Source organism: Hylobates moloch, unplaced genomic scaffold (assembly GCF_009828535.3).
Source record: "Hylobates moloch isolate HMO894 unplaced genomic scaffold, HMol_V3 SCAFFOLD_17, whole genome shotgun sequence".
Classification (NCBI taxonomy): Eukaryota; Metazoa; Chordata; class Mammalia; order Primates; family Hylobatidae; genus Hylobates; species Hylobates moloch.
In genome coordinates this window covers 25,203,230-25,347,408 of record NW_026652292.1, presented here as the reverse complement: position 1 = coordinate 25,347,408, position 144,179 = coordinate 25,203,230, and positions in this window count along the sequence as shown.

The following is a 144,179-nucleotide window of genomic DNA, read 5'->3' as shown; positions in this document are numbered from 1 at the left end:
TTCAGCTTTCCCTCCTCTTATCAATCATTATGCCTAAACTACAGTTGTTTCAATGTAAAAGAGTGATGATTCATTAATTTATTTACTCAAAAGGGATACATGAATGCATGCAAAGGAGGCTACAGAGACAAAGCACAGAAGAAGCATTATTATCCCAGTTTCACAATAAGCTAAATCACTGCCTAAAAGTTCTTCCTAGAAGTAGAAATGCCTGTGAGTACTATAAATGCCCCAACTTAAAATATGGCAGAATTATTCCAACAGAAATTAAACATGTACTAAGAGAAACCAAGGAGAGTCTGTGTCATTGTGCATGGTCACATATTTTGCATGTGTTGACCTCTCTACAATGGTGAGAAAACCAAATATATCACACTAGAACTTTGAATTATAAAAAGACATAGAAAAACTCACTACAAAAATATTTCTCCACGATTGAAATACTATAATGTGAGGTAAACAAGAGAGAGCCAAATGTAACTTAAACACTTAGTTTTTCTTTATACATAATCACTCAGAGTATATCTAAACAACCAAGCGCATTTACCTATTTTTTTAACTACAATAAAAATGGAATCTAATGCTAAAAACTTTTTTATTGTTTTTAAATTACTGATTTGGCATCGTATAATAATCGCTTCAAAATCTATCTTATTAGTGCTTTAAAATAGTTCACTATAAAAAAAATTCACTGTCTTGTAATGAAATTCTGTGTATAAAAATGATAGCTGATCATCATTAAAATTATAGCCACCAAGGCCCAAAAAGTTTTGAGAACTCATTTGGCTGCTTAAAGTTTCAGTTCCCAGGATTATCCAAGCAGTGCAGATGCCAGATGCTCCCACGGCAACAAAACTGAATGCCCTTTGTGGTTAGAATTTTTTAATGTGATATTCAGTGAAGGAAAGTTATTTTTTTCTTTCTTTTTCTACAATAAATAGAACCAGAAACAGTCATAGAAATAGGAGCTGACTTAACTATTTGCATTATTCAAATATTGCCAATATTAAATTCCTAAAATCACAGACAGTTTAAAGAAGGTTAGAGCATATTTTAAAGCAAATTTTCACATTATAATACAATTTAATTTGGTATATGGATATATATATAGTGGAAGCCTTTTTTTTTTTTTTTTTTTTTTTTTTTTGAGATGGAGTCTCGCTCTGTCACCCAGGCTGGAGTACAGTGGCACAATCTCGGCTCACTGCAACCTCTGCTTCCCGGATTCAAGCGATTCTTCTGCCTCAGACTCCCGAGTAGCTGAGATTACAGGCACGCGCCATCCTGCCTGGCTAATTTTTGTATTTTTAGTAGAGATGGGGGTTTCACCATATTGGTCAGGCTGGTCTTGAACTCCTGACCTCATGACCTGCCCGCTTCAGCCTCCCAAAGTGCTGGGATTACAGGTGCCACCACGTCAGGCCAGGCGAATTATTTTTTTAACTTACTGAGATATGAGTAATAAGAATTTAGAAGAAGAAACCTTAGGGAGCATAGATGTCAAATACAAGACCTAGATGAGAATACTGTCTGTGAAATTGATCAAGTCAATCCGGGAAGTGACAAGATTAGCCATTAATGTTGCTTTCATTGATAAAAATAATTATCCAATATTCATTGGTGCTCGCCAGGGACTGGCATGAGGGTAATTTGGTGAGATGCTATTTAAAATGGGTGACATTCTAGTTATGCAAGATGAATAAATCCTAGAAATCTACTGTACAACATGGCGCCTATAGATAATAATACTGTATTGTGCTCTTAAAAATTTAAGAGGGGCAATCTCATGTTAAGTGTTCTTACCACATTAAAAAATGCAATTATAGTTTTTGGATATATATAAATTGTATCTCACTCCATTTTAAAGGTATCTTCACACCAAGCATAATGTCCTTCCTTGAAGAATATAAAACATTAAATATTAATTTAATTTATATAATACTCATATGTATAAAAGTATATTATGAATATATGAAACTATTTTAAAGGCCAGCTAAACTTCAGAACATATCATTGGTCAGAGGCAATATTCTTAATATATTATATATCACATTCTTCAAATAGCTTGTTCTGGTTTTGCTAAACAGCATCACTTTATTTATATGTGTGCCTCTAGATTTTCATTAATATGCACCCATCTAGATAAGAGAGTAGTTTATAAGTAAGCAATCAATTTGTGCATAATTTAAAGCCTTGTTTAAGTTGAACCAGTGAAAATATATAATCTAATGACTCTTAAAAGAAGAACAATAAAAGTTGTGCACAACATTTTATACTAGAGTAGGAAAGAAAAGACCAGTCATAGAATACAGTTTTCCAAAGGTTGTTCCCTGAAATAAGTACAACTAGTTGTTAATAGTAGAAGGGCAGAATAAAATGCTTCAAGATCAATAGTTACCTTTACTTCCCACATAAAATCCACAAGAATCATAGTGCACATTAGAATTTTAATAGTTCTGTTAAGCTCTACTGTAAAAAGGCTGTTTGACTTTGCTAAATCCAGATATTTTAATTGGCTTGCTTAATTACTAATATCCTTAAGAACTGTGTTCTGTGGAATAAAGTATAAACTGAAACATGTTCATTTTAAATTTTAAAAACATCTTGATTGAGATATAATTCACATGCCATACAACCATCCATTATTTAATCAATAATTTTTAGTATATTCAGAGTTGTACAACCATCGCCATGGTTTTAGAACATTTTCATCACCCTAAAAGACAAGCTTCATCCATGAACATTTTCCATTGTCCTTTCCCCCAGCTCTACAGAACCACTACTCTACTTTTACTCTCTAAGGATTTGCCTCCCATTTAAGTCAATATAAATGGAATAATGTTTGCCTATTCAAGAACATATAAATGGAATTATCCAATAATGTGGTTATTTATGTGTAGCTTCTTTCATTTAGCATAAAGTTTTCAAGGTTTATCCATGATTGTAGCATGTATCGATTATTTGTTTCTTCTTAAGGTAGAATACTTTTCCATTGTATGGGAGTACCATATTTTATCTATGCGTTCCTCAGTTGATAGCATTTAGGCTGTTTTGACCTTTTATTACGAATAATACTGCTATGAACATTCATGTATATGCTTTACATTTTATCATTTCCCTTAGTTGCATACCTACTAGTGGGAGTGCTGTATTATATGGCAACTTTATGGTCACCTTTTCTAAGAACTGCCAGACTGTTTTCCGAATGGCTGCATCATTTTATATTTCTAACAATATATAAAGGTTTTGATTTCTCTACATCCTGAAGCATATTATATATTTTTAAATTATTTCCATGCTAGTGGCTTTGCAGTGGATTTTTATTGTTCTTTTGATTTGAAGTTCCATAATGATATTATTTGGTAATGATATTATTACTTCCATTATTTGAAGTATAATGATATTGAGAGGTTTTTTAAAATATTTTTTTGGCCAATTGTATAACTTTTTAAAAGAAACCTCTTTATATACTGCCTCATTTTTTAATTGGGTAATTATTAATATTTCCAACATTTTTATTGTGGTAAAATGTACATAACATAAAATTTACCCCTTAACTATTTGTAAATGCCCAGTCCACTGTCATTAAATACATTCATAGTGTTAGGTGACCATTATTGATCACCTTCCAACTCCAAACTTTTTTCATCTTATATAATTGAAACGTTATACTCCTAAAAGTTATACCACTCTGCCTTAAAGGTACATCAGATTAACTTTAGTAACACAAAAATTTTTCTCCTTCAACAACTCCGTTCCTACCTCTCTTGGTTTTTGATGACACAAAATTACTTCTTTATACATTATATTCCCCAAAACATAAACTAATAATTCTCTTAAATGAATTGTCTTTAACATTATATAGAAAACAAAATCTAGAGTAACTAATCAGAGTTAAAAATTACAATAGCTTTTAAGGCCAAGCATGTTGGCCCAGACCTATAATCCCAGAACTTTGGGAGGCTAAAGTAAGAGAACCACTTGAGCCCAGGAGTCCAAGACCAACCTGGGTAACATGGTGAGACCCCGTCTCTATAAAATGAAAATAAAAAACACTAACTTTTAGACAAATAATTGTTTTCTTAAAATGTATTAGTTTCTTAAATTATGTAGAAAACAAAAATGTACAGTTATAAGCCCTTGTTATAATATTACTAACATTTATAATTTCCTCTATATTTACTTTTACTGAGATTTGTATTTCTTCATATGGATTTGAGTTACTGTCTAGTTTCTTCTCATTTTACCCTGCAGAACTCCTCAGAGCATATTTTTCAGGTCAGCTATAGTGGTAACAAATTCCTTCTTTAATTAACTGAAAATGTCTTAATTTCTCTCTCACTTTTGTAAGACTTTTTTTAGATATCAAATTTTGGTTGACAGTTTTTTTTTCTTTTAGTATTTTTGAATATGTTGGCCCACCGCCTTCTTTCCTCCGAAGTTTTTGATGAGAAATCTACTGATAATCTTATTGGCGATCTCTTGTATGTGACAAGTTGTTTCTCTCTTACAGCTTTCAAGATTCTCTCATTGTCTTTGTCTTTCAAGTGCTGTATTATAACGTGTTATTGTGTGGGTCTCTTTGAGTTCATCTTACTTAAAGTTTGTTGAGCATTTGGGATGTTTATATTCATCTTTCATAAAATTCGAAAAGTTTTCAGTCATTATTTCTTCAGATAGTCTGTCTGTCCCATTCTTTCTCTCTTCCCATTCTGGGACTACCTCAATGGGTATTTATGCCCCTTGATGATGTCCCACATGTACCTTAGGCTTTCTTCATTTCTTCAGTATTCTCTTTTTTGTTGTTGTTCTTCTACCTCAATAATTTTTATTGTAATATATTTGATTTTGCCGATTCTTTCCTATGCCTTGTTTGAGTCTGTCTTTAGAACCCTCTTGTCAATTTTTTTAATTTCATTTTCAGAAACAGTTATGGTAATTGCTTTTATTTCAATGGTCATAATTTTCTGACTTTTTTATATGTTTAATTATTTTATTTTTAATTTTTAATCTATTTATTTAGAGACTGGGTTATGAGACTGGCTAACTTTTATATTTTTGGTAGAGATGGGGTTTTGCCATGTTTGCCCAGGCTGGTTTTGAACTCAAGTGATATACTCACCTCAGCCTCCCGAAGTGCTAGGATTACAGGCATGAGCCAACATGTCTGGCTCTCTCTTGTAATTTTTAATGTCTTGTAATTTTTTTGTTGAAAACTGACATTTGAATCTAATAATGTGTAACTCTGTAATTTCCCTTTCTCTTTCTCCAGAGATCATTGTTTTCTGTTATTATCTTTATCTTTTTTGTTTCTTGATTGTTGTAGGGTCTATATGTCAAATATCAGCCTGTGGTGTAAATTTATGCTTCTCAGTTTTTTCTGGGTTCATACCTTTCCCTGAGCATATGTAGTCACATTCTAATTTCCTTTGTACGTTCCATTGCTTTTGAATGTCCTAGTCTTTAATGTCTGTCTCCTCCCCCACCCCCCAAAAGAGAGAGAGAGAGAGAAATGAAGGAAAGAAAAATGATGCTGGTTCTTTAAATCCTCAGGAAGTCACTTCAGGCTGGAGGGGGACAAACAGTAACAGTGATAAAAGGTGCAGTAAGAAAGGCTGCTTATCTCTCTGTACTTCTGTGATAAAAAAAAAAAAAAAAAGCAGCAGTCAAAGATCAGTGCACAGTACCTCAACATTTGGAGGAGGAAAACAGAATTATTTTTGTCCATCCTGGCTCCTGTAAGTTGTGTGCAGGTTTCTCCAGGAACAAGTGCACAGCTGCCTGTCACAGGGCTGGGGAACTAATACTGTGCGAAGAGCTTAAATTGACCAAAATTACCACAGTTCCTTCTTTGGACGTTGCAAACCTTTAATAGATTCCAGAATTCCAAAATAGTTACATCAGACAGTCTGATTTTGTCCACGCGATTGTGTAGGTGGGAAGACCGATTCCTCATGCTTCCTACTCTGCTATTTTCCCAGATTCCCGGAGACATTTTATAACAGAAAATTTCAGAACACATGAGGATGATGAATATTGCAAAGGTATAGAGGCTATCTCTGGTAGCAGAAGCTGATGAAGATAATTTATTTTACAAATGTAATATTATTCAATTGATTCATATAAAATACTCAACGGAAAAATTTAAGGTATGTAATATTTGAAGACCAATTTAGTTATTAAACCATTAAGACATAAAATAATAGCATAACATCTAGAAAAACTAAGAAAATAAGAAAATTACAATTAATAAGAGTTTGGTAAAGAAAGAGTTAGTTATAATCTAAATATATGCTAGCAACTTATATATCCAAGAATAACTAAATATCAAAAAATATTGAATTAATTATAGAAGAAAATAAAGTCTTGAAATACCCTTTACAATGAAATTCTATAAACTAAGTGTCATAAAACTATATAACTGTAATGTTCAAAATGAGCTTTGACTAACCAAAAGCTACACAACAATAGTGATGTGGGGAAAAAGATCTAAACCTTCTCCAAATTTTGCTGTTGTCAAACAATGGAAAGCAAAATTTAAAGATGATTTTAAAATTGGTAATGTAATTATAAATTTTATATACAAGACAAACAATACTTTTGAAAGAGAAAAAAGAGGGAAATATATATGTAACCAGATATGAAAATATACTTAAGACAAAAATAATTTATATTTAAAAATATACTATGTGTTTATCTAAACATAGTAGTACATAATCTTGTGATACTATATACATTATTTTAAATAGTAAAATGAAAATCATTCATGTGAAAATGGAAAGATAAGAATCTAATAGTAAAGAAAACTATTAAAAATCATATCTATTAGGATAATTGTAACAGCCTATGGCAAAATGAATTCAGATCCAGTATGAAGTAGTATATAAAAGCAAACAAAACAACCAACAAATATCAACCTAGAAATCTTATAGAAATATTAGATTATATTAAATTGCTTAATGGAATTTTACTTTGAATCACAACAAATGTAGAAATAAGAAAATTAAATATTGATAAAAGTGACTTACAACAATTTTCTATTCATCAAAAGATGAAGGGATAAAGTATCATATATTCATAAAATGGAATATCATTCAGCCACACAAAGAAATGAAGGGCTGATACACGCTACAACTTGGATCAGCCTTTAAGACATTATGCTAAACAAAAAACGCTAGTCACAAAAGTTCAAAAATTGTATGAGTCCACTGATATGGAAGTCCAGAATAGGGTAACTTATATAGAAATAAATCATATTAATGGGTGCTTACGCATGGGAACAAGAGAGTGAATGGGGTAGTAACAAAGAGGTAGAGGGTTTATTCTGAGATAATGAAAATATTCCAATAATAGCTATCATGGTAACTGTACATAACTGTGAGTATATAAAACACAAATTAATTGTAGTTATTTATTTCCATAAAATACAGTTTTATCTTTTTATACATAATTCTTCTTTTAAATACAGTTAAAATTGATAAATAATAGTTGCATGTATTTACTGTGTACAAATGTAGTTTGGAATATATTTACATTGGGGAATGGTTACACTGAAGTTATATATGTGGGGTGTGTGTGTGTGTGTGTGTGTGTGTATTTATGTGTATGTGTAGTGAGAGAACTTGAAATCTACTCTCAGAAATGTTTGAGAATGCAATGTATTGTTATTAACTGTAGTCACCTTCTTGTACAATAGCTCTTTTAAATTTATTACTCCCACCTAACTAAAATTTTGCATATTTTGATCAACCTCTCCTCTAACTTTTCACCCCATATCCCCAAACTCAAGCTCCTGGTAATCGCCATTCTACTCTCTGCTTCTGTGAATTCAACATTTTAAAATTATGCATATAAGTGAGACTATGTGATATTTGTCTGTCTATGCCTGCCCTATTTCACTTAACATGATGTCCTCCCATCCACTGATGGACACTTAGTTTGCTTTCATATCTTGGCTATTGTGAATAATGCTGCAATAAACATTGGAGTGCAGATATCTCTTCTACATACTGCCCCATTTCCTTTGTATGTGTACCCAGTAGTGAGATGTTTGGATCATATGGTAGTTCTATTTTTAATTTTTTGAGGAACTTCCCTGGCTGTACTAATTTGCATTTCCACCAACAGTGTGCAAAGGTTCCCTTTTATCCATATGCTCGCTGACGCTTTTTATCCTCTTTTTGATAATAGCTATTCTAACCAGTGTGAGATAATACCTCATTTTGGTTTCAATTTGCATTTCTCTGATGATTAGTGATATTGAGCATTTTTTTCATATAATACTTCATTCTGTATGTATATATATATAATATTTGTACATATATTAATATATGCAACATTCAAAGACCATTTAATATATGTAAATATTTCAATGTTCAGTTATTGAGTCATGTTAAGTTCTTCAAATAAACCTCTGCATGAAAGAAAACTCTGACCTTTTGATCCTATCAAAACATTAAACAAATATCCATCCCCAACCTGGGCTTTCTCTCCAAAGCACACTTTCCTGACAATGAACCTCCCGATTTTATCATCTTTTGAATTCTGCACAAGCTGACAATTTTCAAAATTATGAAGTTCTATTTCTCTTTTGTTTGTTTTCTCAATGTTTCTCCTTCCTTCATATTTACTATAAGCAGCAAAGAGAAACAAAGCCAGTCCTTCAAAACTTTGCCTGGAAATGTCCTCAGTTGTATATCCAACCTTATCCTTTCCCTTCTATAAAGATAATGGCTAGATTAGGAATGGTCATATAAGTTGTTGAAGTATTTAAGAAAATATTAGATCATTGTGCTCTCAGAGGACTCGGGAGGTCTCCCTGAAATTAGTTTCTTAACAGAGTTTCCAAAAGACAAATTTCACTATTTATATTCACCATGTGGAACGTTATCCCTATGAAAGAAATTATCCAATTAGGAAAGGCAGTGCAAAATACATCCCATGTTAGCTGAAACAATCAGTTGACACTGCCTCAGCTCTGGAAGTCATTCTGGTTAGGCTCAATACACTGGGAAGAATACATTCTACTAGATAGTACTTTCCACATGAGGGTTTTTCTCAGTCTTCCATGTAGTTGCTTTTTTTTTTTTCCTCCTAAATACTCTGTTAGCACACCTACATTTTTCCATATCAGATTGACTTTGCTATGTGTATTATTAGATTATGTTCCATTTAAAATAAGATATTGTATAGTTTATCTGTGTAATCTCAAATGTTTGACATAATGCCTCATAAAATGTGCTGTCAGTAAATCATTTTTAATAAATGTCAGCAAATGTAATTTTGTGTCATATTTTAATTGAAGTTTCAAAAGCTCATTCAGAGATTTTATTGAAGAAAAAGGCAATTGGGAGTCCACTGAAGACTTTTTGAGCAGTACAGTTATGTAGTCAGATATATTAGTAAGATTAATTTGAAAGATGTTTTTATATTGCATTGGATCATTACATGCATGATATAATTAATTCTGTTAAAAGACTGCTTCAATAATCCAAGTGGTAGATGTGATACAGTTAATCCTAGGGGGCTGATAGTCATTATAGAAAAAAAGTAAGACATCACTTGGAAATGCTCCATGGAAACTAAAAAGAAAAAGAAGGTTAAAAATTCCATGATCATGTGTTGAGAAGAAAATATGCCTTTTATTTCTTAAAACTAATGGTTAGTAATCATAGCATACAAACTAAATACATGAATTAAAAATGGTTAACAATTAGCCACTGTATTAACAGAAAAGTTGTTTAAATCATTTATTTTTTTAAATTTTGTGTGCATAGACGTACACATCTGCATTGTAGTATTCATTGAATTTCTTAAAACTAATAAAATAGTTAAGAATAAATATTCTTAATACACAAACGATTGAGTTCTATGGAGTTTTAAAGGAATAACTATCATTGTACTCTTGATATAAAAGTATAAACCAATTGATAATTTGTGTAGCACATGGCTATTTAAGCAGCATGTAAATTTTCTTTACATCCTGCTAATCTTTTATAAGGATAACATTTAGCTTTTTTTGTTTTTTTTGAGACGGAGTCTCGCTCTGTCACTCAGGCTGGAATGCGGTGGCATGATCTCAGCTCACTGCAACCTCTGCGTCCCAAGCTTAAGCGATTCTCCTGCCTCTGCCTCCCGAGTAGTTGAGATTACAGGTGCCAACCATCACACCCGGATGATTTTTGTATTTTTAGTAGAGACTAGATTTCACTATGTTGGCTAACCTGGTTAATCTGTAAGTGTAATTATCCAAGGAAAATGTTATTGGAAAGACAATTCTTTTCTATATGTATTACATTCAATGTTTTAAAAGGTGTTCATGACTGTCACCTTGAAACTGGCTATGAATTATCTATAAATTCATTCAAATTATATGTATATGTTTGAGTAAGTATGAATATGTTAATATTTATGCAGGTAAGTTTTTAACATTCTTATACTTTTAAATACCTATGAGAGTTAAGAATCACCATATTTTAGTATATAAAAATTATATTAGAATTTTAAAAGTTTTTATCATGTATCTTGTCTATTCTAGTCTATGTTATATTAACAAATACAAATTTCACTGAGTATAAATGAGCTCAGTAGTTGCAAATGGAAAAGCATTTGGTTCAAATGAAGCATAACTTAAAAATTACCATCAATACACTGGCAAACTATTCATAAAAATATACATACATAATAAAAATGTTTTAGCGTTTATAAGTAATCTGAAAGAAGGTAGAAATTAAGTAGGCATAAAAGCCTAGAATTTATGTTGGCATTAAACAGTGAGTGATTGTGTGTACTTTTACTGGAAATGACTCATCTGTATTCTTAAGTACAATGTCCTATATACAAGGGCATTGACTTAAAAAGACATAAGTTAAAAATTACCCCCAATAGACAAGCAAACTATTAATAAAATCTGTATGCATAGTTTTTTAGTGTTTATAAAGACATGATCTGAGAGAAGGCAGGAATTAAGTTGGCATAAAAGCTTAGAATTCATGTTTGCATTAAACAATTGAAAAACTGCACAGATTTTTCTTGGGAATGACTGATCTTGACTCTCAATAGCTTATTTTTAAATTTCTAAGAATTTTATAAGTTGATTGTTAAACACAGGCATTATTAAAAGTTAATGTATGTATAAAGAAATAAAATGTATCAAAAACCAAGGTAATAAATACAACCTATTGTTTTCTAATTATTTTACTAAATTTAACTCTTATCTATGTTCTTGATTTTTTTTTTTGCTTACTATGTCAAAATGGTGGAGAGACTAACAATTACATATTACTATTAATCTCTTCCCAATTCAATGTTCAGATACATTGCATAGAAAGTGTTATGGGTTGACTTGTGTTCCCCCGAAATTTACACATTGAGTCCTAACACCAGTACCTCACAATGTGACCTTATTAGTGGTAGGGTCTTTAAAGAATAATTCAAGTTACAATGAAGTTATTAGGGTGAACCCTAATCCAATAGGACTGGTGTCCTTATGAAAATGAAACATCTGGACACAGAGACATGTATAGAGAGAAGATGATGTGAAGAGAACTAAAGGAGAAGTTGACCATCTACAAGCCCAAAGAGAAAGACCAGAAACAGATCTTTCCGTCAGGGTCCTCGGAAGGAATCAACTCTGGCTACACCTTGATTTTAGACTTTTAAGACTCAAGAAGTGTAAGACAATACATTTCTGTTTTTCAAGCCACCCAGTTTGTGGTACTTTGTTATGGTAGCTTATATTAGTTCATTCTTGCACTACTATAATGTCATATCTGAGACTGAGTAACTTATAAGGAAAAGAGATTTAATTGGCTCACAGTTCTGCAGGCTGTAAAGGAAACACAGTAGCTTCTGCTCCCAAGGAGGCCTCCAATCCCTTCCCAGGGAAGCTTCCAATCATGGGAGAAGGCAAAAGGGGAGAAAGCTTCTCACGTGGCAGGAGCAGGAGTTTTAAAGGAATAAGAGAGAGAATACGAGAGAATAAGCGGGGTGGTGCTGCACGCTTTGAAACAACCAGATCTCATAAGAACTTACTCACTATGACAAAAACAGCACTAAGAGAATGGTGCTAAACCATTCCTGAGAAATCCACTCCTGTAATCCAATCGCCTCCCAGCAGGCCCCACCTCCAACACTGGGGTTGACAACTCAAGATGAGATATTGAAACCATATCACACTTCTAGGAAACTAACAGAAGAAACTTGTAAATTGCAGTGGTAGAAGTTTTCATATCACAGAAATTGGCAAAGGCTACATATCATGTCTTTTGTTCCTGTATAGTCTGTTGGTAAACATTTACTAGCATACCACTGTGGGTATGTGTATGTGTTTGTGTTTCTTTGTATATAATTTACAAGAATTATGAAACATTTTACTATTGTGGATGACTACTCTCCCCTTCATGAAGGCCTGCCATATAAAGCAGCTTTTAAATTTTAAATAATTTGTCTCTGGTTTAATGTTTACATGCTATTTGAATAATTTTCAATTTAATAAACCTTCATGATGTATTTTCATTAAAAATTTTAGTAATAAATAATTGTACATACTTATGGGGTATATGAGATATTTTGATAAAAGTGTGTGATATATAATAATCAAATTTGGGTAAGTGGGATATTTGTCACCTCAAATATTTATCATTTGTTTGTGTTGGAAGCATTCCAAAGTTTCTAGCTATTGTAAAACATTCAAAAATTATTAACTGTAATTGCCCTATTTTGCAGAACACTAGTACTTATTCCTTACATATAATTGCATTTTCATATTCATTAAGTACACCTGTTAATGCCCCCTTCCCACTAACTTTCCTAGCCTCTGGTTACAATGATCGTATTCACTACCTCCATGACATCAATTATTTTTTTAGCTCCTGAGGGTGAAAAGAAAGGGAAGTATTCATATACTGTTGGTGGAAATGCAAATGAGTACAACAGAGACGAAAGTTTCTCAAAAAATATATATAATTGTTATATGATCCAGCAATCCTACTAATTAGTATATATATGCAAAAGAAAGGAAATCAGTGTAGCAAAGAGATATTTGCACCCCCGTGTTTATTATAGCACTACTCACAATGACCAAGATATGGAATCAGCCTAAGTGTGCATCAACCAATAAATGGATAATATATTTTTTCTTTCTTTTTTTTTTTATTTTTAAATGGAGTCTCTCTCTGTCGCCCAGGCTGGAGTGCAGTGGCGCAATCTCGGCTCACTGCAACCTCTGCCTCCTGGGTTCACGCCATTCTCCTGCCTCAGCCTCCCTGAGTAGCTGGGACTACAGGCGCCCGCCACCATGCCCGGCTAATTTTTTGTATTTTTAGTAGAGACGGGGTTTCACCGTGTTAGCCAGGATGGTCTCGATCTCCTGACCTCGTGATCCACCTGCCTCGGCCTCCCAAAGTGCTGGGATTACAGGCGTGAGCCACAGCACCCGGCCAATATATATTTTTTCAAAAGTAGAAAACTACTCTTCCATGAGTAGATGATTACAGAGGTAGATAAAATGTTGGGCTTGAACTTGGCCAGATTATATGAAGGTATGAGATAAAAGTGGGGCTGTGAACTGACAAATTAGGTTGAACGAGGGAAAATTATTCAAATGCATGTAAATCAGGGAAACATGACAATCTCTGGCAATCCTAATGTCGCGCATGTCTACCCGTAGAAAGTGATGAGTCATCCTCTGCCTAAAGGACATTCCTATATAATTGAGAAAAGTTTTCCAACACTGTAAGTTACTGTGGTGCTGCTGCAAAGGATGCTGGGTGACTCTTGTTATCTACAGAGTAAAGCTTATTTGGATCACTCTCCTTAACAGCATGGTCAGCCTATGAAGACAAACGCCTGTTCATGTTATTTGGGGAAACCTTGCTATGCACCTCAGTGACATCAGAGATATCACGAAATAAAATTATTTACTAATGAATTTAGTCCTCATAAAATTAGCCTATATTTATCATTTGCCTTTATCTTAGCCTACCACCTCAATTTATTAGCCTCACCTTCTCTCTAACTATCCACAGCAAAAAATACAATGCAATGAAATCATGCAATTACTTCTGAAATGAAATTGTAAGATTTGCAAGAGATGAAAGATTTCTTAGAAATCATGGTAAGTTTCCCAAATCTCACACAAAGCTATTGACATGTGAGGATCTGGTAGTGTTTGACTAGGAAACTATAAAAGAAGTAAACAATGGAAATGCATATGCATTTATCTCTTCACTAGAGAATGGATTAAGTACCAACAGAAATTCACGAAGTGCTAACTTTTAAATAAACAATACACTTCAAATGTAATGAAAAAGACAAATATGAGGTCAATGCTTTTATGTCATTACTTCTTTAAAAATCAACACTTGCATATGTTTTTTTCAGGAAACATGAAATATAATTTTACTGAATATAAATGAAATAAAATGTATCGAGGTTTATTTTTCAGGGTAAGAAGATATAGTCTCCATAAAAATAAAAATTTTATTTTTTTAGTGAATTAACTTAAAGTGGTGCTTACCAATTATAAATCTGATAGGGCATTTCAAATTAAATTTGTGCAAAACTAAATTATTTATTTCTAAATGAAGAAAAGTTGTATCTCTTCCCAAACTTATCTTTCTCTGAATAGTAACTCAATTATGCCAATTGCACGGATTAAAATTTAATTGTATTCATTGGTCTTTTTTTTTTCTTTCTTTCTTTTTTTTTTTTTTTTTACATCTCTCCATGATCAATCTGCTAGCAATTTCTCTTGGCTTAGTATTTGAAATAAATACAACTAAGTTCTGAAATGTTTATTCTGTCATTCTATTTCAAGTCACCATTACTCATCACTCAGAAAATAGTACCAACTTCCAAGTTGGTCTCACTGCTTCTACTTTTGCCTGTTTAAATTATAGTCTTTACTCATCAGCTAAAGTGATACTTTTAAAACTGAAGTAAGGCTGTCGGACTTTTCTACTCATATTCTCTCAATGGTTTACATTTCACTCAACAAAACATTAGAAGTCTTCATTATGCTGTATATGGCTCTACAGGATATAGTTACCAAACACTCTTGTTATCATCTGTGACCTCATCACTTTCCATTCTCATTCCTTCACACACCTTTTCCAACTCGGCCTTCTTTGTACTTCTCGGACTTTTCAAACACACCCATTGTGCATTTTAGGTATTGCTATTTCTTGTCCTGGAATGTTCTTCCCCTCTCTTTATGGGAGTAATTGTTGTCTCACTTTATTTAGCTCTTTGTTCAACTGTCTTCTTATCTAAGATGACTTTATTGATTGTTGTGACTCAAATTACCCCTCCCCATAAACTGCCTCTTTTATGATAACACTTCGTTTTTATTCTTCATGGTTACCATTATCAATGAGGTATTTATTAACTTGTTTGTTGTTTCTATTCCGACTATAAATACCTTTTTTTGTTCAACACCATTTAATTCACACCTAGTATTTAGTACACACTCAGTAAACATTTGTCTTCCAAAAAGAATATGTTAAAGGCAATGAATGAGACGGCATGGACAGGGAGTTTAAAGTTACCATGTGCTAGCAAACAAAAATTAAGTGTGGGCTATTCAGTTGATTGTCCTTAATATGCATGACAATGGTGAGGAATGCTTAGGATTGCTCATAGATGTAGATATCTCTGAGGCTCTTCAATACATGCCTAAACCACATAAAACATATTACTGTAGACTTTATAATGAATACAGTAACTATATCCTTAAGTCAGAACTATGAGATAATCTTGGTAGTAGAAATGATAAAAGTAGTGTTAGCAATACAACAATTATAGATGCCATTTATTATTTGCCATAAAATCTATATTGATCTTAGCTTGTTACATATATTACCTTGTCATGCAATGCCATCTTTAAAAGTACTGTAAAATCATACATTTTAAAGATGAGCAAATTGATTTAAATGAATCCAGAAATATGCTCAAAGTTACGTTCTAATGTGATTAAAAGCCCAGATGTAATCCCTAGACCACTTGACTTTAAAACCTTTACAATGCCATGTCTGCTAGCATGACATGAAAGCATCTATTCCAAATTTGCCATTTGCATCAACTTTAAGGTGTATCATTTCTTAAAAAGTTATTTCAGAGCTTCATTGATTTTTCTTGGTATTTAATTCACTCTCTACTGAGTAACTCATATGCATTTGCAAGGTCTGTGAAAATAACCTGATGTGAATGAGTAGGGGAGATTTTCCCTGAGGGAATAAAAAAAAATAGATAAAATGTGTTAAAAATGTTTCTTTTTGTAGATAGATAATAGATATTGAGATAGATAGATAATTATACAGTAAACTCTATGACAAAATATCTACTATGTTCTAGGAATCAAAAGATAAAACTTAGTTTATGTCCTTAAAAATTTCACAAGTGAGTGAAGGAAAGAAGACAAATCAACCTGTAATTTTAATAAGATGCGGTATATTAATTAACAACTGCTATATACTACATTATGAGAATACAGAGAAAGGGAAATTTCATGTCAGACTTTTGGTGTTGGAACATTTTTTAAATGCATAATCCCCTGGAGACAAAATATTTAATGACAAGGGGAAGCAACTGATTTGTAGTTTAGAGTGGCTATGTGTTTAAAGAGACTCAGATAAAGTATAATTTGAGGAAACTAAAATTTCAGAAGCACAAAAATATTCTTCAAGGATTAGTGTTACAAAAACAATTCTGAGAATATGCCAAAATTCAGGGAAGCTGGGAAAAGCATGGTAATAATTAAAATAAAACCTACCAAAAGAAGATAGTAGAGAGTACAGATTAAACCTGCTAAAGCTTAGCGAAGATAAAGGATATTTGGTGGAAATATAATAAAAAAAGCTATATTCAGAAAAAAGTCAATAGTGTAAAAATGTGAAAGATAAATCAACATAGCATTCATATCAAGAAAGTAAAAAATAAAGTAAAACAAAATAAAAAGTAAACTAAAAATAGATAATATATTCAGCATATGAATATATTAACTAAAAATAAGTTAACATATTAATAAAAAGAGTAAAGAATTATCTAAAAATAGAATTCCTAGAAATTCATAGTATTAAAGAAAATACATTTGAAAAGCATATCATCTAATAAACAAATGGGCAAAACCTTGGACAGACAGTAGACAAATGAATGCATCCAAATATTTAATAAATATATAAAATTCAACAAAATCATTTGTTATGAGAGAAAATAATTAAGAGCTCAAGAAGAAAACCATAGAGACATGGTCAATTTACTTTTGATTAAGATGCAAAAGCAATTCAATGGAGAATTGACAGACTGTTCAACAAATAGTGCTGGAATAAAAAGATGTCTGAATGCAAAAAAAAAAAAAAAAAGATCTTTGTCACATACATTACAACTTATCCAAAAACTGACTCAGATTAGACCATAGACCTCCATGTAAAACAAACTATAAGATTTCTAGAAAGAAAAAAATAAACTCACACACACAAGAAAACTTGCATGAACTTGGGCTTAGCAATAAATTTACATGATTCATAATTTTTTAAAATGACAAATTAGACTTTATCAAAATTAAAAATTTTGTCTGTGAAAGATGTTTAAAACAACAGAAATGTGAGCCAAGTTCTAGAGTGAATAATTGTAACTCACATATCTGACAAAGGACTTATATCCAGAAGATATACAAAGAACCCTTAAAATTTAATAATTAAAAAAATTAACAATGGACAAAAGATCAAACAAGATGCTGCATCAAATAATATATATGATAGCAAATAATCACAGAGATAGATATTCAGCATCATTATTTATCAGCAAAACACAATTTAAAAAAGCAACAAGGTGACCTAGATACCACTGCATTCTTATATGTGGTTTCATGCAAAACAAAATGGTCAGAGAAATGCAAATAGAAACCACAATGATAGTCTACCACATTCACAATGGAATGGCTAAAATGAAATAAACAAGCAAGCAAATAAATAAATAAGTAAATGACTGTGACAAACAATATTAAATATTTGAAGATGTGGAACACCTTTTATTCATTGACTGTGGAAGAGTAAATGGGTACAATCACTTACAAAAGCTTGTGAAAATGTCCCTTAATGTACATCATATATAAACAATCTCACATGTATATGTGTTTATGTCTGCATTTTTGTCTACCTATCTGTCCTTTGATTTTTCTCTAATATGCATGTGCAATAATGTCCAAAGAAGCATTATTTATAATTTTTCCAAAACTGCAAACACCATGTATTAGTCAGGGCTCTCTAGAGGGACAGAATTAATGGAATAGATGTATGTATAAAGGGGAGTTTATGAATTATTAACTCACACGATCACAAGGTCCCACAACAGGCCATCTGCAAGCTGAGGAGCAAGGAGAGGGAAGAACTTGGGGTCCGAAGTTCAAGTGCAGGAAGCATCTACCATAGGAGAAAGATATAGTCTGGGAGACTAGGCCAGTCTCTTTTTCACATTTTTCTGCCTGCTTATATTCTAGCCATGCTGGCAGCTGATTAGATTGTGCCCACCCAGATTAAGGGAGGGTCTGCCTTTCCTAGCCTACTGACTCAAATGTTAACCTCCTTTGGCAACACCTTCACAGACACAACCAGAATCAATACTTTCTATGCTTCAATCCAATCAAGTTGACACTCAGTATTAACCATCACAAGTCCACCCCTTGTCAACTTGAACCCATACACATCTCCTGAAATCACACATAATCTTCAAATGAAGACAATAATAAAGTCAGAATTATGCCTAACATAATACAACTACCCTTTGTACAACCGAAACGCACCAATCCCCAAACCAATTACTATTACAGAAAGTTAACAATACTTAAATGCTGATGTAAAGTCAATAAATATTATGTCATGTGATAAAGGAAAAGGAGATAAAATGAATATATTTTCTTAGTACAAGAGTATACATGCACAAACCTGTTTTTAACAAAAGAAGGAAGAAATACTCATGAGAATTACAGTCCTCATTTCTGCAGCTAATCACGTGGTCATAGCTGCTATTGATGACTACTTTCTTTTACTACCCATTCTGTGTTCCTGTTGCCTTCAGCAAGTACCTTAGCAGGTCGTGCTTTTTTTTCTTGATGGGGTGACTCAAACCTTCGTTCCTGAAGGGTCTGCGTCATTTGTAGTCCTGCCTGGATTGGGCTGTTGTAGTGTCCCATTGATATTAGTCATGGTGCACGATAATAGAGACATCCTAATGGATCTCCTGCATTCCATGCATACTCTTCCTTACCTCCATTGTGGAGTAGTAGATTGATTTCATCTTGATAGGCTGGGTCAATAACCACAGCCAACACTGTAAGTCCCTTCTTAGCCTGTTGATTTAAATGTAGGAGGAGCCTAAAGTGTCCAGGTAGCACTCTTAATTTCCAATTTAATGGAATCTTTGTTGTGTCTCCTGATGTCAGCATTTCTCCCTCTGGAACTAAGACCTCTAGGCCAGCAGAACATAATGTCTTGGGAACAAGAAGCACAAATTTTGCTAGTGGATCACTGTGGGAGATGGTGAGTGGTGCCACTTCTACTTCCACCCCTTGATTTCCAGACCCATGAATCCTCGCTATGGGAGAAAGAGTACCGTATATTGGACACTGATTCAGATCACACACTGCCTTCTTGACAACTGTGTCCCAGCCCTGCAAAGTATTGTCATCTAGTTGGCATTGTAATTGTGACTTCAAAAGGCCATTCCGCCATTTTATCAATCCAGCTGCTTCAGGATGATGGGGAGCATAGTAAAACCAGTGAATTCCATGAGCATGAGCCCACTGACGCACTTCTTTAGTTGTAACGTGAGTACTTTGGTCAGATGCAATGCTTTATGGAATATCATGATGGCGGATAAGGCATTTCCGTGAGTCCATGGATGGTAGTCTTGGCAAAAGCATTGCATGCAAAATACACAAACCCATATCTGGAGTGTCTATCCCAGTGAGGACAAACCTCTGCCCTTTCCATGATGGAAGAGGTCCAATATAATCAACGTGCCACCAGGTAGCGGGGAGTTCACCCTGAGGAATGGTGACATATTGAGGGCTCAATATTGGTAGCTGCTGCTGGCAAATTGGGCATTCAGCAGTGGCCGTAGCCAGGTCAGCGTTGGTGAGTGGAAGTCCAATTTGCTGAGCCCATGTGTAACCTCTATCCCTGCCACCATGACCACTTTGTTCATTGGCCCCTTGGGCAATGACAGGGGTGACTGGGGAAAGAGGCTGAGTGGAGTCCACATAATAGGTCATCCTATGCACTTGATTATTAAAATTCTCCTCTGCTGAGGTCACTCCTTGGTGAGCATTCACATGGGATACAAATATCTTCATGGTTTTTGACCACTCACTCCTTTGGCAATACCCTCACAAACACACCCAGGATCAACACTTTGTTTCCCTGACACTCAGTATTAACCACCACACACCACAAACGTCAACAATACTAGAAGAGACAAATTTTCCAGTATATTCTGGTGTTTTATTATAATGGAATACTAAACAGTGGTGAATTGAATGAAGTAGCCCTACACATCACTATCAGTATTATAATGCTATGTGATGGAAATCAGACACAAAAATACAGATTGTATTCTCAATTTATATAAAATTCAAAAAGAAGTAATCTAAGTGTGTATTAGTTTCCTATTGCTGCTGTAACCAATCGCCATAAATTTACTTGCTTAAAACAACACAAAAAGATTCTCTTCCAGTTCTGGACTCTGGGAGTTTGAAAGGAGTGTCACTGAGGAAAAATTAATGTGTTAGTAGGCTGCATTCTTTCTGGAGACTCCAAGGGGACTCCATTTCTTTGCCTTTCCTGGTTTGTAGAGGATGCCTGCATTCCTAGGTTTGTGCCCCCATTCCTCCATCTCAAAAGCCAATGATTGCTTGGATTTTTGCTTCTGTTGCCACAACTCTTTCTCTTTCTCTGACTCTTTTACATCCCTCTTCCATTTGTAAGCACTCTTGTGATTACACAGGGACAAACTGCATAATCCAGGATATTCTACTTATTTTAAGGTGAGCTGAAGAGCAAACCTGAATGAATTCTTCATGATTAATCCTCATTTGCGATGGAAAAACATATTCACAAGTACCAGGGAAAAAGATATCTACTTCTTTGGGAATCATTACTCTCCTACTACAAGTGATACAAGTGAGAATATTGGTTAAATTTTTAGGGGAGTAATGAACTGTTAGTAAGTACTAGTGAGGTTTATGGGTGCCAGTAACATGCTATATCTTGATCTGCGTTGTCATTACACAGGTATGTTTCCTTTGGGTTGCAGTGAGGAGGCGGCTTCAAGTACTGCAGTTATATTTTTTAGACTTTTTATTGCAGTATTAAGCTTCAATATAATATGTAAAAACACATGAAAGGAAAAATATAAAGTGATTTGTATGTAAAATAATATGAAACTTTCTGTATAATTAAGGAGATATTAATTTTTTTTTTTAAAAAAGAGGGGGACTTTATATCTGCCTAAAATGGTTTTATGACCAACTTTATTGGTAGAGGCGTTAACATTTGAGGGAAAGATATTTTCTATGATACTTTTACTTTAAGTAATGCACTTTCCAAGAACATTTAATGAGGTAAAGGTGTTTCAATATATTTGAATCATATATATTTGTATTTATTATAAACCTAACATTAAGAACTGACAGAAATGTCACAGGGTTTGAATAAGGTGTAAATATAAAAATAATGGTATATTAAATGTTTTGGGGATAGTGGGGTGACAAACTCAAAGTTGATTAAATCCATTATGGACCTTAGAGAAGATAATGTATCATCAAGTCATTGAAAATGTATTACTGTAAATACTGTATCTGCATGATCTCTTACACTGTACTCCTTATACTCTTATGCTGTTCAAACAAAATTAAAATGCTGTTTGTATTTGGTGGGATTATGAAGATTTTTACACTTACATTTTGTTTATATTTTCTGTATGTTTATAAAATATAAATTTTAATTTGGGAATCAATCAGCTTTTTAGAATAGGTGTATACATGCATATACATATATAGCTTTATAGATATGGACATACAGATACAAGAGTATGTATATTTATAAAGGTATATATCTTTTAATTTACCTTTTTAATTTTTTTCACAGCATTTACCAGCACCTTACATAAGATTTATTAATTATTTATAAACTAAGCTACTTTGTGGTGGTCGTGCCACTGTTTTATTTAATGCATGGTATTCTTATATACTAGCATTTGCATTTTACTTAAACTAAACATACTAAACATTCTTTCTATGTATTTAATGTTTGAATGTCATTTTACTGGCCTTAGGATTTTTTAAGTTTACGCATATTTTAAAACACTTCAACTTTTATTAGCTAAAACGTGATACTATTTATAATTGTCATCATTTGTGTGTGTAAACAATTTTTAAAGTGTATTTTCACTTCTTTTATTTGATTTTTATAGAGCTCTTCCACTTTATGATATTTTCCTTGAGTTTTGACAGCTGGAGCTCTATAAACACAGGCATGCACTAGAATTTTACGTAAACTTTAAGAATATGTTATACAGTTTAATTATTTTACCACATTGAATTGGAGAAACACTTATTTTGGTCTGTATTGTACAAAAAACTCTATAAGTTCTTGTTTACAGCCCTATATATAAAACAGATATTAGGCATATAATTAAAAAAATTAACTAATTGCAAATGACCAAATACCATTAATTCTGCAAACTTACACAAACCATAAACATTTCTACTTTTTTTGAAGTTGCTTTAACTGAAACACACATAACTGATTCAAAACCTTTTATATCAAACTGCAGACACAAATACCTCAGTTCGAATTTATCAAAAAATATTTTTGTGACATTTTCCTGAAATCTTCCTCAAAACAGTGATTCACCCATAATGTCTCTGACTGCTGTATTATCACAGGTTTCTTTTTCACCTCTCCTAAATCATCAAGTGATGTGCACAATTCTTATTAACTCCACTGACTAGAAATCTTTAGGAGGTGATTGATGTGACTATTCTGAAATGAAGAAGCTACTAGCATTCAAAACTACAAAGGTGATTACTGAAGATGATGGACTACTAAATTCTGTAGGAGAGAGAATTTTTCCATTAAGGTATGATAAACGACAGCAACTTCTCTGTTAATTTACTTTTCATTTTGCTTTAACCTCTTTATTTTTTTAACTTAAGTTTTCTAATCCATCTTCAACTCAGAAGTGGCTTATCAAGTATTTGTTAAAAAAAAACTTACAAATCTTTCCAGACACCAAAACTACCTACTTAAATAGAATGGAAAATGATGTATAGTTTGATTTTTTAATCAAATTTTATTCAGTAATTTCTTTATAAACTTAATGACAGCCTCTGTAAATTTAGCAGATTTTTCCTGCAGCCACTAATTCAGTTAGTCCTGTAGCATACACTAGTCCTAAACATTCTAAAATCTGTTCCTTGTGCGTCTTTGTCAATGTAATATTATCACTACCTATAACTATGACAATTGGTTTTAGGATTTTGAAGTAGAATTTAATCTAATATTCATGCACTTAGAATAAATTATATAGGCATGTAATCGTGTGAACATACAATTTCACATTTGTTTTTTTGCCTTGTGCAAGAAACCATTCCTTTTCTCAATATATGCTTTAAAAATAGATTACAGCACATTCCCAAATACATATTTCTATGCTTGATATATTTATGTAAGCATAAAAGTGAATAACTGAATATTACTAACCTAAATGTATAGATCTGCCAACATTTTTAGAACCTGTCTTGTTGATAATAATGAGAGTAGCATATTTTATTGGATGTAGAGTTGTGTGCTCTTTTAAAATATCATTCATTTCACCAATATTTATGTAAATGGATTGTAAAATATTCAGTGAGTGATGCATTTCTGCCCCTTTCCTTTCCAGTTACTGATCAGAAAGTTAGAATGAATTATTATTGCCAGCTTAGTCAAAAATCTGAATAATTTAAATATTATTTGCTTTCCTTCCCATGCAACAATTTAGCATTGAACTATGTTAACTACAAACGGTGTTAGCAAACCAGAAGTAAGGAAATTCAAAATTGACTCATATTTTTGCTGGTATATAAAACACTCTTTGTAAAGTAATCTGCCTATTTTAGGATTTTAATGTCCTTTTCAGTGGCTGCAGATTTAAATTGCTATAACTTTAAGGACAACAAAATAACCAAAACACAAATAATGTCTAGCATTTATTAAGCTTATACTAGGCAGCAGGCAATACACTGTAAATTTTACTAAGATTGTATCATTTAATCTTTACAAAATTCTGTAATGTTACTAGTATGTTATCTCTTACACATATAAGGGAATTTAATTTTTATAGAGATTAAATGGCTTTTCCAAAGTAAGACACTTAGTCAATGGAGGGTTTTCAGACATTTTACATTTAGTCTCTCTAACACTATCATGTATGGCTGCATATTGCAGCTATCTCAGTACAACACATTTTTTAAAGGAAAACGGTTCTATTTATTCTTGTTTGGAGACATTCAGTGAGTCTATTTTCATTATATTATTTGAACTAAGAAAACTACTCACCCCAGTTGCCCTAACACATTACTCAGACTTATGGTCTCCCCATTCACTGGCCCTCTTATCCAAAATATTAGGATATGTTTCTAATTTTCCAGCTACCACAGGTTATTATATTTAAAACAGGAATTTATCTTCCATTGCCTGTTTTCCTACAATGATACCCTCAGTTAAGCTGGTACATTTAATTTGTATATGTATTTTATTGCGTTTAGAATGAAAAAGAGAGAAATGTTTAGAGGCAAAATTATCTATATACTCTAAATATATTCTACCAATTTAGTCACAGTCACTAATCCAAGATAATACATAAAATATTTAAATATAAGCAGAAACAGACATGCATATCAAATAGCATTTAAGCATCCAAGCATGTTATAAATAAAGTACACCATCATGTACCCGTGAAGAAGTGAACCACGCATCAATCTATTGTTGTACAAGAGGAGCAGGAAGTGTAACAACGTTCACAAAGACAAGCACTCTTAAGATTACCTTGTAATCCTCTTTTTAGTATTGTCCTTAATTATATTCGCTACTACCTTGTTTACAACTATTATTTCCCAGAAATATTATTATCTTTTCTTGATAAATTCAATATCATACACAATCATTACAATAGCTGTATTTACATTCAAGATAAAATGTTTATGCTTGTGTGCCATCACCACTTGCGGTAACATTGATCTGAATTTTCTAGCCAAAATAATAACACATGTACACACACACATGCACGGTCACGAATACTGTAAAGGATGAGAAAACAATATCACCATTGCAAACGGCAGCACAGCCTTCCTGAAAATTCCCTCGTTAGGGTATTCAATAACGTGGCTGCATAAAATAAATAATAAAATAATATCTATATTTCTTATAGGTCATCAATAGGTCAAACTAAGATAGAGGCAAATCTCATCAATAAGAGCAAGGTGCAAGGATAGCAAATAAATAAACTGAGCAGAATAGTGAGTGCCAAGAAAAAAATAAAACGCTCAAACATACCTGGACACCTGATAGGAAAAGGGAGTTGAATCTTTTCAGTAAATGATTCTAAGTCAACTGCCTGGTCTTATGAAAAATAAAATAAAATTTAACTTCTACTTCATTATATTCTTAAAAATTAATCTCAACTAAATTTCATATCTGAAAGTGGAAGATCAAACTATAAAGCTTCTAGAATAAAACATAGAAGAGCAGTTACAAGGCTTTAAATTTCAAAATCTTTTTCATACCCATTTGACCCTTTGTACATGTGGCTTTTGCATCTATGGATTCAACTAGTCATGAATCAGACATATTCAAAAATTTAAAAGAAATGAGTACAACTATAACAATTAATACAAAAGACAAGAATATAGTATAATGATTTACGTAATATTTATATTGTATTAGATATTATAAGTAATCTAGAGGTGATTTAAAGTATATGGAGGATATGTGCAGGTAACATGCAAATGCTATGCTATTTTATATTACTGACTTGAGCACTCATGGATTTTGGTAAGCTTAAGAGTTCCTGGAGCCAATACCCTGCAGAGACCAAGAGATGACTGTGTAACACGAAAGGTACTAATCTTAAGGAAAAACATTTATAAATCAAATTGTATTAAAATAAAATAAATTTGGTCATGCTATGACCTTCTGTAAAAGTACAAAGAAAACAACAGAATAGTAGCAGATGTATGCCAGACATGAGCCCAACAAAGGGCCTGAGCCAGAATGTATCCAACTTCTACAAATTAATAAGAACATACTGAAAAAAATTGGAAATGTAATTTAAAAAGCATTTCACAGAATTAGATATCCAGATGGTCAATAAGAATATAATGGTTTTTCAACCTGAATAATAATCAAGAAAATGTAAAATAATCATGATATGATGCCACTGCATCTCCTCTAGATAAGTGAAACTGAGAAAAACAAAACAAAACAATAATGCTGAGGGTTGAAATGCTCAATGAGCAATAAGAATTCTCATGGTTCCCAGTGTAACTACATGAGTACAAATAGTTTGAAAACAGTCTTTATTACTGTCTATTTAATTGGAACATACACATTCTCTTAGGTAGATATAGGTATAACAAAACGAGTACATAAGTGCACCATTAAATATGGACAAATGTATTATAGCACCACTGTTTATAATAGCCCCATTTAAAAAAAAAAAACCCTAATGTTCTACAACAGTTGATCGAATAAAAATATTTCAATAATCATATTCACTACAGTGGTTCTGCCCAACACATCAGTTGCCAGACATAGAACATACCCATTATTACAGTAAGTTCCATTGTTCAAAGCTGGATAGGAAAGAAACTGAATTAACATGGGCTATGTATTAGTCCATTCTCGCACCGCTAAAAATAACTTCCTAAAACTGGATAATTTATGAAGAAAAGAGGTTTAATTGACTCACACTTCCACAGGCTGTACAAGAAGCATGGCTGGGAGGCCTCAGCAAACTCACAATCATGGCAGAAGGTAAAGGGAAAGCAAGCATGTCTTCACATATCGGAGCAGGAGAGAGAGAAGGAAGGGAGAAGTGCCACATGCCTTTAAACAACCAGAGCTGGAGAGAACTCAAAAATCACAAGAATGGCGAGAGGGAAGTCTGCCTCCATGGTCCAATCACCTCCCACCAGGCCCATCCCCCAATACCGGGGATGACAATTCAACATGAAATTGAGACACAGAGTCAAACCATATCAGCTATATACAACACAAATGAATTTCACAAACAAAGTTGACAGAGAGAAACCAGACACAAAAGATTGAATACTGTATTTTTCCATTTATATAAATTTCAGGCAACCTCATTTATGGTGTTAGAAATAATGGCTTTTCTTTTTGTGGAATAAGGAGATATTGATGATTGAGAAGGGGCATAAAAAGAAGTTTTTAAAATATGGTTAAAATGTATTCCTTAATCTGGGTACTGGTTAAATTTGTAGAATCATTTTGTCATAATTCACAGACTGTTCACATTGAGTAACAAGAATTATTTTTTAAAAAAATTAGGAAAATTAAAGAAATTTGACAAAAGCAAAATAATAAAAAATTTGCCTATTTCAATTTTTCTTTTAGCAGTATCGATTTCTACAATTATTATAAAATTTAAGAAATATATTTCTTATTTTCAATATATAGCTATATAAATGAAAATCAACAAGTTTAACTCTATATAAAATGTATTCTAATTTACAGAGGACATAAACCATTTGCTAAGTCAATTTTATGATGTGAATTACTACAGGTTAAATTGTGGGTTTAATTCTGGATTTTCATATAATATGTTACATTGAAAAACTCATAGTTTTGAAACTCAAGGTTGGTTCCAAGATGGCTGAATAGGAACAGCTCCAGTCTGCAGCTCCCAGAGTGATCGACCCAGAAGATGGATGATTTCTGCATTTCCAACTGAGGTGCATGGTTCATCTCACTAGGACTGGTTGGAAAGTGGGTGCAGCCCACGGAGGGTGAGCCAAAGCAGGGCGGGGCATCGCCTCACTCGGGAAGCACAAGGTGTCAGGGGATTTCCTTTTCCTAGCCAAGGGAAGTTGTGACAGATTGTACCAGGAAAATTGGGACGCTGCCACCTAAACACTGCACTTTTCCAATGGTCTTAGCAAACGGCACACCAGGAGATTATATCCCACTCCTGCCTGGCTCAGCAAGTCCCATGTCCACAGACCCTTGCTCACTGCTAGTCCAAGATCAAACTGTGAGGCAGCAAGCCTGGCTAGGGGAGGGGGGTCCATCATTGCTGAGGCTTGAGTAGGTAAACAAAGCAGCCGGGAAGCTTGAACTGGGTGGAGGCTACTGCAGCTCAAGGAGGCCCGACTGCCTCTGTAGACTCCACCTCTGAGGGCCGGGCATAGCTGAACAAAAGACAGCAGAAACTTCTGCAGACTTAAACGTCCCTGTCTGACAGCTCTGAAGAGAGTAGTGGTTCTCCCAACATGGTGTTTGAGCTCTAAGAATGGACAGACCACCTCAAGTGGGTCCCTGACCCCCGAGTAGCCTAACACTTAGAGACACCTTCCAGTAGGGGCCGACTGACACCTCATACAGCTGGGTGCCCCTATGAGACGAAGCTGCCAGAGGAAGGATCAGGCAAAAATATTTGCTGTTCTGCAATATTTGCTGTTGTGCAGCCTCTGCTGGTGATACCCAGGCAAACAGGGTCTGGAGTGGACCTCCAGTAAACTCCAACAGATGTGCAGCTGAGCGACCTGACTGTTAGAAGGAAAACTAACAAACAGAAAGGAATAGCATCAACATCAACAAAAACAACATCCACAACAAAAGCCCATTTGTAGGTCACCATCATCAAAGACAAAAGGGAGATAAAACCACAAAGATTGGGAGAAACCAGAGCAGAAAAGCTGAAAATTCTAAAAACCAGAGTGTCCCTTCTCCTCCAAAGGATCACAGCTCCTTGCAAGCGTTTGACAAAATTCGACAGTGCTTAATGCTAAAACTCTCAATAAGCTAAGTATTGATGGAACATATCTCAAAATAATAAGAGCTATTTATGACAAACCCACAGCCAGTATCACACTGAATGGGCAAAAACTGGAAGCATTCCCTTTGAAAACGGGCACAGGACAGGGATGCCCTCTCTCACAACTCCTATTCAACATAGTGTTGGAAGTTCTGGCCAGGGCAATCAGGCAAGAGAAAGAAACAAAGGGTATTCAATTAGGAAAAGAGGAAGTCAAATTGTCCCTGTTTGCAGATGACATGATTTTATATTTAGAAAACCCCATCATATCAGCCCAAAAATCTCCTTAAGCTGATAAGCAACTTTAGCAAAGTCTCAGGATACAAAATCAATGTGCAAAAATCACAAGCATTCCTATACACCAATAATAGACAAACAGACAGCCAAATCATGAGTGAACTCCCATTCAGAATTGCTACAAAGAGAATAAAATATCTAGGAATCCGACTTATAAGGGATGTGAAGGACCTCTTCAAGGAGAACTTCAAATCACTGCTCAATGAAATAAAAGAGGACATAAACAAATGGAAGAACATTCTATGCTCATGGATAGGAAGAATCAATATCCTGAAAATGGCCATACTGCCCAAGGTAATTTATAGATTCAATGCCATCCCCATCAAGCTACCAATGACTTTCCTCACAGAATTCAAAAAAACTACTTAAAGTTCATATGCAACCAAAAAAGAGCCGGCATTGCCAAGACAATCCTAAGCAAAAAGAACAAAGCTGGAGGCATAATGCTACCTGACTTCAAACTATACTACACGGCTACAGTAACCAAAACAGCATGGTACTGAACCAAAACAGAAATATAGACCAATGGAACAAAACAGAGCCCTCAGAAATAACACCACACATCTACAACCATCTGATCTTTGACAAACCTGAAAAAAAAAGGGATAGGGAAAGGATTCCCTATTTAATAAATGGTGCTGGGAAAACTGGCTAGCCATATGTAGAAAGTTGAAACTGGATCCCTTCCTTACACCTTATAAAAATTAATTCAAGATGGATTAAAGACTTAAATGTTAGACCTAAAACCATAAAAACTCTAGAAGAAAATCTAGGCAATACCATGCAGGACATAGGCATGGGCAAGGACTTCATGAATAAAACACCAAAAGCAGTGGCAAAAAAAGCCAAAATAGACAAATGGGAGCTAATTAAGCTAAAGAGCTTCTGCATGGCAAAAGAAACTACCATCAGAGTGAACAGGCAACCTACATAATGGGAGAAAATTTTTGCAATCTGCCCATCCGATAAATGGCTAATATCCAGAATCTACAAAGAACTTAAACAAATTTACAATAAAAAATCAAACAACCCCATCAAAAAGTGGGCAAAGGATATGAATAGACACTTTTCGAAAGAAGATATTTATGCAGCCAAGAGACACATGAAAGAAATGCTCATCATCACTGGTCATCAGAGAAATGCAAATCAAAACACCAATGAGATACCATCTCACATCAGTTAGAATGGCAATCATTAAAAAGTCAGGAAAAAACGGGCTGGGCCGGGCGCGGTGGCTCACGCTCGTAATCCCAGCACTTTGGGAGGCCGAGGCGGGCGGATCACGAGGTCAGGAGATCGAGACCACGGTGAGACCACGGTGAAACCCCGTCTCTACTAAAAATACAAAAATTAGCCGGGCGTGGTGGCGGGCGCCTGTAGTCCCAGCTATTCGGAGAGGCTGAGGCAGGAGAATGGCGTGAACCCAGGAGGTGGAGCTTGCAGTGAGCTGAGATTGCGCCACTGCAGTCCAGCCTGGGCGACAGAGCGAGACTCAAAAAAACAAAAAAAAACAGGGGCTGGAGAGGATGTGGGGAAGTAGGAAAGCTTTTACACTGTTGGTGGGAGTGTAAACTAGTTCAACCATTGTGGAAGATAGTGTGGCGATTCCTTAAGGATCTAGAACTAGAAATACCATTTGACCCAGTGATCCCATTACTGGGTATGTACCCAAAGGATTATAAATCATGCTACTATAAAGACACATGCACATGTATGTTTATTGCAGCACTATTCACAATAGCAAAGACTTGGAACCAATCCAAATGCCCATCAATGATAGACTGGATTAAGAAAATGTGGCACATATATACCATGGAATACTATGTAACAATAAAAAATGATGAGTTCATGTCCTTCGTAGCGACATAGATGAAGCTGGAAACCATCATTCTGAGCAAACTGTCACAAGGACATAAAACCAAACACTGCATATTCTCACTCACAGCTGGGAATTGAACAATGAGAATACATGGACACGGCCGGGGGGAACATCACACACTGAGGCCTGTCATGGGGTGGGGGGATGGGGGAGAGAGAGCATTAGGAGAAATACCTAATGTAAATGATGAGTTAAGGGGTGCAGCAAACCAACACAGCACATGTATACATTTGTAAGAAACCTGCACATTGTGCACATGTACCCTAGAACTTAAAGTACAATTTAAAAAAAAAGAAAAGAAAAATTCATATTTGTGCTGAGGAGTCATTTTTAATTAATTAATGGAATTGTATTCTTTACATTGCAGAGATATTTTTCTAGTTGAAGAAAAACATAGTTCTTGCAAGAAGCTTTGTGTTATTTGCGTGACTTTAGTATCTTATTGAAGTGAAAACAAAATGTTTTTAGCAGAAGCGAATATATTTCTACATAAATTTATACATATGTATGTATAATGATCTCTTACCCAATTTTATATATATTCAAATATATATGCATATATTTGTACACATACAAGTATTTATATATACATTTACCTGTATATTTATATTTATGTATATATGTATATACATTTATATACATATAAATATAAAGACATTATATTTATGTGTACATGTACTATATTATATATAAATATATATGAACATAAGTATATGTAAATATATTTATATTAATATTTATACTTATACTTTTACATGTATATTTAAATTTATATATATTTACATATAAATATATGTATATACACATATACATATATTTATATGTAAATATATAAATATATGTATATACACATATACATATATTTATATGTAAATATATAAATATATGTATATACACATATACATATATTTATATGTAAATATATAAATATATGTATATACATATATTTATATGTAAATATATAAATATATGTATAAAATATATAAATATATGTATAAACATATATTAATACGTAAATATATAAATATATGTATAAACATATATTAATATATAAGTATAATATACATGTGAATTTATGTGTATTAATTTAAATACTAATATACATAAAAATATTATCATGTAAATTTAATAAATATTAATCAATTTATGCCTTTAAATTTATATGTATATTAACTTAAATATTGACACCATGTAAATACTAACTTTACATATATAGACATTTATATATTTGTATATAAATTTAAATTTAAAAATAAAAATATAATGCTTAATTTAAATATATATAATCCTTAAGACATCAAATTATTTATTTCCAAATATCACTAAGACTTATACTAACAGTTTATTAAGATATCTGTTTAGAAAGTATTTTAAACATGTAGAAAATAAGCATTAGCTTCTTATCAAGAAAATCACTGAATTTTAGAGAATAGTCAGTCCAACATTTTCTGAACCATTTGTCTTTAAAGCCTGGAAAACTTCATGAAAGTGACATCTAACACAAAATTTCAATATATTAAAAAGCAATTCAAAGTTCAAAAAGTGCTGTTCTAGCTGAAAAATTGTGGAAGGTGAAGGCTAAAGTAAATTTGTCTATTCTGTCATTTCCCAGTGCCTCTCAGAGCCCTTAGAATACCTCGAAGAAACCAATATGAATGGTCAGAGATAGCTTTAGAATTAAATAACAAATTTGTTCAGTCCTTATAATTATTTAATTAAAATCCATAACCCAAAAAGTTGAAGTTTTTCATTCAATATCATGCATGTGGCCAGTTGTACAATAAGGAAATAATTTTTACCACCTTTAGAAAATACTTGAAATTCCCAGACGCACTCTTTGTGCTTGATACTATATTGCAGTATTCTAGAATTTTATTTAGAATATAAAGAAGTATGTTTACTTGTTAAGATTCATTTTTCTGCTCATTTTTATTTCTGCTCAGTTAATTTAATTATTAGAGTCCTCCTTGGGTTTAGAAATGATTTAAAGTGTTTTCAAGAGTTTCTCAGTAGTTCTTTAAGCTTCTCTGCAAAACATTTTATGGTTTTAACAAAATGAAAAAAAATATCAGACAAGCATGGTGTCCAGAGAGAAATATCATTTTTTTAATTAAAATCTGACAAGCAGGGTGTCCGGAGAGAAATATCAGTTTTTTTTTTATTATTTTAAACTATTGTGAGTACAGAATAGGTGTATATAGTTATGGGATACATGTGATATTTTGATACCAGCATATAATGCATAACAATAAAATTAGGGTAATTAGGATAGCTAACACTTCAAGAATTTATCATTTCTTTGTGTTAGTGCCAATTGTACTCTCTTATAGTTATTTTAAAATAGACAAATTATTATTAATTATAGTCACCCTGTTGTGTTATCAAATACTATATTCATTCTATCTAATCAGATTTTTTAAATGGGCAAAAGATCTGAATAGAAATTTTTCAAAAGCAGATATGCAGATGGACAATAGCTCTATGAAAAGAAAATGTTGAACATCATTAACCATCAAGGAAATGCAAATCAAAACTACAAGGAGATGTCATCTCATCGTGTTAAAATGGTCATACAGTCACTAAGGAGAACATTATGGAGGTTCCTCAAAAAACTAAAAATAGAACTACCATATGATCTTGCAATCTCACTGCTAGGTATATATCCTAAATTAAGAAATCAGTATGTCAAAGAGCTATCTGCACTATTCATAACAGTGCAGCTCTCTTATTACAACACTATTCATAATAGCTAAGACTTGGAATTCACCTAAGTGCTCATCACTGGATGGAAGGATGAAGAAAATGTGGTACATTATACAATGAAGTATTACTCAACTGTAAAATTAATGAAATCCTGTCATTTGCAACAACATGAAAGAAACAGAAGGGAATTATATTAAGTGAAATATAAGTTAAGCATACAAAAAACACACTCTCATGTTCACTCATCTGTGGGAGATAAAAGTGAAAAAATTGAACTCATGGAGATTCTATTAGGCGGTTCTTGCATTGTTATAAAGACATATCTGCAACTGAGTAATTAATAATAAAATAAATTTAATTGGCTCACATTTCTGCAGGTATTATAGGAAGCACAGTGGCAGCCTCTGCCTATGGGAAGATCTCAAGAAGTTTTTATTTATGGTGGGAGATGAAGGAGGAGCAAGCACTTCACCTGGCAAAAGCAGGAACAAGAGGAAGGGTGGGTTGGGGGAGATGCCACATACTTAAACAATCAGATCTCTTGAGAACTCACTAGCTATCATGAAGACAGTATCAAGCTATAAGTGATTGGCTCCCATGACCCAAACACCTCCCACCAGGACCCCCCTGCAACACTGGAGATTACAATTAAACATGAGATTTGAATGGAGACAAATATCCAAACTATATCAGAGATAGTACAATGCTGGAATGATGGTTACCAGTGGCTGGGAAAGGTAGCAAGGGAGGAGACAAAGTGGTGATGGTTAATGAGAGTAACATTATTTACATAAATTAAAACTAAATTGTATTTTCTAACTTAAAATTTTTTCAAAATTCTCACTCTTCCTCCCTTCTAGTTGTTCTGATTGAATATAAACAGTTGTAAGCTGCCTTTCACTCAGCACCACACTTAAAAAGTGAACTAAGTAACAACAAAACATGACTTAACAAAATTAGCAGAATGCAGTAAAAGTGGTGCTTAGAGGGAAATATATAGCATTGAATTCACATGTTACAAAAGAAAAAAAATATAAAATCAATTACCTATGCTTCCACTTTAGGAAATTAGAAAAAGAAGAGCAAGTTAAACTCAAAGTGAGTAGAAGATAACAAATGATAAGAATTAAAGCAGAAATCAACTAAATTGAAAACAGAAAATCATACCGAAAACCAAAAGCTGGTTCTTAGGAAAGATCCATAAAATCACTGAGCCTGTAGAGTCAAGTTCACTAAGAAGAAAAGAGAGAAAAACAAATTTCTAATATCAAAAATGAAAAAGGGCCATTTTGAATTGTATGGTCATTAAAATGATGATATGTGGGAGCAATTATTTTCCAATAATGCATTTGATGAAGAACTCAATAACACAACAAGAAATAAAACAAATAACCTTATTAAAAAGGCAAAGATTATGAACAGACATGTCTCAAAAGAGGACATAGAGCAGTCAACAAATGTGAAAAAATGCCTAATATCACTAATCATCAGAAAAATGCAAATTAAAACCACAATGAGAAATCATCTTACACTACTCAGAGTAGCCATTATTAAGAAGTCAAGAAACAACAGATATTTGTGAAAAAACAGAGAAAAGGAAACACTTATACATATTTGTGGGAATATAAATTAGTATAACCTCCATGAAAAACAGTATGGATATTTCTCAAATAAGTAAAATAGAACTACGGTCTGATTCAGCATTTCCACTCCTGGGTATCTACCTTCAGGAAAAGAAACCATTATATCAAAAGACTTCTGCACTTACATTTTTATCTCATCACTATTCACAATAGCAAAATCATTGAATCAATCTAAGTCTATCAACAGATGATTGGACAAGAAAAAATGTGATACATACACACACACACACACACACACACACACACACAATATAATACTACTTACCCACAACAAAGAATAACATTATGTCTTTTGCAGCAACATGGATGGCACTAGAGACCATTTTCCTAAGTGAAATGCCTCAGAAGCAGAAAATCAATAAATTCTCTTTCTCACCTGAAAGTAAGAGCTAAACGATAGGTATACATGGATATACAGTATGGACTAATAGACGCTGAAGACTCTAAAGTGTGGATGGGTGGAAGGAAAGGAAGAAATGAAATACTAACTAATGGGTAGAATGTATACTCTTTGAATAATGGCTATATTAAAAGCCTAGACTTCACCATTATGCAGTAGATTCATGTAACACAACTGAATTTGTACCTCTGCACCTCTAAATCTATAAAAATTAAAAAGTTACAAAGAAATGCTATGAACAATTACATACCCACAAAGCTGATAAACTATTTGAAACAGACCAATTTTTTTTTCTTTTTTTTTTTTTTTTGAGACAGAGTTTCACTCTTGTCGCCCAGGCTGGAGTGCAATGGCACAATCTCCACTCACTGCAATCTCAGCCTCCAGGGTTCAAGTGATTCTCCTATCTCAGCCTCCCAAGTAGCTGGGATTACATGCGTTCGTCACCACACCCAGCTAATTTTTGTAATTTTAGTAGAGACGGGGTTTCACCATGTTGGCCAGGATGCTCTCAATCTCTTGGCCTCGTTATCCGCCTGTCTCAGCCTCCCAAAGTGCTGAGATTACAGGCATGAGCCACCACGCCTGGCCAAAACAGACCATTTTCTTAAAAGGCACACTCTGTCAAAACCCCTAAAAATAAATAGATAATCCAAATAGGCCTCTGTCTATTAAATAAATTAAATCAATATTTAATAATCTGAAAAAGAAACATCAGAACCAGATGGGTTCACTGGTGAATTCTATCGAACATTTAAGAAAGAAACATTACCAATTCTCTTCAATCTCTCTCAGAAGAGAAAAGTATAAGGAATACTTTCTAATTCATTCAGTGAAGGCAGCATTACCTTGATACCAAATAAGCCATTAAAAGGAAAAAAAAAAAAACTATTGACCAATATCTCTCATGAACATAGATGCAAAAAGCCTTAAAGAAAAGATAGTGGACATAACAACTTACTTATAAAACTTGTAAAGAGTGCCGTGTCGTCCATTGTTAAAATCATATATAAGATAATCTCAACTATATGAAGCAAAAGTCTGCAGAGGACTAAAAAACTATTCTATTTTTAAAAAGGAAATATTAGCAAATGAAACACAAAAGTATATAAAAAGATGTATCCACCACAGCCAGGTGGGATTTATCTCGGTATGCATGATTGGTTCCACATTCAAAAATAGTTAATGTAATCCATCACATCAGTAGGCAAAATAAGAAAAACCACATGATCATATCAATAGATAAAAAAAGCATCTGACAAAATCCAACTCCCATTTATGTAAAAACTCTCAAAAACTAGGAAATACAAGGAAATATCCTTAACTTGATAAAAAATAAAAACTACAAGAAACCTACAGCTAACATTATATTTAATAGTGAGGAACTTGAATCTTTCCTGCTAAGATCAAGAATATGGCAAGGATGTCCTCTCTCACCACTGATTTTCAACATCATACCGGAAGTCTCAGTAATGCAATAAGGTGAAAATAAATAAATAAAATATGTACAGTTTGGGATAAAAGAATAAAGCTATATTTGTTCACAGATGACATTATCATCTATTAGCATTCCCCAAAATAAAAACACTTAAACATGTTACAAAATATGTATAAGACATAATAAAGAAAACTTCCAAAACTCTCATAAAAGTTATCAAAAAAATAAACAAGAGGAAAGATATTCTATGTTCATGGAAAACAAGACTCAATATTATCAACATGTGAGTTCTTCCCAACTTGATCTATAGATTCATTGCAATACCAATCACAATCCCAGAAAGTTGTTTTGCAGTTAAGACCAACTTATTCTAAAGTTTATGCAGAGATGCAAAAGATCCAGAATAGACAACACAATATTGAAGGAGAAGAACAAAGCTGAAGGACTGACACTACTCAACTTCAAGATGTATTTAAAACTACAGCAATGAAGACAGTGTGGTATTGGTTAAAAAAGAAGCAAATGAACTGATAGAATGGACTATAGAGAAATAAATCCACATACATATAGTCCAATGATTTTGACTAACAAGCAAAAACAACGCGATGGAGAAAAGATAGTTTTTCAAAAAATGATGTTGAAAAAACTGGATATTCACGTTAAAGAAAAAGAACCTAGACCTTATACCCTTCATGAACCTTAACTCAAAGTGTATCACAGACCTAACTATAAAATATAAAACTATAAAACTCTTCCATGATAATATAGGAAAAAATCTACATGCTCTTGGGTTGGGTGATGACTTTTTAGATGCAATGCCAAAAGTGCAATCTATGAATGAAATAATTGATAAACTAACCTTCATTAAAATTAGAAATTTCTGCTTTCTAAAATGCATTGTCAAGGGAATGAAAATATAATCCACTGACTTGGAGGGAATATTTGCCAAAAACATACATATCTTTTAAAGGACTGACACCCAAAATGTACAAATAACTCTTACAACTCTTCAGTGAGAACACAATAAGATTTTTAAAATGGGCCAAAGTTGTAACAGATATCCTCACCTTAGAAGATATTCAGGTGGTAAATAAGCATATAAAAAGATGCTCACAATCAGATCATCAGGAAAATGCAACACTAATTGCTACAATCCAGAACACTGACAATACCTAATGCTCACGAGGATGTAGAACAACAAAACTCTCTTGGCTAACACGGTGAAACCCCGTCTCTACTAAAAAAAACACAAAAAATTAGCCAGGCGCGGTGGCAGGCGCCTGTAGTCCCAGCTACTTGGGAGGCTGAGGCAGGAGAATGGCGTCAACCCGGGAGGAGGAGCTTGCAGTGAGCAGAGATCTTGCCACTGCAGTCCAGCCTGGGCAAAAAAGCAAGACTCTGTGTCAAAAAAAAAAAAAAAAAAAAAAAAAAATTGTGATGAGAATGTAAAATGATAGAAGACTGTTTGGTGTTTATTTACAAAATGAAATAGCCTCTTAACAATATAACCTAGCAATCACTCTTCCTGGCATTTATGCAAATGAGTTGAAAACTTATTCCCACACAAAAACTTGCACATGGATGTTTATAGCAACTTTATTAATAATTTTTAAAACTTGGAAGCATTGAGATACCTTTCAGTAAAAGGCGGTACATCCAAACAATAGCATATTGTATAGCACCAAAAAAGAAATTAACCATCAAACCATAGAAAGAGATACAGAAAAAAGAAGCATAATAGTGAGTGAAAGAAGCCAATTTAAAATGGCACACAATGTGTGATTCAATTCTATGACATCCTTTAAAAGGCAAAACTAAGGAGACCGAAATAAATTAGTGGTTCCCAGGGGTGATAGGGAAGGATAGATGACTAAGTGGAGCACAGAGGATTCTTAAGACAGTGAAACTACTCTGTATGATACTATAATGGTGGATACATGTCATTATGCATCTGTGCAAACACATAGCACGTACAGCACCAAAAGTGAACCCTAACGTAAATGGTGAACTTTGAGTAATAATGATGTGTTAGTTAGGTTCATTAGTTGTAACAAATGTACACTCTGGTAGGGGATGCTGATAATGCTAAAGGCTACGCATGTGTGGGCAAGGATATGAGCAATCTCTGTACCTTCTTAATTTTGCTGTGAACATAAAACTGCACTTAAGAAAAGAAGAAACTACATCCTGTAATTCTTTCTTTATTCTGTCATGTTTTTGATAATAATGTTGCCAGTGGTCTTCACTGCTAAGTGGGAAATTTAATCTAAAATATTTTCTAATATGTAATCTATTTTAAAAGATTCATAAGTAATTCCTATTGTGTCATACATATTTATAATAGAAACAAATATAAAAATATAGTTTCATATTATTTTACTGCTTGAAATATTTAAAATATTAGCATATTATCTAAATCAAATGTCAATAATACACAAATTATTATACTTGCTTTCATATTCGACAGTTTTTTTTAAAACCAACATGAGAAGAATAATCAGTGCTTCAGTCTAGACTCAAAAATTAGATGAATGTCCTGTAAATAAATGATTGGCTTCAAATAACAATTTCCATTTATACTATTTATGTATCCCCAGGCTCTCCAATATATAAATCTTTTATAAGAATCTGTAAATATGTGAGCTATAATTTTCTAACTCTCAAGGTACTTATATTAGAGATAGAATGATTCTGTGACTGGATAATTTACAAAGAATAATTGAACATTGAGTAGGAAACAAGGATGTGTTTAATGGGCGAAGATCTGGATTTGTTACTCAATATTTCTGCAACTCTATAAAACTGCAATTATGCCAAACATATGGACTATATTTAATTATATTTACATAATATATATTTGGCTAAAATATGGGAAAGAAACGATGTGTCTAAAATAAGAATAAAATATTTTTAAATTATATAGACTGTCACGCATTACTTAATTACAGGATACATTCTGAGAAATGTGTCATGAGGCAAGTTTGTCGTTGTATACATTGTAGAGAGTACTTACACAAATCTAGATGATATAGCCTGTTACCCACCTACGCTATATGGGATAGCCTATTGCTCCTAGGCTGCAAACCATACAGCATGTTACTTACTAAATACTTTGGCAATTGTAACGCAATAGTAAGTATTTGTGTAACTAAACATATTCAAACATAGACAAGGTACAGTCAAAATACTATGTAAAAGATAAAATGTGGTGCACCTGTATGGGACACTTGCAATAAATGGAGCTCGGAGGACTGGAAGTTGCTCTAGGTGAGTCAATGAGTGAGAGAGGCGAGTGAACGAGAAGGTCTAGGACATTATTGTACACTACTGTAGACTTTCTAAACACTGTACACAGGCTGCACTAAATGTATTATTCTTTTTTTATTTAAATTTTATTGCATTTAAATTTCCAGGATACATGGGCAGCATATGCAGGTTTGTTACATAGGTATACATGGGCCTTGGTGGTTTGCTGCACCTATAAACCCATCACCTAGGTATTAAGTCCTGCATGCATTAGCTATTTATCCTGATGCTCTCCCTCGCCACGACCCCTCCAACAGGCCTTGGTTTGTGTTTTTCCCCTCCCTATACTAATGTGTTCTCATTGTTCAGTTTCCAACTTTGAGTGAGAACATGTGGTGTTTGGGTTTCTGTTCCTGTGTTAGTTTGCTGAGGATGATGGCTTCCACCTTCATCCATGTTCCTAAAAAAGACATAATCTTGTTCCTTTTAATGGCTGCATAATATTCCATGGTGTATATGTACCACATTTTCTTTATCTAGTCTATCATTGATAAGCGTTTGTGTTGATTCTATGTCTTTGCTATTGTGAATAGTGCTGCAATGAACATATGTGTGCATGTATCCTTATAATAGAATGATTACTATTCCTTTGGGGTAGATACCCAGTAATGGGATAACTGGGTCAAATGGTATTTCCAGTTTTAGGTTTTTGAAGAATCACCACAATTGTCTTCCACAATGGTTGAACTAATTTACATTCCCATCAACAGTGTAGAAGTGTTCCTATTTCTCAACAGCTTCATCAACATCTGCTGTTTCTTGACTTTTTAAAAATCACTATTCTGACTGGTGTGAGATGGTATCTCATTGTGGTTTTGCTTTGCATTTCTCTAATAATCAGTGATGCTTAGCTTTTCTTAATGTTTACTGGCTGGATAAATGTCTTCTTTTGAGAAGTGTCTGTTCATGTCCTTTGCCCACTTTTAAATTGGTTTTGTTTTTTCTTGTAAATTTGTTTAAGTTCCTTGTAAATTCTGGATATTGACCTTTGTAGGATGGGTAGATTGCAAAATTTTTCTCCCATTCTGTAGGTTACTTGTTCGCTCTGATGATACCTTCTTTTTTTAAACAGAAGCTTTTTAGTTTAATTAGATCCAATTTGTCAATTTTTGACTTCCTTGCAATTGCTTTTGGCGATTTCATCATAAAATTTTTGCCTATCCCTATGTCCTGAATGCTATTGCCTAGATTTTCTTCTAGGGTTTATATGGTTTTGGGTTTTACATGTAAGTCTTTAATCTATCTTGGGTTAATTTTTGTATAAGGTGGAAGGAAGGGGCCCAGTTTCAGTTTCTGCATATGGCTAGGCAGTTTTCCCGGTACCATTTATTAAATAAGGAATTATTTCCCTATTGCTTATTTTTATTTTTTTATTTTTTTTGAGATGGAGTCTCGCTCTGTCACCCAGGCTGGAGTGCAGTGGCATGATCCCGGCTCACTGCAAGCTCCGCCCCCTGGGTTCATGCCATTCTCCTGCCTCAGCCTCCTAAGTGGCTGGGACTACAGGCACCTGCCACCACACCCAGCTAATTTTTTGTATTTTTAGTAGAGATGGGGTTTCACCATGTTAGCCAGGATGATCTCGATCTCCTGACCTTGTGATCCACCCGCCTCTGCCTCCCAAAGTGCTGGGATTACAGGCGTGAACCATCACACCCTGCCTGCTTATTTTTTTTCAGGTTTGTCAAAGATCAGATGGTTGTAGATGTGCAGTGTTATTTCTGATATCTCTATTCTGTTACACTGGTCTATTTGTCTATTTTTGTACCAGTACCATGCTGTTTTGGTTACAGTAGCCTTGTAGTATAGTTTGAAGTCAGGTAGCAAGGTGCCTTCAGCTTTGTTCTTTTTTCTTAGGATTGCCTTGACTGCACAAGCTCCTTTTTGTTTCATATAGATTTTTTTTTTTGAGACAGAGTCTCGCTCTATCGCCCAGGCTGGAGTGCAGTGGTGCAATCTCGGCTCACTGCAAGCTCCACCTCCCGGGTTCACGCCATTCTCCTGCCTCAGCCTCTCAGAGTAGCTGGGACTACAGGCGCCCGCCACTACGCCCGGCTAATTTTTTGTATTTTTTTTTAGTAGAGACGGGGTTTCACCGTGGTCTCGATCTCCTGACCTCGTGATCCACCCACCTCGGCCTCCCAAAGTGCTGGGATTACAAGCATGAGCCACCACGCCCAGCCTGTTTCATATAGATTTTAAAGTAGTTTCTTCTAATTCTATGAAGAATGCCAATGGTATTTTGGTGGAATAGCATTGAATCTATAAATTACTTTTGACCATGTGACCATTTTTACAATATTGAATCATCCTATTCACGAAGATGGAATGTGTTTCCATTCATTTGTGTCTACTCTTATTTTCTTGAGCAGTGGTTTGTAGTTCTCCTTGAAGAGGTTATTCACCTCCCTTGTTAGCTGTATTCCTAGGTATTCTGTTCTTTAAAATTTTTAGATGGGAGTTCATTTATGATTTGGTCTCTGCTTGTCTGTTGTTAATGTATAGGAATATTTGTGATTTTCACACACTGATTTTGTATCCTGAGACTTTGCTGAAGTTGATTATCAGCTTAAGGAGCTTTGGGGTTGAGATGATGGGCTTTTCTAGATATAAAATCATGTCATCTGCAAACAGAGGCAATTTACTTCCTCTCTTCCTATTTGAGTACTTTATATTTCTTTCTCTTGCCAGATTGCCCTGGACAGAACTTCCAATACTATGTTGAATAGAAGTAGTGAGAGAGGGCATCCTTGTCTTGTGCCAGTTTTCAAAGGGAATGCTTCCAGCGTTTGCCCATTCAGTATGATATTGGCTGTGGGTTTGTCATAAATGATTATTATTTTGAGATATGTTCCATCAATACCTAATTTATTGAGAGTTTTTAACATGAAGGGATGTTGAATTTTACCAAAGATCTTTTCTGCATCTATTGAGATAATCATATGGGTTTTGTCATTCGTCCTGTTTATGTGATGAATTACATTTATTGATTTGCATATGTTGAACCAGCCTTGCATCCCAGGGATGAAGCCAACTTATTCATAAGGGATGTGCTTCTGGATTCAGTTTGCCAGTATTTTATAGAGGATTTTCATATTGATGTTCATCAAGGAAATTGGCCTGATGTTTTCTTTTTTTGTTGTATCTCTGCAAGGTTCTGCTATCAGAATAATGCTGGCCCCACAAAATAAGTTAGGGAGAAGTCCTTCCTTTTCCATTGTTTGGAATAGTTTCAGAAGGAATGGTGCCAGCTCCTCTTTGTACCTCTGGAAAAATGTGGCTGTAAATCCATCTGGTCCTGTGTTTTTTTTGTTGTTTTTTTTTTTTTGGTTGGTAGGCTATTTATTACTGCCTCGATTTTAGAATTTATTATTGGACTATTCAAAGATTCAAATTCTTTCTAGTTTATTCCTGGGAGGGTGTATGTGTTCAGGAATTTATCTATTTTCTAGTTTACTTGCATAGGGGTGTTTATAGTAGTCTCTGATGGTTGCTTGTATTTCTTTGAAGTAAGTGGTAAGATCCCCTTTATCATTTGTTTTTGTGTCTAGTTGATTCTTTTTTCTTCCTTATTAGTCTAGTTAGTGGTCTATTTTATTAATGTTTTCAAAAAAACAGCTCCTGGATTTATTGATTTTTTGAAGGATTTTTTGTGTCTCTATCTCCTTCAGTTCCACGATCTTAGTTATTTCTTGTCTTCTGCTAGCTTTTTGATTTGTTTGCTCTTATATCTGTGATTCTTTCAGTTGTGATGTTAGAGTATTGATTTGAGATCTTTCTAACTATCTGATGTGGAAATTTAGAGCTACAAATCTCCCTCTTAAAACTGCTTTAGCTGTGTCCCAGAGATTCTGGTATACTGTCTGTTTGCTCTCATTGGTTTCAAGTAACTTCTTGATTTCTGCTTTAATTTCATTATGTACCCAGGGGTCATTCAGGAGCAGGTTGGTCAATTTCCACGTACTTGTGCGGTGTTTAGTGAGTTTCTTAATCTTGAGTTCTAATTTGATTGCACTGTGGTCTGAGAGACTGTTATAATTTCAGTTATTTTGCATTTGCTGAGGAGTGTTTTACTTCCAATTATCTGATCGATTTTAGGGTAATTGAGAAGAATGTATATTCTGTTTTTCTGGGATGGAGAGTTGTGTAGATAAGTATTAGGTCCACTTGATCCAGAGCTGAATTCATGTCCTGGATATCCTTGTTAATTTTCTGTCTCAATGATCTGTCACAAGTGGGATATTCTGATCTGTGGATTGCACAGATCTGTGGAAAAGCACAGATTCCCAGGCTTGGTAGCATGTTCACTCACTGCCTCTCTTGGCTGGGGGTAGAGGCTCCCCTTGCCCCATGAGGCTCTCAGGTGGGCTGACACACCATCCTGCTTTTCCTTGCTCTCCATGGGTCACGCAAACCATCTGATGATAGAACCTGCATACCTTAGTTGCAGGTTTAAGATTTGCATGCTGTTTGATTCTTCTCAGTGGGAGCCTCTGACCGCCACTGCTTCTAGTCAGCCATCTTGGCTATATTTCTTATTCTTTAATAATAAATTAACCTAGGCTTACTGTAGCTTATTTACTTTATAAAGTTTTTAGTTTTTTATCTGTTGACTCTTTTGTAATAATACATAGCTTAAAACACAAACACATTTTAAGCTGTACAAAATTATCATCTTTATTTTTAACCTTGTTCTATAAGTTTTTTTTTATTATACTTTAAGTTTTAGGGTACATGTGCACAACGTGCAGGTTAGTTACATATGTATACATGTGCCATGTTGGTGTGCTGCACCCATTAACTCGTCATTTAACATTAGGTATATCTCCTTTTTACTTTTTAAACATTTTTGTTAAAACCTAAGACACAAACACAAAATTAACCTATACCTACACAGGATCAGGATCATCAATATCATTGTGTTTCACCTCCACATCTTGTCCCACTGAAACATCTTCAAGGGCATGAACACACTGGGAGTTGTCATTTCTTATGGTAACAATGCTTTCTTTTGAAACACCTCCTGAAAGACATGCCTGAGGCTGTTCCACAGTAAACTTCTTTTATACATAGAAGTACATTCTATAATCATAATTAAAAATATAGTCATTAATAGACAATAGGAATTTTGTAGCTACACCATAATTTTATGGGTCCACCATCATATATGTGGTCTCTTGTTGACTGAAAGCTCATTTTGCAGCACATGACTGTACATAGATAGGCAGGCAAATAGACATATAAATATTTATAAAGTTGATGTCATGGGTCTCTGGAAAAAGTAGAATGTATTGATTGAGTCTGAAAAAGCACACAAATATTGATTCATACAGAATGAAATGACTAAAATATTCTTTATTGACCATTTTTTTCACTATGCAACTTTAATAAGTGTTGTAAAATTATAGACACCAAATTACTGTAAAATATATTGCATGACAGCAGTGAGAAATATAAGATAAAATTGATAAAAATAAAGACTATTATAAGATTACTGTTAAAACTTGTGACAAATAGTCTTGCTGGAACATTTGATTTTTAAGTTCAGCACAGAAATATTTTTTAATATATCCGTCATCAATCTATCTGCTTTGTTTTCATCTTTATATATGTTTTGATTATCTGTCATTATTCTTATTTTATTTTATGTAGAAAATATTTTGAGCACCTGTTTTTGTGCCATGTACTCTTCTAGACACTGAGAATACAGTAGTAAACACAATAAGAAGAAAGTATGCTCTCAATAGCTAGATTTTTGAAAAAATGAGCAAGTCTGTGATTAGATATGGGTGAGACAGTTTGCTATTCTATATATATATTTTTTTTTTTCACTCATTTAATACTCCCCAAATATTTATGAGGTAGGTATGCTATTATCTCCATTTCAAAATGAAGAAACCAAGATATTGAATAAACTGTTAAATACATCAAAACAAAATGTATTGTACATGGGTTCACACTTAGGAATTATGACTCCAGGGTTCCTTGCTCATAACAATGTACTATTAACAAAGATAGATACATATTTAAATTTGTTTTCTGTTTCTAATAATAAAATATCTAAAACTGGGTAATTTTAGGTAAACGAATTCATTTCTTTTAGCTTTGGAAGTTGAGAAGTACAACTTTGAAGGACCACATCTGGTGAGGGCCTTCTTGCTGGTGGCAACACTCTGAAGAGTGCCCAGGTGTGGCTAAAGGCATCACATTGCCAGGGGACCATGCTAAATCAGGTCTCCCTCTTCTCATAAATGAACCAGTCTCTTTCTCATAATAACTCATTAATCCTTTAACCCTTTCATCCATTAAGCCTTGAATAGATTAATCTATTCATAAGGGCAGATCCTTCCTTACTCAATAACCTCTTAAAGGCTTCACATCCAAATAAAGTTCAACATGAGCTTTGGAGGGGTCCAACATTAAAACATAGCATTCAAACATAGCAACATGTGATAGATACAGTTAGATTAGATGATAGATAGATAGATAGATAGATAGATAGATAGATAGATAGATAGATATAATAGTTATAGAGAGTAGAGAGCTATATGACAGGTACATAGAATTCCCTTTCATTTATTTACCTACAACTTTACTTACAACTTATCCTTTATAAAGAATGAATTTACCTACAACTTATCCTTTATAAAAGAATGAATTCACTTAGGAATATGAACAAAATGTTTTCCTTTTAAAATAATAAATAAAAAACAGAATTATTAACTGATAAGAGAAATAATTAAAAGAGATAATAAAAATAAATGGATCCTTTCATTACAGTGTCCGATGCATACTTTGTTTTATTGTGGTTTGCCTTACGTGTTTTGCAGATACGGCATATTTTTACAAGCTTAATGTTTGTGATAACCGTGTGTTGAGGATGTCTATCAATGCCATTTTCCAACAACATGTGTCCTCTTCGTGTCTCTGTCACATTTTGATAATAAACCTTTTCACTATAATTATATCTGTTATGGTGATCTGTGAAACTAAGGATTATGCTCTATCTATACAGCCTGGGCTCTATAAATGGCATAACAAAGCCTTACTGAGAGTACCTCTGCCTATAGCATAGTTTCCTGACTATTGTTAAGACCACTGTTCACTGACAATTCACCTGGTCACCCAAGAGCTTTGGTGGAAATGGACAGGAGATCAATGTTTTTATGCCTGCTAACAACGAATTTATTATTCAGCCTATTCATGAAGGAGTCACTTTGTTTTTTGTGTGTGTTTTTTAAATTTTTTAATTAAATTGTTTTTTAATTTTATAATTTTAACAATTGAATTGACAAATACCTTTTTTTTTCTCTTCTATCAACTTCGATTTTTAATATTCACAACAAGGAGGGGGAAAAAGTAAAATAGATATGTAAAAATGGTTTTAATTCCTTAGTCCAGGCCAGTTTACTTGGTTTAATGAGAAAGTGTTATAAGTAGGTATTGGAATTATATAGTTAAATATATATATATGTATATATGTGTGTGTAAATGTAATGTTAATTTAATTTAAGCATTATTTATATTTTGAGATCTAAATGCCGTTACAACTCTAATATACCAATTTTTCTGATAATGGCAATATATGTAAAATATTTTCTTGCTTTTTGCAAATTTATCATGCACTATAATTATCAGTGATTGGTGTGAAACTATCTAACCTAATCATAGCTTTGATTTTATGGTTGAAGAATAATGTATGCATTTACAATATATATGTTTTGTAGAAAATTGGAATTAAAAATTAAAGTATTCTGAACACATTCCCAGCCTAAACTACAGCATTTTAAATTAACCCTCAACTGATATCACTTATTTTTCTAAAAATGAAGAGCATTTATTTAATATACTAAAGGTAATTCTTATTCATTACTTTACTGTCAATTATAACACAAACTTAGGCTCTATTTTACTTAATATACTAAAGGTAATTTTTACTCATTACTTTACCGTCAATTATAACACAAACTTAGTCTCTATTCAGAATTTTTCTCTTTTGTAAAAAGTTTACTTGGAAAATATTAACAGTCTAAACATACCAGCAACAACAAAAAGTCAACCTGAACAATTCCTGTCTCGTTTTCTTTAGGCATAGGTTCTGTTTTATTCATTATCACAATTTTCAAGGCAATTCATTTATCTAAACTTATTTTGTTTGTATAAGTTAAAAAGAAATATCTTTATATAAGATTTGCAGCCTTTCCTTGAACATCACACTGAGATATTTCTTTATTAAAGAAAATAGATGAGAAAAACATTATGAATTCATGCTTGTCATATATAATTTGGAAAAAGCAAATTCTTCAGGGACTCTCACTTTTGAGTATAAAAGAAGGCATGCTTGCTACCAAGTTTTTTTCCTCTTATTTGAAAGAAAAAACAAACAGAAAGATTTTATAACATAGTTGGTAGAACAAATTGAGGATAATATTAATATAAATATATTATGTCTAGATTAATTTTGAGCTTGCTAATGTTTTTTTCCTCAGCTTTTACTTGCACTTTCATTTCATAAAAAATTCTTTTTCAAAGATCAAGGGCAACTCCCTTTTTCTTGTATGGTCTCAGACTAATTAATGGATTTTATGGAAGAGTTCCAGATTTCTGAGTCAGAACAACAAAGTTACTTATGAACTGCTTCTTATGTCTGGACAATGGTTTCTATTACCCAATATTTCTCTCTCTGTTTTTAGGAGGGTTGAAAAGAAAGGGTTTCCACATCCTAACCCCAGAACTAGTTAATATATTACTTTACATAGAAAAGGACTTTGCCTATGTGATTAAATTGAGGATCTTGGGATGGTGAATATCCTGGATAATCTAAGTTGAGTGATGAGAGGAAGGGGTCTCTAGCCCAGGAATGCAAGCAGCTTCCAGAAGGTGTAAAAGGCAAGGAAACGGATTCCCCTGCAGAGATTCCAGAAAGAACCAACCCTGCACACACCTTGATTGTAGTCCAACAAGACTGATGTTGTACATCATTACTTACTGACCTCAACAACAGTAAGGTAATACATATGTGGATTTTTTTTTTTTCCTTGAGACAGAGTCTCACTCTGTTGTCCAGGCTGGAGCATAGCAGCACAATCACAGCTCACTGCAGCCTCAAACGCCTGCACTCAAGTGATACCCTGACATCTGCTACCTGCTGCAGCTGCCTTATTTTTAGTATTTTCTAGAGTCAGGGTCTCACTATGTTTCCTAAGGCTGGTCTAAAACTCACAGAATCAGGTGATTCTCCTTCCTTAGCCTCCCAAAGTGCTGGGATTTCAAGTGTGAGCCACTACGTCTAGCCTGTTTTTTTAGCCACTAAGTAGGTGGTAATTTGTTACAGCAGCAATAAGAAACAAATACATAAAGTGTATTCATGGTCAATTTTCAAGATTATACTAGGTCACTGTTATCCCAGCAACCCTGACTATGAGCTTTATTTTCTTTACAGAAAATTATTGCCAGTGATGATATCCCCAAACTTGGAATTTCCTAAGCTATACTTTTCTATTTTCTATTAGAGATACAAAAACATATTGTATTAGCCTCTCTAGAGGGACAGGACTAATAGGATAGATGTACATATGAAAGAGAGTTTGTTAAGGAGTATTGATTCATACAATCACAAGGTGAAGTCTCACAATAGACCATCCGCAAGCTCAGGAGGAAGGAAGCCAGTCTGAGTCCCAAAATCTCAAAAGTAGGGAAGCCAATAGTGCAGCCTTCAGTCTACGGCTAAAGGCAAACCACTGGTGCAAGTCCAGGAGTCCAAAAGCTGAAGAACTTGGAGTCCGATGTTCAAGGGCAGGAAGCATCCAGCATGTGAAAAAGAAGAAGGCCGGAAGACGCAGCAAGTCTGGTTCTTCCAGCTTCTTCTGCCTGCTTTATTCTAGCTGCTCTTGCAGCTGATTAGATGGTGCCCACCTGGATAGAGAGTGGGTCTGCCTCTCCCAGTCTACTGACTCAGATGTTAATCTCCTTTGGCAACACCCACACAGACACATCCACGAACAATACTTTGCATCCTTCAATCCAATCAAGTTGACACTCAGTGTTAACCACCACACTTATCAAGCATCCAAACGTTTCTGTGGTATAAGCAAGTTAAAAAGATTGCATAAAAAATCTCAGGCTTTTGATCTCTTGCCATGTTTTAAGTTTGTTGAATTAAATATCAGAACTGAAAACGCCAAACTTTCTGATAATATCTTACCTGTTAACGGCTAATCAAGTCCGTCTCTCCTTAAGTAGGAAAAACATTGTCCCACAATGGGTTACTTCAGATCCTACAAGAAGCAATTGCTGAGGAAGAATTTCAAAAATCTGCAAAAATCTTTTAGAAGAAACACCTATGAGAACAAATGAAGAGAATGGAGGAAAAGGTTGGGTGAGTCTTCAGAGCATGATACAATTCTAACCCAGCGAAGGAGAGGAAGAAAGAGGTTTGGATGAAAGCATTAGGGCTCTCTAAGTTTGTCAAGGATACTGGGGACTTCTTGAGCGAAAGCCTGTGGCTCCTAAAAGGCCCACTGCACTTATCTTGACTTTCACACAAAGACAATGATGGATTTCCACATTCAGTAGCCAGGCTCTTGTTTTATTATGTTCACTGTATTTGGATGTTTGCAAGCCATCCTCATGTGGCAAGGCTAGAAAACAAACCAGATCTCTTGAGGCAGGTTTTCAAATGTGTCAATTGGAACTGTGTAAATGATTAATGCCGCATATGTTTAATTTAACCCATCTTTGTGTGGAATAAACATTAAAGTGGCAAGGTTTAATAAAATTGTATTGGACTTGAATTAGGAAATTCTAAATTTTAGAACACATCTATTAATCTCCTTGAACTATAGAAATCCCTATGAAATAATTTTCATTCTCAGTTAACTTGCATTATTTTCACTAATAGGTACTTACTACTTTACTTATATATATAAAATGTTAAATCAACATGTTTATGCTGAGTAGATAGAGATATATACACACACATACAAACACATACAGATACACACTGCATTAGCCTGCTCTTACACTGACGATAAAGACATACCCAAGACTGGGTAATTTATAAAGAAAAAGAGGTTTGATGAACTCACAGTTCCACGTGGCTGAGGGAGCCTCACAATCAAGGCAGAAGGCAAAGGAGGAACAAAGTCTCATCTTACATGGCAGCAGACAAGAGGAAATTTGAGCAGGGAAATGCCCCTTTACAAAACCATCAGATCTGGTGAGACTTATTCAGTACCATGAGGACAGGAAGGGGAAACTGCCCCCATGATTCAGTTTTCTTCCACTGGGTCCCTCCCACGACACAAGGGAATTGTGGGAGCTACAATTTGAGATGAGATTTGGGTGGGGACACAGACAAACCATATCACACACAAACCTATTTCTACTCTGACTAATATTCAGTGGCATTTACTGGAAAATCTAGTGTTCCAGTGCCACATCTGCCTATACATATATCCTTTGCTTATCAGTTATTCTTCAAGTTAGTCACCATTAGAATCTTTTTCTGAAAACTGCAGATACAGGGAAACTATCAGTCTGCTGGACCACTAAAACAGTCCTCAATGTTCCTTACTCTTAAAATTCAGTGACGGGAATATTGCTTATATTACATCTAATTTAAAATAATATGGTGCTAGTCATTAAGGGAAATAAAGAAAGTAATAAAAATCACCACTTTTTTTCAAAATTTGGTAAACTATCAAGAAGAAAAACTCTGACAGTTTATTCCACAAAGGAAATTTAAGACAGACATTCTTTACATACGGATGCTATAAATTAGCACTAACAATCCTGGTAAAGTTTAGATAGTGTGTTCAAAATATTTTCCACGAGACACATTCACTTTGTCTTTCATTCTTCCTCCTGTTCAAATAAGTTTAGCACTTGCTGACAAAAAGGAAAACAAACAATTCTGAAAGAATCAGGCACCACTAAATTTATTAAGGCAGAGTTGTTTCAGCTGAGTAATATCATCTTTTCCAAAGGCTCTATTTATCCAGTATAAATGTATTTCCTTAAAGGATCTAGAAAACTGCCTGCTTCACAAAACTTGGATCTGAAATATTGTAGTATAAATAAATAATGTGGCAATTTCACTTGCAATATAGCTGTTTATTAAATGATGCAATTAAATTTTAAATTTAATTGCTTGCCTTTTTAGAATTCTGAACAGTGAAAATAAACATCCTATTTGGTATATTAGCCATTAACATATAATGGTCAGTGTTTGTGTTGTACCATGTTAACTTTTCCTACCTCAATTATTTCAGCATACCCTTATATAAGTTAGTCTATCCACATGAAAACTACAGTGGGGAAATTCAGGTTCATCACTGATTATTTGTTCCTACAAATTATTTAGTTTATATTTTGTGTATGAATCTGTGCTAATCTCTGGGGATATAGTGATAAACACAAGACAAATTTTCTACCACCAATAACAAAAACTTGTAAAATGTATGCTACATTAAAATTATAGTAGCACATATAGAGAGAGTATATTTGAAAGAGAAGACAGAAGAAACCTCAACAAAGTGATAATGTAAAAACTGAGTTGGCTTCCCTGAGAATAAGTAATCATAGAGTAAGAGTGAGACAGTAGTACTGTGTTTCTGCTATTTATCCTCCATGCCTGTGGGTCATATGCTGTTATAGTCTATGGGATATTGCTTTATTCTTGCATGGTTTTCTTAAACTCTGCCTATACTTACATGACTTGCTTTTATTTAATGAAGTTCTCTTCATATTTCCTGTTTAGAGTACAACATCTACTTTCTGTAGGGCTTAATATCTTTGTGACATAAGAAACCTAGTTAAGCTTCAGTGCCTCAATTTCATCAACTTTAGTATCTCTTAAGAGCGTAGACATCATTCAGGCACTGAAAGAGTTAGAAATCAATTCATGTGACCCTAAGTACAATTACATGAGATTTATATATTACTGCTTATATTTGATAGTTGCCAATGACTTAATTAACTCACCTGAATTTACACAGGTAGAAGGACATTGAGGAACATTTGAATTAAAATCTCTGGATTCAAAACAGATGCTCTTGTCTACTGCTCAGTGTTCTAGTGCCTGTTTCAAAGTCCTGATGTGAGAAGTCAATACATTTACAAAAGGAAAGTTCTAAGACTTGCCGGGACCACTTCTCAAGAAAGATGAGTTCCTCTAATCATTATTTATAATTTTCTCTCCTATCAACATGATTAAGCAAGAAAATAATATTGGTACACTTAATAAGAAAGTGTTTTTGTTTTTGTTTTTGTTTGTTTTATTTTACTAGAAATAAAACTTATTGTGTGTGAAAAGGAGTTTTAAAAATATTATGATTTAAAATTAGTTCCACTGAATCATCACCAAAAAAAACCCTCAATAAATTTTAATTGTCTTAAGCATAAAACTGTAAGATGATTTACAAGGAGGCTTAAGAGAGCCATATACAGTACATAGCTGTCCTTAATATTATAAAAGCACTAGAGTTAGCATAAGAAACTGTTTTTATTTTATTTCTTTTTTTTTTGGAGTGCAGTAGCAAGATCATGGCTCACTGTACCCTCGATCTCCTGGGCCCAGATAATTTTCCCACGTTACTCTTTGGAGTAGCTTGGGCTACAGGAAAGTGCCACCATATCTGGTAATTTTTGTATTTTTTTCTAGAGATGTGGTCTCACATGTTGCCCAGGCTGGTCCTGAACTCCTGGACTCAAGAGATAGACCTGTCTGGGCCTCTCAAAGTGCTAGAATTATGGGTGTCAGCAACTGTGCTCTGTCCTGTTTTTATTTTTAAAGGTAATATTTATAAAAGTTATACTATACCCTTAATTTGATGTTAGCTCTGTGTAAACACCAGGTAGAGTGTAAATAAAATGAGGTAAATAAGTCATTGTTTTTTTTCAAATGTTTGTTTTCCATATATGCACACATAGATATATGATTTTAGTACATAGAGTATTTCAAAGTAATGTTTTATATTTTGTAAAAAAATTAGAGTTTTTCCAAAGTGGTGTAATTTTAATAGCTTAGTTTTTTCTTAATGTAATTTCATTAAAGTGTTGACTTTATGTTTATAACATTTATTAGGAATCTGGATCAGCTGTCTTAACAAAGACAAAAAGGCTGGAATATTTTGAAAAATATTCTTTAATGTCTTGAAGAACTGAAAATATAGTAAGAACCTATAAATAAAAAAAAGTTAAATCTAGAATTTCTTCACCTATGTTCATCAGAAATATTGGCCTGCAGTGTAAAAATGATTCAACATACAAAAATCAATAAATGTATTCACCACATAAGCAAAAGTAAAAACTAAAACCATATAATCATTTCAATACATGCAGAAAAATTATTCAAAAAAATTCAGCATCCATTCATGATTTAAAACCCTAAACAAACTAGGCATCAAAGAAACACACCTCAAAGTAATAGAGCTATTTGTGACAAACCCACAGCCAACATAGTACTGAAAGGGAAAGGGCTGGAAGCATTCCCTCTGACAACTAAAACAAGATAAGAATGCCCACTCTCACCACTGCTACTCAACCTAATACTGGAAGGCCTAGCCAGATAAATCAGGCAAGAGAAAGAAATAAAATGTATCCAAATAGGATAAGAGGAAGTCCATTTATCTTTTTCCATTGGCATTATGATTCTATCTATACCTAGAAAACCCTAAAGATTCATCCCAAAGGCTCCTAGAAATAATAAATGTCTTCAGCAAAGTTTCAGGATATAAAATCAATGTACAAAAGTCAGTAGCATTTCTATACATCAACAGCATTCAGACTGAGAGGCAATCAAGACTGCAATCTTATTTACGATAGCAAAAAAAAAAAAAGAAAAAAGAAAAAAGAAAGCTAGGAATATGCTTAACCCAGGAGGTGAAAGATTTCTACAAGGATAACTACAAAACACTGCTGAAAGAAATTATAAACAGCACAAACAAATGCAAAAACATTCCATGCTCATGGATTAGAAAAATCAATACTGTTGCAATGACCATATTGCCTAAAGCAACCTAGAGATACAATGTAATTCCCATCAAATTACCAAATTATTTTTCACATAATTAGAAAAAACAATTCCACAATTCATAAAGAGCCAAAAAAAAGAGTCCAAGTAGCCAAAGCAATACTAGGCAAAAAAAAAACAAAAACAAAAACCTGTTGTCATCATATTACCTAATTTTATATACAAAGTTGTAGTAACCGAAACACCATGGTATGGGTACAAATACAGACACATAGATCAATGGGACGGAATAGAGAACCCAGAAATAAATGCACACACCTACAACCAACTGATCTTTGACAAAGTGAACAAAAATAAACAATGGGGAAAGAAAACTATTCAATAAATGATGTTGGGAAAACTGGCTAGTCATATGTAGAAGAATAAAACTGGAACCACAATGTCTCATCACATTTAAAAATTAACTCAAGACGGATTAAAGATTGAAATGGAAGACTTTAAGTTATAAAAATTCTAAAAGAAAACCTAGGAAAAACTTTTTTGGATATTGGCTGAGGCAAAAATGTATGATTAAGACCTCAGAGATAAATGCAACAGAAACAAAAATCAACAAATGGGAATTAATAAAACTAAAAACTAAAGAACTTCTGCAAAGCATAGGCACAATCAACTGAGCAAACAGACAACCTACAGAATGAAAGAAAATAGCTGCATACTGTGTACCCAATAAAGAAATAATATCCAGAACCTATAAGGAACTTAAACAAATCAACAAGAAAAAAACAAAGCCATTAAAAAGTGAGCCAAGGATATGAACAGATATTTCTCAAAAGAAGACATACCAGTGGCCAACAAACATGAAAAAAATGCTCAATATCACTAATCATCAGAAAAATGCAAATTAAAACCACAATGGGATACCAGCTCTCACCAGTCAGTATGGGTATTATTCAGTCAAAAAATAACATGTTGGCAAGGATTGGGAGAAAGGGGAATGCTTATCCATTATTGATAGGAATGTAAATTAGTTCAACCCCTGTGGAAAACAGCATGGAGATTTCTCAAGAAATAAAAACTGAACTACCATTTGATCCAACAATCCCACTACTGAGTATCTACCTCCCCAAAATAAATTGTTTTCTCAAAAGGCACCTGCACTTGTATGTTTATCACAGCACTATTCACAATAGAAAAGTCGTGAGATCAACCTGAGTTTCCAGCAATGAAGGATATATACACACACACACACACACACACACACACATATATACACCATGGAATACTACTCAGACACAAAAGGATTAAAAAATCACGTGGTTTTCAGCAACATGAATAGGACTTAAGGCCACTATCCTAACTGCCTCCGAAACAGAAAGTCAAAAACTGCATGTTCTCATTAACAAATAGGAGCTAAACAATGGGAGCACAAGGACATAAAGATGCAAACTATAGACACCAGGGACTCCAAAATAGGGGCAGAGGGGAAAAGGGAAAAGTGGGAAAAAGACCCAATGTGTACTATGTTTACTGTTCTGGTAATGGGTTCCACAGAAGCCCAAACCCTAGCATTAAGCAATATACCTATGTAACAAAGCTATGCATGTACCCACTGATTCTAAAATAATAACTTTTAAAAAGTCACATTGAGAAGAAAGAAGAGCATTCCCCTGAGAGCATTTGCTGTTCTATGGAATGTGTGCTGAGATTTCAAGACTTTCTGTGGTATGAGAGAAAGAGCTAAGGATCCTAAACCTGCCTAAAATTAGGAGACTAAGACGAGAGCACTCTCACCCCTACCATTAAGCTGAGACACTCACAGTGTTGCAACCTGAAGTTAAGGATGAACAAAAAATAAACTACGCGCACACACACACACACACACACACAAACACTACATGGGTGTGTAATAATAAAAGGACTGCATGAAAATGTAACTACAGCCTGACCTTTTGCAGCCTTGTAGTTCTAGTCCTCATTATCTGCATAGCTCAAAATAACTCAAATAAGTTCATTTAAAGTGGTCCTAGACTGGTAGTGGCTACCAGGTGCTTGGTGGAAATGAAGATAAATCTCCTAATTCCCCTCTGTCTTGCTTTATTAGAGGTTTCTGCTTCCTGGGGAAATCTTGTATAATAGCCTATCAGCTAGAAGGCCTCTGCTGAGTTGTTCCACCTGATACGGCCTCGGAAATTCTATGAATCTCTCCCCAGGACCAAGGCACTTATTCCTCCAGCTTCCAAGGATGGTGCATGCTGAAGGTTGAACAATGAACCCTGTGTTAACCGTCTTCATGTTGCTGATAAAGACATACCCGAGACTGGGCAAATTACAAAGGAAAGAGGTTTAATGGAGAACTCACAGTTTCAGGTGGCTGGGCAAGCCTCACAATCATGGTGGAAGGTGAAAGGCATGTCTGACATGGTGGCTGACCAGAGAAGAAAGCTTGTGCAGGAAAACTCTCCCTTATAGTTACCATCAGATCTGGTGAGATTTATTCACTATCACAAGAACAGCACAGGAAAGACCTGCCCCCATGATTCATTTACTTCCCACAGGCTGCCTCGCACAACATGTGGGAATTCAAGATGAGATTTGGGTAGGGAAAAGTCCAAACCATATCAAACCCTAATATAGGTATTTCCCTGGGTGGAAAAAAGCTGCCACCTATCAAGTCATGAAGCAGCCTGCATATGAAGACTGATTGATGTGCTGGTTCAGTGAGTGCATTTCTGAAGGACTGCCTGAGTTTCAGCACTCAGCTCAGTGTCTCTTTCTTCCCAGTGCTGCTGTCCTCATTGATGATGCTCCTCAGAGCATTCCTTAATGAACCTCCGACATGGAACTCTGAATCTCAGCAACAGTTTTCCAGGAAACCCAACTTCCGGCGTGGCTCTCCATATCTACTGCTATCCAGGCAGAAACTGGCCCTAACTGGCCTTTGGTCTTGTTCTGACAACTACTGGTGATAACTGCAGTCCTTGATAAGTTCCCTCATTGAAGTTCCACACACTCTGTACCCTACTCATTTTGACCCCAGGACTCTTCCCTTCTAGCACCTTTTAACACTTAGGCGATTATACAGTTGAAATGCATGGGGATATCTGCATTTTCATTTTGTGACTTGCAGGCAGAGATAGGAGGTTATATCCTGGGGACTTTCATGACTTAACCATGTCATGCCACCATTTATACATAAGTATAGCCACCCAAGCTCCCAAGGTATGCTTTGATGTAGAATCCAGCCAGAATTCTAAATAGGATAGTCGACATGTTTTGATTTATTATTCTTCCTGAACCCATCTGGTATTATGGATATCTCATCTGTATCCTCCATGTGGTTAGCTGAGGGTTTGGGGAGAATTACATCTCCTTTTAGGGTTCTAAGTAGGATATTTACCATAATTATGAATTTTCTCTATTCTCTGCTTAGTTCTCCAGGTTTCTGTCCATTCCATGGTTTTATGACATTTTCATTGCTCATGTGACAGACTCCATTTATGTCTTACCCTACCTATTATTCCACAACGTACAGTAAAAATTGCTGTGAGTTATCTAAACCCTTTCCTTTTTTATCTAAAAAACAAACAAAACCAAAACAAAGCAAAAAGTATCTCCCACTTTGTTCAATGAAAATTTTAGCTGTCACACTATTTTTCTTTAAAATTAATCTTAACAAGCTTTCTCCAGAAATTGAAAAGTGAATATTCTCTCTATGTTCTGTTCTAACCTCTCTTGAAAAATGGCTATATCCACTTTATTGGGTATACTTTGTCTCAGGAGCGTAAGAATCACCAGTAATAAAATATTCAAATCCGCAAGGAAAACTAAGTAAACTTTCATTTTGAGAAAGACCTTGGCCTTTCTGAGGCCTTATTTTCCAGAGAGAGTCTAACACTTACTGAGTCAGTCCACTTAGGGTAGGAAAGCTCTCTGGACTTACAGGGTGACCAAGACAGCCTTAAAATGCTCCCCTGCTTGATTAAACTTTAGACAGGTTTCTTCCTGCATGAAGTCCCCTGACCTGCCTTTTCTTAGAGCATTTACTTTAGAAATTTGTCATCGAAAAGTTTATCTGCCCCTTTGAGATTCAGATTTTTTAAAAGGCCTTTTAACAGTTTTATACCACAGTAATATCTTTCTCAAGCACTTAGGGAGCATCCCTTTGAAATGTCATTGTCAAGGAAGACAGCACTGTCCCTATCTCTCAGTCTTTGTGGGAGGGTAGGAGTTGAACTTCTGTGGGCATGTTGCTCCAAGTTGTAAAACTGGATCTGTCATAAAGATAGAAGAAAGGTTACTTTCCACTTTCCGTTGGGTAAGGTGAACCAGCAATGAAAGAGGCCTGTGATTTCTTCCTGCTCCCATCCCAGATCTTAACAACTCTCCAGCCTTTTGTCTCCATGAAGCAGGGTACCCATACTTCATCTGTGCCCTCTTCCCTATTACTGGCAACAAAAATAACTTGTGTGGATTTATGATCCAGTGCGGTATTTTTCTTTAACAAGAATCAGATCATGGGGGTATATGTGAAAGCTAGTCTCTTGGTTGGAAAGACTTCTATCAAACACATTGAAAGGTGAGGTTTTCTCTTTCTGCTGAGTAGCATCTATGTGTTCACATTCTGGCTGAGTCAAACCACGTGCTCAAATATTTTCACTGAAGCCTGAATATATTTTGTAGAACCTCTGCCACAGAAGGAAATAGCTGGGTTCTCAAAGAAATATGCCTGGTATCTCAACTATAGCAGTGTCTTCAGTTGCTCTGTAGGTCAGTTAGGAAATTTATTTTTGTTTGCTTGCAATGCAAGTCATCGGATGAGGATCTGTACTCATCAAGAAGTATTCCTTGGTGTTTAAATATGTCATTAGGATTGCAAAAATAATTATGATTGCTAAGATAAGATGAAATCATAAGTAAAAGAATCATAAAATGTCAAAATTGTACTTGAGTGGTATTTTAAAAACAAAATTCTTATTTTGAGACCCTAAACTATGTGATGTCTCCTGGCCAGGGCAATGTCTTCATGTGTACACTCAGGATCTGGAAGAATAGCTGTGTTATATAAGGCATCGTAGGTGTTAAGCAAACAAATATGTGCCAGATAAGTTCCTTGGTCTTTTTCACTCACTGGTTCTCGTTCAAACAATTCAAACTCTGAATATGAAATGCATTTTCTTTTCTAAATGATTTTTTTTAAAGTTAGGTAAACATCATCTCCCTACCTCAAGCTGCCTGTCTCATTAACACATTCATGCTTTCCATTCTCTTCTCAAAGAAAATTATTCTTCCTCAAAGGTTATATCCTTTGAGAATATAACACTCCTTTAAATGTTCTTTGTAAGATATTTCAATTATTTAGTGAAGACTGTCCTAAATAGAATACCCCAGAATTTCTTATTATCATGTTGAAAATGTAGTGGTCAGAATTAACAATACCCACCTATTATCTGAACAGAAATATCTGAACAGAAATAACACACACTCAGCTGAGTTCCGCTTTCTTTTATTCTGAGGTTGCCCGATTAGTGTTCTTGAAAGCCGCATCACAGGATAGCTCACATTGAATTTACTGTCCTGTAAATCACTTAAACATTTTTGTCACATGCTGATGCTAATTCAGTACTTACATCATTTGCAATTTGGATCCAAGTATGGTATCTTCCATTTGTGCCTCTCTACTACATTTAATTTGTTCAATTCAGCCCATCATTACAGGGTATAACGATCATTTCTGTATTATAATTATTCTGAAATGCATTCACTAACCCTTCAAGATTCCAGTGACCCACAAATCTAATGGACATATGAGCTTGTTCTCTATATGCTCATCCAAGTTACTGATTAAAATGTTTACTAGAACACCATTGAAGACACAGTTCTGAGACCTCTGTTCAAAATGATATCAATCTTATAATCTTGCTTCTCATTTTTACTTTTTAATATGTTATTAATATACTTAATTAGTGGTCCTTGCATATAGACTATATAATAAAATGCATGTAATGACATATTGGCAATAAACAATGAGAAAATAATTTTTATTAAAAAGATGAAAAAACAATATCTGCTACTTATTTCTTATATGGCTTACATAGGGGGTCTAAAAAGCAAAAGGAATTTTTCTAAAAAAAAAGTAAATTTTAAAAAACTGCATGCCATGGCTCCCTGTAAGCTGTTGTTCCTAAAAATCATATATACATATATATGATTCAACATATATTTTATATATATATGATTCAACGTTCATTGTATCTATTTATATACACATATATATAGGATTCAAGAATTTGTCATAAATTTGTGATATATATATATACACACATACACACACACTGAAATATAGGATTCTCTCTCTATATATATTTTTTTCAAGGTTTTATGCATATAGAAATATACGTGTTTTAGGGAAGAATTCTGTTTACATATTTTATAAGTTTCTTATAATTTGCACAAGGCAATTTTTGACCCTTTCTAAAATGTTTATGAAGTATTTCTTAAAGCTTAAAAATAAATATAATCCCTAATGTCACTATATCCAAGATGGAGAAATTCTGATATTTATCAAAAGCACCAGGTGAACAAAAGTGGTAAGGTGCAGCTTTCAAAAAGAGCAAAGTATAAATAACTATTAGATAATAATTTATTATGTCATTTTCTTTGAGTATATGTAAAATGGATATTGTGTTCTATTTTCCCTTTTACAATGTATTTTGAACTTCAGCAAATCTGTGTTTAATTCTTTGTCATTAACTCTGTGATTTTGGACTGTACTTGAGCTTTGTAAACTTGGGTTTTCTCATCTTTAAAAGTGAGATAATAAGAAGGCCTGTTTATACAGAGTTGTGAGCATAAAATGATAAGATGTATGTAAAAAATATAACATGACAGGCATATAATAAGGATTTTCAATGTGTTTATGTTCTCGGGGATTTGTGTTGTTTCTAGCACTGTTACTGGAAAGAGGTCTTGATCCACACCCGAAGAGCGGGTCCTTGGATCTTGAGCAAGAAAGAATTTGGGGTTAGTTCATAGAGTAAAGTGAAAACAAGTTTATAAGAAAGTGGAAGGCTAAAAAAATGGCTACTTCATAGAGCGGTGGCTTGAGCTGCTGGCTGCATGATACTTATAGCTATTTCTTGATTATATGCTAAACAAGGGGTGGATTATTCACCAGTTTTCTGGGAAAGAGGTAGGCAATTCCCCGAAAGCGGATTCCTTCCCAATTTAGACCATATAGGGTAACTTCCGGACATTGCAATGGGATCTGTAACCTGTGATGGTACTTGTGGGAGTGTCTTTTAATGCGAACGCATTATAATTAGCGCATAATGAGCTGTGAGGACGACCCACTCTTGGGGTCAGTGAGAAGGACACTCTCGTCGCCATCTTGGTTTTGGCGATTTTTCACAGGCTTCTTTATTGCGATTTGTTTTATCATCAAGGTCTCTATGACCTGTACCGACCTCCTGTCTCGTCCTGTCACTAAGAATGCCTAACCTGGGAATGCAGCCCAGTAAGTCTCAGCCTTATTTCACCCAGCCCTCATTCAAGATGGAATTGCTCTGGTTCAGACTCCTCTGACAGTACTATGCTGTTTTCAGGCTGTTTTGTGATACCCTTCTTTCATTCATTTCACAAGACGGTAGGGCCTGGAGACATCCTCCTCATTTTGTTAGTTATAGAGCATTCAGAAAATAGTAGAAGAATGCCTGGGTACATGAGCATGGCACAGGCTTCCTAGGCTTTCCAGGATTAAGGAGGATAAATCTAAGAATTATTGGAATAGCTTTGACTAATTCGCCATATCCACAGCCCAGGTGAAGATCTGGAACTATACAGTGATTTCCCTGGCATATGCATGCACTACTTGGAGATTGATTCCAGGAATGATCTGGAACCCTGTATTTGTTAAAGTTAATTCGGTAAAGTGTATCATAGAGAACTGTTCTCATGGTCAGGTCTTTATCTTCAGAGACGGTATCCTAACACTGAATCATCTGAATTACTACTGTGCCCAAATCTCCATGTTTCAGTACGTACAGAGCCGACAAGAACAAAATGATTAAGATTTTGTAAGTACTTACCTTTGAAGTCTAGAAGACCTTTGTTGCTCAGAGTGTCCATATCTAACATTTTACATTATAGTAAATCTCCAAATCTACAGAACTCTACTCATTTTTAATTCAGTGAATCCTGTTTCTAATTTACTCCCCTGCTCTACAGAGACAATAAATTTGAGAACTAAATGTAATGTGAAAACCTCTTTTACAAATTCTGAAATCGAATAAAAGTATAAATAAAATTAACAGCATTTCTAAATATGGCAGTCTAAATATAAACCTGTCTGTATAGTTTATATGTTGCAGCTTGAATATTCTCTACTTTTCCATTTTCAAATGAACAATGATCTGATTCAAATTAGTTTATTTGTGTCTGGTTAATTTTCTATGTGTGTATTGCCTTATTTTTTTAATCCTGAATACAAATAAAATGTTAAATATTATCATTTAAACAGTACCTTTTAATATATCACTAGCAAAGCCATCTGCTAAATTCAATGACATTTTAAGTTTATTAAGTCTTGTCTTCTGCAAGATATTATCATCCCCTCCAGAAGTAATAATTAATAAGACTCAAACATTAAGCCCGTCTTTTAAGCATCTTATAATTGAGAGGAAGGCTATGACTATATGCACAGTTAAAATAAGAAATTATTCCTGCAGGTAGGTTGTGCTATCTATGTTGTCATCTTCCCATCAATTACTGGGATAACATGGAGATTTTTAGATATTATGTATATAGTGTGCTTTGAATTATAGAATGTCAATTTAAAATGGTGAAAATTAAAATTTTAGCTTATATGTTTACCCATGCATTCAGCAACATACTTTAGGCTCCTAGAACACAGACAATTATTTGTATGTTTGCCTCTCACCAAAGATTGTTTTTCTTTCCAATCTACTGTTCTTTTAAATAAGAGAGGTGTCTCATTCATGCTCTTTTTCCAGAGCATAAAATGGGGCATGGTACATACAAGATGCTCAGTAAATGTTAGGAGAACTGATTAAATGAGTATGCAAGTGAATTTAAAAACATCTGACTTTTGTATACTACAGGATTGCTATAAGGGTCATAGTCAACTAAACGTCCGTATTTTCACATATTATATATTTAGAAGCACTGTACAATATAAAATATCATTATCGTCGTGAATATTAGTTCATTATTTCCTAAAATATATGCAGGTAGGTGCCATATGCCTTCGTGAAGGTCAAGAACAGATCTTTGCAGCATTATTTTCTGCTCACTCATCTAACCACTACAAGCTGGATTCTAAAACTTTCCTGCCTACACCTTATATTATACCTAGACAAATCTAGTTTTCATTCATTTCACATAGTGTGCCTTCTCCCACCTCCGTTCCTTTACTTAAATTGTCCTGGACATTTGGAAGAAAATAATCTGTGCATCTTTTCCATTCCACATTCCTGTCTTCTGTAAGCACTCAGCCGAAATTTTACTTATTCAGAGAACATCCCTCATTAACCCAGGCCCACAAGCCCTCCACTCACTTATCGGAAAGAACAATCAATTCTAATTTACATGCATAAGAATCTCTGGCCAGCAGTGCTTTGGGCAACCATAGTTTTGCCTATTATGGTTTTGAGAAAACAGTGAATTATATTTGTGTACCCCAAGTTTCAAATCTGCAGTTTTCATATGTTTCATTTATTTTGTCCTCTCGAAAATTCAGCACATGTTTAATATTTTTCTTCTACTCCAGTTACTGGGTGAATAGACTCATGTTGGATTCCGCAGGGAAAAACTTTGTAAGATCTGTTAGTTTTCTTATCCACACTCACTATGTGATTAGGTCTAGGCCATGAATTCTTTCCCTTAAAATATTAATATTTCCTTTGAATTTAATGTAAATTTCTCATAATTTATCTCATAGCAAGGGGAAGGATAAGTGTGGGAAGCACAGTATATCAAGCTAAAAAGACTAAGATCACCCCCTCAATCCCTAACAAAGCATTTGTGGGGAATTCAACCTAAAAATCATGATACTGAAGTTCTGAGGAGGTAATTAGGGTTAATTTTGAAACAGATATATTCTAAGAATTGCATTTACTGTGACACTATTTTATGTGTATATGTGTACACAATGGTATATTATGGATGTTAAATATATGTGATTATATATAAATATGCATGCTTTATTAGTAATATATACAAAGTTGTTGGCATTTTTTAAAGGTTTCCTTTCCCTGCATAATAACTTTTATCAAAATTGCCTGTTTCTGTTTTTTTTGTTGTTATTGTTCTGCGGACATTTCTTAGATTTAGAAGTCTGGCAATTCTATTTAAAATAGCGTATTAAAAATTGGTTGGCCATATGATATGCAGTTGAGAATTGTCAATAGTGATCTTAATGCAGAATCATCTGGCTTGGTTGTTTTCCCTAAGGAATTCTCAAGAAATAATAATTTTGGGATAATTACCAGAATTCCTAGAGCAACCTTGCTTGGAAGTCAAGCTGGAGAAGAAATGTGGGGCAAAAGAAAATCCTCAAGTCACTGCTCTCTCTTTCTGCATTCTGAGCAATGCGATTCTTCAGTTCTTCTCCCTAAAGGCACGGAATCTGCTTCTCTACGTCTTGAATCATGGCTGGATTTGTGACCCATTTTGGCAACTAGAACGGAGAAGACGTGATGGAAGTTCATAGCTCTTTAGCATCACAGTTGGTCAGAGCCAGTTGTAGTAAAATGCATAATTCCATTTTGATATAGTTCAAGCAAATACTGCTATCGGTAGAAAATCATTCTTTTAAACCTTAAAAATTTTTATTTCATTCATGCTCCTCTCTCATTTCTATGTTTCCTGCTTATTTTCTCTAGAACCCTGATTCCAATTATATACATACATATGTGTGTTAAATATATACATACATATGTGTTAAATATATATAAATATATATGTATATATTTAACACATATATATGTATATAATTGAACATCTCTTCTAGGGTTTCGGGTTGGCAAACATTTTCTATAAATGACTAGACTTATCCATGAGGCCCAGTAAACAGAGGCTGTCAGAAACATAGGTAGATAGATAGGTGATAGATAGATAGATATTATAAATATGTAAATATAAATAATACATTTTACTGAGACAGAGAGCTATTCTATGGAAACAGAAAGCAGAGAGAGCTAAAAATCATCTATCTATATAGACCTATAGATATCTATCTCTATATATACCTGTAGATATATAGCTATATCTGTATATCTATAAATCATTATGGAGAGAGAGAGAGAGAGAGAGAGAGAGAGAGAGAGAGAGAGAGAGAAGGGCTAAGAAATTTAAAAGTCCTGGGGTTCACAAAAATCATAATGTGGGACCTGGGTCCAGGTAGCAAACATTTCAGTCTCTTTGGGTAATATGGCCTTTGTCATTGTAGAGTAAGAATAATTACACACAATGCTTAAACAAAAGATCATGACTGTGTCAATTATGCATTATTTAGTAAATTGGATGATAGGCTGAATGTATCTGCAAGCCATAGCTTGCTGACCCTTGCTGTTCTTCATCCTTCCTACCTCCTTTCTGCATCCCCAGCCTCACTGATATCCCCATTCCTCTTCTTTCCCAGATTCAATGCCATTGCCAGTCAGTATAATTACTGTCCTGACTGCACACTTGTTCACACAACCCCTGTTTACTTCCTTATTTCTACTGTGCAAAACTTCAACCCTAGTTAAATACAATTATCTGCCTAATCCATGCCCATATCTATGCAGCAGGTAAGGCTGAATGCAGACACATTCTACTTTGCATTTACGGCTGGTCCCACATTAAACAGAGGACCACAAACCTCAAGTGGGCCCTTAAGGCTACCAGTCAATCCTATTGACTTTCTTCAACACAAATACTCCCCAGTGCTCCCGGATGTCTATTTCACAACTTTTCCCTTATCAATCCCCTGAACCTCCTCTTCCTTTTCTTAACGAATGGCATTTGCTACTTCACCTACGAAACTGCCTGAGTTAGAACAAAAATTCAGTTACCAAATATACCCACAGATTAACTATCAGTATTTTGCTTTGTACGAAATCAAGCTTGTTAGCATAAAAACATGGTTTTATTTGTCCCATATTTTTATATGTATATAAAATCTTTTCTTTTTTTTTTTTTTTTTTTTTTTTTTTGTTGAGATGGGGTCTTGCTCTGTCACCCAGACTGGAGCATAGTGGCGCGATCTCAGCTCACTGCAAGCTCTGCCTCCCGGGTTCACGCCATTCTCCTGCCTCAGCCTCCCCAGCCGTGCTGGGACTACAGGTGGCTGCCACCACGCCCGGCTAATTTTTTTTTGTATTTTTAGTAGAGACAGGGTTTCACCATGTTGGCCAGGTTGATCTCCATCTCTTGACCTCGTGATCCACCCGCCTAGGCCTCCCGAAGTGCTGGGATTACAAGTGTGAGCCACTGCGCCTGGCCTATATATATATATAATCTTGATCAACTTTTCTTTCTAGCTACTCTCCTATTTCTTTGTACCAAACTGCCAGAAAGAAAAGGTCATGTTTGTTCACTCTACTTCTTTCTTTTATATCCAACAGGTGTTTTTCCCTCACTGCATCACTAATAACCTCCAACTGCTGAATTCACTGATTTCTCAGTCTCATCTTAGGTAACCTATTTGCTGATTTGAGCACAGGTGATCACTCCCTCCTTCCTAAAACACTTTCATTGGCTTTTAGGACAGCAACATATTTTGGCTTTCCTCTTATGTCACTGCCTTGTCCTTTTTTGTCTCCTTTGTGGGTGTCTTTGCTTCTTTTTAATGTTTTTAATGTTGGAAAGATCCAAGGTGAAGCGTTGATCTACTTTTCTCTTCTACAGTCACTCCTGTGTCATCTCATGTCCTCAGGGCTGTGGTCTCATGATCTCAATTACCATCTATTTATTCTCCATTAAATTTCTGGCAAATCCATCTTCCCGGTTGCTGAGGACAAAAATTTGAAATAATTCTTTCCTTTTCTTTTTCTCTGCCACTTCACACTTCAATCCCCAGAAATATTTTCTTCAAAATTTATCCAGATACTGAAGAATTCTCATTCTCCCCAATGCTACACCTCATCACATTTCCCCTAGATTAGTGCAGCATTCTGTTAATGGTATTCTCTGCTTAGTATCTTGCGAAAACTTCCCATTTAATTTCATAAAACTTAAAGTTCTTACACTTATCTTTAAAGACCCCATATTCTGCACTCTGTTTACCAGTTAACCTCATTTTCTTCTTTTTTTTTTGAGACGGAGTTTCGCTTTTGTTGCCGAGGCTGGAGAGCAACGGGGCGATCTTGGCTCACCGCAACCTCCGCCTCCTGGGTTCAAGCAATTCTCTTGCCTCAGGCTCCCAGGTAGCTGGGATTACAGGTATGTGCTACCACACCAGGCTAATTTTGTATTTTTAATAGAGATGAGGTTTCGCCATGTTGGTCAGGCTGGTCTCGAACTCCTGACCTCAGGTGATCCTCCCAAAGTGCCTGGATTACAGCCGTGAGCCACCTTGATTTTGCCCACTTCCACCAACGACCTTGGCCCTCTTGCTGTTCTGTGAAGTGGCCAGGTATGTGTCTCTCAGTGATTTTGCACAAGATATTCCATCTGCCTGGAATGTTTTTTGAAACATCTCCTTAATTAATACCTTCATCTTTTTGAATCTTTGTCAACTTCTTAATGCTATCCTGAACAACCCAGCTAACGCAACAAACCAATCCCTCCCCTCCCAATTTCCTGCAGCCCCTTTCTTTTACTTTTTAAAAAATGTTTGTTATTTTATAATGTATACACAACTTAATTACTTACCATGTTTGCTTGTCTTTATTTTTCCCACATACTTTTTTTTTTTTTTTTTTTTTTGAGACAGAGTCTCACTCTGTTGCCCAGGCTGGAGTGCAGTGGCACCATCGTGGCTCACTGCAACCTCTGCCTCCCAGGTTCAAGCGATTCTCCTGCCTCAGCCTCCAGAGTAACTGGGACTACAGGCATGCGCCACTAGGAGTGGCTAATTTTTGTATTTTTAGTAGAGATGGGGTTTCACCATGTTGGCCAGGCTGGTCTCAAACTCCTGACCTCAAGTGAACCGCCCACCTCAGCCTCCCAAAGTGCTGAGATTACAGGTGTGAGCCACCATGCCCGGCCCCACGTACTATTATATAATAAAATCTCTCTGCAGACATGGATCTCGTCTGTTTTGTTCACTGATATATCTCTCCCAAGTGCTTGGCTAGTACTTGTCACTTAAAAAATGTTGTTAAATGAATAATTTTAAACAGACCTAGAGCAAAAAAAGAATAACATGATTAAGGTTAGAATAAACATGAACAATTTCCTTTGCTCTGTTAATTTAAATTTAGAAATTAAAATTTAAATATCCATTTATAACATATTTCTTTGCAAACACAGACGCACACTTTCTCGTACATTTATTTGAAATAAATAGAAAAAGAAACCACTTGAGGAAATTAAGCACCTGGCCTTTCCATTTTACGTATTAGTTTGTTTTTCTGCTTGCTTACTTGTCCCATATGCACTACCACGTGACCTTTCGGATTTATTTTCTGACTCAATGGAATAGATAATGATAATTATTTACACAAAATAGAAGAGAAGAAGAAATTGAATGGCTCAAATTTCATTATGAAGGCCTTGTAGATACATATGTTTGCAAAATATGGATTGGTATCAGCCATCAGAAATATTGAAAAGAAATAAAATACCATTGGTAACAATTAATATTTCTTACTTAGTATGCAAAGCAACATAGAAAATGGCTACTCTAACTTTGAATCTGCTGCCAAATTACTTCAATCAAATGGAAGATTGTCTTGATTTTAATTGACTTTATATTAAATCGAAAATTGCTATGTGATCCATAGTCCAGGTTACCAAAAAAAAAAAAAAAAAGATATACTAAGTAGTCAAGGTAATCCAGTCTTTCTATTCCTAATGAGGCCTAAACTCTGATTTTTTTTTATCTCATCCAAATTCCGTCTAAGACATGTTGGGAGTCATGCCCTACAAACCATAAAATTTCATCAGATAGGTTTTATTTAACCCTATATATCATGACTTATTTCCCAACCTGACTCTGGCATAACACTACAAGATGAGGAATAAAATGAAAATATTTCACCCCCAAAACGTGTTTTTTTGGTCATATTTTGAAATGGTCCTGCAAGCCATCCTTTGTGGGGGAAAATTCACATCTTTAAAGAATGTGAATAACATTCTTTACAGAATGTTATTCTGGCTAATAACATAGCCAGATCTTTTCCTTCCAGGCCCCTCCAGTTCTGAATAGATTAACTGAGAGTCTAGCACCTTTGACAGGATCTGAATAGGAAACATTTGTCATCTCTTGTTTCTAAGGGCAGTCATTATGAGACTTCAAAAGAGCCTTGGTCTCCACAATTTTTATCTTAACCTGAACATTTTCTTTCTATTGATCCCAGGTTCTCAGACAAAAACTCAACCAGTTTTCAACCACAAACTGTTTAAATTTACCTATAGCCTGGGAGCCTACCCACTTTCAAGTTGTCCCGCCTTTCTGAAACAAATCAATATATTCCTTAAATGTATTTGATTGATGTTTCATTGTCTCGTGCCTCCTTAAAATCTATAAAACCAAGCTGCACCCCAACCTCCTTGGGTAAATGTTCCCAGGACCTCCTGAGGGCTGTGTCGTGAGCCATGGTCACTCATATTTGGCTTAGAATAAATCTCTTAAAATATTTTACAGCGTTTGACTCTTCACCGACACTAATTTCAAATAATAAAATCGATACTAATATGCTCTGATGATCTTCTGTGCAGCTATTTCAATGTGGTAGCATTGAAAGCATTATATATGTTAAGTCAAAAGATATGATAAATTAGGCAAAAAGGATAACACAAAAAACTAGTTATATTTGTCATCTCATTAATGTAATTTCCATTGAACTTCCATTCACTAAGTTTTGAAGTGAGTTTTGAATTGAGATTGATGTTGAAAATATTTTTACACATTTCCCTCTATCTAGGCTGTTGGATTTGTCTTAAAAAATAGCCATTATGACACTATCTGCCCTGCTCTGAGAATAATCTCTCTGAGTATACATTTGCCAGATTAGAGTGTTTAATATCATCTATAAGCCAAGTAGCAAATCTGTGTTGTCAGATCTTACATTACAGAATTCAAACAAATGTGTTCCTTGGAGAGCTAGCTTTCTTTATGTATAATAGTGAGATGTGAATATATGCAACTCTCTAAGATCTGTCACTGTTAACATTTTGAGTTCAAGGTTTTCTGTAATATTGAAGAAATACAGGTACACTGATTGCGTATCTGTTTTGTGTGACTCTTTGCAAGGAAAGGAAGACTGCGAAACCTCAGTAAGTGCATGCTATGTGATAATCTAGCTCCATTCAATTCATACTGAATGGGTATGAGAGTACATGCAACAAGAGCAGAATAGGAGGAAAGTAAAACTAAATAAATGGTTTTTTTGGCTTTATACATTTTGTTCTAAACAACATTAAAATTTTTAAAAATAGTTTCATTAAATGTCAGCAATATGCTTGTAACAGTTGTTTTACAAAACTCTGAATGTATCATATCCATATGTTCTGGTACACAAAGGTATAATGCATACATCTATGTCATGCACAAGTATGCAAACTTCTCAAATAAATATAAGTAACTTAATTAAGAAACAGGTGCAAAATAATACACAATAACTATCATTTTTTTCACCAAGACTTCAAGTAAAAAATTGTGTATGTTACTCACTACACTGAAAGTTTAAGAAAGACAATCACAAAATATTATTTTGTGAACTAATATAAGTAATAATTTAACTAAAATTAACAAGACTTAAGGATATATATACATATATTTACAAACTAAGAATTTAAGGAAGAATCTTTAACCACATAAGGGTCTTCCAATGAAGGCTTGTACTACTAATATACACTAGTTAGTGGTCCCATTTTTATTTCATCAGGAATTCTAGAGAATCTTTTTTGTCTCTACAGAGTCTGAAATTTAAAAAACAAAATATTGTAAGTAGGTGAGGAAATATTGCTCTAGACAAAGTGTCTTTTGTAATTTATTCACTGTTAGAACCATTATGGAAGCTCAGCAATGTGTCTGAATAAAAAATAATGTGCATTTAAATGCAATAGTCTGTATATCCATCACCAATAGCAAGTTAGGAATAGTAACAAAATATTAAATTATCTGAGATTAGGTTGGGCGCAGTGGCTCACGCCTGTAATCCCAGAACTTTGGGAGGCCGAGGCAGGTGGATCACCTAAGGTCGGGAGTTTGAGATCAGCCTGACCAACATGTAGAAACCTGTCCCTACTAAAAATACAAAATTAGCCATGCATGGTTGCGCATGCCTGCAATCACAGCTACTTGGGAGGCTGAGGCAGGAGAATCGCTTGAACCGAGGAGGCAGAGGTTGTGGTGAGCTGAGATCGGGCCATTGCATTCCAGCCTGGGCAACAAGAGTGAAACTCTGTCTCAAAAAAAAAAAAAAATTATCTGAGAATAAATATTTTCATAAGATGAGCTAAACTCTTTTTGTAGAAAGAAAATTAAAAGTACTGCTGCCAGAAATATAAAATATATGAATAACCATATAAATTATCCATTTTTCAAAAATGGAGTCATAAAAATATTAAATCTTCTTCATTGCTTCTGTAATTGATTACCACAAACTTTGTGACTTTATCAATACAAATTTATTATCTTACAATTCTATAGGTTATAAAAATGGGAACAGTATCTTCGGCCAAAAAGCAAAGTGTCAAAATCACTGTGTTTCTTTCTGGATCTCTATGCGAAAATCCGTTTTCTTATTCTTTTCTATTTCTTGAACATTTTCTCCCACATACCTTGACCCATTGCCTGCTCCCTCCATCTTCAAAACCAGCAACATTTAAATGTAGCCTTTTCTATGACAGTTCTTCTGGATTCACATCTCTATCTCAATACCATCAAGAAAATATTCACATTTTTTTACATGTAGTTGTCTTCCCTCAACTCTGAGCCCCACAACTGGGGCTGTTCTCCAGAGGTAACTAGAAAGATTTCATAGTTCAAGAAGCCTTGCCCAAGTCAAGGTCTAAAGGTTAGTATTATATATGTAATATTTATATATATAATTACATATTATATATATACTATATAAAATTATATCTATAATTACATATTATAGATATACAAATATATAATATATAAAGATATACAACATCTGTATATATCAAAAGTGGAAACATGGCATCTATGTTGAATTTTCGGCTTTAAACAACCCTCTTCTCACTTCTATTGTCTTCCTTCTGAACTGCAGAAAAGAGAAAAGGCTGATACCGTATTTCCTAGAAGTATTTCCTAGAATTCTCTTCCTTCTGCTATTCTGGGATGAGATTCAGATTCCATACCAAGCAGATGAGTGAGGCTAGAGATATCTGGAATGTGCAGACTTGTGATTCATAGTAGCTTCTTGACAGTGATTTGCAAATAACTTTTAAGCTGTAGCTTGAGATAGTTGATGGAAACAAATAATCCTAAGAATTGCTTGCAGGTTCCTACTGACATTAGGAGAACTACAACTGAGAATCTTTTAATAAAAGTGTCTAGTATCTGTTTCCTTAACTTGCCAGATGTAGCTTCCCTGACTTCTTTGAGTCTCCCCAAACTTCACTCCCCAAGTCTTCTAACACTCATGTAAACCCTAATAGTTATATAAAATCATTATTTTTTAAATCTATTTGTTAGATACATTTTAAAAAATAAAACTGAGAAGGAAAGAACTAATAAATGGTGATTAAACAACACGCTATCCATATTTTAAAAGATAGATTTTTCCTTCATATCCGTCATGAACAAAAACCCCAAGTAGAGTAAATTTCTGAATCAGAAGAATAAATGTTACTTTTAAATTAAAAAAATGCAATACATTTATAAAAATGTTAGAGCAAGTATCTTAAAATAGGATAGGAGAAAGCAGTTTTTTTTAATGAGCTAACACATGAATTTGCAGGCAACTCTCCATATATCTGCATCTACTTTTAAAGCTTATAGACAACTTAAAATTATAAAAATCGGTGAAGATAGAGACCACTACTATTCATCCAATCTCCCCTTATCCTTTTCTCACTGTAATATAGCTTAGTTTTTATTTGGGGGAGAAAAATGCAAATTAAATGTCAATTTCCCACTTTGAATCAAGTGTAGCCATATGACTAAGTTCAGAACAATGAGTGACAATTAAACTGAGATTTTAAATATGTTTTCACAAAATTCTAACAGGCAATCGAGAGCAATGAGATCTACAAAGGCAATAAAATGCCAAAATAACCCCACTCTGCTAATCTAATAGTCATGGCAATTAAAAACAAACGGGATGAAACTTTACATTTTATACGTATGTTATTTTTTTTTGACAGTACCTTATAATTACAAGGATAGGTACAACTTGAGCTCCTTTACATTGTTGGTAGTGATTTCAGTTTTGATAGTATTTAAGAAAAAATCGGAGAGCAATTTGGCAAAATCTCCAAAAAGCTATATTATTACCAACTTTCAAAAATTATTTATCCATATTATTAGTTTTTGGATATATTATTGATTATAGTGTGGTTGTTTCAGAATTTGCAAAGTTGTTCTATATCTATCTATCATCCATCTATCTATCTATCTATCTATCATCTATCTATCTCTCTATCTATCTCTCTATGTATCTATATTCCCAAACTATTTCATACATGTCTATCTCTCTTTTTTTTGTGTGTATATATGTTTCCAAACTACAGTTACTATATATCTATATATCATATATGTGTGTTTGTGTGTATATCTTCTCAAAACTACTACTAAAATGGATAAATATATTACATCATAGTTTATTATTGCAATGATGTCTTGCTAGTAATTGAAATAAGTAATTAAATTTTTATATAACCTCATCAGTAAGTATCAAATACAGTGTTGTATGGAAAGAAAATCTCAAAAATTTAGTTAGAATTAGATATTGTACTTTTCAAGTCATGCTGACTAGGGAACTGCCTTTGAGAAGGTAGGCGAAAGAGTAACAAGGATTAAGCAATGTGAAATGTCAGCAACTTATCATAGAATTTTGGTCATGTCACAGCTGACTGTTACATGTGAGCAGTAAAAAAAAAAAAAAAAAAAAAAAGAGTAGGGGCTGTGTTCCATACAGTCATTCAGGTATCAAGCCTCCTTTGATCATGGGGCTCTCCAGCTTTTAGGATCTCCTACTCCTCTGTATTCAGTCAGTAAATGTTGGATAGAGAGTGTTGAGGATTTTCTGTGATCTTTTCAATAGGCTTCATCTTAGGTGGTGTAGGTTGCTTTTACTCACATCATATTGGTCATACTCAGTCTCATGAAAGCAGCTAAAGACAAGACTTGTGAATATAATCAGGCAGTGTTATTTGTAGGTAAAGGAAATTGATAAACTGTAAAATCTAATTATATAAAAATACAATTAATGGTTTTTGAAAACATACATTTATAGTGGATGTGTATTTGTTTTAGCTTCCTAGTGGTGCTGCTACAAAACATTAGCACAAACTTAGTGGATCAAAACAACACAAATATACTATAATAGTTCTATAGGTTAGAAATCTCATTGTCCTTAAATCAGTGTTGGCAAAGCTGCATTCCTTGATGGAAGCCCTAAGAGCGAATTCAGTTCTTTGCCTTTTCAAGCTTCTAAAGGTTGCCAATATTCTTGGCCTATGGTCTTTTGCTCCATCTTTAAAGCCTGCAGCATAGCATCTTCAAAAAAACCTCTATCTAACTCCTTTTCTGTCTCACTCTTACTTTAAAGGACACGTGTTATTGCAGTGGGCCCACTAAGATAACCCAAAGATAATCTTCCTATTTTAAGCTAATCATCTAATTAGAAAACTTATTTCCATCTACATCTTTAATTCACCTTTACCATGTAACAGGATCTATCCATAGATTCTACTGGTTTGAGTCTGACATTTTGGGGTAGGAACATTATTCTACTTATCACAATACATAGAAAATTATTGCCTAATGTAAACAACTTATAATATTTATTGTCTCTCTCTGGATAGATTTCTAGAGCACTTCATCTGTATTTGCAATACTATGTTTATTTTTAAAATATAGCTGTAATAAATATCACAAAATTATTGGTCATTTCCAGTGGTGCATTCATGCTTTGATATTAATCTTTGTAATTTCCTGCATTTTAATTAGTGGAAATAAAAATACATCACATGTAAATAAATATGAATGAAGTGAAATAATTATAGAGAACTAGTTCAGTGAAAAGGAAGAAATAACTTATCTTTCTTTTAAACATAACACCAGTAAATTTAAGTGCAGTTTTAAAAGGGGAAAAAATGAGTAGGAGAGAAATAAAAGAATTAAGAAATGTACACTAATTATTAAGAAAAAAGCCCATTTGTCAGAAAAGAATAAATTAAAAAAAGAATAAATTATATGCCATTACAGAAATTATAAATTATCATTAAAATAAATAAAAGAAGTACAGGAACATAACTTGACAAAATAGCAAGAATTTCAGATATATTCAGCATAGCCATGTACACACAGAAACTTCTCCCTTAACTTTGAAATTTAAAGTTCCTCCTGAGCTTGGTTGTGGGGAGCGGGTTGTACAGTTCCTGGGAAGAAGGAAGTTCAATTACAATCAGCCAAGTTTTCTACTACCAGCAGTAGGCTTTTGATCTGAGATTGCCACACATGGTTTATGTTCTGTGAAGGGCAGATGTACAAATAGAAAAGTTCTGTGTTAAGCCTTGGCAAATGCCATCAAGAAGGTAGGAGGGCAGAGTAACAAGCAAAATTGTTACCGTAAAGAGAGTATAAATATCTGTCTCTTTGTTCCAACGAAAATGACCATATTGAAAAAGATGTAGAAATGCAAGGTGAAATGGAGAAGGGAACAGAAGGAGAGTCAATTACAAATTAACTTACAATTTTGTAAATTTTGAGGTAACTGTAGACTTTAAAATATTTGAGTAAATATTTCTATCTCTAAATGAAATATTATTCAAAATTTTTTTCCCACAGGTGTCAAGGCATTTAGATAATTTGTAGTTAGTATTGCACGTCCAGAATAATTATAATTTTAACCATCTCACAGAACAATTATAAAAAGTAGTATTGATTTTTCAGGTAAGAATTTTTAAATGTCTTAAAAACTCTTCGTTGAAAAGCTACTTTCTTTGGTAAATTGATTAAGGTTACTCTGGTGACCTGTGAGATGTTTATCATGCTGTACTATTCCAGTGCTTTTTGAGGGTATATGTAATGACACTCCTTAAATAACCATGACAGGGGCAGTGAGATCTAGATTATGCTTGCAGGATGTTTTCCTGAAAAGTGTGTATGCCAGTCTTTTCAGGCTCCTCTTATTTCTCTTTAATTTTGGACATTTTCAATATCTTCATTGCCTTGAAAAGTCTAAATGACTGAGTAATAACGTCAATTGAGAAAATTATTGTATTCATAAAAAATATATGTCACAGTGCAGCTCTTTTACCTTTTGTTTTGGGATAGTTTAAATGAAATATAAGCTTAAAAAGCAAGATGGTTTATTTTTCTATGTACAGGCAAAATATCTGAGCTATAGGGATGAATATGAGTATTAAATCTTTAAAGGCAAAAGGAAATTCAAGGAGGTCATCGAATTTCCTTAGACTCATCTATAGTTTCATTTCCCTTTGTTTTGAATTTTGTTTTATACTCAGCAATACTGCGGTTTATAGACAGAATGTATTTTAAATTCTATTTAATGGCAGAAATTTTATTGCTGGAATAAAATTGGACTACATTATTCTGCTTTTGAGAAAATAAGAAAAGACTCTTATGACACAACAATATGATTAATTATTAACCTAAAGACAAAAAAGTCAGAGAATATAAAAATGAAATAAATCAACATAAACATGAAACTCTATAAAGGGAGTGTGAAAAATGAAGATAGTTGTGATCTATGTTGAAGCCTAAAAACAGATGAATAAAAATGAGAGGAATTAATTAAAGAGTATGGATTTCCCTTATGTTAGTTGTTATTTCCATTAATAATGAATAATCTTGTAATGAGTACTGTCAATTTAAATTGTGAGGTAAGTTACACTTAACATGGTTCACATTATTATTTTAGTTCTTTATGTCCAAATATGTCATTGTGGTTACCTCTCTTTTCCCATACTTTTATTATTGCTTTCACTTTCAGCACAACCAATACATTCTGGACACAGCTGCAGGAATGATCTTTTCAAAAATGTAGTTTGAATTAAGTATTCCCTAACATAAAATGATTTCAATTCATATTATATTACATTTGTGACTATAGGCATACTCAAAAACCAGATAAACTTTTAAAGTTACTGTTAGGAAACAAAAGCTAAAACTATGAGGCTGCTTAACTTCGCTTCAAGAAATAGATGTTGAGCTTTATTTCTGGTGGATGAGTGGCCATGCACTGCAGGAAATCAAAACGAGGCTCACAGCACTAAACTACTCACTGAATTGCCCCTTCTGCACCCAGAAACAAAGACTATAAACCATCAGAAACTGAGCCCTATGGCTGTGAATTTTATAGATACTGCTCCCCTGTGACAGTGAGAGGAAAAATGATAACCATTCAACTTTGTATTGGGCTAGGCTACTTGAGGCATCATCTCTCCCTAGTTTCCTCTGAACAACAGCCCCAAGTTGAGGGGCCCAGGATTGGGGAAAGGCAGCTATAAAATAATGGGTTGAGAAGAAGAGAGCACAAATTTTAAAAAATAACAACCCCCCCACCCCCATCCACCCAATGTGGAAACCAAAACCTTTTATAGTGAATAATAAGCTGGCAAAGGTTTCAAAGAAAGCGAGAGAAAATAATGGTTTTTACTTATTAAATAAAGTAACTGATAGATCAATTCAACAATAAAATATACATATATATATATATATATATATATTTTTTTTTTTTTCAAGAGATGAGGTCTCACTCTGTTGCCCAGGCTGGAGTGCCGTGGATATCCACAAGCATCATCATAGCTCATATACGTCAAACTCTTGGCTTCAAGACATCCCCCAGCCTCAGCCTCCTAAGTACCTAGGACTATAGGCATGCCACTACACCCTGGATGAAAATTTTTCTTTTTCTTTTTTCTTTTTTTTTTTTTTTGAGACAGAGTCTTGCTCTGCTGCCCAGGCTGGAGTGCAGCGGCACCATCTCGGCTTACTGCAACCTCTGCCTCCCAGGTTCAAGCGATTCTTCTGCCTCAGCCTCCCGAGTAGCTGGGACTACAGGCACACGCCACCATGCACAGCTAATTTTTGTATTTTTAGTAGAGATAGGGTTTCACCACGTTGGCCAGGATGGTCTTAATCTTTTGACCTCGTGATCCACTTGCCTCGGCTTCCCAAAGTGCTGGGATTACAGGCGTGATATACTAAAAACTGTAAATGAACCAAACTAAATTCCTTGTAAAGGAAGACACTATGATTGCCACAGGAAAAAAACAAAGGTGAAAACTCAGACTTCCTAAATTAAATATGCTCTGATTTAATAATAGTCAAAGAAAATTGATCAATTAGTTATACTCAAGAATTCACTCTAAGTTAGCAAAGAGAAACAATAGAAGAATAGAATAAAAGCCAAGTATAAATCCCTGGATGGACAACTGAGAAACTCCATCAAACAATCAATAGGTGTTTTTGAGAAAGAGCATAGAGACAATGGCAGAGAAGCTATTACTGAGGTTGCTGAGAATTGTCCTGGCTTTAAGATTAGCATCTCTCTTTCCTTTTAAAAGTCCAGTGACAGCCAAAGGCAATTAACTCAAATAAATCCACACATCTAGACACACTGTAGTAAAACTGTAAGACACTATGTCTTTTAAAAAATCTTCAAATATATTACAAACAAAAAAAACAAATAATTAACTAACCACCTGGCCTTAAAGGCCTGTATGACTGAATCTTAGAACCTACCAGGTCTCTAGCTTCTGATCAGGCTTTAGATTCCCTGGGGTCTAGGTAACTGCCATGATGGCCTTGATCATTTCTTAGAGTAGATCAGGTCATTTCTTAACCCAACCTCTTTCTTTATTCGTTAGGCAGAAGAATCATGCTTCTACTATACTTCTCACAATTAAGTTCTACTTATTGCTCAGATTTCTGCTTGAATGTTTCTATCTTAGAGAGAACTTTCTGGAGCTATCAACCTAGAACATTTTATCATGCACACTTACATTCTTTTATTATTTCACGCACTGTGACTTTCCCCTTCTTTGCAATGATTGGAAGTTTTAATTACTCAATTGTGTTTACATTTTTACATTTTTGAAAGATAATTGTTTAGTACCCAGACATTATCTGGGAAATATAAGATTTATGGTCAAGCATTTTTCCTAAGTATTTTCAAATGTGTGATTGTTTTTTGGATGGATCTTCTCGCAGCCTTGCAGTGAAATTCATGAGTGAATTGTTTAAGTAGATAGGACATATTAATTTTTTTCCCTGTAGATTATGCATTAAAATCTGAGTGCTGTATGAAGCCCCTTGACCAGGAATTGCATTTAAAATATTTCTCTTCTTTGTGTGTCTATCCCCTGTTACATATCAACCTGAAAATTTTTAAAATAACTTCTCTCACATACTCAGTTCCACAGGCTCCTAATTTTAACCAGCAGAGTGGCCAGCTAACTCCATGATGTTCAAACAAAAAACTGTGATGAATACATATTATTTGAGGATTTCTTTCAGGAAGGAAATATGTCTGATTGGCTCTCTTGAGACCTACCTCGTGGAACAAAATGAGTATCTGCCTTTCATTCTTTGGAATTAATCAGGTTCTTCTGCAAATTCTCGTTGTTTAAACTTTGTTCATGCCTTAGAATTCTTTGCTCGTTTATTTACCTTTGAAGAATTGGGTTGTTCTCTCACTGATACCCTAAACTGGATGCAATAGGGTCCATGTGCTCTCTTCTGTACGATTGTCCTCTGACTTGGTAAGGAGTCAGAACTTCCAGCTCAAGTTTCAGAGAAAGAAGCCTTTAGCTGGAAATCTTCTTGCCCCTATCTTCTATATATTTCATTACCTCTCAGCAGTTGCTGTCGTCTCTTGCTGATTTTCTGCTTCCTTACAGGATATGTCTCATTTACAGGGACATGAAGCTCTCTAAGCCATATTCTCAGATGAACATGTTATTATCTCTGATTCAGCTCTTTTCAGGATTTTGCAAAGAAAAACTCTGTTCTTCCAAGCAGCTTATGAACAATGTATTTGATTTCTTGTTATCTGTGAGCATATTTTTCTATTGTGCCTCCCACATATTTGCAAGTCTATAAATCTACTTCCCTTTGTAAGATCTGAAAGACACTTATACGTGGAGATCATGCTCTGCTCTATTACCAATTTATCAAGAATCTCCTTCGTGATTTGTATGTCTGGACTTAGCCAGGAATACCAAAGCTTAGATATTCCTCTCAGAGATGGAATCTGAGAAGTAAGTATGTAAATTCTTTAATGCTAATGTGATAGATCTACCCCTTGAAATATTGCTTATGATTATCAGGTCCTTGGGAACATAGGCGCATGCTGTTCTGATTGAAGACTCTCATAAGGTCTTTCATGCTCCCATGAAAATCTCAGATCTGCAGCCAACTTTAGTGGAAAATGTATCACTGTAACTCAAAACCTGGGTTATTGAGAATCCAGTTTCTTACTTAGATTTTTCCGTGATAAGTTTTTATTTTTTTGTTTTTAAACAAATCCCACTGTAATAAGATTACAGTGTTCATAGTTTTATTTCCTACACTTCTTTGATTGTCACTTATGATGTATCATAAATTCTTGTTTACTTATAAATATCTTACTATCATTTCAATATCTGTCTCTAAAATATACTCAATATAATAGAGACTGTAATTACTTCACAACTTTTATCTACTACCTGGTACACAATGGGTGCTCAATTTTATCATAAAAAGAAGGACTTTTTCTGATTATTTCTCTCTACCGACCTGCAGTTACCCTTGTTTTTCAATTCACACATCTTTACATAGTACCATCGGAACATATTTTGGTCCTTAACTTGCAGAAAAGTACACTGTCCTCTTACTTTGAAATGAGTTACTCCTCCAACAACAAATGAACCTTTAAATGTTTGACTCAGGCTACAGCCAATGAGGTACTAAAGCAGCCATGGTGTGATGGAGTAGCTTCATCACAGCATTTTCCATCTATATCATGTTGATTCTCACTCATGACCATTAACTTCTGTTACTCAAGTATACTTTCCACAAAGCATTCAGAATGCACAGGAGCATCCCAGATGACTCAGGCAATTAAAATAGAAACGTGGTGAACTCCTGCAGTTCCTCTTCCCATTCACATCCTGATGGTGAAAGAAAAAGTCTAAAGGAAGGTTAACTGATATGTGATTGATTACATAGCTTATCATCTAAACAAAGATACTTTTGAGAGTGAAAGGGAAAACAAAATTAAATAAAATGATCTAATGTTGAAACATTTCATTTTTACCATTATTATTACTTTGGAGGGTATAGTATTTATATTACTATATTTTCAAAAATAAAATTGTTTCTAAAACAGATATAACCTTATCAGTATAGTAAAACAAGATTTTTTTAAATTTTTTATTTTTATTTTGTGAGCAACAAACTACAAATAAAATGAACAGAGAAAGTACTCTACATATTATTATATGAATTAGTTTCTTAACTTCTAATTGTTTCTAATAATTACATTTTATACATTTATTTTCAATATGATCATATTAGTTTATTTTTTATAAAAGTGCCAGTAATCTCTTCAAAATTGTATTTTATTATTGTAAAATTTGAAACTGAGATAGTCTTTTATTTAAACCATGTTTTTTATTGAAAAAGTAATTTATCTTAAAATGTTGAACTGAAAACAAATTCTACTAATGAAGTATTTTCTTAAAGCTTTCTTTTTGCATTTTAATGTGTAAATACTTAAGCTCTAGCATTTTCGCAGATGGTGCATTTTTTCTTTCATTTACAGTATCTTTTTTGATAAACATTTTATGAAACGCAACTTGTTTTATAAGCTCCATTTACTTATGATTATTAACAATACTTTTTCCAGAGTTTGTAGACTTAAAAGTGAAAGCCTTTTTCAGATTTACTCCATTTAGGTTGAAGAATATTCATTGACCCAATTTAAAAATGTGTGTTCTATAAAAGTATGCTTCCAACAAGTTAAGATATTCACACTTCAGGCCAGGCCCCGTGGCTCATGCCTGTAATCCCAACACTTTGAGAGGCCAAGGTGAGTGGATCACCTGAGGTCAGGAGTTCAAGACTAGACTGGCCAACATGGCAAAACTCTTGTCTCTACTAAAAAATACAAAAATTAGCCAGGCATGGTGGCGGGTACCTGTAGTCCCAGCTACTCGGGAGGCTGAGGCAGGAGAATTGCTTGAACCTGGGAAGCAGAGATTGCACTGAGCAGAGATGACGCCACTGCACTCCAACCTGGGTGACAAAAAAATAAAAATAAATAAAAGATATTCAAACTTCAAAATTAAACCATGCACAATATTTCAGTTCACCTTATTTCATGTTTTCAGGTTCCTTTTTCTTCTGGAAGAAAAATTGTAAGTAGCTTCCTTTTGAAATATTTGTTTTCAATAACTGCAATTTACAAAAAGCTTCAAAAGCTGTTGTTGCTGTTTTAATCATATAATATTTTACTAAATATTTTCAATTGGTATTGAACCAAATACAACCAAAATCCAGCAGTCAAACCCTTCCAAATCTGATCAATAACTGGGAGTAAAAGGAGAAAGAACAATTAGAGTTGAAACCAAGATTTAAAAACAAATTTAAATTTTAGCTTATGGAGATAACACGCTGACACCCATTTTTCCACTCTGCATATGTACAAAAGAAAACTTCAGATATGAGTAAAATCACTTTAAAATAATAGTCATTTCATCTAAAAGGGAAGACAGACTTCAAAAAGTGATATGCAAAGAATTCTGTTGCAAGCACTGTGACAATTTCTCTTCCTTGGAGATAATCTTCTTAAAATAACTGTTACCATTTCCTCAATAGATTTATGTCTTCTGGTTCTCCTGTGGTGAAGGCCATTCCTACAGCTTCCATCATGGTTGTGAATGTAGACAAACATTTTATTCATGTTATCTATTAATCTTACATCTTGAGAAATTTAAATGTAATACTTAAGTTTTCATTAAATGCATAATTTGTTCATGGAAAGGAAGTGTACATTATTTTGCATATGGAAAGTGTTAAGGAAGAAAAGAAAGAGTATCTTGTTATTAAAAAAAAACCCTGAAAAATTCAGAATGGGAATTTAAGACAACAGGTATAATCTAAGTTTGTTGCCAACAGAATACATGGTCATCTTTAAGTATATAACACAAGTCCTGTCACCTCATATCCTTTAGTGTGGCAGTTTCTAATCATTGATCAAAAGCCTCTTTCCTTCCTGTCCCACATTTGCCCCATAATCCTTCTCAACATCCACTAATTTCTGATAAATACACAAAAACAGAATTTGGTGAGGAAAAGAGCTCAAATTTAATTCATCAAAATAAGTGATTTGGTGGAAGCTGTCTATACTTTTCTTGACAATGTTTGTATTTAATATCCAACTTAACATTTGTGTTCTTGAATATTGGGTTTAGAAATCTATGTAACATGTTACCTACTAAATAAATTATCGTGATTTTCAAGGTATGGCACCTAACAAATGTTTGCTGGCAATAATCCCTATGTAACTCATATCTGGAAACAAAACATCTTACAGAGTCATTTGAAAATGTTGTTAATAACTTTCCTTTTTGTGACTCAGCATCTATTTTTTAAGATACATAGAATTTAAATTTGAATTGTAACATTATATTTCAACTTTTTTCCCTATTCTTTTTCTTTCACTTGAAGGACTATCATACCAAATGCAGAATAAAGAATAGAACTTCATGTAATGATTTGATTATAGCTTGTTAAGAATAGACTTGTTTTCCACTCATCATTCTCTCTTCAATTTTTCACTGAGCTGTGCTCTTTTAGAAATTTTGTTGAGTGGGAAGATGTGAGCTTATGTAAACATGCATTGAACAGCTGAACTGAAATGTTTATAGCCCCAAACAGGAGATTACTCATTGGCACTAGTACAATGCACAGACATTTTCATGCATGGCCTGTAATTGCAATATTGTATTTGAGGAAAAATGTGTTTGATAAAGAGTGAAAACAACTCGACAGTTGCTTAGGGAGATAACATTGGTTAAGTTAACTTAATCAATGTTTCATCTACTGGTTTATATTTCCTCAGATCTAAGGAACATTATGTTATAAAGCATGCTGAAATGCTAAATTATAATTAAATAAGACATGGTATAATTAATTCTAATTCATCCAATTGAATGATCCTGTTCAATTTTGTATGTATATAATAATAGTATTATTCATATAGAAATTACCCAGTTACTTTAATGTGCATTTTACTTTTGCAATTCGTGAAAAAAGTACTATCAATTTCTATCCTACTGTTTTGATCAATCTGTCAAAAAATGCTTGCTGTAGGTGGAAAATAATTGAATCCAATGCACTATTATTCTGCTTAAACCAATTTAATAGAATTTCCCATAAAATTTTCTTCAAGTTGGTTATTTAAATTTTAGAATTTTATGTAAAACAAAAAGAATAACTCTTCTGATTATTTAATTTAACTTGCAAAGTATTAAGGAGATGTCTTTGGGAAGAGACAGCAGACAGATTACATGTTTTTATATTTTTGCTTTATAATCCTTTGTATAGTTCCTACAGCTTTCTAAAAATCTTTTTCTAAGGATAAGAACATCCCTCATTATAGCCTTTTAAAATGCTGATCTGAGAGTGGAACTGTTACCAGAAAGGGGTCCCTATGCAGACCCCAAGAGAGGGTTCCTGGGTTTCACGCAAGAAAGAATTCAGGGCAAGTCTGCAGTGCAAACTGAAAGCAAGTTTATTTAGAAAGTAAAGGAAAAGAAGAATGGCTACTCCGTGGACCGAGCAGCCCTGAGGGCTGCTGGTTGCCCATGTTTATGGTTATTTTTTGATGATATGCTAAACAAGGCGTGGATTATTCATGCTTCCCCTTTTTAGACCATCTAGAGTAACTTCCTGGCATTGCCATGGCATTTGTAAATTGTCATGGTGCTGGTGGGAGTGTAGCAATGAGGACGACCAGAAGTCACTCTCATGGCCATTTTGGTTTTGGTGGGTTTTGACAGGCTCCTTTACTAAAATCTGTTTTATCAGCAAGGTCTTTGTGACATGTATTTTGTGCTGACCTCCTATCTCATCCTGTGACTTAGAATGCCTTAACCATCTTGGAATGCATCCCAGTAGGTTTCAGCCTCATTTTACCCAGCTCCTGTTTAATATGGAGTTGCTCTAGTTTAAATGCCTCTAACAGAACCACTCTTCAGCTTTCCAATCAGATTTGGAAAGAGCTGGAGTGTTGTTCCCACCCTTAGCGCAAGATAAAAAAGCCATACAACTACAAATCAATGACTTTTCTTGAAACCATCAGAGAACTGAAGGTCAAGCAACTTCACCTAAAATCTGAGATAATGTATGTCCTTGAGGAGGGAGATAGAATCTAGACCTTTGCTTATCTTGGATAGACACCCTTCAGTGTCATAACATCTAGTTAGTAGATTCAACTGGGAAGTATAAATGAGTTGCAAAATGCTAAGTATGAGCTAGCATGAGAGTGTGAAGCTCCAGCTGACCAGAGACAAAAGGGAATTTCTTAGTCTTGCACTGTCAGGCTGTTCCTCCTGGAACTCCGCCAGGTGCTCACATGGAAGATCAGGGAGAATCCTTAGAAACCATTCCAGTGTGGTGTAGACTCAGGTAGGAGGCACCAGCACTGCAGAAATCCTTCCAGATCTATCTCCCATCTTTCCCATACGGAACGAAAATCTTAATACACTGGAATAACAACAATAACAAATGTATTCTTCAGGCATTGGTGGAAACTCACTGCAGAGAAAGTAGGTGGAAAGAAATGGAAACAAAGAAAAAATCTACCCTGAGGGTAGATATAGAGGTGGCAGAAGCAATCACTGTGTGGGATAAATGGGTAAGATAGAAGGATGAATCTGTAAATATGGAGATAGAATTTTAGAAATCAACCAATCGAAACAACAAAGAGAAAATAGAATAAAAATAATCTACAAAGTCTCAGGGGCCTGTGGGAATACAGCAAAAAATACAACATTTTTGTCACTGAAATCCTAGAAGAAAAAGAGGAGAATGAGGCTGAAAAAGTATATAAATAAATAATGGCTGAAAATACCTAAAAACTTACAAAAATACTCAAACCTGCATAATAAAAAAATCAAGTTGAGTAAACCTCAAACTGGATAAGTCCAAAAAAGTACAGGACAAGAGACATTATAATCAAATGGAGAGACAGGACTAGCTGGATTTCCTAGGCCTACTAAGAATTCCTAAGCCTAGCTGGGGAAGGTGAACGCACCCACCCTTAAACACAGGGCTGGTAACTCAGCTCACACCCAACCAATCGGGTAGTCAAGAGGGCTCGCTAAAATACAAATTAGGCTAAAAGCACGGGGTAAAGAAATAGTCAAATCATGTATCACCTGAGAGCATGGGCGTTCATGGGGGATGGGGGGTGCTGAAAATGATCGGGATATAAACCCAGGCATGTGAGCAGGGAGGGGCAACCCTTATGTGGGAGCTCTGGATTCACTCTGTTAAATCTTGCAACTGCACACTCTTCTGGTCCGTGTTTGTTATGGCTCGAGCTGAGCTTTCACTCGCTGTCCGCCACTGTTGTTTGCCACCATCCCAGACCAGCCATTGACTTCCACCCCTCTGGATCCAGCAGGGTGTCCACTGCATTTCTGATCCAGCGAGGTGGCGCCCATTGCCACTCCCAAGCAGGCTAAAAGCTTGCCATTGTTCCTGCACAGCTGAGTGCCCGGGTTCATCCTAATCGAGCTGAACACTAGTCGCTGGGTTCCATGGTTCTCTTCCATGACCCACGGCTTCTAATAATAGGTTCCATTCCTCGGAATCTGTGAGGCCAAGAACCGCAGGTCATAGAACAAAAGGCTTGCTGCCTTCTTAGGAGTGGCCCGACCTCATCTTGGGAGCGGCCTGCCACCATCTTGAGAGGTCTAAGAACAAAGATCCACCCGTAACAAAACTGCTGAAAAATAAAACCACAGAAAAAAATCTTGAAACCAGAGAGACAAAAAAGGCACAATACCTACAAGAGAGAAACGATAGAAATAATCGTAGATTTCTTATTAAAAACCAGGGAGATAAGAATAAAAGGACACAGTAGTATTCAAATCCTAAAGGAATAAAACTGCCAATTCAAAATTTTTACATCAGACAAAAACAAAACAAAACAAAAAAAACCCACACACCTTCAAGAATAAAGGAGAATTCAAGACAACCTCAAAAGAATGTAAACTAAGATAATTTGTGGCCATCTGAGTTACATAAAAATAAACATCAAAGAATTCAAACTGATATAATAAAGAATTTCATAAATTGCAGAGAAGGTAAAAACCTTCCTTATAACAGAATTCTGATTCATAAATATAAAAAAAAAGGTTAAAAAGAAAATCATCATTAGAGCACTACAGTATTGCAGGCTGATCAATGTTAAAATTCATATTCAAAAACTTTAAAGAGAATCAGAAGTTTCAGAGCTCTAAAGTATTTACCTCAAAATATTGTATTGCTATGGTGTTCTTAACACATGTTCAGAAATGAGGCATGATTTTTTTCCCCTCTGGAGTGTAGCTGAACTTACTGATTTGCACATGATATCTAGTACCTCCTGATATAATGGGATAAGAAGGCATTCCACTTTGTGGTATTCACATATATTTAAGTAGAAGAATGTTCTGTAAATTACCTATCCAGTACTCTTCAAAAGGTCATGGAGAAAAAACAATAAACAAACTGTCATAGAGTAAAGGAAGCTAAGGAAACATGTTATCTAAATGCAGTGCAATATCCTGGATTGTATCCTGGAGACAAGAAAGCACATTAGTGGGAAAATTGGGAAAATCTAAATAGAGTTTGTAATTGCACAAAACATAATTACTAAGTTTTGATAATTGGCAAAACATATAAACCTACAAAATTAAGAAGCTAAGTAAACCTCGAATAGAACAAATCTAAAGAAATATATTCCAAAGCATAGATTTCGACAGTAATGAAAGTTAGGTAAAGGATATAAGAAAACCCTATATTACCTTTGTTATTCTTTTAAATTGAAACATTATTTCTAAGTAAGAGGAAGTTATACAAATCTTAAGATAAATATCTGTGATATTTCAGCTCCAACAATTCTCTCTAAGGATGTTCTTATATCCAGTCCTTATTTTGACTAATTTCTTGTTTTAGACGAATTATTTCGTGTCATCTGCAAGAAATACAATGCCCAAATATGCAAGTAAACACACTCTCTGAAATATTTAAACTTAAATGAGAAGCACATTTATGAATTCACATCCTTTAATGCAGTCTTTCATTTGAATTTCACATGGATGAGTCAATAATGCAAATACGCTGCATGATCATAGAAAAATTGTTTTTGACAGCACCATTCTCTCACCTAGAGGAACATTTCCATGTACATATAATTGCTCCTTGAGTGACAACTATGAATTTCTATTAATAGGGACAATGTTTTCTCCTGCCCTTAGCCTGCCTCTAGGAAGATATCTTCCCACATGTGGCTGTGCCTCAGCAGTCCTGCTTTCCCCTTTGCAAAACCATTGGCTTATATAACACTTTATATTTTAGCCCCTACGTTATTTCTAATTCCTTCAAATAATCTAAGGACTTGACATAGAATTATGTTACACATTCTCATGAACTTTGATGAAGAAAATGTCATCTACTTATTTAAATGTTCATGAAAGTGTTTTAACTTTATTTATCCGCACTATCTTCTAGGTAATGGTTTTGTATTTTTCTTGCACCTTATGTATGGAGACACAAATTTATAAATTCAAAATAAATAATTTGAATTCCATATAGAAACTACAAATCACTACAAGCTAGAAAGACAGCTTCATTTTTTGCTGGAAGTTTAAATCTGATTTGGAAAAACACTATGTGATCCTTAGTATCTCCCTATGTCTATTTGTTATGCCACAAAATCATTGATGAATTAATCCATTCTCCTTTAATGTCCATTATGCTTTTTTTGTCATTCTGCTTAATTAAATTATACTTATTCCTATCTTTACTCACATTAATAACCATGCTCAACAGATGCCTAAGTTATCCACAGTCTATAACCTTTAAAAAGTCTCAATCCAGAGTCACTTCCTAAAAAATAGTATACTGGAAGAACCCAGCTTCCATTCAACTTGCTTTTACATGAATCACTAAAATATAAACAGGAAAAATATAAAGAAAAAATGTTATTTGCTCTATATAAATGCTGTGCTGTTTTAACTATCTTATTCATTCATATGTTCACTCTGTAATATGGGTTAAATTAGAAATCCCCCTTTGAAGATAAATTTCAAATACCGAATACTCTAGTGTTCATACTTCATTCCATGCACTTTTGTTATTTGTAAGTGTTCGTATGTGATAATAATCTTTTTACTTTATACTTCTCAGACTACTAAAGAAATATTGAGATTTATTCACATAGTAAAGTGTCTAGAATATAGTAGAATCTCAAAATAATTTGGAATAAGATTTAAGGATATCAAAAGAGAGAGTATAAGACATTGCCATAACAATTAAAGATGTTAGATAAATTATTAGACTTGTAAATATTGATAGAGCCTGCTAAATTTATATTACCATTGCCTTGGTGTTCTAATACAATTCTAATTTGTGCCAGAGCTCTGCAAAGAAGTAGTGTATATCAAGAGTCCCCCTCACCCTCAAAATCCTTATTCACCTATAACAAATAAAAATTCAGCTAAGGGGGCCGGGCGCGGTGGCTCACGCTTGTAATCCCAGCACTTTGGGAGGCCGAGGCGGGCGGATCACGAGGTCAGGAGATCGAGACCATGGTGAAACCCCATCTCTACTAAAAATACAAAAAAATTAGCCGGGTGGTGGCGGGCGCCTGTAGTCCCAGCTTCTCGGAGAGGCTGAGGCAGGAGAATGGCGTGAACCCAGGAGGCGGAGCTTGCAGTTAGCCGAGATTGCGCCACTGCACTCCAGCCTGGGTGACAGAGCAAGACTCCATCTCAAAAAAAAAAAAAAAAAAAAAAAAAAAAATTCAGCTAAGGTTCCATAATAAATTATTAATTTCTTCCTGATTTGGCATATATTCTTCATTAGATATTCTTAATCTTGATTAGGTCAGTTGTAATTACTTATAACCCACAAACACATGGGTCATTTCTTATTATCACAGTAGATTTACTGGATAGATGAAGGGAAAATTAGTTCACGTTGTTTTTGTCTGGTTTATCTTCATGGGGAATTTTTTACATTGATTAAGCCCTCATGGGAAAAGCATCCTGAAACTCTTTGCAGGAGAACAAGGCACTCTGGATCACACCCATGGTGCAACTAAAGATAATGGAGAAAGCTTGCTTAGTAGAGAAACAAAAACTATAGTTACTTTGACAGTCAGAAGTAGCTTATGCCTACCCACCATGTGATCTTTTTGGTTGTATAAAGTTCTATTCTGAGATAAATAACTTTTTTCTTCATCAAGTTGATTTCTAAGAAGTCTACTCATTGAAGATGCTGAAGACATTAGCCTTATTTACCATGTGAATTGTTGTCAAGAATCTGTTTTGTCCTTTATCTCCATTTCCTATTACCATTTCCTATTTTAGACAACATTATCTTAATACTTACCTTTGAACCAGTGGACAAATATGTACCTTTACAAAAAAGAAAGGCATTATCTCTGTTCTAAACGTTATTTGTCTTACATGGTGCACAGGCACTCAGTATAAGAACCTTTTCATGCCACCCAAAGCCTACATGCTATGCCAAACTAAGGGAAGCATTATGGAAGCCCTTATATTTTTCAAAACTCTAGATATAACCAATGCATTCATGGGAAATCTGCATCCAGAGATTCATAACACAAGTTAAATTATTACTGTATTTCTCTTGAGTTCCCTTATACATTTTACCAACTTGCATACTGTGTAATCTTGTAGAATTGCTCTACAGGAGTAAGAGTGATGTCTGTTTTCTAATTCAATCTGTCCTTTTTGGCTATTATTGCTATGGGGTATGTTTTTCTTATTAAAAAATACATATGCTCACAAAAAAATTTACTATAGCTATTTCAAAGGCACAAAATTCGGTGAGCTTATTATAAAGAATAGTGATGAATAGTTTATTCTCCTAAAATAATGCTTTCACATTTATTCTAGTATCTCCTTTTTTTGTATTTTGTGTGTATGGTTAGAATTCTTGAATACACTATTCAATTCGCCTCTTAGAATATAGATCGTTAGGAATGATAATCTTATGTGATCCTTTAGTTTATGATTCTATCAAAGAGAACAAAGAAAACTCATATTGAGCTAACTTCAAAGTGCTTATCTCAATGGGAATCAGCTCTCACAGACACATCCATTGTACATAGGCTTGTTATCCATGCTGATAGTATCATACTAGACTTATGTGCATTCGTGGAAAAAAAGATTCACCCTGGTGAATCATTTCCAATCATCACTGGCAGAGATTAACAGAAGCAAAATCAGAGCACTCAATATGAAAATTACGTTTTTAGATACCTACGTTTTGTATGTCCAATGCTTTCTAACAGTTTTTCAGTAACTGTGTTGAAAATGGCATTGCTACTTTATTGATTGATTGATTGATTGATTGAGATGAATTCTCACTTTGTCACTCATGCTGGAGTGCAGTGGCATGATCTAGGCTCACTGCCACATCTGCCTCACGGTTCAAGTGATTCTCCCATCTCAGCCTCCCAAATAGCTGGGATTACAGGTGCCCACCACCATGCTTGGCTAATTTTTGTATTTTTAGTAGAGACAAGGTTTCGCCATCTTAGCCAGGCTGGCCTGGAACTCCTGACCTAAGGTGATCGGCCCACTCGTCCTCCCAAAGTGCTGGGTTTACAGGCATGAGCCACTATGCCTGGCTCTATTTACTTTTGCTGTCTGCAAGAAAAACAAATCACTCACTTGTTTCTAATAGTTTCTACAGTGACTAAGGTAGCCCTAATGCCAGAATGTCTTTCACATTCTGTACAGTGTATAAGAGAATATATTGTGTACTTTGTTCCATTTTGAATGAGAATGTGTATGCCCTGCCTTAGGTAAAATGCAGTTCTGTAATATGTAAAAAGTGTTATGTAATAAATAAGTAACTTGGAGAATGTTGCATATTATACTGGAGTACAGTAGAATCATATGCTATTATCCTCATTCAAATTTTTCTTATTATATTTACTATGAGAAAAAGAGAGAAACCCATGTAAATTAAGCAGGTCATGCTGCCATTTGACTCAATGAGCACAGGCATTGAGTTCCCAGAGATGGGAATGTTAATGTAGACTTTTTATTCAATTATAAATTTCCTTTATAGAAGACGCATATTTCCAAGCTAAGTATAAACCTGGAAATGAAAACATACTGTAGTTTTTCTTAGTAAAACACAGCCAATGCACTTTTGCTGTGTGGCAAAATAAATAGCCTTCCATTTCTTATTCTATGTTGGTTTAATAATACTATTGGGTAGGAGGGAAACAGCTTTTGGAAAGGAAGTTCTGACTCAGATATGACCTCAGTGCTTTCTCTTCTTGGTGTTTCAAAATGCACATTAAAATATTAAAGACTAAAAATTTCTGCAGTGTGGAAATCTGGGGAAGAAAATATCTTGGCTGACATGGAGCTGATTTGTATTTCACATGACTTTCTCAAGAATCTTATTTCATTGATTATTTGTGCTTTCTCAGTCTTTTGTTTCTTAGTTCTTATCACTGTTAATATGCCCCATATTGTAAAGCAAACAAGCATGAAGCATACACACACACACAAACACAAGCGCATGCGTGAGTTAATGAGATATCACACTCCAGCTGCTTTTACGTCTCATTTAAAAATAAGTATCTTTATTCACTCACATTACATCATTTCCCATTCATTTCTTTGCACATTAAGAACTGAAATTTAACCCAGCACTCCAATAAATCTTTCCATGGCGAGGTCTCAAAAGTCCCTAAATAAAATATAGCATTTTTAATCCTTACCTTGCATATATTTTAAGAATCATTTAACACTGTTAACTTCTCCTTTATTTTAGAGCACACACTTTATTTAGGTTTTATGTTTCCATGCTCTACTTATTTTAAAACTCCATCTCTCAATTAACTGTGCAGATTCTTCTTGCTATACCTGATCCCTAAGTTTTCATAGTTGTTGTTTGTCTGTTTTTCCCAAATTCTTATTCAACACACTTTTCCTCAGTAAACTCATACACTCCAATGGTTTCAAGTTAAATTTCTAACTCTGTCCTTTTTTCCTACTCTAGAATTATCTATAAAACAATCAAACACATAGGTATACATATTTACACACAAGACATTCCAACTTTTGTGATGAAGGCACAAAATGCTCAAAAATAAATACACCTCTCAACAAACATACTAATCTACTTATGTCCTCCATGCCATTTATCCCCCCACTCATTTATTGTGTGGCTTATGTTAAATTTTTTGAATACTCCTTGATATCTCCTCTTTCTCTCACTCTGCGAAGCACACCTAATCAATAAGTAAGTCCTGTCATTTCACTCTTTAATATACAAATTAAAGACCTCTATATTTATTTTTACCTCCAGAACCACTTTTCTAGACAAGTCACTGTAATATCTTACATGGAATTCTGTAAAATTCTTGGACAGATTTTTGTACTTTCATTTCTGCCAATCTCCCATGTTTTCCGACATTCACTCATACAAACAAAAAACACCAAATCCCTACTTAATCAAATTCTATCTATATCTACTTATTCATCCATCTATTCTATTGAAAACTTGAACCACAGAAGTAACTGTTCATTTGGATTCTACGGTTATGTTTTAAATTGTCTTCATTATCTTTATCGTCATAAACTATATCCTTACATTATGAAACAAAAAAGAGATATATTTAAATAAAATATTTGGGAACATAAATGTTTCCAGAGTAAAATTTTATTGTATTAAAAATAATGAGCTGTTTTTCTTTTTTCAGCATTGAAAGACTATGAAAAGCAGAATGAATTCTAAATGGATAAAGTATTATTTACATCGACAACAGTATGAAATAAGATGTTAACGTGAAGGCATTATATGTTGCAAACTTTGGCATTACAAAATCTTATTCCAATTTTGACTATAATGATAACTTTGAACAAGTCACAGCTCATTCTCATAAACAAGATAGACATACTGCTAAATAGACTCAGCGTTTTTAGTAAGAACAAAATAAATGAGAAATATTTGAAAGAAAACTTATTTCTCTATCATCGTTGAAAATAGAATAGAAAATTCTATCAGTACACAAAAGAGTTATAGAAAGCATTTAGAGCTCTTCTCTCCCCTGTCAGTAAAATATAAATTAAAACCTAAAAAATAATTCTAATGGTCACTATTCTTGTACAATGCAAGCTCTTGCTTGTAGGATTTATGTGTACATGTGTAATTCTTTAAAAAAGGGGAAAAAATGACCCACTCTAGTTTTTTATTATATTGGTTGTTTCCAAGAAGTGAACCAACAGAAAAGAGACCTTTCATTCTCTTTCTGTCTGCCACTTCCATACAGGAAACTGTACAATTATTCTTTCTGCCACAAACTTCTAGTAGCCTTACATTTGCAGTTGAAACAGGAAAGTTAGTTGGTGCTTGTCTGACTGCCAATAAAATAATGTACTAATCCTTCTTTGTCAGTGATGTCTGCATCTCACTGATCTATTTGTAAGAATCCGTGAAATTATTGAAATTATTTTGTTTATGTTCAAACCATATAATTTCTAATGTTATGATTAATAAGGCTGCTATTAATACAATTGCATTGTTAATAAAATAAAAATAACAATAATAAAGTTAAAATTTGAAGACCACATATCTCAGATCACCAAGGTATGTAGGAAGCGGTAATGTGTGTGCATGTGTTTGAATTTATATTAGCACTTTACAGTTTACTATTCTTTGTCAATGTCATATTTAACAAAACTTTAGGTAGAAGAAGCACATTTATCTTTATATTTTATATTAAAGAATATATAGGTTATTTTGCAGGGAATAAATCGTATTCCTCTTAACTTTTAACTAGAATGCTTCCTTAAAATGAAAAATATGCAAAGAGTATTGCAAATATCCGTAGAAGCTTATTTGTGAGCTTACCAATGCTAGTTCCTTTTATTCTCACATCCCATAGATTATAGAGAAAAAAAATTGGAAGATTTTATATCTATAGAAAAATATAAATTCAGCATGTTAAAAGAAATATATAATAGATATGTGCCAACTGAGAGTCCTAATTGCTCTTTCTGACACTACAGTGTTAGCATGTAAAATGCGTATTTAAAAATATATTTTTTAAAAAACACATACCCTTAACTATAGAATAAAATTCATACTCAACAGGGTAGATTCTTTGACAACCTAGATTAATCCTCTATCTTTGGTTTCAACTTCAGCCATTCCTCTCAGTATGCCTTAGACTAATGATTTCAGATTTTTAGAACTTCTTGGAATTTGCTAATAACATTTCATTATTTAATAATGTATTTCATTACCAAATTTAGATTACATGCCTTTTAGCATGTGTTGTGTAACACTGAAGTGATTCCAAACAGTTATAGCGTTTGCTAAATGAGAGACCACATGACTTGGTGTGATAAGCATAGTTGTAATCTCTCTCCCCATGAAAATGTTATTTCACACCTTATCAGAACACGTGTGTGAGCCATTGGCTTCAACTACTGAACTTTCAAACACATATAAAACCAATATTTTGACATACAATTTGAGAATGTAGACTGTGACAGGACTACTCTCTGCCTGCCTGTAAGCTTTTCTGCAAAGCCTTGCCCATGTCCCATGGCACTGCTCCCTAGCATTAGGGACCTTGGGCTTTGTTGTGAATCTCCACTGTGATGGTTAACCCATCACATAGAAAGGTGTGCCTTGGCTGGGTGTGGTGACTCACACCTATAAGTCCAGCACTTTGAAAGACCGAGGTGGGAGAATCACTTGAGCCCAGGAGTTTGAGACCAGCCTGGGAAATGTGGTGAAACCCTGTCTCTACAAAACATACAAAAAAAATAGCTGAGTGTGGTGGCATGTGCCTGTGCTCCCAGCTACTAAGGAAGCTGAGATGGGAAGATCACTTGAGCCCAGGAGGTCGAGGCTGCAGTGAGCTGTGATTGCACCACTGCACTCCAGCCTGAGCAACAGAACGAGACCCTAGTATGCCTTAAACTTCTATTACACTATACATGCACAGAGGTCTGCTTCCATTGTAATTTCGCAACTAGTCTTTAATACTTGACTCTAAGCAAAATTGGAACTCATTCACTATGTGTGTAATATACCCTGTCTGTCAAGTATATTCCCTGAGATTGGCATTAGTACGGCTCAATGTTCTCTATTTCTGCTTCTCTAGTCCATGAACACCACATTACTTATAATCGTTTTTCTCTCTATAAATCTTTTTTCATCGTCAATCACTTATTGGATTATTTTTGTGTTTTTCAACTTGTACTCTGCTCTCTGCTAGTGACTAATGCATCTCTCCCTCTCTCCTCTCCATCTCTCTCAATATATTTATACATATACACCCACTGACAGACATAACACACACACACACACACACACACTCAACACTCAACACACACATACATCTGTCTCTGTCTCTCTGCCTGTATGGCTATGCCCAACATATTCACTTTTTAGAACTCATTTGATAATGTATCTCATCCAGCAAATATTAAAGTACAAAAATTTTAAACAAGAAGACACAGAATATAGAATACAGCGACTGATCCACAGGAGAAGAGACATGAGTTTCAGGTAGACAGAAGAGGAGACAAAATGGAAAGCAACCACAATAAAAAAAGAAGAGGCGGTCGATGGACTTTGAAAGAGGTAAAAAGAAAAGAAAAGGCAAAAAAGGCAGATTATAGATTTTTTTGGTATAATTCACACTTCAGGTGAAATTAATGATATAAGAAAGAGATAGCATGTAATCAATCCATACAATGGCAGCAATCATTACTCTAGCAGAAAAGACAACAAAAATTATACACCAAAGTAATGTTAAAAATAGGAAGTCAACAAAACCATGGTCTAATTTGGAAGAAGAGCTGAGTGGATAAGAAGGTAAGTGTGTGTGTGTGTGTGCCCACATGTGTGTGAAAGAGAGGGAAAAAGGAGAGGCAGAGAAAGAGAGAGAGAATGACAGAAAAATATAGGACTTTTTATCATGATTATATTTTTTTACTGGCCTCTGGGTTATGAAATTGGGATCTCAGAGAAGGAATTGTATTCTACCATATCATCAGCACATACAATATTTAATTCTAATATTAATGCAGCCATTATCATTTAGCATTAAACTTTTATTATCATATAAGATTATAAACTAAAAATTAAACATTATTTTTCTTTTTGAATTTAAAAGTATAGTGAACAGAGTTTGGAGGCATAAAGAGGAGAGTTGAAATGAACAAAATAGTGAAAACATAAATGTTGAAAATAAATGTTAAAAACTGAATGGTCGGAAGAGTTAGCCTATTCTTAATGGAAGTTGTTTTGAAGATTAAATTTGTATGTCCGCTAAAGAAAGTGAAAGTGGTGATGAACCAGCAATGAAAGCAGTTAGGGAATGAAGATTGAAGGGATATGAGTTCACGAGAAAATCCTCTCTCACCCCAGCAGAAAGTGGTCAATGTCTAACTTTGATGCATGAAATAATAGCTACAGCATACATAGAATTTAGAGACCTGGAACCAAAAATTGGAAGGACTAAAAGTACTAAGAGTTCTGATTTCTGGGGAAAGGAATGAGGAGTAGGAGTTGTTGGACAATTAACTATGTTTTCTACAATCTACCATTTTTTACTATGTAATTTTATAAAAACATGTTTTAAAATAATGTGATACACTTTACTGTTTTATTTACCTGGTATTTATTAAGAAACTCTTATGCTTCAGCCCTGTGTTTTGGATTCGAGTGTAAAACAGGCAAGTGTATTTTATTACCAAATTTAAATTATACATGATTGATTATAAAGAAAGTAGAAAAGAAAAAATAATAATACATGTGATAAGAACTAAGAAGGAAATAAGCAGTAATGGGTAAAGAGTAATCAGGCAAGGGGTTCAGGAAAGACCTTCTAAATGACAGCATCAAAGACATCAAAGATGGGAAGGAGCCAGAATAAAAGAACTACATAATTTTTTTTCAAGGCCAAAGGGACAGACATGCCTAGTATAAAACAGCATTAAAATTTTCTAGGGCCATTTAGAAGGCCACTGTATCTAAAATGATCTTCATAAGGGGGCACCTCACCAGATGCTGCCCCAGAGGTAAATGTGTCATAGGCTTGTATGACATTGCAAAGCATTTGAGACAGGTCAAAGGTTGAAGAGATTGAGAAGTATATAAACGTGTATTTGAAAAAAGGATCAACAGAACGTTTTGGGCTATTAAATATATTGGTTTTAAAAAAACATTTCAAATGGAATGCTCCTAGTTTCTGGCTTTGGTAAGTATGCAGATAGGGATGTAACTATTCACAATGCTGGGAGAGTGAACAGGTAGGGGAGGTATAGGTGAGCAAGCTTCAAACATGTTGTAATGTTTCTCTGACTGTGAACTATCAAATAGTGATAAATAGGCAGTGTGACATACAAGCATGAACTTATGAAAAACAATTGGGCTTGAACATGTAAACATGATGGTTTAAAGAATATAGAATCTATAATGTAGATGGTATAGTAATGATGTTACCCAGGGAAAAAACTGTAGATTGTCAATAGGTCTTAGAACCAAACCTTGAGGGACTTTTAAAAGATTAGTTCATGTCAGGAGAGGTGTCAGTTAACCTGAAGTCATAACAGAAATCTACACACTTAAATGAGAGGTGTTTTCAAAAGATTATTGAAAGTGCGAAAAGTGTGGGTGACAAGCTTTTTATCTTCAGTATTGTATAATATGGTGGCACCAGTCTAGCAATTTTCTGACAGTGTGGTCAGTGAGCTAAATTTGACAATACTTTGTGGCATTAGGGCCATCCTGGCAACTGCAGGTTACATCTCAGTAAAGTCATGGTGTGAGAAAACTGTGAACAGTGGAGCTGAAGGTGAATTGGTGGTTTTCCACTTACCTCAAATAAGGGCAGCAACAAAATTATAATAATTAAAAGCTTGCATTGCAAATGCCCTCTGCTCTATTACTGCCTTGAGGAAATAGTGATTTTCAAACTTTTAATGACCACCTATCATTAAAGTTTCCAGAAAAGGACCCAGAAAAGGATGGCAGTATCTGAGATGATTTTGGATAAATATGTACATGAATTATCATAAAATAATGTTATAAGTTATTCTAAACATCTGCCAATTATATTCTTCAACTGATGATAACTAGACTGAATGAATCAGTATTCAATTGGCATTGAATAGCGATGCTCAGGTTCACATAAATGTGAATCCATCAATCATAAACTTCCTGAACATCCCTATTGAAGTGATGATTGACTTTGTACTAAACAACTTCTATAAATGTCATTGTATAAGATAAATTTATCCTATGCTCAAATTTACCCTTCATCTCCAATTTCATCCTGTTTAGATTAGCAAGCATTCTTATTTAGAAAGTTTTTTTTCGGTTTGTTTATTTTTGCTATTTGTATAACTCATGGGAAAAAGTTACTAATTCTCCCAATTCAACAAAAAAGTCATTTCAAAGGAGTTGACTTTACAAAGCTAAATTAATCCTCCCAAAGAGTCTGTTTTAGCTGGTAATTCCCTTCATTCTGATTATGTAAAATTGAAAGTTTTGTTAAGATGAAAAAGAAAATGCATAAAATTAAAATTTAAGTAAAATAAACATATCATTAAAACTCATGAAACTAGGAATAATACATACAAATTTACAAAGTAAGCAGAAAAATATCAGAGGAAATGAAACAGTTAAATTCATTTCTACATTTACTTTACAGTTTGATTTTTTAATCTGTATGAAAAACAGAAATAAAAATTATATACTTTCTTTCTTGGCATTAAACACTTGCCAGGATTCATTATTTATTGATTTTTTTCTAAATTCAAAAAAGTAATAAACAATAAGATAACACAAATAAGATCAAGTTTTAGGTAACTATAGCAATCATACCTATAGAAAACAACAGAAATCTATTAAGCTAAAAGGCAGTTGAAATTTTCCCCTTATACTTCCCAGACAGGAACCATATATATAAAAAAAAATGCTAAGGCCTTTCTTTTCCACTCATTTTTTTAAACTTGTAAGTTCAAGGGTACGTGTGCATGCTTGTTACCTAGGTAAAATTGTGTCATGGAGGTTTGTTGTAGAGATTATTCTGTCACCCAGAGAATAAGCCTAGTACTCATTAGTTATTTTTCCTGATCCTCTTAGTCCTCCCACCCTTCACCCTCCTATAGGCCCCAGTATGTGTTGTTACTCTCTGGGTGTCCATGTGTTCTCATCACTTAGTTCCCAGTTATACATGAGAACATGGAGTATTTCGTTTTCTGTTTCTGCATTAGCTTGCTAAGGACAATGGCCTTCAGCTCCATCCATGTCCCTTCAAAGGACATAATATCATTCTTTTTTATGGCTGCATAATATTCCCTAATGCATAGATACCATGTTTTCTTTATCCAGTCTATCACTTATGGGCATTAGGTTGATTCTATGACTTTGCTATTGTGAGTAATGCTGCAAAGAACATTCGCATGGATGAATCTTTATAATAGAATGATTTATATTCTTTTGCATATATACCCAGTAATGAGATTGCTGGGTTGAATTCCACCTATTCTTTGCTTTTTTTTCTTCTAAATTCCAAAATAAATATATATCCACTTAAATGGTACATTTTACTCTCACTCTTTGGTCTGTAGCATAACTTCCAAAGTACACATTTATATGCAAGATGGATCAACTTAGGAAACAGAACTAACCCAGATAACGTTACCTTTAAGAAAGAAACGTACTGGCCAAATAGAAGCTACCTCGCTGGTTTGGCCAATTATCTGAAGAGTAAGCAATTTCTTTCATAAATAAATCATTTCTCAAGCATCAATTGGAAAAGGTCACATGGATTTTTGGGGCTATGTTATATTTGATTTTTCTAGAGTCTCTAAAACTAATCCATGTTATAGTCTTATAGGATGCTTTTATTGTCCACGATTCATAAGCTGAATTCCGGTTATACATGTACGCATAACTTGTACCACATTCAATTTACCTTTCAGCGGGACTTAAAATAACAATCACTCAAGTAAAATGCTATAAGATAACTAAATTTCAAGTATAACAAGCAAAGAATTAATCAAGTTTTAGACAAAATGCTTCCAGTAATGGCTGGCATCTTAGTCCAGTTTAGGCTGCTGTAACAGAATACCTGAGACTGGATTACAAAGAACAGAGATTTATTTCTGGAAGCTGGGGTTGAGGGGCCAGCATTTGGCAAGGACATTCTTGCTACATCATGTAATGGCAGGAGGCAGAAGTGCAAGAGAATATGTACACGTGTGCATGCCTGGGAGAAGGTGGGGAAAGGGACTGATCTCATCATCTTGTCATGAATAGATTTACGAAGTAACTAATACATTCCCACAATAATGACAAGAGGGCAGAGCTCTGATAACCTAATTACCTCTAAAGTTTCCACCTCTCAACACTGTTGCATTGGGGACAGTTTTCAGCACATGAATTTTGGGAATACCTTTGGGGTCATTTAAACTACAACAGTGGCATCATTCATCATGAAGTTTGAAATATAACTCTATGCCTAAAACAAATATTTTTGTTTACTTTGTGCAGCAATCTGTGAAACTATGCTTTTCAAATATCTATTGTGGTAGTTCAGGTTTCTCTTACAAAGGAAAGGATTTTATTTAACAACTTAAAAAGTTTCCATGCAAAAAAATTCAGTCTACTACAAATAATTTATTATTATGTGGCGTGGTCATAGACACTCCATAGTCATACGCAATGCTCCAAGAATAATTACGTTTGTCATTGTCAATATGCTTCCATGCTAAAATTATTTAATGTATTTATAAAAGCCAATTACTCATCAAATTAATTACTTGTTAATTATGTTGTTATTAATTTTAGCTGGTTGAATACTAATTTGTTTTAGATTTTAAGTTCATTAAAACCTGTAAGCCCCCTATTAATATTGATCTTCAGTGCTATCTATATTTGCTCAAAAAAATTAAAATAACAAATATATCTAAAGAGAATAAGATAAGAGCATATAATTAAAACCTTATTTTATTGAAATCTCTAAAGTCTCTATATTTTCTCATTTACATACATATATAATTATATTTATATATAATATACAATTAAAGCAAAGATTATAAATATATAAAAGCAAAGATTATATATATAAAATATAATATATAATTAAGGCAAATACTATATATAACAATACACATATTATACAATATATTTGCTCTAAATATAATTTATATTTATATAAATTATATAATTATATAATTATATAATAAATTATATAATTATATAATTATATAAAAATTATATAATTATATATTATTTATTTATATAATTATATAATTATATATAATTAATATTATATATAATTATAATTATATATATAATTATATTTTATATATTATATATAAAATCTTTTTTATATAATAAAATAATATATTGCTTTTGTATAATTGTATAATATATAATTATATAAATGTATAAATAATATATGCAATATATTTATAGATAAATATATAATTATATATAATATTTGTATGTAATATATATTATATATCTATTTATATATGATATACATAATTATATATCATATATAATTTATATTTATAGCAATTATAGCAAACATATAATATTAAATATAGCAATATTAAATATTAATATATGTAATTACATGAAATAGATAATTATATGTAATATTTATATTTTATAATTATATGTAATTATATATGTATATAATATATATGTGTTTTTTTTGTTTGTGTGTGTGTATATATATATATATAAAACATTTGCTTTAATTATGTGAAACAATGAAAAAATAAAGTAAACCATAAGGCCATTCCCTATGAATAGTCCAATACACAAATTCAAGGATCTATTTTCTTTTGAAAATATGACTGTCTGCATTTTATAAGGGTAACCTTTTAAATACAAGGTAACAGATTTTAATTGTTCAAATAAATTTGTTTTGCACTCTAATTTTAGGAATTTGCAATAAAAGTATATTAAAGCACTAATAGTAAAACTAATTCACTGTTAGATTGTATCTATGTATATCTAGTAATATGTTTCTATGTTGTGTTGTTATTTTTAAGTCCATCTACATTTCAACAAAAAATGGAAAAACTTAAAATTATTAACGGTTTGGAGATCAAATACTCCAACTTGCTAGCCAAAACATGAATTTCCCTAATGGTTATTCACATGTATTTTACAGCTGCTGCTTAATGTCTGCTCCAGAGTCTGGTGACTTATTTCTTGATGACACAATTTATGGAATTATTTATAAAATTGAATAATTACCAAAAGACCTTATATATAATTGTAATATATATTTAATTGATATGGTAGTTGTACATATTTTGAGGATGCATGTGATATTTTGATACTCATATATAACGTGTAATGATCCAGACAGTGTGATTGGGATAGTCATCACTTTAAATGTTTATCTTTTCTTTATGTTGGAAACATAACAAGTCTTTTCTTCTTGCTATTTTGAAATACACAATAAATTATTCCTTATCTCTATTGTATTATCAAATATAGAATTGATTGCATCTATCGAACAGTAATTTTGTGTCCTTTAACCAAATTCTCTTCCCTCTCCCTCTCCTCTTCGTTTTCCATCCTCTAGTGACCACGCTTCTGCTCTCTCCCTCCTTGAGATACACTATTTTAGCTCTCACCGATGAATCAGAATATGTGATATTTGTCTTTCTGTGCCTAGGTAATTTCACTTAACATAATGACCTACAGTTTCATCCATGTTGCTGCAAATGGCAGGATTTCACATTTTTTTGTTGGCTGAATAATATTCGATTGTGTATATGTACCACATTTGCTTTATCCATTTATTCCTTGATAGACACTGATGTTGATTCCATACCTTGGCTATTGTGAATAGTGCTGCAATAAACAAGGGCTTGCATATATCTCTTCAATATACTGATTTCCTTTCTTTTGGATGTGTACCCAGTAGTGAAATTGCTGGAGTATATTATAGTCGCATTTTTCATCTGAGGAACTTCTAAAAGGTTTTTCAGAATGGCTGTACTACTTTATATTCCCACCAATAGTATACAAGCATTTCTCTTTCTCCACATCTTCATCAACTTTTTTTTTTGTCTCTTGGATAAATGCCATCCTAACTTGGATGAGATGATATCTCATTGTGGTTTTGATTTGCATTTCCCTGATAACTGCTGCTGTCGAGTATGTTTTCTACATAGCCATTTGCCATTTGTATGTCATCTTTTGAGAAATGTCTATACAGGTTTAGCCCTTTTGTTACACGGATTTTTGGGTTTTTGCTATTGAGTTGTCTGAGTTCCTCATATATTCTGATTATTAATGACTTGTCACATAGATAGTGAATATCTTCTCCCATTCTGTAGGTTGTCTTTTCACTGTATTCATTGTTTCTTTTGCTGTGCAGAAGCTTTTTAGTTTGATGTAACCGCATTTATTTGTTTTTGCTTTTGCTGTCTGTGCTTTTGAAGTCTTACCCCAAAAATCGTTGCCCAGACCAATATTCAATAGCATTTCCCTATAGAATTACATTTAAGTCTTTATCCACTGTGATTAATTTTTATATATGGTGAATGATGGGGATCTAATTTTATTCTTCTGCATATGAATATGCAGTTTTTCCAGCACCATTTTTTAAAGAGACTGTCTTTTCCACAGTTTGTGTTCTTGGTGACTTTGTTGAAAATAGTTTGGCTGTAAATGTGTGAATTTATTTTTGATTTCTCTATTCTGTTCCATTGGCCTAAATGTCTGTTTTTTATGACAGTGCCATGTTGTTTCAGCTACTATAGCTTTGTAGTATAATTTGAAATCAGGTAGTATGATGCTTCTACCATTGTTCTTTCTGCTGATGCTTAATTTAACTATTCAGGGTCTTCTGTGATTTAATAGGAAATTTAGGATTCTTATTTTGTTCCTCTAAAGAATGTCATTGGCAATTTGATAAGAATTGTAAGTCACTTTGTGTAATATAGGCATTTTAACAATATTGATTGTTTAAATCCAATAAACATAGAATATATTTTCATTTTTGTGGCCTCTTCAATTTCTTTCATTAATATGATATAATTTTTTCTCATAGAGCTCTTTCACTTCTTTGGTTTCTATGTATTTTATTTTTTATAGCTATTATAAAAGGGAATACTTTCTTGATTTCTATTTCAGAAAATCCTATTAATGTACAGAAATACTACTGATTTTTGTATGTTGATTTTGCATCCTTCAACTTTACTGAATTTATTAATCAGCTCTGAGAGATTTTGTTAGAGTCTTTATGTCTTTCTAAATATATCATGTCATCTGCAAACAAAGATACTTTGACTTCTTTATTTCCAGTTTGGATGCCTTTTGTTTCTTTATCGTGACTAATTCCTCTGGCTAGAACGTCCAGCACTATGTTGAATAAAACTGGGCATCCTTGTCTTGTTTCAGATCCTAGTGGAAAAGCTTTCAATTTTTCCCTATTTAGTATCATATTAGCTGTGGGTTTGTTATAGGTGGCCTTTATTATGTTGAGTTATAGCTCTTTAACACCCACTTGTTGAGGGTTTTTGTCATGAGGGGGTGTTGAATTTTACTGAATGCATTTTCAGTATCTATTAAAATGATCGAATGGTTTTTATTCTTGATTCTGTTGATGTGATGTGTCATGTTTATTGATTTGTGTATATTAAACCATCTTTGCATCCCTGTGATGAATTCCACTTTATCATGGTGAGTAAAGGATTTTTTTTGTGTGTTTTTTTGAGATAGAGTTTCACTGTCGCTCAGGCTGGAGTGTAGTGGTGCAATCTTGGCTCACTGCAACCTCCGCCTCCTGGGTTCAATCTATTCTCCTGCCTCAGCCTCTCAAGTAGCTGGGAATACAGGCACCCAACACCACGCCCAGCTAATTTTTGTATGGTTAATAGAGACAGGGTTTCACCATGTTGGCCAGGCTGGTCTCAAACTCCTGACCTCAGGTGATCCACCTTCCTCAGCTTCCCAAAGTGCTGGGATTACAGGCATGAGCCACTGTGCCTGGCCGTGAGTGATGTTTTTAAAATGTTGTTGAACTTGTTTTTCTACTTTTTTGTTGAGAATATTTAAATCTATACTCTAATTAGAGATATTGGCCTATCATTTTCTCTTGCTGTGTCCTTTTCTGGTTTCTTATATAGGTAATGCTGGCCTCATATAATAGGTTTGGAAGTGTTTTCTTCTCTTCATTTTGTCTGACATAGTTGGAGTGGAATTGGTGTTCGCTTTTACTTTAATGTTTGATAGTATTCAGTAGTAATCCCAGCAGGTCATGTACTTTTGTTTGACGGGAGAATCTTTGTGCTTCAAATTTGATACTCATTACTGGTGGTTCAGGTTTTCTATTTCTTCCTGGTTCAATCTCGGTTGTATGTGTCTAGAAATTTATCTACTTCTTCTAGGTTTTTCATTTTGTTGGCATAAAGCTGTTCTTAGTATTCTCTAATAATTCTTTGTATTTCTGTAGTAATAGTTATAATTTTTTTGTTTCTCTGGTTTTATTTATTTGGGTCTTCTCTCTTTCTTAGTCTAGGTAAATGTTTGTCAATTTGGTTTATCCTTTCAAAAAAACAACTCTTCATATTGTTAATTTTCTGTATTATTGTTTTAGGTCTCAGTTTTATTTGTTTCCACTCTGATCTTTATTATTTCTTTTCTTCTGCTATTTTTGTATGTGGTTTAATCTTGCTTTTCTAGTTCCTTGAAGTACATCATTTGATTGTTTATTTAAAGTTTTTCTATTTATTTGATATATGTGTTTATTGCTATTAAATTTCTGTCTTAGTACTGCTATTAACGTATCCAAGAAATTCTGGTATATTTTGTTTTCATTTTCATCTTCATTTGTTTAATTTTTTTTTCTAATTTACTTCTTAGTTTTTTAATTGATCTTTTGTTCATTCAGGAACATCTTTTTAAATTCCATGTGTTTGTACAGTTTCCAAAATTCTTAGTATTGATTTCTGGTATTATTCTGTTGTGGTCATAAAAGATGCTTTTTTGTATCTGTTAGATACAAAAAGATAAGATTTTGACTTTTTTGAATTTATTGATACTTGCTTTGTAGCCTAACATATGGCCTTCCTAGAGAATAGTTCATGTGCTGATGAAAAGAATCTGTGTTCGGCAACAGATGGATGAAATCTGCTAAAAATGCCTGTTAGGTCTATTTGATCTATAGTATACTTTAACTCCAGTGTTTCTTTGTTGATTTTCTGCCTGGATAATCTATCCACTGCCAAAAGCAGGCTGTTGAAGTCCCTTACTATGATTGTATTGCAGTCTCTCTCTCTCTCCCTTTGGATATATTAATATTTGCTTTATATATTTTGGGTGGTCCAGTCATGTATATTGACTATTATTATATACTCTTGCTGAATTGAACACTTTATCATTATGTAATGAGCCTTTTGTCTCTTTTTACAGTTTTTGACTTATGATCTATTTTATCTGATATAATTATAGCTTATACTCATATTAGATAAAATAGAAAGGGACAGACTGCTCTTCTTTGGTTTTCATTTGCAAGTAATTATTTTAATCCCTTCATTTTCAGTCTATTTGTGTCTTTATAGTTGAAGTGAGTTTTTATTAAGTAGCATATAGCTGGGTCTTGTGTTTTAATCCATTCAGCTGTTCTATTTTTTATTAGATAATTTAGTCCATTTCCATTGATTGCTATTATTGATTGGTAAGGACTATTGCCATTTTACTACTTGTTTTACAGTTGTTTTACAACATCCTTCTCTCCCTCCTTCTCCTTCTTTATTTCTTTCTTTTTCTTTCTTTCTCTCTCTCTTTCTTTCCTTCCTTCCTTCCCCCTCCTCCCCTTCTTCCCTCCCTCCCTCTCTCTCCCTCCCTCCCTTTCTTTCTTTTTCTTTCTTTCTTTCTTTTTCTTTCTTTCTTTCTTTCTTTCTTCTCTCTTTCTTTCTTTCTTTCCTCCCCTTCCTCGCCTTCCTTCCTTCCTCCCCTCTTTCCCTCATTCCTTCCTTCCTTTTCTGTTTTCATTCTTTCTTGCTTTCTTGCTGTATTTATTGTTGTCTTCCTTTATCTCTGGTGGTATATTTTAATTTAGTTTTTTAAAAAAATAGTGTATCTATTATTGCTTTGTGATTACCAAAGGATTTACAAAAATATATGATTGTTATAACAAGTTATTTAAAACTTATAGCAACTTAACATTAGTCACAATATGAAAAAATGAAACATATTAACAACAAAACTCATACACATTACTTTCCTTCTTTCCCCACATTTAAAATTTTTGATGTCACGATTTGCATTTTATGTTGCCTACCTTGAAAAATTGTTGTAAGTATTATTATTTTTAATTATTTTTATCTTTTAGTCTTCCCAGTAAAGGTATAGGTGATTATACATCATATTTACAATACTAGTTTAACAATCACATTAGCGTCTTTTTTTTTCTTTTTTTTTTTTTTGGTTTAAGAATTCCCTTTAGCAGTACTTGTAGAACATATCTGGTAGTGAAAGTTTCTCTCAGCTTTGAGAAAGTCTTTATCTCTCAATTCTGAAAGAAATCTTTTCCAGTTATAATATTCTTAGTTGGCAAAATTTTTCCTTAAGCATTCTATATGTAATGTCCCACTCCATCCTAGCCTGCAAGGTTTCTGCTGAGAAGTCTGTTGCCAGGTGTACTGGATATTTCTTATACTTTACTTGCTTATTTTCTTTTGGTTCTTTCAGAATTTTCTCATTGTCTTTGACCTTTGAGATTTTGATTATATGTACTCAGGTATTCATATTTAGTTGCATCTGATTGGTGACATTTGACCTTCCTGTACATAGATAGTTATATCTTTCTCCAGGTTTGGAAAGTTTTCTTTTAATGCTGTTTTTTTTTTTTCTTTTTTTTAGAAAAGCATTTTAATGCTTTGTTTTTCAGATCCCTCTTTAAAAGCACACTTTTGCTCTTTTGATGTTGTTCGACAAATTCTGTAAGCTTTTTTCAGTCCTTTTGATTTTTTTTCTTTTTTTCTCCCTTGACTATGCATTTCTAAATAGTCTGCCTTCAAGCTCACTGATTCTTTCTTCCATGTGATCAATTTGTTTGTATTTTGTATTTCATTCATTGTAATGTTTAGCTCCAGAGTATCTTTTTGATTTTTAAAATTATTTCAATCTCTCTGTTAAATTTATCTGATAAAATTCTGAATTGATTCATTGTGTTTTCTTAAAGTTCAATTAAGCTTCCTTAAAACAGATAGTTTTAATTATTTGTCTGAAAGATCACACAACCCCAAAACCTAGTTTTTGTCTTTCTTTTTTCCTAAATAAATATATTTCCCTTCTAAATCCCCTTTAATTTTTACATTTTATTCAAGATCCAGAGATGCAACAGTTAAATTTAATCTGATAATGCTCTTAACATGTAATTATAAAGTCTCTATATTTCTAAACATAATTTATTGATCTATCTTATCATTAATTATCTTGTGGTTTCTATGTCTATTTTTTAATAACTGTAAAGTCTGCTGTTTTCCAGGAGTAATTAAATAAATACATCAATGTACTTTAGTAATTCAAAAGTGCAACATTAAATTCATGGTGCAATATTTCTAGTTCAGAAATCTAAAGGTAATACTTCAAAGACATAGAGCATATTTATTGTATTCATATCAAAATCAATCATTTTATAGTCACTTCCTTCTTGCCTATTGCATTCTTAAAGTGAATACAGTTTAATGTAACTTAAGGTACTTCTATTCTGATCAACCAAGTTTTTCTCTAAAATAGGGATTCTTTTAAAAGAGGGCATATCAGAGTTTTACAACACAGTCTTTGGAGGGAATGTTCCATCTATTTAAATTTCTAGTCTGCCATTTACAAGTAATGTAATCTTAGGCAAGTTAATTATGATTTAAAGCTACTTACTTGGTTCTAATAAGGCTTTCTTATGACTCTTCTGGGTTGTTGTAAGAATTAAACTATTGGGGATGAAGTGAAGTAAGTCTGATTCCACAGATTACTCTGAACCAACATTTTCTGCTCTCTCCTCGTTTTAAACAATCTCGATTCCAAAAAAACACTGGTATGGACTTGAGCCAAAATAGCCAATACTCTTAAAAAATAGTTATCAAGTTAAGTAAAATTAATAAAATAAAAATAAAAGGAAGGCATTTGCAGAAAAGAATAAAAGCTAGGGTTTAAAGTCAGTCAGTGCTAGACTACAAAACATAAAGACTTCACTACTTACAATTTCCTGGCTATTCTCCACAAGTTATTTGATCTCCTTAGCTCCTTTTCTTTATTCTAAAACTTAAATTAACATGTCATTTTTATAGGGCCATAATACAGATTAAATAAAATAAGTCATATATAAAATATAGCACAGTTCTAATTAAAGTCAATAAATAATACCTTATATTAAAATTCTCAATGTTGTCATCATCATTAAAATTGTCTATTTTTAGAGCACAATTACACTTTTTTATTATCTGAAATGGGTCCATGTAATTTTACAGGGTGTTGTTAATATGAAGGTTTACATTTAAAATAATCTGTGAAGAGAGAAATAAATTTTAAACAAATAAATATATTATACAATTAATCACTAGATTATCAACATCCATTACATTTTTTAAAGATTACCACAGTCTTCCAATTGAGAATTAGATTATCAATGTATATAATCTCTTTATTAAAATATTCTAGACTTTTTATGTACTTTGATAATTCTTAAAGATACAATTTTTTGTCTAGTGTATTTATTATAGTGACTGATCCACCATAGCCACACAATAATGTGGCTAAATCAACTGAGTGTAAATGTGTTTTAAATCACTGAAGAAACTTTTTTAAAAAATTGTTATTCTGTGTTATTTATCAGGTGTGTCAAGTATGTTCTTTTGTGTCTCAGAGAAAGTAATGTCCTCCTCTCCAGCCTGGCAACAGAGTGAGACTCCTAAAAAAAAAGAAAAAGTAATGTCCTACTTATTCTTCCAGAAGATCACTATCCTTTAATAAATAATTTTATTTAAAATTTTAATTTGCCCCCTACATTTATTATATTCCCATACATCACCATTTTACTCTTCACTACCAATTACCTTCCCTTTTGGGACGCTTGAACTATGCAAATATGCATTTTGTTTGCTTTTAATGTAATCTCTGGAAGTCACACTTTTTCACAGCACACAATTAAACTACATTTATTAAATAATAATAAATGATTTCTTACTGTGGGCGCTTACAATGGGTAAATAGCAAGATATTTTTAAAATGTCTTGATGGTAAAAGATGGAAGAATGAGTACCACCACCCTTATGAAGAAAAGAAGGGAAGTCATTCAGAATAGACAGAAATAGAATCTGAGGGAAGTATTTTGAGTAATGAGATGACACAAAGACAACAAAAAAATAGAGTTTAAGAAAATTCCTCGGCCGGGCGCGGTGGCTCACGCTTGTAATCCCAGCACTTTGGGAGGCCGAGGAGGGCGGATCACGAGGTCGGGAGATCGAGACCACGGTGAAACCCCGTCTCTACTAAAAATACAAAAAATTAGCCGGGCGTGGTGTCGGGTGCCTGTAGTCCCAGCTCCTCGGAGAGGCTGAGGCAGGAGAATGGCGTGAACCCGGGAGGCGGAGCTTGCAGTGAGCCGAGATTGCGCCACTGCACTCCAGCCTGGGCGACAGAGACTCCGTCTCAAAAAAAAAAAAAAAAAAAAAAAAAAAGATTCCTCGAGTTCCAAAAAATATTTTAAATTTCCACAATGGAGAGAGAAATTTTAAATAGACCAAAAAAAAGAACAAATATCTATCAGGAGGCAGTATGCATATGTCCGTTTTTTCCCAAATGTTTGCCAACTGAAACTTAAAGTAGCCTAACGAAGTCTACTGTGTGGAGAGAATCTAAAAATCAACCTTCATCATAGATAAGTGAGTAGTCACTGTGGTCAAGGGGGAAATATCATAGAAAGGAAGAAACAATGGTCCATGTTAGTTAAATTCTGAGTTCAGCTCAGTTAAAGCAGTATGTAAGAAACATTTTTTTTTAGGTCCAGCAGCAGCTGTGTCAGAATAGAAACAGATGAGAGACTTAGATATAGATTAGGAACAGTTAGAGGAATTAGTGTGATTAAAAGCTTTTATACCTAATATGCCTAGACGCACAAAATGTTCTGAAGCTTCAGCATCAAAGAAAAGCTGGCATAGAGGAAAAGCAGGGAAATGCATGCAGCTCAGCACTGTGAGGGCATTTAGAGAGTAATATTTATCTTATTTCTGGAAGAACATCAGGGCAAAAATGAGTTAATCAGTATGATAGGAGGGGATTAAGACAACAAATAAGTTATTGTATTATGTCCTTTGTCTTAATGATCCATCTGCTTTCTGTTTTCAGGGGCTAAACACATGTAATACAGACAATTAGTTATTTAGATCAATGACTGCTGTTTGTTTAATATAATTTACTTAAAATTTAAGTTAACCTCTGTTTCTTTGTTTTTCAAAGACTCAAGGATGGAGAGAGTTGAACTTCAATTTTCTAAGCCATCTCATAGCTCACTATAGTATGCAAATAGAAGATAAATAAGTAGTATCAAAGTATTATCTTGTTGCATTTTAGTCACATTTGAATTGTTGAAAGCATCAATGAGAGAAGAAAAAAATTGAAGATAGTGAACAATAAACCAATAGGAGAGAGTGATTTTGATTATGTTCTTCTACCTCCTCACTGCTCCTCTTCCTCCCCCTCTTCCTTCTCTTTTTCTTCCTCATCATCCTTCTTCTCTCTCGCTCCTCATATATGTATGTATATAGATAAATAATATAAATATATTAAATAAATACATTTAAATAATATAAATGTATTAATGCACATTTAAATAATATAAACATTTAAATAATATAAATGTTCTATTTATATATGTATATTAATATATATTATATATGTGACATATAAATTATTATAAATTATGTTATATAAGTATATATAAGTAATGTATACTATATAAGTATATATTGTATATATGTATTTATATATAGCAATATAAATTAATATAAATTATATAAGTCTTAATATACATACTATATATGATATATAAATTAATATATTACATATATTATATGTGATCTATAAATTAATATATACATTATATATACTTAATGAAAACATTTATATTATTAAAATGTTTATATTATTTAAATGTGCATTTAATATATTTAAATTATTTAAATATATTTATTATATACTTAGCATATATATGGATATATAATATATACACTTAGTGAAAACCATTTTAGTTTGATTCCCCTCTATATAAGTTAAAGTACAAACACATACAAATTGTTTACTTTGGTTTTACAAAGTAATATTTTTGCAAACTTACAGATTTAAATTGAATTTAAATTTGTTTTTTAAATATTGTATTAAGTACATGTATTCATTCGCTAGGTCTGCCATAAAAAAGAATAACAAAATGCGTGGTTTAAGCAACAGAAACTTATTTCTTGCAGCTCTAGCAGCTGGAAGTCTAAAGTGTAGGTGATGGCAGTGTCAGTTATTTCTGGGAGCTGTGAGGGAATGTTTTTTGTCCATGCACCTCTCCTCGATTCAGGTGTCCTCAGGTGTTCTTTGATTTGTACATGACATTCTCCCTATGTCTTCACACCATCTTACCTTTCTACACGTTTGTCTCTATGTCCACTCTTTTTTCTTTTTATAAGTACAGCAGTAATGTTGGATTGGGTGACTCTAAAACTTCATCTTAACTTGATCATCTGCAGAGACTATATTTCCAAATTAGATCCCATTCACAGATATTGAAGGTTAGAACTTTCAAATATATCTGGGGGAAAAAAGAAATTTAACCCATAACAACAATCTTTGCCATTAATTGACTTCAATTGCCTCAACTCTGTGTTTTGAGAGCCTGGGAAATGTCCTTCTTGCAGTGCTAAAATACAGTAATTTGGAAAATAGGCCTAATTTTTTTTCCAGTAGTGCTTTTCCCATAGGTCAAAATACATTTAAAAATGTCCAACTAAATACTATGGGGCTTACAAATATGATAAGGCATTTTCTGTAACCTAAATTTACATTGTATTCAGTGGTGTTAAAAATTTTAGCCAAATTAAATTTAAAAGAGTTTAATTGAGCAAAGAAGTCTTCGCGAGTCAGGCCATCTCCAAAGCCAGATTAGGCACAGAGACTCCAGCTCAACCATGTGGTGGAAGAAGAGTTATGACAGAAAAAGGAAAGTGATGGTACAGATAAAGGAAGCAAGGTACAGAAACAGCCGGATTGGTTACAGTTCGGTGTTTGCCTTATTTGAACACAACTTGAACAGCTTTGGCCACAACTCAGTGACTGGCATGACAGTAGGTTGAAGTCTGTTTACAACTCCATTTAGGTTATAGTTCATTATGTACAGAGAAACCTTTGGGCCAAATTTAAAATATGTAAGGAGGCAGCCTTAGGCTAAACTTGATTTAACAGTGAGATTAAGTTTAAATACGTAAGTATAGGAATAACAAAGAGCAAGAACAACTCAAGGACTTAATAGAAGAGAGTGCTTGGTTAATAGCTAATTAAATGTTACAGATATTCAATATAAGAGTTAAAATGAAAGCATAATTTAATCTGGGTAGATTGAATAGTTATTCTGGTAGGATTTAAGCTGGAAATCAAATAGGGGATACATTTTAGAGAGCTAAATAAAAGCAAAAACAATGAGTAAGGTAAATATTAGATATAAGAAAAAAAACTTGAGCTCAGAAAATAATCAGATAATTTCTCCAAAACACATTTCCATATAAATAAGGTAAACTGAGAAGTGAAGTGCCTTGAAAGGTAGGCCAAGGAAAAAGTGAACTTTTTAATTAACTAATTAATAATTAATTAATTATTTTGAGAGAGTGTCTTACTCTTTAGCCCAGGCTGGAGTACAGTGGCACAAACATGGCTCACCACAGTCTCAATCTTCTCAGGTTAAGCAAACTTTCAACCTCAGCCTTCCATGTAGTTGCAACACAGACACATGACACCATGCCTGGCTAATTTTTTGATTGTTTATAGAGATGAGGCCTCACTTTGTTTCCCAGGCTGGTCTTGAACTCCTGAGTTCAAGCTTTCCTCCCTCCTCAGCCTCCCCAAATGGGAAGATGTGAATATAAATGTTAGAGAAGAGAGTTTAGGTAGATCCTGATGTAGAAAGTGTTTGGATTCATAAGTGTTAAGTTCAAATTCATCTCAACATTTATGAATTCTGAGGTCTAAAAAGCCATTTTTAATTCTAATTTTTTTTTAGTTGTTCAGCTGTTAAAAATAAATACATAGGTCTGGATAGCTGACAAGTTTGGCAGGTGTGTTTTTTGTTGGCACATTAAAGATGACTCAAGGAATAACCAAATACTGTAGTTCACAATGATGATCTTTCTATTTGTAATCAGTTGAGCTCTATCCTGCCCTGGCTATGATTGCTATTTTCTCCACTAGTGTCAGTCTCACCCCAGTTCTTTGCACAATTAATTCCTTTTCATTTTTCAATGTTCACCTTAAATATTACCTTCCCAGAGAGTCATGTACTGATCCCCTTCCTCTCTTACACTTGAGTACAATCTCACTTGTTCTACTTTATAGCACTGAGAGAAATTAGTAATTGTTTTTCTACTTACTTGTTCTTTGCTGTACCTTTTAACAAACTATAATATTAATGTCAATAAGACTATATTGTTTATTGTTTTGTGTATATGTGTGTGTATACGTATAGTTTTGGCATGCCATCAGGTTATGACATTTTAAATAAAAACAGAAAACAAACAAGCAATAAAACATTTTCTTAGGAGAAAAATACAGCCTCTCTTACTGCTATGGAATGAATGTGTGTGTCTCCCAAAAATCTGTGTTAAAATTCTAACTCCTAAAATGATGGTAATACGAGATGCATCCTGTGATAAGTGATTAGGTCCCGAGGGCAGAGCCCTCAAGAACGGGATTAGTGACCTTATAGAAAAGACTCTGGAAAACTTCCTCATCTCTTCTGCCATGTGAGGACACAGCTAGAAAATGGCCATCTATAAGCCATAGGAACAAGGCCCTCAGTAGATGCTGAGTTTGCTTGTGCATTGACCTTGGACTTTTCAGCCTACAGAACACTGGGAAATACTTCTTTATATGTATAAGCTATCCAGTGTATGGTATTGTTTTATAGCAGCCTGAACTGACTAAGATAGAAATTGGTACTGACAAATGGGGGTGCTGTTGTAACAAATACCTAGAAATGTGGAAGCAATTTTAGAACTGGGTGATGTGCAGAGATTGGAGGAGTTTTGAGGTGAATGCTAGAAGCCTGCATTGCCATAATTGAACCATGAAGAGTGGTTCTGATGAGGGACCAGAAAAAAAAAGGAGGAGCGCTATAAAAAGCCTCAGTCTTCTTTTAGAATATCTAAGTAATTTTGAACAGAATGTTTGCAGAACTATAGATAAGAAAGGCTCTTCTCATGAGATCTCAGATAGAAATAAGCAACAAGCTATTGGACAATGGAGAAAAGGCAATCCTTATTATAAAGTGGTAAAGAACATGACTGAATTGTGTTCATATTCTAGTATTTTGTGAAAGGGAGAATTTCTGAGCAATGTAACTGGATATTTAGCTGAAGCAAGTTTTAAGTCAACTGTTTGAAGGAGTGGTCTGGTTCGGCTTGACTACTTATAATAAAATTCAAGAAGAGATAAATGACTTATAGATAAAATTGGTAAGCAGAGCAAAAAGAGAACTTAAAAGATTTGAAAATTTCTCATCCTATCCATATTGCAAAATCTAAAGAAGTATATTTAGGGGAGAACTAAGAGTGTGGCCAAACATGTGTTTGACAAAAAGATTAGTGTGAGTGTAAACCGTGAATTAAATCAGCCATGCCAGGAGGAAAACTATCAGCTTGAACTGAAGGGGAAGAAGATGGTAAGGAATAAAGAAAGACTGTTGGACTTCTGAGATTTTTCTGAATGGGGCCACAGAGCTATTAGACTGAGAACATATACTATTCTTCAAGAAGAGGAAAAAATAACACCAAAGGTGACTCAGAGATTATTAGGGCTGCATTTTTGGTTTCAAGAGAGGGTACAATGCCTTACTTTCAAAGGCCAGTTGGCTACTGCCCAAAGCTGTGGGGTCACAGCCACCTAGAGGTGTAAGACAGGGCCACATGGTAGAGTCCTAAAGGTATGACCCCTGCCAGCTAGAGCTGTGGGGGCAGGACCTCCACCCCCAGTTCTGGATGATGGGACTCCCAACCCAGTGGTTCCAAAAGGCCAGACTTCCCCTATCCCATTGGGTGCGAAAGGTGAGTCCCCCGCCCCAGTGAACTCTGCTTTTTCTTTTTCCTGGAAATCCCAATAAAGGCTCTAATCCAAGCCTACTCCTTGCCACCATCTTTTTCTCCTGCCTACCCTGGTGTCTTTTTCCTGTGGCTCTGAGTGTCATGCCATGCCTCCAGTCTCCAAGACCTATTAGTATAATAAATTTTGTTTTCCTGAGCCTGTTTTTTGTCATCTCTTAGGTCCCCACCTGACTCTTCATCTCATAAAAATATGAAATATTTGTGTTCACCATTTTCACTCTAACATTAACAATAGATATTTATGTGATACAAATATATCTGATACAAAAATAATGGTTGAATAAATATATCTAAGTTTATCATTTTACCTATCATTATTATTATTCTACACGTAACACAATTACATTAATTTTTTAGCAGCAGAAGGTGAGGGTGAGTCTCTCACAAATAAACAATTCCCTGCCTCATACCATGTAAATACACCTGTTATCCTAACACTAACCCCCCAAAACACAGACATCCATAGAAAAACACAAGCATAGCCATACAAGCAGTTACAGTCGGACTCATAATCATTTAGGGAGTTAACCTTAGTCATGAAACAGCCCCTGCCACGTATTTCATATGCTATCAGAGGACTTGCATAGGCCCTCAAGACACACAATTAAATACACACACACACCCTCACAATCACTGTATTAGGATTCTCCAAACACAGAACCAAAAAGGGTGTGTATGTGTGTATTGCTTTATCTAAATGTAATACATAATGTGTATTTTCTTTATATATATATATTTCAAAGTAAATTTTTCAAAATAAATTATACACACACAAATAAATATGTGTGTGTGTGTGTGTTTCTGTGTGTATAAGTTATTTTGAAAAATTGGCCATGTTATTGTGGAGGGTTGATGAGTCCAACATCTATTTGTGGAGGCTGGGAGGGCTGGCAAGCTGGAGACACAGGAAAGAGTTGTGGTTTGAGTACAAAAGCCATCTTCTGGATAATTCAAGAGCCAGTGTTGCAGACATCTGGATAATTCCCTCTTGCTAGAGGGAGGTCAGACTTGTTCCCTTCAGGCCTTCAACAGATTGAATAAGCTTGACTCATATCATGGAGAAAAATCTGCTTTATTTAAAGTCCACCGACTTAAATGTTAATCTCATCAAAAAATTTTATCACAGAAACATTCAGAATAATGCTTGAGCAAACATGTCAACCTAGCTGCTATGATCTGATGTGTCCCCCAAATTCACGTGTTGAAAACGTAATCCTCAATTTTACAGTATTGAAAAGTGGGACCTTTAAGAGGTGATTAGGTCATGAACAGATTAATGTCACTATCCCAAGAGTGGGTTAGTTATTGCAACAGTTCATTCCCGCTGAAAGAATAAATTTGGGCTTCTTCCATTCCCTCTTTCATGCACTCTTCCCATTCTGTTTACTGCTGTGGGAAGATGCAGAAAGAAGGCTCTTGCCAGATGCTGGTACCTTGATATGTGACTTCCCAGCCTCCAAAACTGTGAGAAATAAATTTATTTTCTTTAAAAATTACCTAGTCCGTGGAATTCTTTTATAGCAACATAAATGGACTAAGACACTGGCCGAGCCAAGTTGGCATATAAAATTAACCATCACAATCACAATCACAAAATCATAGAGAGTCAGCTGGCAGAATACCAGAATACACAGAGGAAAACAAGGCTGAAGAGAGATTTTTCTAATTATTTTTTTCTAAGATTGGAAAGAATAACCCCTTTTCTTCTGCCCAATTATCTGCAAGATATTTTATGATCTAAAGTAGCAAATTTTGAGAAATTCTTAGAAAGGTACTTAAGGAGTCAAGAAGACAGACATCATACATCCTACTTAGAGAGCAAGAGATAATCACTAAAGTGGTTTGTGAAACCACATGATCTGTCTCTCTCACTGAAAACTACATGGTGTGAGACAGGGACTCTGTACTATCTACTGCAGTTTTCTCGGAATATAATACCATGTCGTGTATATACAAGAGTTAAAAATGAAACAAACAAAAAACCCCACAGAACCGCAAATGAATGATATAAGAATGTATTGAGAGATAACAAGAAGATGTACTCACTAAGGTAGTACAATGTAATATGTAACACAAAGGGTTAAAATTAAAATCAGTCTGATTATGACATATGTGCATAGACCAATCAACACCTCCACGTAGAAATTCAAGACATAGACCAATACTACATAAATATTAGACAAATAATGCTGATCAATAAAAAAAGACTTCAGTCAAAATGAGTCTAAAAATATTTTTAAATACAATTAATAAAATATTAATATAGCAATTATAAGAAATTGTAAGAGTAGCAATTGTAAGCAATTTCAATACATTTGAGCTTTTATGTATTCAAGATGTCACGCTGGGCATTTTACAAAATTAGTCCATTTATTTCTTTAAAACGTAACACTTTTTGTTAAGACAGATTACAAGATTGCAAGTCCCCACTGAAGAATTTTGATTCATAATTTGGTGTAGACTTGAAAATATGCATTTCTAACAAGGGTCACATTTGGGAGCTGCTGATCTATACAAATTTTAATACAACAATTTTTTTTTTTTTTTTGAGATGGAGTCTCACTCTGTCCCCCAGGTTGGAGTGCAGTGGTGCTATCTCGGCTCACTGCAACCTCCGCCTCCCAGGTTCAAGTGACTCTCCTACCTCAGCTTCCCGAGTAGCTGTGATTACAGGCACCTGCCACCATGCCTGGCTAATTTTTGTATTTTTAGTAGAGACGGGGTTTCACCATGCTGGCCAGGCTGGTCTCGAACTCCTAACCTAAGAGATCTACCCACCTCGGCCTCCCAAAGTCCTGAGATTATAGGCATGAGCCACTGCGCCCAGCCAATACAACAAATTTTAAAATTTTAAAATATTAAAAACCACATTGCTTTCTTCCATAAAGTATGCTTAGTTGAAGACATTATTAACAATTCTCAAAATATTCCATTCTATTTTATATTACCCAGGATTTTGGAAAAAGAAATCACTATAATATTTCACATAAAAATCCATATTCATTTATTTTGCCTTTATTTAATATTTTAAAATTAACTACACAAATGTATAATTGATCATTAGTTTTATGGTCTTAACAAGGCTTTTGTTTTCCCTATTGATAATGTTTTGTATTTATGATACTATATTTTATTTGTTATTCTTTGAATTAATTCTTAAATATAATATTATTCCTTCTGGATAAAACACTGACACCCATACATATTGGGGAACGAAGTAATTATTCTGTAAATTTCGTGGAAACACCTGTGTTTCTTCAAGTGTTCAATACTTGTATCTAGTACTAGTTATTTGATTAACTGAAGAGACTACTTTTATTTTTTCTAAAAAGATGAGCTCTTTAAAACAATTATTTACTAAATGGTACTACCATCTGAATTTCCTTCTGACACTAAAATGTATACGCAATAATTTGAATTCACTATTTATAAATTCAATTTATATTATTACATATTCTTAAATAAATAACTCTTTGTTAGTAAATATAAACTGCAATATTACCTAGAAAGGGATGATAAATTATAAACTATTTGAATGTAGTAGCTGAATAACTATGTTTGCTTCCCTTCCTACTTAAAACTATAAAGGTATAAACCTTTCTATAATTATTTAGTGATAATTAGGTGACTATCACTTTTAATTTTTCTATCAGAAAAAATGGCAATACTATTAAGTATATAAAAGTTAATCTTAGTGGACAATATTTCAAATCTCATATTTATAGTTCAAAGTTAACATATTATCTTGCAATATATTTGCTTCTAAATAAATGAAAAGTAAATATAGCAATAGTGTTTACAATTTAAAATAAATACTTTACATGCAATAGCTTAACCATCATCCATATGAAAACTAATAAACATTTTCTCAAGAAAGCATTCAAGACAAAATTCTTTATATTTACTTGGCCATTTAGTTGTCAGACATTCAAAAGGGCTTTTTGGACACAGGCGTCTACCTTGTGACTTGATTCAGTTGATATGTTAAGTTCATAAAAGCATCCTGCAAACAACTCTACATCCCTTCTTGACTATTTTTCACTTCACTTAGGCAAATACCGCTAAGGAATAACAGCATTAGCTGGAGATGCCATTCTCAGATCTTTAAGGTAATTGTGCTTGTATATGTTATTTAAATTCTTAAAATGGCTTTAGAGAGGCTTTCATTTCTACAAGAATTATTATTAGTAAAGGCACACATGTAAGAGAACATTTATGTTAACTTGATATTGTACAAACATTAATAAAAGTAAAAAGAACTAGGCTTTATAGATGCTTTGAGAGTGCCTAGCTAAATTGGGATTCCAGTACCAGAGTGGCTAGCAACCCTAGCAACCCTGTCTTAACATGAAATGAAGAGGAACAGGATGTGAGTGTTTACAATGCGTCTGCCATGAGATACTTCTTTTACCTGGCACATGGCCTTCTGCTTAGTGGTCCAATCTGAGACCTGGGAGAGGGGGTACAGGTCCTTGCACAAGAAATCTGTTTATACTGTCAGAGGCCCTTGTGTGTGGTTCTTGTGTGAGCATGTCCAGTTTTACGCCTGTCTGACCATCAGTGTGGTGCTGAGAGCCTGACCTTGTGTTTCCCCTGGTGTTCCAGGGGAATCATGGCCTGGAGAAGCCCCTAGTTTTCCAAGTGGAAGGCACATATTCCATATACCACCATGACAGGAAACTAGTTCAAAGATTTCTACTTGATCCAGGGCAGGGGAAGAATAATGAGGCCGGTCCTCTATCCCTGGGTCATCCAAGGCAGGAATGAAGAGTCAAGCAAAAAGACAGAGAGAGATTGAGTGAGTGGCAACTAGTGGTATATAAAAGGGAATAGTGTGGGTGACTTCAAGTTCAAGGACAAATGCCTAAATTTTCCATTTAAAAAAAGTGACAAGAAAATGGAGAGCCAAATATACTAGTCAGAAAAGATGCTTCTAAGTTCTTATCTCTGGCCCATGTTTGACCCGTGTCAGTGGGATGTAGATCTAGAAACTGTGTTAAGGGTAATTGGACTCTGCTTCTGGCATGAAAAAGTTAAACTTGTATTCAAAATAGATGCCAAGGCAACATAAAACTATGGGAATTCACCACAACAGAGTGCTTACCTGACAAAAGTTGCTTGGATTCTGTTTTGCTTTCAGAAAACTCTGACTCTTTGATTTTAGTTAATTTGAATTAAGCTTCCCATTATGACAGCACTTTACTCTGAAGTGGGATTTTTGAATGTCAAGAATGAAAATCACCTCCCAGTTGGTTGACAATTTATTAAAGCAAGAGGTCTCAGGAGATTAGCACACATAATATTGTAAGACATAATGTCATAGGGTTTGTCATTGCAAAACAAACATTTTAATATGGATCAGAATGCATTTTGAGTCTCTCTTTTAAAAAGTCAGAAAAGGCATTAAAAGGGTAACATTAATATGAATGTTTTTATATTCGCTTCTGAAAAACAAAATATCAAGACTATTAAAATTTTTCAAATGTGCATGCGTTAAAGCCTGTCGAAATAAATTAAAATTGGCCATGTTTGTACTATTAAAAATAAGCTAAGCGGAGAAACATCAATCATGTGTGTTACATTGTGTTTCTTCCCCTCTCCAGAATTGTAATTGCCCCTCACCTGTTCCTACTGCTAGTATTATAGTCAGAATTTTTTCCTAGTTGATTGATTAGCAGTCATCTCCTGTGTCTTCAGAGTATGTTGGATATGATGATGATCATAATCCAACTTGCTTTATGGTACTCAAGTAGCAAATTGAGAACTTAAGACGAAATATAATTTGAATTTGAATATAGAAATGATTGAATTGAATAAGCAAGTATTGTGCTGTTTTGTTGTGGCACATATTTCACTGTTAGGTTTGATAAGGCAAATTTTTGATATAAAGTTTATTGTCAAAGTATGAATATAAAATGTTACCTGTGCCTTACTAAAAAAAGGTATAAGTTAGTAGAGAAAGCATAAAGGAAAGGAAGAGATACTTCATTAATCCCCAGTGTTTATATTACCACTGTTCAATCTTAAACAATATATTGTATTTCCATTTCTATATATAGTTTACTTTTAAAGGCATATAATTATTATAATATTTTATAAGTTTGAAGAAAATGGAAAGTAAACTACTGTTATTTGAATTATAAAATAGCAGTGGTTTAACTTAAAAGTTTATTTCTGAACATATTAATCAACAATAATAATTTATTTTTAACTTAATCATAACGAAAGTGGAAGTGGAAACAGCATTTATATGCAGATATTTAGGTTATCCTCAGAGATACTCTTTTGTGCTTCCTCTCATTCTCTCTCTCTCTCTCTCTCTGGCCTTCACTCTGTGTTTTCCAATCCTTGAATAATACACACAATTAATTCAATAAGATGAAAAATTTATGGGAAAGAATAAATTTATATTAATTTAGCAATTATTATGTGCCAAACTCTGTACTAGATGTGTACCTGTCTATCATCCACCTATCTAAACAATAGAAGGAAGCAAATTGCTTGAGATTATGTCACTCGTAAGTGCTAAAGCTTAAAAGAATATTCTAGACTATTTGATTAGAAAGCCCATGTCCTTTTCTTCCATGATAAACACTTCCAATCCAAGTGGCTATGGTATAAGTCTTAACATTTATCAAAATAATAAAGAAATTTTCAAGTACTATGGTTTTATTTGTCAAAATGGAATACCACTGATGTTTAGATAATTTCTTTACGTAGATACTAAAATATTTAACTTGAAAATCTATGTCTTAAGGATAATATACATATGAGCTTCTGATGATCACAGAATAATTTGCCCTTTTATTAATCATGTACCATTTTAAATGATAAATTCAGAAATTGTTAAAACATTTAGAAAGGTTAATTTTATAATATTGGTGATTAGCTCTGCTGAAATCAACTGTGATATCAAACACAAGCTCTATACCCTGCACTTGTGTATAATTAAATGGCATCTATTCATTAATAACTCATTTATCATTTTGTACCTGTATTAATCTAGATATAGTATCAAACTAGAGCCTTGTAGACCAACATATAACCAATAGTAATATGCATTTATTCAATCAGCAAATGCTGCAGAAGAAAACACTATATTCTAGTTATAAACATTATTAGCATGTATCAAAAAACTACTATAAAGTAGTTTTCAGTATGGAATATATGGAAAATAAATTCATAAATATAATTTAAATAAATTAATATAACAGAAAAATGTCATCCTCTGTAACAAAGTAGAATTTAATTATATATATAGTCACTTCAAAAAATAAAGGTAAGAGCATATACCATAAAAAATTGTTAAGATTCAATGGTATAAAAATATGAAAATCTACTCTAAATTTTAAGTCACTGTATACATTAAAACTGCAATTTCTATATATTTGACAGCGTTATATGCAAATAGCAATAATTTTTACTATACTGGACTCTAACTACAGGTAATTGTAAATTTTGTGTGTAACTGGTCCTCTGGGTACTTAGCTATTTTTTATTATTCTGGGTCTCTCTGTGAGGGTGTTTTGGATGAGATAAACTTGTGCATTGGTACCCTGAGTACAGTAGTTTCTTCTTATCCTTGGAAGGGAGATAGCTTCCAAAATCTTCAGTGTATGCCTGAAACCACAAATAGTTCTGAATCTCATGGCTGTCAATCGGGACATATTTCTGTTCATTTCTTCCACCCACAAATGTAAAGCCTTTTCCATCTAAACCAAGCACTTATCACACACTGTGGCTATAATTTTTGCAGTTTGAGGTGGGACAGCAAAACTATCCTGAATTTCTTTTCTTCTTCACAATTTCATGGATAGAAAATTTGCTTTTACTGAAAATCTTTGCAACCCCAACATACAATATTTTTCCTCGTTAAGTTGAGGACTTTCACTTTTTCCCTTAAAGGAAGCACTTTAAAATTTATTTTTGGCGTATTTGAATTATCATCATCACCACTATTACCCTTTGGAGCCATTGTGAAGTACAATAAGCGATCCTTGAACACCAGCACTGCTGCTGCATTGCTATACGGCAAGTCAAGCTGAGAACCAAGCAGCTACTAAGTGACTAACGGGGTAGGCGGTGTATATAGCATGTATCTGTTGGCAAAGGGGTGATTAGCGTCCTACCAGGGATGGTGTAGGATGCTGTGAGATTGCATCATGCTACTCCAAATGGCATGTAATTTAAAACTTATGAATTATTTCTGAAATTTCCTGTTTGACATATTCGAATCATGCTTGACCATGGGTTAATGAAACTGCAGAACTGCAGATAAGGGAGGATGACCATGAAGCAGCTCGCTATCCCTAATGTGAGTGGGCTTCATCCAATCAGTTGAGGAGCTAAATAGAACAAAAAGGCCGAACCTCCTCCAAGTAAGGGAGAATTTTTCCTACCTTCATACTGAGACTGACATATCAGCTCCTCCTGGGTCTTCATCCTGCTGGTTGTTAAACTGGAATTGCACCATCAGCTCTCCTGGTTCTCAAGATTTTGGACTCAAACAAGAACTACACCATTGGTTCTTCTGTGTGTGCCTCCAACATTTCGACTCACCCCAGAAATACTCAGATTGTCAGCCTTCATAATCATAGGAGCTCTTTTCTTTTCTTTTTTTTTTTTTTTGTGAGACGGAGTCTCGCTCTGTCACCCAGGCTGGAGTGCAGTGGCGCGATCTCGGCTCACTGCAAGCTCCGCCTCCCGGGTTCAAGCCATTCTCCTGCCTCAGCCTCTCTGAGTAGCTGGGACTACAGGTGCCCGCCACCACGCCCGGCTAATTTTTTGTATTTTTAGTAGAGACGGGGTTTCACCGTGGTCTCGATCTCCTGACCTCGTGATCCGCCCACCTCGGCCTCCCAAAATGCTGGGATTACAAAGCTCTTTTCTTATAATAAGTCTTCCTTTATTCTTTTCTTTCTTTCTCTTTCTTTCTTTCTTCCTTCCTTCCTTCCTTCCTTCCTTCCTTCCTTCCTTCCTTCCTCCCTCCCTCCCTTCCCTCCCTCCTTCCTTCCTTCCCTCCTTCTTCTCTTTCTTTCTCTCTGTCTCTCTCTCTCTCTCTCACACACACACACACACACACACACACACACACACACACACACACACCATTGCTTCTGTTTCTCTGGAGAACCCTGACTAATACACTATAAATGTCACTCTTACAAAAGATGATAACTTCTCTTAATATATTTTTTTTATTTTTCTAGGTCCTCATTCATTGCCTAGTAAATGAGTAATTGTTGAATGAGAAATTCTCAGATTAAGAGTTTTGGTATAACATATACCAATGCTATTCTATTGGTACAACATATTTTCACTTAACTTATTATTGACAGCCAGTGGCGGCAACTCATCTTTTGATTCTAATTTTATATTTCATTTTTCTCATTACAGTAAGACATTAATATTATAATTACATAAGTGAAAAGTAAATTCCAAAATAACTTTTTTTCTATAAAACTACATAGTATTTTGTATTCTTAGCTATTTCAAAAGTACAGAATAAATCTCATAGCTGATCTAAGGTCTTATCAGCGTAATTCATGGAGACTTCCAAGTAACTGACTCCTATTCTATTTTCACAGTCTTAAGTTTGAAAATAGACTTAAATTCAGCTTATAGCATTAGCGCAATGGGTGGATTTTTTTTTTTTTTTTGAGATGGAATCTCGCTGTGTCGGCAGGCTGGAGTGCAGTGGCGCGATCTTGGCTTACTGCAATCTCCGCTTTCCGGGTTCAAGCGATTCTCCTGCCTCAGCCTCCCGAGTAGCTGGGACTACAGGCGCCACCACGCCCAGCTAATTTTTGTATTTTTAGTAGAGACGGGGTTTCACCGTGTTAGCCAGGATGGTCTCAGTCTCTTGACCTCGTTATCTGCCCGCCTTGGCCTCCCAAAGTGCTGGGGTTACAGGCGTGAGCCACTGCATCCTGCTTGATATTTTTAATTCATAAATGTGGTGCATACTTAATCATAAGTACCAGATTGTTTGTTCACTGAAAAATGTTGACACTAAGGAGATACACTGACAAGAATAAGAGATCTCTAATGTATAATCAGTGCCTGCAGTATAGCGAGGACTTAGGACAGATAGCTGTGCTTCTAGAAGACCTGACATGACACTTCCTCAGACATAATCATTCCAACTATTTGGATTTAGGAGGTTGTAGCTTAAACTTTTATCTATAACAAAACATGGAGCTGCTTTATCTACACTTTAACTGTGATAATTTTCTTCGATATCCAGAAGGATAATTAAAACTTACTTGATTAGCCCTGATTTAATTTTTGAAGGACTTTTCATCGTAGCAACTTATAGGACATTATTGAAAACTATAATATAATTATTAGCATATATGCTTAAAACATCCAAACTATTTTTCACTATTAGAAGCATTCAGTATATCGAAATGGTAAAAACTATTTGTAATATAAGTGTAGATATTACTTACTTTTAGAGAAATTACATAAGAAATATTAAACATTTTGCTTGACTTCACAAAAGAGAAAACTTATATGTTAATTAGACTGAGTACATGGGATGCATAAAATTTTATTAATGATTTTTTCTCTAAGGTGAGACAAAAACTGAATTTGTTTAAATGCTGATGGGATCCAGCAAACAGAAATATTTTGAAGACGTTGATAACAGAAGGGCTAATTGATAGAAAAATGTCTCTAGAGAGCAAAGAAATGGATGCAATACAAAGAATATGTGAAGTCTTATTTCTCGCCCTCAGAAAGCTATATCTTCCACTGCAATTGTTGGCAAAAGTAAAGAGTGGTGAGCCAGATTTCTGGTGGTCAATTAAGCTTCCGCAATTTCAACTTCTACACTCTGCCTGATATATGGACTGGAAACCTGAGAATGATTTTTCTCAGATTTCTAACCAGTATAATGCCAGGTTAGAGTCCACCATCAAGAGGTACTTGCATAACATACACAGACTGGAAGCTATAATTGTCTTCCAGAAGGATAGGAGTCCCAAGAGCCAAAAGTAGACACAAATTTTCTCCCTAATTCTAGAAATTTTATTTAACAAATGCACTTTAGTGCTATTAGTGGCCGAGGCTATTGGTGGCAGCTTCTTCATTTTCTGAAAGCCAGTGGCATTATTCTCTGTCTTTCATTCTACCAGCTCTTCTATAGGCTTGCTAATACCTAACTTAAATATTATCCCTTCCAGTTTGAAATATTTAGAACACTTTGTACTTTCCTGACTCAAACTTGACTGATGAAGGAATGTGGTTTCAAATATATTTACAGTTATAATAGCTGAAGTTTGAAGCAGTTTCAATCTGAAATGTAGGAAGCAAATTTAGCCATGAAAAGGAAGGGTTGAATATTTTTAAGAAACAATATTTCTCTGCAGAGAATACGAGAAATAATTAACGTGGCAAATATGGTATAGCTTGGCAGCCATATAAAGGAGGTAAATTTGATAATGAACATAGAGTAGCAAAACCATTTTTTGTTTTTTTTTCCCCTATCCCAGCACTTTGGGAAGCCAAGGTGGGTGGATCACCTGAGGTCAGGAGTTCAAGACCAGCCTGGCCAACATGGCAAAACACCATCTCTACTAAAAAAATACAAAAAATAAACATCAGCCGGGCTTGGTGGCAGGCACCTGTAATCCCAGCTACTTGGGAGGCTGAGACAGGAGAATTGCTTGCACCCGGGAGGCAGAGGTTGCAGTGAGCCAAGACTGAGCCATTGCACTCCAGCCTGAGCAACAAAAGTGAAACTCCGCCAAAAAAAAAAAAAAAAAAAAAAAACCAACAACAACAAAAAGTAGCAATTAATGTCCCTGAAATTTCAAAAATAGATTCAGGAAAAGGAAGCATTAAGCAGACCAACAAACCAAAGAAGTTCAGGATTTTAGTCCAAATGATTCTGATAGCAAAAGTAGGCTGCTTTAAGGGAGAAGTACAAGTGTTGTACAAATAACCAAATAAGTGTGAGTGAAGCATTTAGGCTTATTTGAATGTATTTAGGTGTTTTTAGATTTTTTTTATACTTTTAATGGCTGAAGGTAAGTTGATGAAGTAGAAGAGCATGAACCTAGATTAATTATTTAGTATAACTATGGTACGTGTGAAGGGGAAACAGATTTTGAGATGTCAACTCTGGGTAATGAAGCACAGTGACTGGAAAATCTGAAATCACAGTATACATAGAGATGTGTGATTCATATTTTTCTTCAGGTAATTTATAGAAAAGAGAATTTTGTAGAGTAGCTTTGGGGGCTAATCACATGGACAACAATGTTTGTAAAAGAGATGTGTGTTTAAGTCCAAAACAACTGACTCAGGAACACAACTCTGACACACAACCCACTTGTTTCTGAAATTTAAATGTGCTCAGATATTTCTCAGTCCTTCACTTTTTCTTTAATCTGTGAACCTGAAAGTTTTATCATCTTACTCAAATAACTTACTTCTAGGTTTGGTCCAAGAAATAGATAAGGCTTTGTTACTATAGGTAAAGTTTTTCATTTCCATTTTAATATTTCACCTTTTTTCCTTTTCTTATTTCTTTAAGATTAAAGTCTAACTATATGCCAGGCTATTGTATATTTCTTTATTCAATGTCAGTATGGTTCAGGTTTTTGACCTGGTGTCTTAGTTTATTAACTATAGTTTGATGAAGTGAGATTAAATGAATAGTAGTGATTTAGATATGGTAAATGGCTTAATAATCTAGACAAGTCAGATCATAATGATCATGTAAAATGTTCAGGGCCAATTCATGACCAAAACCTTATTGTAAGATTGCATGTATTAGAATATAAATATAAATACATGCTTTTTCTTTTAAATAAAATATGACACGTTGTTGAAAAATTATCACAATCACATCAGTCACAACTCATTCAAAAAATACCTAAAACATACAAGAAATCATGACTACTTCCTCTACTACACTTTATTACATTTAGTTTTTCATCATAAATAAGAGTTCACTTTCTAAAGCCCCTCCCTCTGGAAAATCTCTCAACTAATTTCTGTTCTCTGAACCTTCTCTCTTCTATCTTCTGGCCAGAAAGCTTGGGCAATACTTAGCTCATTCTGTTGCACTTTCTGCAAATGTGCCCATATCTGGGATAAAGCAGTGCGTGGAAAGGTAAAGAAAAATAAAAATGAATATTCACCCCACAGCCTTTAGGCCACAGCTCCTTAACTCTGAAATAAAAATATTTTCTTTCCTTAGAGTTTGATTTCTCTCGGGGAGACAGAATGTTGTTGGTGTCCCTGATGTCACTGCCAAAGAATTTCTTAAGGCATAGTAGAAGAAACAACAAATAAAATATTAACCAAAAAAGTTAGAGGGATCCTCCACTTTCTCTGAGCATCGGGAGTTCCATTACTTAACCATGTGGCCAGATGGCTTTTTTTTTATTAGTTTAAAGCATGCTGTAAAAAGAAATTACCTAAGCTTAGTGGTTTAAAACAACAGAAATGTGTTCTCTCACAGTTCTGTAGTCCAAAAGTTTGAGAGGAGTTTTATGTGCTAAAATTGAGGTGTGGGCAGTGTTGGTTCTCCTGGAGAGTCCAGGGCAAAATTTTTTCATTGCCTTTTCCACCTTCTGATAGCACTAGCATTCCTTGGCCTATGGCTTTATCAATCCAACCTCTGCTTCACAAATTACATTGCCTTATTTTCTTCTACACTCGAATCTTTCTCTAGTTCCCTCTTCTAAAAACACTTGGGATTACATTTAGGGCCCATCCAGTTAATTCCGGTTAATCCCTCCATTTCAAGGTCCTTAATTTAATAACATCTGCAAATTTCCTTTGTCCATACAAAAAAAAAACACTCACAGGTTTCAGGGAATATGACCTGTGTATCTTTGGGGCCATTTTTCAGTCTTCCACAGCTTCTGCTAGAACTCTTGTTATCAGCAGGCCTGTGCTCACTTTTTTGTTCAGGCTGTGGGATTCAGTTCAGGCTGTGGGGATGCAGGAGAGAGAAAAAGGTAAGCATAGCTAGTTCAATGGAAATTCAAACCCTCACCTTCTTCCCCAGGCCTCCTACTATTCAATTTTAAGATAGTTGCTCCTAGCATTCTGTCTAGGTTTAGTAACTACATGTAGTGGGAAAGACAGAATGGTGTGTGCTTATGTCATCTTATCAAGAGCTATAACCTTCTAACATGATTTTTTAACTTTCATCTTTAAATCAATGTAATGTAAAAATTAAGTCCTTAAACACATATTTAATGGTTAGAATAAAAAAAAGCATTCTGCTCTACCTTATCTCTTAGCTGATTTCTGTGCCCCATAAGCTATATTTACCATGTTTTTTTGTGTGTGTGTTTGTTTTTTTGTGTGTTTGTTTGTTTGTTTGTTTGTTTTGAGATGGAGTCTCGCTCTGTCGCCCAGGCTAGAATGCAGTGGCGTGATCTCACTGCAACCTCTGCCTCCTGGGTTCCAGCAATTCTCCTGCTTCAGCCCCCTAAGTAGCTGGGATTACAGGTGCCTGTCGCAACTCCTGGCTACTTTTTTGTATTTTTAGTAGAGTCAGGGTTTCACCATGTTGGCTAGACTGGTCTTGAACTCCTGATCTCATGTGATCCACCTGCCTCGGCCTCCCAAATTGCTGGGATTACAGGCGTGAGCCACTGCGCCTGGCCCATTTTCCATATTTTTATTGATATTTTTGCTTATGATTAAGGTTCAGAAAAATATTATGTAATTGTTAAAATCTCCTATAAACATCAATAGCCTGTATGCTCTTTAGTCTTCTGTAAATATACCTGTGTGTGTGCATGTTGGTGTGTATATGTGTGTGAGGGTCTTTTTTTTTTTTTTTTTTAATTTACCCTATTGGTGGGTTTTGCTTTTTTCTGTGGGAGGGTCTTTATAGGCATGGAATATGGTCTTATGTGGTAGCATTCAGTTCCCATATCAACAGCTATCGACTTAAGTGGCTTCTCATTGTTACTCAACGCTGAGAGGAAGAAGGAGAGAGAAAGAAAAGGCAGGAAAGAGACAAAAAGGAGAGAGAGAAAGAGAAGGATACATTGGTATGGAGGTGTCAAAATAAACCATACATGGAATGCTCAAGGCCACATTTACTGGATTTTTGCTTAATGGAGGAAGTGAGACGTGACCCTTCGATAATTTTAAAGGATTTGGAGCCTCCAAGGCCAAGCCTAATGGCTGTTTCTCCTCTTAGGACATTTTACCTGAGAGAAGACTCAGAATTGTTTTAAAATATGGCATCAAGAAGGAATAATCATGGAATTAAACCAAATTATATTAATAGGGCTAGGGTTACATTAAATGTTGGTGGAAAGTCACATGATGATAGGGAGTTAGGAGAAATGACTTTATCGCAAAGGATCAGAATTCAAAATTGTGGGAAAATGTTAAGAAATGGAAACATTAATGTGGAAAGCCTTTGTAATGGTTTTAAGATTTTGTGTTGTTTTACTTTGAGATATTAAAAAATAAAAACAAAACTATTTAACATTCAATTTACATATTTTAATATTGTTCTTTGTGTATTTTCTCTTTCTTACACCACTCCCTTCAGAAAAATTAACATATATACATATGCACATATATACACACACACACATATATATACACACGCATATACATTTCCTTATTGTAAATATTACAGAAAATAGACAAAGCTTTACAGATTGACCACAATTATCCCTTTGTCTGCTTCTTTGTAAATGAAACAATATTATCCTAAGGGGATAATACTGATTATGGGTAGCAACCATTAACTATATGCTTCCATATGAATGTGGAGAAAGCAGGGAAATGCAACTAGAGTACAAACACATATGGTAGATGGCTGATCCTTAGAGGGTCTATTGGTGCGTGCATGTGCGTATGCTCATGAGTGTGCACGCACTCATTAGCATTTGGAATAAGAAGCTGCCTGATCCTTGTTTTCAAAATGGCACCACTACTTTTTTTCTAAAATAAGCCTCTGCAGTTTCTTTTCTTAAAAATATCTTCTTCATGTTCTCATTTCCTAATTTTATAACAACTTAATCATTTAATGTACATTTTTCTCTAATTGTGGTAGACAGCACTTAACTAATTTCTCTGAAGAAATTAAAATGCAAGGAGAGGATTGCATCATGAAATTTACATGTGCCACTATCATATTTTTGCTCTTTTAAGATCTGTATATTTTTCTGTTTGAGAAATAATTTATCAAACTCTATGAACATTAGATCATTTTCTGCCATATGTGTCAAATCAGTGAACATTTTATTTTAATAATTATTGTCTTTCTTTCCTAGAAGAGTGAAGCAAAGGATATTCAGTCTCCTGTTTATTATCATCTTTTCCTAATAGAATATAGTCTGGTAATTGGAAAAATGTTCAGCCACCCCAAACTCATTTCACATGTGCTTTCCCTCATCACCGATTAACGATTCTGTCTCTTTTCCGCTAATGTGTAAAATGAGGTCTTCCCACTGTGACATGGCTTGTCAAAAGGGAGATTTACGCTACCGTCACGTGATGTGATGCACTCCACGTATTATGTAAAGCAATCATTTACAGGGTCAGGCACCATGGGTCAAATCAGGCACAAAGATGTAAGAGAAACGTGCTATGACCATCTGGAGTAAAATGATTTTATTTCAAACTATGTTAATTCCTTGATTTTATAAGTCACAGAGGGCTAAGAGTAAGGCAAGGACTACATCAAAATTCATTTTTCTAGAACACATTACGTGAAAATGAAAGGCCACAATGTGAGAGTACCTGGGGCATCCTATGACTGTGAAGCTGGCTGATTCTTTGAAACTGATGCTTAAAATACATAAGCTTCCATTATAAATTAGTTTTTAAAATAACCAGCTAAGTTAGATATTAAATTTAAAACAAATCTATATCGTTTAAATTCTAAGTAGATTTTAGGGCAAGGAACTAAATAATGTGTTTTCATAAGCCACATACTTTTTTTTGTATACAAAGTTGTCTTTACCTTCTGAAAATTAGTTTTAGAAAAGTGGAAAAGAGAGCATATTCAACTGCCTTCCAACAACTTGTGCTATATACTTAAAGTATAAACAGTTTTATTTTTGTTGAAAATTATTTTTTGGACAATGACCTCGGTTCAGGCATATGCTAAAAAATTCTGTTTTGATATAATAAGTTGTGTCTTTAGAGTATGGGTAGTTGTTGGGAAGTGGGAAGTGTTGGTTTAAATATATGGGGAAAAACAAATATTAAATTATCATTTTCATAAGAACAGGGATCTAAGAGCCTTGAACTTGTAAATCATTACTACAATTACAAAAAAAAACACAGAAACACAATAGGTAAAAGTAAATATTACTTTGTAAAGCACAATATAGGCTATTGAAAAATATGTGCAATATAATTGTATTTATATCAATTCATAGGTAAATGCAAAAACTTAACATGAGTAGAAGAGCCACTGATTAATGATGAATATATTTACTAGGGTCTGAACTTCAAGAGAGTGGAGATTTTATTTTTTTCCCTCTCATTCACTGCTGTAAACATAGTGCCTATTAACAGTAATTTACATATCAATAACATTAAATGAACATTTTCTGAACAAGAATTATTTCCTTCTATCTTAATTAATTTCTTTTTTACTGTGCAATACTAGAAATACACTACTCATCAGTTACCTCACTATCTATCCATTTGGAGTGTAAATGACAATGATTAACTTTTGGTAACATGAACTCTCATAATAATGCCAAAATCCTTTGTTGTTGTTGTTGTTAAAACTCAAAATGAGTAAGTTTGGTGCTAATTTTTAAAATAATTTTTTTTCTCTCCCAGTATTGAGAACATGAGTTTGTCATAAATAAAGCGAACAAGCAAACAAACACCAAATATAAAACGTTAAAACACGAGATCATCATTCATTCATCCATTCATTCGAGAAACCTACTATATTTAGTACCTTAAGAGCTTTACCTACTTTATGTTTAGTACCTTAAGAGCTTGGTGGATAAGAAAGACATACCAACACAAAAATAAGTATAGGAGTAGAAAATATTCAATGTTAGAGACATTTGAAGAAACTAGAAAGGACAGGCCCACCAAACATGAACAGCAGTACAGAGGAGTAATAAGAGAAAGTGGCAAAGTTTAACCTAAGACTTAAATAATACATAGGAATTTAAAATATTATTTCAGTCATTTCAAAATACATAGACCTAAATCAATTATAGTCTAAAATCAGACTACATATGAAAATATGCATTCCCTATATTTCTAATATTTCAGAATACTTAAGACACTAGTTAACACTCAAAATTCTTCTAACCAATGAAACTTTTATGTATAGTTCTCAATAATTTTTCTGTATGTTAGTTAACTTATATTTATATTCTTTCTGTTAGTAATTTTCATTAAGTGTCATGGTAAATTTTTTTCATTTATTGTTATCAGTAATCTACTTGTAATCATTTTTGCTACATTTTGTGCTATTATCTCTCATTTTTCTATCTTTTCTCTTTTTCTGCCTCCCATTGGATTGATCACATTTTCTGCTTTCTTTTCCTTTGGTTTCACCCCATAACCCAAAGGTATAGAATTTCTGTATTCTACCATTTTTCATTCAGTGTTCATCTGTTTTTTTTTTTTTTTTAAGCATACAGACATTTTTCTTAAAAGGTGACATTTAACTGTATCCTCACCCTGTAGCTGAACAATGCTGAAAAATCTTTAACTCTTTTTGTGTTTAGGAAAAAAAAAAAGTGCAGCTCACTGCCTGTGCTCATTTAATTTTATATAAACATTCTCTTTAAGGCTGAAGCAAATCCGACTGATTTCCAATATGAAAGTAAAATATAAAAACTATTCTTGCAGTTATTTCTAAACAGAACTAACTTCAGAATCGTCTGAATCATCAGAACCATCTGTTTTGGAAAAGTTGAATTCATCAAATAAATCTTCAGCTAATACCTGTATGAAAACTATGTTAATATCACACGTAGGAATGCTATGTTTTCTAAAACTTGACATTTTCAGAGATTGAAAATTACTATATTTTGTAAATGGAAATACCACTACAAAAAACAGAATGCTATAAATAGAATGATGTATTTTGTTTTGAAAGGTGATATACTAGACTGATGAGAAAATAATAATAAAATCAAGATCTTTTGTAGAAAAGTTATTTGGGGATAAACACTGCAGCTGCAAGCACCGCTGGTCGGTATTCTTGGGACAAACGGGAAATGGTTTATATCTGTTACTTTTCCCTCCTGTCTCGTATGATGTTTGAGTTTGTTAAATTAATGACAATATATTCCACCTCCAGAATTAACAAAAATTTTTAAAATATCTCTATATCATGCAATTTGTTTTCTTCAAAATTGTCTTACATTTTATTCTTCCTATATAGATTCTATGTTGTTCTTTTTGAAATGCCAATTTTTATAGTTCTTGTAGTTCATTTATCTTAGTTTTATGTGTTATTTTTTACTGGAAATACTTTATTGTGTATAAATCAAATAATAGTTGTGGTATAAGATTACAGGTTGGTAGCATGTTTTCTCAGCACTTTAAATATATTATTTTCTTGCTTCCTGGCATATAGTTTTATTTTTGAGAAGTATGTTTTCCATCTACTGATTTGCATTTTTAGTTGTTTTTAAAAGGATTTCCTATGTTCTAATTGATCTGCTGATGTACATTTATATATATACTTGTCTTGCCCGAAACTCCCCTTCTTTAGCCTGAGGAATGATGCTTTTTATTATTTTTAAAATACTGTCTTTGGATATTGCTTCTCCTCTAGCTTCTCCATGTGGAGTTTCTATTTTATGCTCCAAGTTTTTTATTCCTTCTTTTTAAATAATTTCACAAACATAATTTGAATCATGTTATTTTCTTTCTTTAAACTATTAGAGACTTCTCTCTGAACTTAAAGCATAGAATCTACACTATGAAACATAAGACATGATGTAGCCATTTGCTGCATCACAAACCCTCATCTCTCATCACATCTGCCTCTCTTCTTATGCTCATACATGGCAACACCACCAGCCACATATCTTTTTAAAAAGACAGACATTATTAGAAACATGACAAGTTTGTTTGGAGTAACCTTGTGTTATAACTAGGAACAAATACAGTTATTGAATAAGAGTAGTTATTTAATGAATGATACTTAATTATAAAAGATGACTTATACAATGAGCACATCAATGATGGGGATTATTTCAACCGTCATTTTATCTTTTTTGTCAGAAACAGTGCCTGGCACATTTTAGGTGTATAATAAAAATTGACTCAAGGAAATTTAATTGACTTTAATGAAACAGAATTTTTAAAGAGGTTGACTGGAGGTAGCAGCAGATATACAAATGCTTAAAATACTTAACCTGAAAGTTAGAAATAGCATTAAATAAAACTTTTAAAGAGATCATAAAATGTGATGATGAGAATTTTTAAAGGTGTTAAGAATGCACACAAATGTGGTTAATATAGCAAATCTATTTAACTTTGAAATTCCATAAAACATTCAACTTTTAAGTCTATGTATTAGATATTGTGAGAAAATTAGATTGCAAGATCATATTATCAGTCTTACAGATGAGATAGGCTTACCTTACTTTCTTTGTATAGAAAATTGTGAAACTTGTATTAGTCCATAGCTCAGACTTCCCTGCATAAACTGTACTGGCAATTACCATAAAAACATAGAGTGCCTAATAAAAATGAATCCACTGTTTGGAATAAAACTTGCCTTTTATTGAATTCACAGTCATCACATTTCTTCTACCTAACTTCTTGAATAATGAGAGTTTCTACTCTCTTTAATGTTCTGAGAATTTTCTTTCTGAAAAACATAAAGGCTTATATTATTATGCAGAGGAAAAGGTATGGCCTTCTCTTGTGACCATGCAGCAATATTCTATTTAAATAAAGTTGATTCAGCACAAATCCTAAGGATACTAGCTATTTTATAGTTTGAAGAAATGCAGGATACTTGTCTGAGTTGACTCTCTCATTATATGCAGGCTTTCTACCATGAGAGACTTTCTCAGAATGTTTCTTTTTTTTTTTTTTTTTTTTTTTTTTTGAGACGGAGTCTCGCTCGGTCGCCCAGGCTGGAGTGCAGTGGCGCAATCTCGGCTCACTGCAAGCTCCGCCTCCCGGGTTCACGCCATTCTCCTGCCTCAGCCTCTCCGAGTAGCTGGGACTACAGGCGCCCGCCACCACGCCCGGCTAATTTTTTGTATTTTTAGTAGAGACGGGGTTTCACCCTGGTCTCGATCTCCTGACCTCGTGATCCACCCGCCTCGGCCTCCCAAAGTGCTGGGATTACAAGCGTGAGCCACCGCGCCCGGCCCAGAATGTTTCTTATAATATATTTTAGAAGAAAAGGCACAATAAAAACATATTACTACTTTTTTCTTTTGTAGGTATAAGATAAATATATTTAAATAAACCTTTGGCTATTAACAAATAGTAGTCATGGACTCAAGAGGCTTTTATTGCTTAATAATTTAAAGCCTCACATTATTTTATATAAAAGGAATTACTTGAGATTTGAATATATCTAAAGTTTTAAAATTCATTATATTTGAAACATGCTAAAATATTGAAGGCTTCTTATATAATGTTATTTTTATCCCCCATTAGATTATTAAAATTTAATAGCATTGTTTATTTGGCATAATAATTAAAATGATTAAGATGTTTTGAAAGCAAACTCTCATAATCTCATGCAACATACAAATTTATTAATATTGAAGCATGAGTAGAAATCTGAAAATATTAACATATAGAATAGTTTGATAATTGAACAGAAAATCAAAGAAGGAAGGAATGTTTTAAAAACGATACAGTGAGACTGAAATTTTTCACATTAAAAACTATTTACTGGAAATTTTATTTATCTAAACATCTCATATTAGGTTAAAATATGAATACTAAACTGAATGCAATCTTTTATATATACTTTCTATTACACTAGTGGGCAGAGTTATACACTATACCAGTAAGAACTTGTATTTCTATGTAAGAAATTTTAAAAGATTGTTACAGGATTTAATTGATGTAAAATGTGTAAACACAGCATTGCTGGGTAAATTAAATGCTCAATAAATGTTAGCTTCTTATTATCACTAAATAACAAATCCTCTACTTTGTCAGATAATCTATTCCTGAAAGTATATAAAATCATTAAGTGTTGTGTAAATAAAGAAAGGTGAGACACATGAATGGCATAAGTACTAGGGTCTTAGAAACAGCACAGCATTAACGTATATGTCAAATTAAATAGAAACTTGCAGCAGATTCTGCTGTTTTCATATAGAATAACCTTGTTAGCAGAACTCTGATTCTATGGCGGCCCTGTGGCCAGTTAAATGTACTCTAGTATTCCTCATTTCATGAAATCAGATATGACCACTTTACAGGATGCTAGGCGATAGAAAGAGCTAGAAGCAGCCCTTCCCATAATCTCATTAAAATAAACCCATTACTTTTCTTTTCCTTTCTTTCTTCTACCTGCCTGGAATAGTTAGTAGAAGTCGTCTTGCAATAATGAGACAACATGTATGAAGATGGAAGATGACAATATAAATGGTGGAGGCAAGAGAGTCTAGTTCCTGCTGAGCCACAGTACCAGGACTGAACAACCTGTATTTGAACCTCATCAAATGTTGTTATAGCATATACTTGTGTTTAAGCCACAAAAAGAGCTTTTTAAATTATGTACAATTGAATGTAATCCTGCCTGACATAAAAGTGATGAATGAAAGAAATAATAAAGATACACCATGCAACCAAAATGTAATCTTCTCTTATATTAAAAGTTCTCTGTCATTCTCACTTTCTTTGTCATTTGCATTGCTTCTTTTTGCTATTTTTCCTCTTATCAATATTCTAGCTGTCCCCTTTCCATCTTCTTTACTAGTTTGTCTTCTACTTGACCACTGAAGTTTCTTGTAGATTGTTACAGAAGTAGCCCCCACTGTGTCCTGTGTCCTTGTATCCACACCCATGTATTCTTTCTTCTCACGTTGACTAAGATGGGGTTTATTGCCTTCCTCGGTGATTGAGATATTGGCAAATATGATGTCAGCAAAGGCTTGAAAGGTGTGGCCATAGAGGATTACTCTGCTTTTTGCTGTTTTTGGAATGAAGACTCCATGTGAAGAATCCCAAACCAGCCTGATGGAAGTGTGTGGACTGGAAAACAGCTAGCACCAAGTGCCAATCATGTGAGAAAGGCTACTTTACAGCCCTTAGCCCAAGATGATGAGTTGAGTGACCTAAGTTGAAAGCAACCAAAGAACCACCCCATGAACCCAATCTAAATTGTTGACCCAATTGGAAGGGAAGTAAACAAAACTATTGTTAATTTTTTAAACTATTGAGTTTTAAAGTGGCTTGCTACATAAAAACAGATATATGAGACAAGCTTTCTAAAGTATCTTTTATGTTATTCTACTATATGGCTGCATTCTCTTTTCATCACTCTCAAATGGATATCTTCACACTTTAAATTCCTTCTCGCCTGCAGATTCTCATCGAACTACCTTCTCAATGTCACTGTGAGAATGTTACTTGTACAGGGACTTTAAACATATGAAATGTGTATTTCTAAATCTTTCTTAGTTCCCACTTTTGCCTCTGTGTGCATGTCTCAATAACACACTAAATGAGTAATTTGATTAAGTATGAAATCTATAAGTAATAATTTCCCCATTTGCTGTTGTTGCTTCACATATCCCTATTAAAAAATCCTGTCAGTTTCATGAAACAGCTCTGCTTTATATCAAATTCTCTTCGTCTCTATTGCCACTATGATATGAGCCAAAAATCATCTCTCTCCCTAACTAAGGAAATAAAAATGCATCCAGTTACTTAGAACTTTTATTTTTCTTCAATTTATTCTGCAAAAAAAAGTTAAATTTATTTTTTAAATGCAGATATCATTAAATTAACCTGCATTATATTCCATTGGCTTTGAAATAAAAGGCAAGATGTTTATATGATTGGGAAGTTTTTACAAAATTGTTCATCTCATTTCCACATCTTAAATTTCTGTCATTCTACTGTTTTTAAAATTTAAGCCATATTTGAACTTATTTCATTGTATTCGATGTCTCATATCCTTTCTATGTGTTTTTGTGTTTATGCTATTTAACCCGTCTCTCTCCATGAAGATCTATTTTGTCTTCCTGTCTATTCAGTTTATACAACACTTCATTCAGGAGATTTTCATGGATATCACTTCCAACTTCTGAATACATGGAGTGTCCTTATCTTATGTTACAAAGAGGGGCATGATAACAAATATTTAAGACCAACACTTGTGAGACGAAACAAAATTTTTATGTTCGCCTTTGTTGATTTCTATTTTGTAAATATTTCCCCCATCATTGATTTCAAGTAACATGACATCAGTAGATCTACAAAATTCCTAAAAGGTTAACAATTCCTGAACATTTAACAACTTGTTCTCATGAGCT